Source organism: Cuculus canorus, chromosome 1 (genome assembly GCF_017976375.1).
Source record: "Cuculus canorus isolate bCucCan1 chromosome 1, bCucCan1.pri, whole genome shotgun sequence".
NCBI lineage: Eukaryota > Metazoa > Chordata > Aves > Cuculiformes > Cuculidae > Cuculus > Cuculus canorus.
The window spans coordinates 112,530,638-112,674,816 of record NC_071401.1 but is presented as its reverse complement, the minus strand read 5'-3'; the positions used below and the strand labels follow the sequence as shown (position 1 = coordinate 112,674,816).

At 37.1% G+C, this 144,179-nt stretch overlaps 1 long non-coding RNA gene across 1 annotated transcript; it reads left to right on the top strand.

Annotated features, from left to right (window-relative positions):
- The first annotated feature begins 30,160 nt into the window (after nucleotides 1-30,160).
- Nucleotides 30,161-120,405, top strand: LOC128850957 (uncharacterized). The gene is made up of 5 exons (XR_008448226.1): nucleotides 30,161-30,299; nucleotides 60,516-60,620; nucleotides 111,448-111,494; nucleotides 117,470-117,753; nucleotides 119,125-120,405. It is a non-coding gene; the product is annotated as an uncharacterized LOC128850957 (long non-coding RNA).
- The last annotated feature ends 23,774 nt before the right edge of the window (nucleotides 120,406-144,179 follow it).

Below are 144,179 nucleotides of genomic sequence, written 5' to 3'. Positions count from 1 at the left end.
CTTCAGTTATTCAAAAGTTATCAAATGAATGTCAGTAAAACCCCCTCACTGTTCTGAGGTGTGCTTGTGTAATATATATATAAATTCTTAAGGTGATAATTGGTAAATGCTGTGAATTTTGGAAGACCACAAAGCAAAGCCATGTGATTCATACAAAGAAAGGCCCATTAACTGCCCAGTTTCTTCAGAGATTCATTGTAAATTTTGGAGTATAATGTAGTGGAGGATTCATCTTGTCCATCACATACATAGTTTTCTTTATATATACCTTTTACTTAATTAATATGGAGCTTAAAAATTTAATTTGTGAAGCTTAAAATATTAAAATGAACTAATTGTATACATTTTACTTCTGTGCTGCTATGCTTTTCTTCAAGTATGTGTTCTGATTTAGGACATTATGATATACAAATATATTTGTTTAAGAAACAATGAGTATATATGTTCATGTATGATGAGCAAATAATTACAATCATAACCATGAACATTGTCATTTATTTCAAGCTCTCTATAGGCTTTCACATTTTTCACATTTTTCACTTTCCTTCCTTTCCTCCGGAGGGAAATTCTCTGTAAGTACATTCCTACTTGGAGAAGTTAACCATCATGGCACAATAGTTTCCCAGAATAAATTCCTACTTGAATTTTGATGTACTAGTAACGCTATTTTGCAGTAGTTGACTCACCAGTCACTTGTTATCTTGACGTTACTTTTCTTAACTTATGAAAATTTACCAACATGGGTGAAAAATTCTGGTACAGCTGAAGTTAGTTTGGAAACGCATCTTCTTTGGAGATAACGTGTATGGAGTACTTACTTTGTAGGAGCTGCTGTTGAAGACAGCAATGACCAGGATAGGTGATATCACACCAGCATATTTTGGAAGCAGAGCACCAGATTATCATTGCGTTTGGTTTTGTTTTGTAGCATTACACAGTGAGGAACACAATGTTGGCAGCAATACTGCATTTGCACTATAATTGTTAGAGACAGACAAGCATTGCTCCAGAAAAAAAGAAACACTTATACTTTCTAAGATTTTTGTATTCTTTCTTTAACTACTCATCTACCTAAAATACCTGACTCCTTTGTCAATCTAAAATTTCCAGTATCTTGATCTGTAGGAACTATGTTATTAAAACCTAAATATCCTGGGGTTTTTTTCAGTGCATGTTGTTTTCTCTCTTATAGTGGCAGAATAACAGCACTTAAAGTCTAAACAGCAAACAGAAGTGGGCAAGTGCTCCAAAATACCATTGAAGAATACTCCACTTAATTCTGAATAGCTCTTTACTTCAAACCTGTTTAATAATGGTTTTGCTTCCTTTTGTATACTTAGATAGCATGTTTTTTGTTATTTGATGACGTATCTTAATTCAAGCATTTGTAGAAGCTTGTTCATTCATTCATACATGCAGCTGTTCCTTATTATTCACAGCCAAACTAGAATCATGCTTTTTATGAAATTTCACTCGTTTCCTCAAGGGATATAACCAGAATTGAATATATTATATAGTGTTCTCCTTAAAAAGCATGTTTTCCTGATTTCTTCAGGTTCAGAGAAATTTCTTATAAGGAAAAGGTCTTATCACAACTATAATTTGGGCAACTTCTTTTGAACAGTTTTGGGAAATACTGGTTATTCAGTAAGTCCTTGGGGGAAGCCTGTAAACTGATCAGTGTTTGTAGGCTCCCAGCGGTATAATTTACCAAGCTGAGCAGTTTATTTATCTGCTGCCTAGAAGTACATAAAATCATAGAATAGTTTGGATTGCAAGAGGCCTTAAAGATTATCCAGTTCAAACCCCGCTGCCATGGGCAGGGACACATTCCTCTAGGTTAGGCTGCTCAAAGCCTCATCCAGCCTGGCCTCAATGCCCCAGGGATGGGACATCCATGACTTCTCTGGGCAACTTGTTCCAGTGCCTCATCACACTCACAAGAAAAAAATTCTTCCTAATATCTAGTCTAAATCTCCCCTCTTTCATCTTAAAACCATTACCACTTGCCCTATCCCTGCACTTCCTGATAAAGAGCCACTCCTCTTCTTTCCAGTAGGCCCCCTTATCTCCTGGAAGGCTGCTGTAAGGTCTCCCCTGAGCTTTGTCCTTGCATTGACCTTGTTAAACGTCATGAGGTTCACACAGGCACACCTCTCAAGCCTGTCCATATCCCTCTGGATAGTATTCCTTCCCTCTAGTATGTTGAACATGCCACAGAACTTGATGTCATCATCAGGCTTGCTGAGGTTGTCCTATATCTCACTATCCATGTCTTGCCAGACATGGAGGTGAGACTGAATGGTCTGTAGATCCCCGGATCTTCCGTTTTCCGTTTTTTAAAAATAGGAGATATGTTTGCATGACAGTTATGTTGTGTTTCCTCTTTTCCCCAGTGGGAACTTCACTGGACTGCCACAACTTCTCAAATATAATGGATAGTGGTGTAGCATCTTCATCTGCCAGTTCCCTCAGGATTCATGGATACATCTCGTCAGGTCCCATGGACACGTTCAACTTCAGGTTCCTTAAACGATCTCACATCTGATCCTCTCCCAGGAAAGGTGGATCTTTGATCTCCCCATCCCTGCCTCTATCTTCTGTGACTTGAGTGATGTGGCTTGAGCCTTTGCCAGAGGAAAAAAAGTTGAGTACTAAGTCTTCTCTATATCTGGGGTAGCCAAGTCTCCCGTTTCTTTCTGGAGGGAGGCCACATTTTCTATAACCTTCATTTTATCACCAACGTACTTATTGAAGGTTTTCTTGTTGCACTTGATGTTCCTGGTGAGATTTAAGTCTATCAGGGCTTTAGCTTTCCTAACCCGATTCCTGGTTGCTCAGGCAATTTCTGTGTATTTCTGCTAAGCTACCTGTCCTTACTTCCACCCTCTATAAGAGTCTCTTTCGCTTTTAATCTGTCCAGGAGTTCCTTCCTGGCATTTTTGACCAAATTCCTCTTTGTTGAGATGCATCAATCCTAAGCTTGGAAGAGGTGATCCTTGAATATTAATCAGCTTTCTTGGGCCCCTCTTCCCTCCAAGGCTCTCTCCCATGATACTCTTCCAAGCAAATCCCTGAAGAAGCCAAAGCCTTTCACGCAATAACAAAGTCTAGGTGAAGCATTGCTGTGGCAATCTACCAGTAAATTATTTCTTAAGTTTTGGGGCACGGGAGAATCAGGCCCATGATTTATATTTGTTTCTCATTAATTGCTTATCTACACAATGTTGTTTTCACATCTCCGTTTGGCTCTCCTAGTTATGCTAGCTTATTTGATATTTTTTTCCTGTTCTTCCACTGCAGAAACGAACACATGATCACAGACACGCTGTTGGCTTGTTGCAGAACAAAATGTTATGTTAAAACAAGGGCTGTCTGTGGTAACTCTCGTATCTTTATCTTTAAAGCAAATCACGGACTATGTGGTGCTGCTGCCAGTGCCAGCTATGTTATTAATGCTGTTCTAATTAGGCCAATCAGTTTTAATTAGTATGCTGTCATGTAACAATCTCATAAAATACTTTGTGTAAGAAAATTGATCTGGCTCCAACGCTAATTAGTTTCCTAGGCTCCCTACCTTATAAATGGGAATTGATTGCTTCTCTTCAAACCCTTCTTCTTTCCTTTTTAGTAATTTTCCCATAAACTCTGTATTCTTTTCTTTTTTCTTTCATGATTTTTTTTTTAGTGTCCCTGTGTCTCCCTCAATTAATTCTGTCCATAATTCTTTCTCTAGTTTAACCTGAAAAGGATGAGGCTTTATCACTTGTCAGAGAGAGCCTTCCTCAGTTAAATTTTTTACTCTCAGGTATTTGCCAGATCAGAGACCCATAATCCTGAGGAACTAAAGCTGACAGGGTTAGGCCCAGGTCAGCCCTCTCATAAATCAAAGCCAGTAAGGAGCTAAGGCTGTAGCTGGAACTGAAGATTTATAAAGACAGTAGCATTAACATTACAAAAGATTATTTAATTGGGTTTCACATGGGATTTGTTTATTGCTAGTAAACTGCAGAGGAGTGGAACAATAAGGTTAATAAATGCAAGAGTGAGCAACAGATATGTCTTTGATGCTGTTAAAAGCTTTTTAAAATTGGGATTAATTTGGTTAATTGTGAACATAGCGATAATGGATAAAAAGTCTCAAAATTCTGTCTATGTAAATTTACAGCTTAGTTTCGGTTCAGTTATGCTGTCTGGCTTTTAATAAAAAGTAAGTTAGCAGTCAGAGACAAAACTAACTGCTAAAATTTTGCCTTATTTTGTTCTGTCTTTCAGTAATAATGAAAATCACTTTTGTTGGATATCTATAGGAAAAAAACCTTGAAAGATTAAATCAAATTTTTATCTTTTTCATTTACTTTCAGGTTATTTTGACATGTTGGCTGATACTGGTATGGAGTTAAGTTCAAAAACATATCTAGGCATCATGAATTATAATGGATCTAGAATTGATGTAAGCAATCTGATGCACCATATTGTTCTTTTCATGTTCATGTCTGGATGTTTCCAGGCAATTCTCTTGTAGATAGGTATCTCTACTCTGGGAATGGTGTTTGTGACTTAACATTAACATCTGGGAATTACACAGCATGTGCCATGCACATGAGTGCAGGAAAGATGCCCCTGCAGTGTCCTGAGAATGTGTATTGTTCTTTGTTTGCTTTTGCTAAAAGTATGACTGTCTCGCAGTTTTCAAAGGCAAACCTTAAACTTGGCTACATGATTACATTATATCTGTATGTAGATAAGTCTGTCACTGAAGGATCTTTTTTAGTGCATGAGACAGGCACACATGCACCACTGATATCTTTTTTCTGGCCAGTTCTGTAACAGTTACAGATGATGGGAATGAAGCAGGAGAAGAGTCTCTGATTATTGAGTGATTCGTCATTGTCCTTTTTTGCTTATAGTGACATTTGTCATGTTCAAGGGTGAAGTTTTCCTCCTACTTCTTAACAAAATAAACCCCTAAACTCTTATATAATTTAATGAATATGTCTGTGTCAGAGAAATACTCAGAGACACTATATATGATGTCAATATATGTTTTTGTTCAACTTATTAATGTAGGGAATATATACTTTCTTATTCTTCAACCAATTTTTTGTTTATTAGAAGTGTTTTTGTTTCCTATTTTCTAACCTGCAGCTACATGTTAAGAAATATTGCTGCTCCTTTGAGCTCTTCTAAACAGTATCAAATATAAGTGTATTTATGAATGCGTGTTTCCTTACCTACCTTCCTGAAACACCTTCAGACATTTTAAAACAAGGAATCCATAATTTACTTTTACTGGAGATGCTTCTAAAATACTGACAGCCAAAAATAACGGACCTATTTAAATGTAGTTGAAATCAATTTTTATGAGTTGTAGCAACATGCTGGGCCATGACAGTATTTCTTTCACAATTATTGTCTCATCAGTATTACATTTTTTTTTTCAAGTTCCATCAACGTTGCTGAAGGAGCAATCTGGAAAAACCCTTGTTAGCATGAAACGTACAAACCAGTTGATAATAAGTTGGTTTGAATACATTAAGGTCTTGATTTCCTCTCCATCGGGGCATATCTTCATTTCCTACAGGATCTGAGGTGAGTTGCAGTTATCGGTTCTTGGCATATTCCTCCACTGGAATCCCCTTAAGGAAGATGCTAAAACCACACTGGTTTAGTTGTAAAAGGGCAGAGCCATTTTGAGAATTTCTTTATTTATTTCAGTTTGTGATTTCCCACCCTCAGTTTGTTGAGCAGGAAAAGCTTGACTTCTTTAACCAAATGCTGAACAGAAATCTCTGCTTACTGGAAAACTTACAAAACATACAGACACATCTGTGAAACTTCTAAGCAATCATCTCCAGCTTCTAATATTAACCTTGTCTACATTTTGATATGGGTGAAGCTAAAAAAAAAGTATTCTTAAACTTTTGGAAATGTGTTATGTTAAGGTCATCACTGCTTCTTGTAGAGCTTAGATCATAGTATCACAGAAGTATTGATGTTACTAGTCTCTTATCGGGGTGCTGGTGGAGAGGGTAACTGTGTATCCTCTCCCCAAGTTTACCGGTTCACTGCTTCCCATCCTGAACATCATTGCACTGGGCTGCTGCATGCTCTTTCATCCCAGAGGTGTTCCAGTGTTACGAGATATGGAGAAAGCCAGATATTGCTAAACATAAGTCGTTTATCTTTATGAACAAAAGTGTAAACTTGAAAACCACTTTGAGGTAACTGTCAGCAAATTTTGATTTTGACCGCAAGATATCATTAAAAATATTTTCCTTGCTGTGCCATATGAGGCTCAATTAAATATTTGTTCAAACAATTGAGTTTCCTCAAATGAAAATATGTAGTAGGAATATACCAGTATAATTTGGATACATGAACCTCTGAAGTTCTCCAGTTGTCAGTAATGAAACTTGGCCTTCGAAAACATTTTCATCAGGACCTGCAGAGATCACATGCCTGGATTACATAGAAGTTGTAATAAGCATGTGCTCTCTGCTACTGGCATATATTTCTCTACCAGGATTGCACCCAAACTAACCTTTGAACCACTTCTGAATTCTGGTTCAGAGCTTTGCTCTATGTTGTAGACCCATCTCCCATCACAGGAGCATGTGCTTCATGCAATCTTCCATCCTGTTTTCCTTCTGTGACTTTGTACAGTCACTAACAAAACTATCTCTGCAGATATGCTGGTGTACCCATGAGAACCACCTAATGTAAGAGCAAAGCTCACACAAATGAAAAGCAAAGGCAGAAAGTACTGGAATTAGGGAAGTGTAGCCTCCAGCATACAGATGCATTAGATGCATACAAAATATGTATAAGTTATACATACATGTTCACACACGGTTTTTTATGAAAGCAAATAAGGAAAGGCAGATTTTTTTTTTTAATTTCTTTATTTTAATGGGCTCAGAGCTTGTGATATTTTTTGTCAGTGGCTGAATATTCCAAGTTGCACAAGGATGATTTTTCACAAGTGTTTTATTTGAAAATGTGTCTCATAGCAAAACAAACTACCTTCTCTGTTGGAATAATGTGTATCTTCAGGGCTTTTTTTTTTCCTCTCTGAATTACCTTATTCGCTAAGACCCTTTTAAAATAGGGAATGAGATAATGATGAAGTGAAATGGAGATTTATTGATCTAAAGCATGTTTGCCCAGAACAGAGCAGAAGGGGGCAGGGAGGATGAAAAACTTGGGCTAATGTTCAGCAATGCTGATGCTGTGACAAAGGTATGGTGAGTGACTCCTTGAATACAGATATTAGATTGAGGAGAATGTTAAATTCCATTAGCTTGAAAATAACCTGCAAACACTGTGTGCCGGAAGCTCCCCTTAGCTCCAGATTGACTCTTGATTGCATTTTCTATATTTATTCTCCAATATTTATCTAAACTTTCTATCTAATGGATATAGGAACAATTCCACTGCCAGCTGGCAAAAGATGTCATATCTCCTGACGACAATGTCATTAAAGGATCATAGCGTTCTGATACAGCTATGAACTATGGCTCTATCAAAATGTGAAATGGCTTGTGTAGAATCTTAAACATCGGAACAGCTGAGTGCAAATGAATTTGTTGCTTTTGCAATGTCTGGATCTCCATTGCTGATGTAATAATTCTACCATTCAATGAAGTATGCATAAGTTTTGAGATCTGACCAGATCAGAGCAGAACAGTCCATTGATGAGGACTCAGGTCTGTTCTTGGATACATAAACGCTGGGGGGAAAGGGGCAGAGGGTTTTCTATGCCGTAGAGGTAATACACTCCCTGGGGACTGAATCCATTAGCAGCTTTTGTCAGGCAGAATCTCTCTGCTGCCTGTGCCAGGTTGTAAAACATTCCCAGAAAAGGGATTCAGATGTCAATTTTGTAAAAAACATAGGAGACAAAAGAAAATTGGTTTAAACCCAGCATCTGAACAAATGGGAACAACGTGACCGCTTCATTTTGAAAATAAGGTGTTTCTCCAACTTCAGGAAGGAGCAGAGTCGCTTGAAACGGAGGAAAGTAGTTTACAGAAGAAAGGGGTAAATGGGATTGAATTGCTGCTTTGGAAAGTGCAAAACATTTGTGTTGTTACTGCAGTGGGGAGGCCAGGGAGCAGGCACATTGCTCTGCACTGTTGCTGATTTTATTTCATCTTTTCTTCTATAACGAAGAATTGCTGTTAGGAGTAATATCAATAGTTGCTCTGGCTAGCACATAAAATGTCTTTATTTTTTTCAGTTTCGATTTGAGATGAGCTAGGTTAGAGGTAAGGTGGGTAAAGGTCTTGAGAAAAGAAAACTGGAAACTTCAGTGGCAATTTGAGTTCATATCTTGCTGGAAACTGACCTCCAGGCTTTGGGGCAGTTGCACTGCACAGATGGCATTTTCTATCTGAAATCACCTACCGTGGAGGCATGGATCTGAAGACATGTTCTGTATTTTTCAGCTTGTTCCTCAAATCAGTTAAGCTCTTCTGTTTGCTTCCTAGAACATGGAGAATTTATATTTAGTAAATTTAGACAGACACTGATTTAACAAGAAACAGAATTTTTGACTGTAAAACTGTGCTGCAGAAGTGTATTTTTCATGTTTGTGCCATAAGTTGTTTCCTTCTCCTGGCTGCATATTCTGATCTGTAGGATGCAATGTGCCCCCATGTTAGTCGAGTTAACCTCTCGTGGGCTATCCTATTAAATGTGTCAACAAAATGATCTTTGATCAAAAAAAAAAAAAAATCCATCCTAAAGTATTGTTTTTCAGCCTGGGTCATTTAATTAACCTGATTTAAAATGTGTTGTAGCAGCACAGCTGAAGGGGTGATACAATGCTGAATAGAGCGAGGAACGAGTAGCCAGGGAAAATTAGTCTTAATTAAACCTACATAAGGCTTAAAAGTAGTCTTATTACCACAGTCCCTATGTCATGAAGCTTTAGTCTCAAAGGTCAGGTTTCTGAACAGCTGGAAAAGGTCTCGTGTAACGTTGAGGGTTAGCATAGCTAATAGTATTACTTCATAAACATGCAGAACTGTTGTTTGAAGAGGTAATTCAGAAATGATCGTTAGTTCAAAGAGAAACTACCAGTATATTCTAACTTTCTCGGGTCCCTCAAAATTTAGCACAAGCTGATCCAGTTGACAGATATACTTGACTGACAAGTAGCAGTGAAGAGCTTTCTTCACTCTAGCATTTCTTCACTCTTCCATTAAACTAATGTGTGATAGTGGCAGTAGAGCATGGCTAACAGATCACTGGCAATTTCTGTAACTTTGACCATGAACTGACTAAACAAGACTTCACTCTTGAGTCCTGCATGTCCTGGCTCCTCTGTGAACACTCAATTCACTCAAAGTAAGGAGTGACAGCAATCTCGTTGATACAACTCAGTGTATCTTGGACAAAGAGCATCCTCTTTGTGTGTTCAAAATTCTTTCCGGGTCTCTAAAGAGACAGAGAAAGTGAGCAGAGTAGCAATTTTTCTTCCTGCTGGCATAATCTACTCTCATTCAGCACTCCTCTTTTGTATCCATATCCTTTTCATTGTTTCCATTCTGTGTTTATTCACAGAATCACACAATGGTTTTGGCTGGAAAAAGACTTTTTAAGATCATCAAGTTCAACCATCCATCCACCCTGCTAAGTCCTCCACTAGACCACCTCCCCAAGTAAAACATCTACTCATCTTTTAAACACTTCCAGGGGCAATGCCTCAAAGACCTCTCTGGGCAGGCTATTCCAATGCTTGACAACACTTTCAGTAAAGAAGTGTCTCTTAATATCCAACTTAAATCTCCCCTGGCGCATCTTGAGGCCATTTGCCTTTGTCCTGTCACTAGCTACCAGCGAGAAGAGTCAACCCCCACCTTTCTACAATGTCCTTTTAGGTAGTTTAATCAAGTAAACTAATGCTCTGAATCTTTTCTTTTTGTACCAAGGTAACCTCACTCATATTGCAGTCAGTTTTCATTCAATTTGGCATTAGTTGAGTGTTAAAAGTAAAGATTATTATGATTTTAGGATAATTATTAAATATTTAGCTAAAATGTCAGATGTTACTTTTGCCACTATACTCATAATTGGGGCATGGAAGTGTAACCAATAGTTAACTGGATTTCTGTATGTTTGTATTTCACAATAGGGAACAGATAATAGAAGTTCTATATATATCGTGCAGCTCTTTCCCAATACACCTCGTGCAGATGAACTTAAATGTTTGTATGCAGCTCTTCTGACTGCCATTTGTCTTGAAAATGACAGGTACACTGAGTACTGGCAATAAAATGCCAAAGGACGTTATTCTCACGTTAATATGTGTTTGGAACTGTAGAATAAGTTATGTTCTCGAGGCTATGTAATTAGGAAAAGAGATTGCATCTATTACTACTTTAAAATAACATCTTTATCTCAACATTTCCTAGATGATCTGGGGTTTTGCTGCCTAGTAAAACAGAACATTAAAACCAGTTCTTTTATCAAAGAGTGAAGTTATTTCTTACTAGTCTGCACTTTCAGCTGGTCAATGCCAGAATATTAGATGTGTACAAAACCATACCTACATACTGTGATGTACATACCTATATATGCTCCTGCCCAGCTTCAGTGCAGTGACAATGGGGAATGATCTGATCCCTCTGGTTGCAGAGCAGTTGAGAGTATGGATCTTCTCAACAGATGAAGTAAAACTCATAGCTTCATATGTCCATTCTCTTATGCTTGAGCAAAAGCTTGAACATCTTTTTTTTGGCACCACTGAGTAATGCTTATCTCTTCCCCTCATTGAGGGAGATCCCCCATTATTGAAGTGTTCACTCTATTATTGTCTCTGGTGGTTTTTGTTTGGTTTTTGTTTGTTTGTTTGTTTGTCTCTCCTAGCTTTAGTTTTATAAACCATTTTAAGTTTTTCTGATTGCTTCTGGAAAGGATTCATGTCCGCTTGTCCTTACAGCATCCAAAAAAATCTCTCATTACACAAAGTTAATTTCTTTCACTAAATAGGTATTCCTCATTTTTTTTTGTATATCCCACATGCTTCATAGCAGTAATTCAAAAGATTTTACATGCCAGTCTCATACAAGAGGGAATGCATTTTCTTTGTAATTATTTTGAAATGTGGATTCAGTCAGTTCTGGTTCTCTTTCCCTTGTTACCACAGCATGAAAAATAGTGAAAGGTACCTGCATGTTAAAATTTTCAAGTTCTGTTTTTTGGAGTAGTTGATTTTTGCCTTGAGGAATTAAGGACACACTAACTGACCTAATGATGTCCCTTCCAACTCTGTTTTCTATACTTCTGTGATTAGCTGAAAGTTCATGGAGAAAAATATATTTTATTTTTATGTCATATGCTGGGCATTCAGCACATCTGTTGGTTGGGTTTTTTTTCTTAATTCTTTGCAGTTTAATTAAATGAGTTGCATTTTGTTCTATGGTGAAAACCTTCATTCGAATATAAGCTCTGGTCACGAGGCATTGGTGTTTCAGCAATGCCAGATGTTAGTAACAAAGAGTTACATTTAAAATATCACTTATGTAAAGAGATTCTGAAAAAAATATGTTTTTGTTTTTTTTTCTTGGAGAAAACAGAGCAGATATTCAGATTTTCCCTTGGACTCCTCTCTGTTTAGGTTTCGGAAGACCAAAACCTTTCCTGTGTCAATCTGTCTCCTTACAGGGAAGATGGGACATCCTCAGAGAGATACGCATCTCAGAAGACTCTTAATTTAATGTTCTTTCTGATCTCTGTGTGAATAGCCAGATAACATCAGCTTGCATTTTTCTTTGAAGCAGATCTATGATAATTTTTCTCTTCAGTCACTTGGATGTAACTTGATTGCTGAGCTTGGTGTATCCTTTCTTTAGGAAAAGGACATCTGCAATGGTGGGTGAAAGACTCATCCAGCCAAGTTTCCTGTCCCTGTCAAAAGACTAGATGCCCGTGGAGAAGATGCAACAAATCACTTATTTCCCCTGGCATCTCTCTACATTTCCCCCAGTCAACAGGAATAAACATTACATCCCTATTTTCTTTCAATAACCAACAATAAAACTTCAATCAGGTGTTTTTGTTTGTTCTGTCTGTATTTATGATGTTATGTTGCAGACACCCCCTTAAGATACTAAATTTTTGCTTTCTGGCTGTAGTCCTTGTGGACGTTAGTTTGGTAGCATAAGTGCCAGAGGCTTGGCATAACAAAATGCTAGAGGTCATCTATCTCAGACCCAACAGCACTAGATGGTTTTCTGTTATATCCTCTTTGGGCATGATGATTTTGGGAACTCCTTCTACAAAAACTTCGTAAGGGTGTCTGTATAATTTATGTTGACAGACTTTTTTGCATCTTACTGTTAGAAATTGCTTGATGCTGATCTTATCCTTTTTCCCTGATTTTGATTTAAACTAATTGATCTTCATTGCAATCCCTTCCTTTTTCAGTGCTTACTGGTAAACAGCTGTTGTATAACCCAACAAATGATAAAGCTAGTGCATTTTATTTTCAGTTTTCTCCTAAATAATATTTTCAAGCTCCTGATAACTGCAAATTGGACTTCATGGTTTTTTCATCTGCTTCAGCTCTCCTGTGCAGGACCCAGAATGGAATGTATTGTCATACACCTGGCTTCACCAGTGTCTCTTGAGGAGCCCAGGAGCACCTTCACAAACAGAACTGCGGTGCCTAGGGCTTGTCCAGAGAGTGCAAATATCTTCCTATGCACCTGAGTCATGTCAGGTAGGAAACTTCTTCTGTTAATGACTGCTTAATTGCAAACTTCCTTTGAATTTGTTCTTTAGTACTGTCCTAGATTTTTTTTTTAAGCAAATCTACCTCACTTGTGTCCAGTACTTTCATTTTGTTTTTTTGAGGAATAAAATATATTGTTTTTTCAGCTACAAATATTGCCCTATTTTTTATCATCACCTGCAAATGTAATTAATGTGATTTTTTCATTCTTTACGTGTCCTTCAAGTGACATTATAAAGCTGTTTCTGCAGGGAGAGTTAATGAATGGATTCTTGCAACTTAATTTCGTAATATTTTACTGTTACTTTTCACTAAGAGTTCTTAGGGCAGTTTTCAGTTTTGGGCTTAAACTGATTTGAAATAGCCTTTCTGTAAAGGTTCTCTGATACATTATTGAGGGGGAGGGTGATTACATCCTCTTAGCTTCTTTTCAAGCTAGCTTTATCATTCCCTTTACCAGGTGATGAACTGCTCCTCTGGTATTCAAAACCATCCACAGCTTAGTTCCAACACCTCTGATCTGTGTGGATGTTGACGTGTACCTCTGTGGTCCACTGTAAGTCAAAAGAAAAAGAGGAAGAAATAGCTGTATAAGATGTAACAGCAGTAAGTTCTGTCATATCCATGAAAGAAATGACCTTGTGAAGGTTGCCTGTTTTTTATTTAGACTGAGTGATGTGGCTGGGTGAACGTTTAGTACTAAATGAGCCAGTAATTACCTTTTTTTCAGTAAAACTTTGCAAGCTCTATTAATCCTACTCTTAAAGACAGAAATTTCTAAATCTTCCAGGCCATATGTTAAGCTTACAACCTCATTTGTCATCGCTTACAAGAGGTCTGCTTCGTGTTCTTTTACTATATGGTACCTATGTGAAAACTGCTATTGCCGGAAAGATAAGATAATATTATATATCAACAGTATTTCACTTTGTTTTAATAGGAGATCTACAAATAGTGTGCAGTGGCCAGTGTACAATGAAGTTTGCACTTATAATCATGGGTTTGTGACGTAAAAAGTAAAAAGTTTTCCTCTACGTGCAGATTTATTGGGATGGAATTTATTGTGTTTGGTGTCCACAGTTGAATTATATTGCCATTAAGAAGAAGCTGCTGAATCAGACATTGCTGAGATTTTTGTAATTTGATTAAGCTTATGCCATGATTAAAGAAATCTCCTAGCTTTTTTTTTTTGCATCCATTACACTAACGTTTGTGAGATGTGTTTCCCCAGTCTGCTGTTGAATCACTTTCTTACACAAACATAACTCCCAGGTGTGCTCCTAAACTGGTGCTTTTAATTGCATTTTATTTACTGCACTCCAGAATTCTCATTTTGCTTTCATCAACACTTATGGGTAATTTAATATGTGCAAACTAAATTCACTAAGAATCAAAACACTAACTGTGGTGCTTGTTTCACGCCTTCGTTTCTATGGTAGTTAAAACATTTAGGTTAACATATTTTCTGGAGGAAAATTATGCCTTTCCCTTATTGGTAAATCTGCAATCTATTTCATTTCTCTCAAGATCAAGTTGTGAGATCTCTGTGCCTCTTCAGCAGAAAATGAAGACAGTGTCATTTACTCTTAGCAGAGGATAAAGATCATACGAGGTATGAAAGGAGCAGCTATAAAAAAAGAAACCTTTCTCTTAGTGATACAGTCTGAAAACTTGCTTGTGCTCTGAGTGTAGTATGTAGAGTTTACTAGCTGTGAGCTGTCCCCTTGGAATCAGTGAGGACACTTAACGTAGAAAACACTAGAACAAGCTCAAAATGATTAAAAATTGGCTAAGTGACACACTGGTAAAAGTAAGGTGGGATGTAGCAAAAATCAATGATCTTGTGCCAGTGCTAGAATACTGAGTATTTGAAGTGACTCTGATTTGCCCTCCTGCCAGGCATGTGAGAGAAGGTGAATTAAAGTTTACTGAATGCAGGTAGTTCCTCAGCTATATGTCACATGCTTGATGCTTGCTGAAGAAGTGGCTAGTTAAAGAAGATGTTGGATTTCACTGCTGAGACTAATTCAGGTGTTTGAAAGTCATCAATTTGGGGTATGTGGACACCAATAGATACTTGAAAATCTGTGAGCATACTGAAAGCTATATGCTTTTGGATGTGTTGGAAAATAATTTAGTGAATGACAGGTCCAGAGGAATGGCAGTGTGTATGAGCAGTTGGCTGGGAAAAAACAAAGCCTGGTTACAAGAATTATAAATGAGTATAACTGTTCGACTGGAGGAGAACAAAAGGAACTGAAAACACAGCCCAGAAATACAGTCAGAAATAAAGGGAGCCACCTTGGACTTGCTAGTAGTTTTGTGTTCAGTAAACACTCTTAAGCTCATACTCCCAAAGGACAGAAAATACTAAAAAAGTAAAATTTAAAACAAGAGAGCCACTGATCCATTCTAGATGGCAAGTAGAATGCTATAACTGCCTGAGAAAGGGGAGAAGAAAAAAACAGGCACTAGGGAGGTTTGGTATCTTGTCTGCCAAGGGTGAATCAGAACTAGCTGTTCTCTTGGTACCACAGATAAGATTTCTATTGTACACAGAGAAAATGAACGTAACAAAGACACATGCCCATTGATAAGAGGGAAAGCTGCCAGAACAATGAAAGAAGGTAGCCATTTGGCTGTGATACAGATTCTCTTTTGATTGTCACTGAAAAACATACCCTGACTGAGGTGGAACATAAATCCTTTCTGGGAAGACATTAACACTACATCTGCTGGAAAACTTGGAGGGCTGAATGCTATCCACACCAACCAGCTGTGCTGGAAAGGGAGCAATGCCATCTCTTTTACATAAAGCTGCCCAATTTGCCATTAAGAGATGAAATAGTTTGCCTTTGGCTGGTACTGAGCAAGGTTTCTCAGGCCTTGGACAAATGGAATATTATTTGAAACGACGAAGTCATCTGCTGACTGCTGTTCCTTATGCCTTGTTTCACTTATGTTTATTGAAGTCCTTCTTGGAAACCTCTTGCAAGTAGTCAGAGCTTGTATGTTCCTGTTTGTGGTTTGTTGCTCTATCAGACTGGAGCATTTGAATACCTGTTGTGAAGTTTTCCAAATACTTCGATTCAGTTATAAGAGACTTAACTCATGAAGTCCCTCACAGTGAAGTTCTTGGAAAAGATTTTAATGCAATTTCATTGAACTAGCTGTATGAATATGATGCAGCAGGTGATCTACTGACTGTAATGGAGTACTGGTTTGCTGTTTGTCAAGTTCCCAGAAACCTTCTGAGATTCCTTCTAATTTGACCTTTCTTTTGGTCCTGAGTTTGTAGTCATACTTCTGTATAGGACATCTTCCTCAGCCTGGTATAATTGGAAAGGAGTGGACTATCCTTGTGGCCATAGAACAAGAAACGAGGTTTGTCTGAGTTCATTTATTCATGCATTTAACAATGCAGCTACAGCCTTTTTTTCTAAAGTGGAGTGGAGGAAGAAAAAGAAATGTGCAAAAAATGCACATTTTTACGCTGTAAAAAATATGAGAGCCTTTCAGTTTTTCCACTAATCTCCAATCAGTAGTGAGAAGCTCTATTAAAGGCATGACTCTGATTGCTAAGTATCACAAAAGATCCATGCCATCCTTGTCCATTAAGGGCTTGGTATTACCAGGATCTGTTTGTCAAGTTTCTGCAGCACAGAGCACAGCTAGTGCTGCCTTGAAGTGGGGATGTCTGGTCACAGATGAAATAACACCAACTGGGGTGTTGTTTAGTCCTCTGGGACTAGAGAGACACTTATTGGTGCAGAATGTCTCCACAATTCGAGCCAGCATGAACTCCCAATTGCAGCCTCAGGTTTACATGGATAGACGGCAGTGTCTGTGAAGGGTAAGGTCAGAACAGTATCACAAAAGCCACAGCTTTGTGGTTGCCAGGGCCAACAGGAAAGCTAAAGAATATTTGACTTGTTGCAACACCAGTAGAGCTCATTTTTTTCAGACCTAGATTCTGAGGTTTCCAGCCTGGTGACCGGGTTACTTACAGCAATTTTAGTTTTCCCTCTTGGAGGGCGAGAGAAGAGGGAAGCAGGAATACTACTTTGATGGTTTAGTTAAAGTCAAGCCTTCCTCCTTATCCTTCACATTACATCATCGTCCTAAAAGCAATACTGCATGTCCTGAATTAGAAACTCATCAGCATATTAGCCACAGCAAAACCAAAACCCAAACAACTAGGCAAGTGATTATTCTTTGGGGCATCTCCCAGCAAGTTAAGCAGCTTCCCTAACCCATCCTTCTGAGAGGTCTTTAGCTTTGCTTTGCAAGAATAAACTAATTTCAGCCATGCACTCTGCCAAAGAACCTACCAGTCTAACCTGCTAATAATGTCTGTCTGGGTTTAAACATAGGGGTAAAGCCAAAAGAGCTGTACAAAAGCCTTGATGGAGGACCAGTAAAAAGCCTTTGCATAATTGATTCAGCATTAGGCCTTTGTTCTGTTAGAAATGTTAAGCACATGTGCTCACAGCTGCACAAATACTTGCAACCTTATCCAGTAGGGTGGTAGGGACAAAAAAGCTGAACACAAACAGATCTTCCACATGAGTGCAGAGCAGGTGGAGCTCATTATAACAGTCCAAATTGTTTGTACTGCCTTCTTTTATGAAGAGCACAAAGGCAACTCATTCATTTGGGCTGCTGGTGGACACCAGCAGATAGAAACGGTAACAACATAATCTGTTAGAGAGTTGGTTTGGCAGACAGTGGGTTGTATTTCCATCTGGAGGCTGCCAAGTCTTGACTGAGTCCAAATTTCAGACTTCAGTCTCCACTGTTCCTGTGAAGGGATATCTACAAAGGGCCAAATGCTGTGCCAAGAGCATCTCTTATATGTCCATCTTTATAGTTCCACTGTGTTATGAAACAAATATTATACAGCGAATGTTGAAAGGAATATAGACACGTTTCTAAATCATAGCTTAGTATTTAAAATAATTGCTTCTCTCATCCCCTCACCAAAATACCCCAAACCTCAGAAAATTTCTGGATAAATTTACTTGCTAAACTAAGCCTAGAATGTAGAAGGTTCTGCTTGGCTGGAAATAGGCTGCTTCCTTGGACCAGAAGATGAGCAAGGAAAGAAATTGAGGTAATTCCATGCAATTGTGCCTCTATTTGAGAAGATGATCCAGATGTAGGTAAAATTTTAAAATCTGTGTTAGTGTACTGCCCTGATAACTTACTCTAGGGATTGGATGCTATTCTTGATGGCTAATATTTGTTCATTGACCATAAGCTGTAGTGCTGGTTTTGTGTCTATTAAGAGACCCAGTGTCACGTGACATTTCAGCCAGAAGAGTCTTGACTTTAACAGAGACACACAGAATTTGCTTGAGGGTTGTCTGTCCCTACAATCTTGTGTTTTATAAAGTAGGCTCCTTGCAGGACTCAGACCCTGTTTGTCTAAGAGCAGACAGCAGAGAGCTGATAATCTGAGTAAAGAGTTTGCAAATATTGTGTCAATATGATACTTAACATAAAAATATTTCTTTTTGTGTGTGTGTTTTTTTTATTCTTGTCCCAATAAATGGCTGCTGAAAAATCACCATAAAGGTTTAATTTTAATGACCAGATTCTTATTTGCTTTACCCATCTTAATAGCTGTATAAATTGTGAAAAATTGGAATTAAGTCATCACCTTTTAACAAAAACTACCACAAAAGAAATCCAAAATGTTAAGTCATTACTGAAAGAAAACACATACACACACCCCACCCCTGATCTTTGGTGTTACTTAGTGTTAACTACATTAACATATGAGAAATAACTGATCCCCACTTTACTCCAGGTGAAAAAATATGTCTGGCCTGTTGAATAACGGTGTCAGCTCTGCTACACACCCGAAAAAAATGGTATGCCTTCTTCCAGATTTTTTGGGGAAAAGGGCACTAAAGCCTTCCTGTTTAATTTATCTTGCTTTAATGACTTTGTACGCAATTTAGTTTTATATTGCTGGGAATAGTAGTCATATGGCTTGCATTAGCCTACATTTCAGGGTAGAATTAAAAGAGACACTACGTTACTTTGCCTTTTGATTAAGTAATGCTTTGACCCCCATTTCACAGGGCCCAAGCAAAAACAGGGAAGTGACCAGTCAACTTCAGTACTGTGAAACACCATCTCAAGAAAGGTCAGCAGAGGAATGTGCCTGGAGGTCAGTCCTTCACAGCTGCCCCTAGAGAAGCCTCAATGGGTAGCAAGCAGATGGCTCAGCCCTATCAATGTTGTATAATCTCCTAAAACACCAGATTATTGAGGCAATGAGGGTCTGGCTAGCTAGCTACATATGAGATTCTCCTGGGCCTGACTCTCTTTCAGCCTTTGCCTTTCTCCAAGGCAAAAAAATATTTTAATCCTTGAAAGAACTTTTTATAAAGTTAGTACATGAAATGACAGCTGTAACAAAGATGCGTGCTTGCATCATTAGAAGACTGCATTTAGCAGTATAGGAGGGTTCTTCTAGCTTTGCAGTCTCATTGTATTTGTAAGATCAGTAGGTGGAATGTGGAGGGTAAGCTAATAATGAATAATTAAAAATAGTTAATAATTAAAAATCTGTCTGGGAACAGTTACATAGGTAATTTAAATCTCAGGTGTGCCCAAAAGAAAAGTCAATGTGAACATATTACAGTTTTGGATTGCATATTAGAGTATGCCTTGGTTAAGTGAGTTCAAACCTGACCTGTAAGCACTAGTTGGTATACCACCAAGTACAGCAAATCTCAAAGCAATATGAATATGTGCAGTACTCTTGGACTTAGTGCATTTTCTCTTCAAAGAAGACAAATTACCATTGAAATGGATAATGCAAGTACATTACAGCTCCTGGAAGAACTGCTCTGGCTTTCTCTTTATGTAATGGTCATTTCAAATTACTAAGTTTATTTCACGTCCTGCATGTTTTGTGCCACTAGTCCCTAACTAATAAATGAGAATAGCATATTCAGATCTGAAGAGGGAAAGTGTACAGGTGAACTGAGTAAACTTGCCCTGATGCTTCCTAGGGGGAGGATTTAGCCACGTCTTTGGCTGCAGTGTGTTTTTTTCTATTTTGCTGAACATGCACGTCTAAGCTATTCATAACTTAATACAAAGAATAAGAATTAGTGTATTCAGTGATGGATCATCCAAATAACATGAAATTAGGGAGCCTAGGTACAAGATTATCATTTCTGGGTTGACAGATGACCTAAAAATATAGGTTGATAACTTTGGGTGTAGTTACTTAAAAAAATAAAATTACATTTGAACAAAAGAAGCAAGTGAGCCTGATTTGTTTCTACAGCTCAAGCACAATAGTATCTGGTTTTGTATAAAAAAAGTTAGTAACAGATGAAATTACTATAAAACATCCATATTTGGATCTAATGAAAGAAAAGGAGGAAGAGAAGACCCAGTGGGTCATTGTAAAGAAAAAGGTTCACAGAAATCTCCATTGTACACAAAGAACAGACTTATTTTCAGAAACTAGTTCTGCATACAATATATTTTTTGCCAAAGAGAACATCCAGGGGGTTGCTACGATGTCTGTATGCCAGAGAGCAGCAAATGAAGCTTTAATTTCTTTTCTAGTATTGCTGTTTTCTTTTCAAGATAACACTGGCAGTCTCTCTGTTTTGTTGTTATTTTTTACCTTTCCTGCTCTGTGAACTCATATATACTATATAAGAAAACATGCATGAGTGAGAGCGTGTGTGAAGAGAAGTAAGAATTTACTTGTGCAATGGTGTTCAGGTAGAAAAAGCTACTTTTACTGTAGAATGGATTAAGAGAAGGTTTGTTTGCTGTTGGTTTTATATTATTGTTATTTTTCATTTATTCTAGTGATAGCAGTTATCCCTCTTTCTAGCAAGAATAAAGTCCACCACCTCAGGGCAACATATCATCCCTTTCAGATTTAAAGCTCATTAGCTCTGTTATGTTTGTTAGATAGAGTGTTGCTTTGGGATATGTTTCTACGATATAGCTCAGTTATATTTGCAGTACAGCAGTAATCTCACCGAGGTACTATACGTGCTCTTTCTCCGTCCTTTATGTTTCTGCTTTGGAGATCAAAAAGTTTATTGGAGTTCATGTTGCTGCTATCACAGCTTTTTCCTTAGTGTTTCACAAACAGGGAAGGGGCATGGGAAAGGCCCTTACAGCAATTGTGGTAGGCTGAGGGAGAAGCTAAAGTATTGTTGAGATGTATAGCAAAAATAACTAAAACACAAGGAAAAGCAATAATTTATTTTCTATTCTCTACTTTCTGTTTTCCTGCTATTAAGCAGGTCTCCTTCCGTGTATATTTCATTTTTTCTCACAACTAAGAATTGTAAGACTCACACATGTCTCTTTTTCTGAAGCAACATCAGTATTTCTAGACTTACCTGCCTAGACGAGCAGGTCAGGATTGTAAAAGAATTGGATTTTGAACAGAAATTTGAATAAAAATGAATAGAAAAGTTCTATGGAAACAGAATTCATGTTTAGATCTTGTCCTTGTTTGTATTATATTGAATTAAAAGCTAGGTTTCAGAATGTTTTTATAGTAAGTTCAAAAAATGGTTGAAAACTATGTGTATAGCTTCTGCAAGTTCCTTTTCTTTATTGATGTCTTCTACTTAAAGAAAGCTAAGGCTCAGCCTTAGAACAGAAAGGGATGCAGTCTATATAAAAACTTCGTTTCTTCAATATTTCTCCCCTTTGTCAGCTGTTCATGTAGAACTTTTTGGCTTTAATGACAATTTCTCAGAAGAAGTCTTTTCCATAGTTGTCATTCAACAAATGATGGTAACATCAACTTAAGTTCATATTTCGGCAGCCTGGTGGAAGATTTAGAAAGACACAAGCCTGAGCTTTTCGGTCATACACTATACAGAGTTAAAGACCCCAAATCCGCACAGTCTTCCTCTGCTTTGCAGAGTCAGAACACTTGTTAAGCAGGTAGCTTTTATAGTGAGGCTCAATTCTCCTGTACAGACTGATAAGAAACAACTGAGCTTTAGTCTGTTGTTTTCTGAAGTGAAAATTTACACATGCAGAACTGCAAGATGTTTGAGAAATGTAAATAAAGCAATAATAACTTTAGGAGTATTCAGCTTAATGCTCTCTCACCAGGTGGTTTCCTAAGAAAGGCTTTCTTTTCTCTTTTCCTTTCCTTACGTTTCAAGGAAATGAAGTCTCTAGGCTTCATACTGTGAATCCTCAGTTTCCTCCCCGTCTCCTGCACAGCCCTGTGTGCTGAAGAAAAGAGCGTATCCCTCACTCACTTTTGAAGTACTCAAGCCTTGCCCCATACACTTGTGCTCACCCAAACTGTTCCCAGGGAAGGGACAAACGTACCTGTGTCAAGCTGGGATCTCAGACCTAAAGTAGTCTTATTGCTGTAATGCTTTGATCTCTGCAGATCTTCCATGAATCCCCTCTCACCTCTTCACAACAACTTGCTGCCTGCCTCTTTGCTTGCAGTGGGAGAAAAGGAGGGAGATCATGCTTCACAGTCCCGTGCCTTTTCCCCACACCCAGCAGACGTAATGGTTCAGACATGGCCTCAAATTTGAGGTGGTGTTGGGAGGAGTTTGGTATCATACAAGTTCAATCGGAGACTGCCTGTTTTGACTTGGCAAGTTTTAGGTGCTTTTTAGAGACTTTCTTTCAGATAGACCTTTTATTGTAATATCAACCTGTGAGAATAGATTTGTGAGTCCATCTCTTCATCACCAATTAAAATGGAAGTAATTTAGCACAAGGAGGCTGTGCAGGACCCAGCAGCTTACATGTACTTTATGCTCAAGTGGAAGTACTACTAATTTAAGCATAAAAAAATCTATAAAACATCCACTTCTATTCCTCACCATGATGTACTGTAGCTCCCAGGACTGCATTCAGTATGTAGCACAAATCAAATTTCTAAACATCTAGATTTGCGTTCCTACTTTTCTTGGTTATAAGGCAGTAATTCATTATCCATTAATTTTCACAGATTATGCTATCTTGAATATTAAAAAGAATGGGGTTTGAATCAAAACCCAATCTACAATTTACAGCAAATAGAAAAAACAACTTTTTATCTTTCTTAGTGTCATTTATCTTTTGAATCAATATCATTCACAGAAACAAATAACTGGCAGAATTTATTTCATATAATTTCAGGCATCTACAGTAGATGTAGCTCTGCACCTGATTTTCTTACCTCTTGCCATGTTAGATACAAGAAATGAGCATTAGGAAATGATGCATCTGAACTTCTTCAGACAACTTATGAGGCTGTAATTTAGGGTGATGCAATGGGCACAAACCCTGCTATTTCTTCACAGTGACAGTTGTGGCAGCCCAAGCCAACACACTCAGGAAGAGGCAGTTATTCAAAAGAACGCTCTTTCAAACACAACTTCTCCAGTACAACATGCTGTGTGCAGCCCCGCTGGTATCACAGCATCCCTGAAAGTCACTGCCTGCACAGGAGAAGGACCCAAATGATTCTTGACGCATCATTTGCTTGACGGATAATCGTTGTTTAGCTCATCTGTTATTTCGTTCCGAGCACATAAAATGAATAGTCTTTTACTTTATATGCTGTTATTTCTATTGTATTGTAACAAAAATAAGACTAGGAATTTTTTATTAATTATATTATATTATTTATTTATTTATTTATTTTGAAATCTACAAAACCTATCCCCCCCGAATGATAAAAAATAAAATGTTTCATTCAGGCATATTGCAGTAAAGTTCCCCAGGGGTAAATATGATTTTTGTTTTCTGTGGGGCTCAAAAGTCTTCCAAGAAAGACATTTTTCCTCACAGAATGAAAATACTTTTCTTTCCAACCAAACTTCAAAATGTTCCCATTGGGAAAACAAGCTACTTTACAATTGTAAGACTCCTGTTCAAGTACCCTTATGCCAGAATATGTCAGCATATTGCTTTTCCATATGTGAGCACTATAATTTGCTGTTCACACCCTTCCTTACTCAATTCCTTATATCATAGAGCCATAGAATCATTAGGTTGGAAGAGACCTTAGAGGCCATCAGCTCCAACTGTACCCATCTACTATTAAATCGTGTCCCCAGGCATCTCATCTACCTGCTTTTTAAATAGCTGCAGGGATGGTGACTCAACCACCTCCTTGGGCAGTTGTTCCAGTGCTTGATAACCCATTCTGTGAAGAAATTTTTCCTAATGTCCAATCTAAACTTTCCCTGGTGCAGCTTGATGCCATTCTCTCTTGTCCCATAATCTATCACCTGGGAGAAGAGATCAGCACCCGCCTCTCTGCAACCTGAGGTCTCCCCTCAGCCTCCTCTTCTCCAGGCTAATATATATGTAACTAAATATAGTATTTTGATAGTGATTAATAACCACTTCTTGTTTTAATGCAATGTTGAAACCAACAACAAAAGGCAAAAAACCTGCTGCTTAAATTCCAAGCACATCTGTCTAGCTCAGTCCTTAGGCTTCTTCCTCACAAGACAAAATCACTACAAGCTCACAGAACTCAAAATTGTAGCAGTACTCTTGCATGTATACAGCAGCTGCAGACACATTTTGGTTGAGGCCTTTGTTCTTAAATGCATTTATTAGAGGGGCGTTTAGATACTTATGTAAATTAGAATATATGAAAGAAGAGATACCCTGACTTTTCCCATTGAGAAAAGATTGTGCAACAGCAGTGCTGGCCTGATACCCATTGTAGAGTGTCTTCAGAGATACTGAATCGCATGGATTTAAGCTGCTACTGTAGTGTCTGTAGGCTCTGCAAGCCCTTGCCATCAGATTTCAGTCCTTTGAGGTTCTCTGGGACTAAAACTGAACTCCTGTACTCAGCAGAGCAGCAGCTCCTTTGCAGCTCAGCTCCTGCAGACTTTTATAGGCAGGAAAGGTGTGTTTATTTGTATTTATTCTATAGCAAATTGAAGCTGATGTTGCAATCGGTTTGTAGCAATAGAGCTGTATACTTTCGCTGGTGCCAACAGTGTTGTTTTATGTATCATGACTGACACTGTAGCAGAAGAGCCTGAACTATTAATGATTGCATTTAATGTGCTGCTTTTTTTAACAAGATACAATAAAGTTGATTTAACCAGAGAAAATTGGCATTTTAATTTATTTTGTGAGAAGTGGAATAGCTTGAAAAAGCAGCACTAAAATCTGCACCTCAGGGCAGTTATAACAGGTTAGTTACATTTTGTGGTCCAGCAGAGGCATAGGTTCAGGTTCTCCTAGGAAAAAGAGAGGATTTCAACTGATATTTCTGCTGTTGTAAACCACCACATGTATGGGTTAAGGACAAGAATGGCACTAGAAATTGTATTTAGGGGATAGAGGCATAAATTTAAAACTCTGCTTTGTCACCGAAAGCAAGAAACTCCCTGCAGTCAAGTACTGTCTTAGCCCTGGAGAGAGCTAAGTCCTTTTCAATATTTGACTGAGGGAGGATCCCCTTGCAGAACTTATGTGTAAGTGTAAATCACACAAACAAATAAAAAAAGGATCATCCTTTGTTTCAGGAGCTGCTACAGTAAAATAAAATAATAATAAAAAAATGAACCAACTAAAATGAATATACAAGCCAACCAGTAGAACTTGTGTTTAAAATGGACCAAACTAGACAAACAGAAAATGTATTTAAGTGTTAGGGTCACTTTCATTCTAGAAGTTTGTTAGGTTTGCTAGGTCATTGGGGAAATAATTGCAGCCAGTGGAAAGGAAAAACGAAGAGCAAGTGCTTGCAAGTCCAGATGGGCACATACCAAATGGCAATATAGGGGCAAATAAGAGAAAGATTTTGCCAATAATCTAATTCAAAGCTTGTATCATACTCCTCAAAGGTTGAGATTATTGGCATTTGAAACTCATTTACCACCAGTATCCATCTGGGGGAAGATTACATAGATAGTACTTGCTCTTGCTTGATTTTCAGTCTTCAGTGACTTGAGCTTGGTTTCTGAGCTCCACTGTGAGTTCTCACTGTCCTGGCTGAATTTTAGCCCACGTGCAGCTTGGTTATGAGATTCTGTGCAGTCTCTCCAACTTTATGAGGATCCTGCCTCAATTTGGAAAAAAGGAGTCTCTTTGGGACACACTATATTGTCAAAACTGCACAGCTGAACATTTCTGTTGTTCCTCTGAATGCAACAGTATTCATCAAAAGGTAACCACTTTTTTATTGCTTAGATTTGAACACAGGTTTTCTGACTGCCTTTTTCGTTCGCTTATTGAAAGATGGTTGTACAGGAAAACATTCATAATATTTTTTGTCAAGATACACAGACCCGGAGGAATGAATTTCTTCTGTCTATGGGAAAGCTGTCTGCTACTTTGTATCTCTGCTGTACAGTGGATTTCTGTCCCAGAATTTCTGTCCCAGAGGATAAGAAAAGTTGAAAGGTTAGGTTCATTCATTACATATGTTGCAACTGGGCTTTTTAAAAATTAAGTTGAAGTCTTGAAACTATGTGGGAGGAACAAGCACATTGATTTAATTTTAATGGGATTTAATGAGATAAGTTGTCCAGAGTCTTTTGAAAATACTCATGAATGTGTTCTGTATGGTGCAGGTCTGGGAGGGAGACTCTGAGGGCAATGATTCTGCTGGGTGCACACCCGCTGCTTTCTAGTTTTTAACAAAACTGCAGTCTGCAGGTCTGCACCTACCAGGCATCAGTGCTACTATGGATGTACTCACTAAGCTGTGCCCTGCACAAAACATATTTAGATACTATCCTTCCAATTGCTATGCATGAGATGGGAGATGTGGGGCCAAGCTTACTGTGTGCAAGGGTTGAAGTTCTGGAAGGGTTTGTGTAGCTGATTGCATGTATTGAGTCCTGTTGAAATCCCACAGCAGCTCCTGAAAAGCCTTCCCTTACTCTAAGTGACAACTGGATCGAGCCCATGCTGAGAAAATCTGCCCAGCTGCACAGGGGTCCACTTCCTACCTTCACCTGTCCACCCATTATAATACCAAGTGATCTAATAAAGGCAGTTGTGTGGTTCTCTTTGCTTCATCCAAACATCTGCGGAGCATTCCTAGCACAGCATGGGAGAGCATTATCCTGGTTTACAGTTTATATTGTTCTAACAACATCAGAAATACCAGCTATCAAGATGCTTCCTCTTAAGAGCAAACCAGTCGCAGGTGTGTCAGCTGGCTACAATGACATTCATAGACTCATACTCACCTTGTGCCAGCTTATCATAACTGCAAATCTGTGTAGTTTTAAAATTATTTATTACCATACGGATGAACGAGATGACCTAATCAGTCTTAGTTTTATGATTCATACAAAGAATAGTAACTGATGTTAGTCAGAGAAGAAATATCTGAAGCTTTGAACAGATTTCCATTAAAATATGTTTTTAATATTATGACATTTCATGAAACACTAACTCAATTTTCTGCAGACTATTTTAACTTTTAAAGGTTTTCCTCTCCCTTTTGCATTACTGCATAACTATAATAATGCGGAATGTATAATAAAGTTTACAGAGAGATGTAAGTCTAAAACAATGTTACAGCCCCAAAATCAAAAAGAAACAAAGTCCAAAGAGAAAACTGTCAATGAAAATTGGTAGAAATTGGATATGTATGTAAATTACAAAAACTAATCTACCAAGATTCATAGGGCAAATAACTCTAGCTACTATCACTTTACACCAAATAGAAACATTTAATCGAAAGTGTTGCTGCTAGAGAAATGAACTGATGAACATAAATTGAACATAAATGGCTGTAGGCAAACTAGAGTACGAAATGGAGCAGGCAAAAAATGATATTTGTATGTGCATGGGTTTACACACAAAGAGTGTTAAATCTGTATAAACATCTGCAAGTCTCAGAATAGAATTGGATTGCCAAAGTTTCCCAAGACTGACAGTCTCTCTGGTGTAAAACTCTCAGCCACCCTTGCTGGGTATGGAGCCACTCCGAGGCTACACACAGGGAAGCCAATCCAGAGTGAGGACCTACTGCTGGTCAGGATGAGACAGAAACTATGGTCAAAGATAAAAGGAACAGAAGGATGAAATCAGGCTTTGAATTTCATGCCCTCTAAATGATTAATTTAATATATTAAGACATGATATGAACTCTTAAGTAAAGTCTTAAGCCAAAAGCTGATATAATTTTTATTACTTTAGATATGGAATGACTCCATTATTTCTGATAATAAAGGGCAAAGCTGAGGTTTTGCCTTATCCCTCCTCCCCTTCCATTCTTTGTTCAGAATCCTAGCTGTATTGCTAGGTGCTTCTCTGAATTAAATCCTTTCCCCAAGGACACCTGTTAGTAAACGCTAAAAATACACATAAAAATATGTATACATATGAACATATAAACACCCCTCTTCCTCCCACACACACCAGATGACATAAAATGTTCTATGCAGTTCTTAGAAACCATACTACAGATGTGGTATTTAAGAGTGAATGTGGCTAACGTTTATTAGACTTGAACTGTATTGTGGGTAATTGTCCAGTAATAACCTTTGGTAAATTATATGAAGCCTTTACTTTACTTAACAGGGAATGCAGTCTCCCCAAACTCTAATATTATCATCATTCAAGATAATGAGCAACACAAACCATTCTATTACCAATCTAAAAGCAATAAATGTCAAAGTAAAGAACTATGCAATATTCTAGCCTGGAAGAACAAAGGACAAAAGTAATGATAATGCCTTTTTATATTTGCAGTCTATTATATCATGCATAATAAATGACTCTGTAATTGCAGACAGTGTTATTCTAACAGGTTGTAAAGAGAAAATGGTGGGGGTGACAAGGGAGTATTTTGAACCCTGCCCTGACAAATGTTGTAAGGCTGGTAATTTGGAATACCTAATGCTTCATTTCAGTTTTATCCTGGTCAGTATGCTGGATTACTCTGAAGCTGTTTTGTTTATCACAGTCTTGGATGACTGTTACTGGTTCTTATGAATTAACTACTACATAGCTGATAGGTAAAGAGGAATTTAATTAAATGCTTTGTCTAGATCTTTGCAAAGTGACACTGAGATCCTTGTTTGTTACATTTTTGGCTTTACAATAACTTGGTGGCAGCCTCAGTTCTCCTCTGATATAAGCATAAGCAAGGACACAAATATATTTTGAAATACAGTTTATTAATTTATGGGCATTCTTAATTTGGACATTTATAAACTATTTAGAGGTCACACAGCATTTAGACCTTCACTCATTATGAACCTGAGGGTTACAGCAAATAATAGGTGTTCTGCCTACTGCTGCACATACAGTGCTACAGATTCAGGTACTTGTGGATTTGTAGGCTGACTTCACATTGAGTTATCAAAGGTTTAACCTTTTTATAAACAAAAGCAGAAGCTAGTCAGCTATTTGACCAACTTTTAGAGTAATTTTCTTTTTAACATTGAGGGAGAAGGAAATTGCCTGAAACTCAGGAAGCCAATGCCTCACCTACCCCTCTGTAAAAGTACAGTAATTGTTATTTTCTCATACTTTACATTCATTGGTACATTGCCCATTTTTTGTTGGATTTTTTTTGATGAACAAATTCTATCTCTTAGTTTGCACGTATTTTGCATCAACATGTGAAAGCTGGCAAAGCAAGGCATTTACCAAAATAAATATTTGAATGACATTATTCTTTATATGGTTGAAAGAATTCATTCATGCAGCTTTGATGTATTAAGGAGGCAGTTAACACAAGTGGTAATTATATTTTAGACCTCATTCACCAGTTGGCATGGTCAAATTCTCTTCCCGGGTACCTGGGCCTGAAATAAATCCATCCATCCTGCTCTTTCTCCAGATCTACGTTTGTGTAGGTTAGAGTAGGATCTAGCTGTAAGGGGAAAAGTTGAGAGTTCTTTGTCCAGAAATGAACTATTTGCTGACATTATATTGCCTTATAACTCATGTTATTCTGTAGGCCTTCCTTAGCGTGGCCGGTTTATACCCTCCCTTGCCCAGCAGAAAAGGTTCCATCAGATTCAGGACCCTGTAGAGTCAAGCACTGTATAGTTAAATTCTACTAGGTTAAATTCTATTTTTACTTGCTTTGGTTCTTTGTTATTGGCTGGCATGTAAACCATAAATGAAAAAATATCATATTGAACTGAACTAACCTTGCTTGTATTATTTTTATTAAACTGGTTCAATAATTTTCCTTTGTTGTATGTTTGTGGTTCATAAGGTCACATTACTTCACCCACTCAAAAATGAATCCACAAGTGTTCGACAGAGAGAAAACAGGCCCTCAGAACAAAGCTGTAAGGTTTAGGTTAGTACTGCTTAACAGAAGTGACAGAAAAAATAGCAAGAAGCTATTTTACGTCTCTCTTTCCATCTTAGGGAAAACAAATGACTAAATTTCTCAATATTTGCATTCTTCCTATCAGCATACGTTCCAAACCTGTCAAGTGAATGGCAGGGGGTGGCAGTGCCTATTGCATCTCTGCTTTTGGAAAAGATTAGAACTTCCTGACAACACAGCCATACTGCAGTTCCCACAGCAGATCTCAGAAAATATGCTCTCCATGAGAGTTATTCATATAACTATTTTCAGGTAAGTTCCAGAATAAAGAACACAGCTTGTGTTATGTTTTAATTTTTCTCCTTCTTCCTCATGTCTAGATGCTTGTTATGCTTGTTATGCATTTATTTGTATGTTCATCTGTTTCCGTTTGTCTGTAATTTTATGTGGTAGCATCTGTCAGTGGTAGTTTTGTATAATAACATGAGTGCAAGTGAGATCAACGGTTGGGTTTAAGGACTATATTCAGTAAGCAGAGGAATCTTGGATGACGGTTATTAGTTCCTACAGATTAACTACTACATAGCTGATTGATAGGTAAAGAGGAATTTATTAAATGCTTTGTGTAGGCGTCAAGATTATTGTTCTGATTTTTTGGGACACTAAAAAAAGCAAATCTAGGTCCTTTTGGTCTGAAAAAAAAATTCCCTACATGCAACAGAATTTTCTTCTGGCTTGATGTCTCCACACCCCAAATGGCATTTAGTTGTTCATTAAACTTCGTCAAGTTTTGAAATAGTTTCAGGAAGAACATATGAATACAACCTCAGACAAAAGTGTAAATATTTATGCTGCCACTGAGCTGGGAGCAAGATTATTGACATTGTCCAAGACAGTTAGGGGAAAATTAGGGAATTTTTTTTGGAATTGCTTATTTATTGAGTTTCAATTTCCAGTATACTGCTGAAAAGAGTGGGAGGCCATGTGAATGTTCCAAATGTCAGTCTGAAGGCAGGAGTGTAGGGCTTCCAATGGTATATCCAAGGTACAGGAAGTTTCAGAAAGAAGTGGAAATTCCAAAATTTTTCCTTTGTTAAAAAGAAAGACAAGTATAGGCTATTTCAGATCCAGCTTTTAGCCTATTTGACATTGCACAAATGAGATTTTGCACATCATTAGTAAGACTATAATGTAATTTACAAATACAATTTACCCTTCTTGAACTACCTCTGAAAGACTTAGGTGTTAGAAATTGCTTTTGAGCCACCAAACAGATTATTAGTAACATTATTATAGCCCAGGAGAATTTTCCTTTCTCTCAGTCCTGTTCTAGGTAACAATGCTTACGTATTAATTCTCAGTTCTGTTTTTCTGGGCTTTATTATGAGTAAGGAAGTCATTACATCTGAAAAGGAACACCTATTTCTCCCAGTTGTGCTTGCAAATGTCCGACAAATTAGTGTGTCCCTCATCTCACCACTCTATCTCAGCAGTTCCCCATGTTGTCATATGTTGGTCCCAATAGCTACGTCTCTGAGTAGCCATCCTGAAGTTACTGCAAGTTTATTTACAAAGACATGAAGTACTCACTTTCTCCTCATACTTCACTTGTCACAATATGATGTGCAACCCATGACTAAAGAAAATAACAGCATCTCTTAAGCTTGTTTCCGTGATTTACCCACTTTTGAAAATCTATACATCAGCATCTCTTATACACATTTGATTCTTGTATAGAATACAGCTTTTACTGACAATGCAAATATTCTTTTTAATCAACTAAAGAAAAGTACCAAGCCTTTAATTTGTTATCCAATAGAGGGCTGATTTAATTCTTTTGAATAATAGGATATATTTTGTATATGTCTATGTTATAGTTCACTTCAGTTATGCTAAGCAAACTTCCCAAGCTTACATTTTTACTACCTGTTGTTCTGAAAACTGTATAAATCTTCAGTAGAGATAGCAGTTACGTACTACCTATTTGCATGCAATGCATAATTTTGGTGAATAGATCTTGAAGATGACAAATTTCACTTAATTGACTGTATATTTTTCTGAACATTTTTAGTTATCTTCTAACATTAGTAATAAGAAAAGGTGTTGGGGAAAATAGTTGGATTTTTCTTTCATCATCAACAATACTAAACAATAGAAACATTGTTTTTTAAGTGATTTTCTCTAATTTCTTTGCTATATGGGAACATACTTAGAACTTACGTTTCTTTTAGGCAAGTGTTCTCCTGAAAAAAATGCTGCTGTTATAATCCAATTCTTCATTAATTATTCATTAGAAAATATAGAAAATTCAGAAAAAATCTGTTAAAAAGTCATATAAGCAAACAATACTGTAAACTTAATTGGTTAACGGCTGAGTGAAGAGGATGCAATTGCAAGAAACAGGTATCACTGTAATGGTCTCCACCAGCAGGAGCAGGTTCCCATCTCTCCCTATAGCATGTCACAGCAAGCCCTAGGGAAAGCGCAGAAAACATGAATGAGGACATTTGCATAGTTATCTGTCCATAAAGTATTTTAGGTTTTTGTTGTTGTCGGTTGGTTGGTTTCTTCACTTTGTCTGTTTCTATACTAACTACAAATTCTTCAGACTTGGAGGTTACAGCTAGTCAGAATGCTGAATCTTTGGTACAGGGAGACTGCTGCATTTTGAAAAGAAGTTGTGCTGATCTAATAATATTCTTTATCTGTTTCATGTCCCAAAATATCCTATCAATGAAAATTCAGGATTGAAGACAGTTGAATCATTTTGACGTGAAAATTCTTGCAGTTATAGCAAAGAACTATACTTGTGCAATATTTTGTATCACATACACCTGTAATAGCCATTGCAATACGTGAAAGGTTACTATTTTATTCTATATTGAAATAAATATGCTGACACAAAATGCTTACTTTTTTTCTACTAAAGACAGACTACTTGATCAAGCACAGGACCAAGATAGGAATTCCAAGCCTTCTAGGCTTGATTTTTTTTAGTAATAATAACTTGCATAATCTTAACTACAAAATGTTCTTAAACTCTGTGTGTCATCATTTCATGATGATGACTTTGAGGGGTTAACTGTACTTACTAATCCTTCTATTACAGAAAAGTTAAAATACTACACATTCTGTCCAACTAAATGTTTATTAATTATTTTGTTATTAATGTAATAATTAGTTATTAATGTAATAATTAGATTTAAGGGCCTTAATAAATCCCTTTACTAGTAAGGTCTAGTAAATTGTAAGCAGTAACAAGGACTGGTAGAAAGAAGAGTCAGAAACATTTTCCATACCTGTTTTATCAACCTGAAAACACTCTTCTTCCATAGAAAAACTCATAAGTGAGGCTTATGACATCCCTCTCAGCCGAGTTCCCCAGTTTCTAGCTTCATTGTGGTTTGCCCAGACAAATTCAAAAAAATCCTGAGGATTCAGCATAATTAAACAAAGGCTTCCTAGGGACAGATCATCCAGATGATCCCAAATGCAGAGCAAATATTTTCATGTATATTGGAAATATTACAAAGATATATGTGTGTGTATATATGTATATATATATACACATATATATATAGTCTGAGGGGGATCCTGCTGTAGCACTTACTCAACCCACATGAAGCAGCCTTTTTTTAACATCAGTCAAGCTGGTCAAAGTAGTAGTTTTGATGAAGGCATTTCATTGCCTTGTTTTACTGAGGCTGGTCTATAACATAATCACAAAGACTTATCACAGATTGAAGAAATATGAGGACGTGGTTGATAATCAAGATGGATCTAAACCAGTGTAGGTGCAGACTGGCTAATACACATATACCAAATGTAACATCTGCAAGCCTGGCATATGCTATGATATGGTCAGTGCTGCTCCATGAGCAAGACTAGTTGAAAAGACTTTAAGAAAGCCTATGCAAGCTGCCTAAAGAGCTCTTTGCCTATCTTACTCTTGTGCAACTGGGAATGCATTTTACACATTAATGTAGGATTCCCGAGGTCATTAATGCATCTAGGAAATGGTGAATTCAAGTTAATGGGGAATTGTGTAGGATGATAAAGTGCAGAGTCTTGTGGGACTTCCACACTTTCAAATAATCTCATCACATATACTTTGCAAGGAAGTGCTAATTAAAAGTATAAAAGAACATATGTGGTATTTATGAAGCTGTTACCCAAAGCTGTATTGCTGCATCTGTTATCCACTGCGATTAGTCATAGTTAAATGAGAAAATAAGATATCTGATGTCTGCACTTCTAAAACTGCAACCTCTCCTTTACATTCTCTCCTTCCCCAAAATAAGCAGTCACAGAGGATCAGAAATGCAGTAGAGGAAAAAACTATTTATCACTTCAGCCAGTGTACAACCTGCATGAGGACTTTGTTGTATTTTTGCATTGATCGATGTACATTATCATCAAACTTCTTTTCAAACTTTTAAAAATGGGAGTTACAATGGATTTTTTCACGTGGAACAGAGGGGAAGGTGGTAATAGATGTTATACATAGGTGTTCTTTGCACACCTCATGTTAGTATGTCTCTTCATATGATGTACTACTGTAGGTACCTATCTTACTGGGACATTTTTTAGTGAAATTGAAAGAAAAATCCGAAGGGTGCATCTTGCAAATGCAATATCATAATAATTGATCTTGCTAGGATAAGGAGTTAATTCACTGAAAATTTTCTATATTTAACAAAAAAATTCTCCTTTGTAATGACCTTGCCTTTCCTGAAGAGATCTATATGCCCATGACTTTAGTATATCTGTTTTATTAAATGTCATTGAATAGCTATTACTGCTCTGGCTTCACGACGTGGTGACGTTTGTAGGTTTTGGTTTCGTGTGCATGTGTGTCCTGTGTCGTGTTCCGCCCCCACCCCCCCCGCTCCCCCTGTGTATCTAGGATTTAAAAAGGTTAATAAAAATGTGATTTTTATTATCATAACTACAATGACAAATTTTGTTGGGCTTCATCCAAAATAGGATTTCATACATAACATTTCACACTGTTACTATCAGCACTTTCAGAGCCATGATTAGACATTAGATCCATAAAGGACCCTTCGCCGTAAGCAGTATGTAGGAAATATACCTCAATGATGCAGATTTTTTAAAATTTAAATTATTTAGTTACTCTCACTTACAGTGGGTTTGGCAACATTTCTTGGTGCTTATTTTTGCTTGTTGGATTCCCTCTTTCTGCACAATCTTCTCTTTCTCCTGTGAAATATTTTCCTTCCTAATTAAGGGAGACAGGCAATTCTATCACAGACAGAGATCCAGGGCTCAAGTAAAACAGGTGACCTCTATTCAGTGTCTGACTTTTCTATATCGCAGTACATTTTATTGCTAGGCAATCTTCCAGTTCCACATGTATAAAATGCCTTGTAGGACTCCTAAATAGATAGATGGGAAAGTATCTATATCATATTGTTTTGATTAATGTAGTATTTAGCACTAAATGTGTCAGATATTATTTTCTTTTTCAGCTGTTATCGGAGGCTGTTTTTCATGAATAGTGTATCAGAGCACCATGCTCATAATTAGAGCTGGGTGAATTATTCATCCCAAACAATACTTACTATGAATTTATGCTCACCATTTCCCACAAGAGCACTAGCTGTATTATGTTTATTGAATAGGATAATGTGCTGCTTTCCAAGGTTTCTGTATTTCTGGTTTACAAAGTGCACTTATGAATTTTGTATCCTGAGTTTTTTGGTTTCCCTTAGAGATTATGGGGGATGTTGTTCCCTCAGGAGCAGCACTGAGGAGTGACTGTTGATTATTGCCTGGTAATTTTGCCTGGTTGGCTGAAGCAAAGGAGAGGTTTCTGAAGGTGTGAGCTTTCCCTACTGGGAAATATGTTCTGTTAGAATACTCCACGACCGATTAATTTGTCATTCATACACTTAGTTCACTGGTGCTATTTTGATCTGGAACAACTCAGGTTCGTGAATGTTATTCATTGTGATCTTAGCACCTCCTTTTGAGGTAAGCAAAGGTTTTTTTATCTCTGACTTCCAGAGACCTGACTCTCTTTTTTTATCTCTGACTTCCAACCTGACCTGACCTGAGCTAGAGGTGTTAGTATGGCCCGACATCTTGCCCATGGAGTCACAAGAGCTGGGTAACTGTGGCTTTCCATGAATAATCTGGCCTGTGTATCTCTTTGGGTAATGGGCTACAGTATGTGTTGTGGTTTACCTCTGGCTCACAGCTCAGTCTCACCCGGACACTTGCTCCCACCCAGCAGGATGAGGGAGAGAACTGGAAGGATAAAAGTAAGAAAACGTGTGAACTGAGGTAAAGACAGTTTCATAGGCAAAGCCAAGCATGCCAAACAAACAAACAAACAAACAAGCAGCAAACCAAAGAATCCATTCACTGCTTCCCATCAGCTGGCTTCCTCCTTCTTCCTCCAGCTGAGCACAATGCCACGTGGTCGGGAGTATCCCGTTTTGGTCTTTTGGGGTTATCTGCCCCAGGTATGTCTGCTTCCAGATCCTTGGGCACCCCCAGACTTCTTGCTGGCCAGGTAGTTTGAGAAACAGAAAAGACCTTGGTGCTGTGTAAGCAACAACTGAAACAGCCCTGTGTCATCAACCGCTACTGTGAAGAAAATTAACTATCCCCGTGCAAACCCGTACAGCACCTTACCTACTCCGTAAGTATTTTATCATGTGTCTAAGTCTTTGAGCCATTGCTTATTTCAGTGACTGCATGGAAGAAGGGCTGGTGCCATAGGCAGTCCAGTGTGCAAAACGGTGAGATGCATCTTTTGACGGTCCCTAGTGGGGTGTTTGACCAGCCAGGTAGGACTGTCGCTGCTGCAGGAGGGCTGCTGCAGCCCTCTCTGTAAGCAGTGTCAGTGCTGCTCGTGGAAAATGCTCTTTAATGCTTGTTTGGCTCAGTAATGCTCATTCCCAACACCGTGGGGTTACTTGTTTGTGTAATTTGGCATTGGCTTTTCTCCTTTTCTGAATGGCAGGTATTTTAAATGGAAGAAAATTGTTGGAATTGATTCTATAGTGGCAGCAGGAAAGCTAATCTTGCGCTCAAACTGTGAAACTCGAACTCTCTCTCACATATGAGGAAAATGAGTTTTCCTTGGAGAAAAGATAAATTGTTCCTAACTTTTGTATTTGCAGACAGAAGATTACAGTAAGAGGAATGTACAGTCTAAACAGCAGAAATAAAAAAAAATTGCAGAAAAAACAGAAAGAACCAAGTCTTTAAGAAAATTATTATATTGTGGGCAAGGACCACATATATTTTTCTTGCAACTGTCTTCAGAGAACATCACAAAGTAAATCTGAAATGGTTTTTGGGATGCTAATGCAATGATGGTTATTAACTAATTTATTTTTTAAAAAATTCCTACTTTTAAATGCATTCATGTGAAAAATCCATTTATATTTGCAGACTTGAATGTCTTTTCTAATCATCCAGTTCTTGTACCCAGACTCTCAAATGCCAAAAATAAACAAGAAAGTCTGATGATTTCATTTATGTATAAATTTTACTTTGTTCAAACAGATCAATTTTGGTAGAAATTATTTTCTATTAAATTTAGAAATCTTTATTGGGTTTGTTTTAGCTGGTTTTTGTTCTGGTTTTTCTTTTTTTCATCATGCTTGATCTAACAAAGATCAAAGACATTAAATGAAGGGCAAACAGATCCTTAATCTAAAAAATACGTAATAAGGCAAAATTATCTCTTTATTTATAGGACTGCTATAATCCTGGTATTTTGAGTCAGGCTGATAAAATGAATGATAATTTCCATCAAAGAAGAGAAAATTACCCCATCCTTAAAATCTGCATTCTCTAAGGACCTGAATTGATTTCATACCATCAAAAACCTAATTTTACTTGTCACACACGTGATGTATAAAAGTCCTATTTTCCCAGAAAGTTAATGTACTGCATAAGATTTATTTAGATTCTTCATAATAGCTTTATAACCTGCCTCTTGTATACCAAAGGATCTCTGGAGATGTTGCCAGATGAATATGGAGCTTCCAGAGACTACACTAATTTCGTACCAGAAGAGAATTTCACCTCTGTCTGTGATCCACTGCAGTTACAGTAATACCATGCCTACATTCTCTGGCCAAATCTGTATTTATGGATACCATTTCTTGCAGGAAATACAGAAAACCAGCAAAAGAATGAGAAGGTATGAGAAGAATTCTGAGGGCCAGGATATGAAATATTTTTTTTCCTTTTGCAGAAGATCAGTGGGTTTTCAAAACCTGAAAGATTAGGAAAAGTGTTTTCTATCAGTTTGGTGGAAGACTTCATGATGAGTTACAAGAGGGTATTTGGGCAGCTTGCTGGAAAAGAGTAGGTTCTGTTCACTGTGTTCATCACCAAAAATTAAAGCTGCAGCAGTATAAAATCAAGGTCTCTTTCTTGCTTTATTTTAGTGGAGATGACACTGAGCAGCAACAAAGGAGACCTAAATTTTGCTCCTGGATTCCTCCCCTGACCTACCACTGAGGGATTTTGTGCAACCTCTTTCTCCACTTTACTACTTCTGTCTTGTTTAATTAACATCCAGGAAATTTACATCTCATACTATATTTAGTATAATAATAACTGACAGAGAGATTTTGTTTTCAGCTGATACCTCTAGACATTACTCTAATACAAATGATAAAGAAAATAATGATAATTGCAAATTCACTAAGTCGTCCATCCTCTGGCTTGTCCAGATTCCCTCAAAGATTTAGTAAAACTGTAGAGGACGATACAAAGCAAGATATCTGTGGGAAAGATGGGAGGAATATGATATAACGAGGAATATAATATAACACAAGCTGGACTAAATGGCTTCATAGCTCTGCAGATAATTCAAATGAGGTAGAATATTTCAGGAAGTAAAGCTTTCTGGCCATGTTACTGTTAAAAATTCTGTAATAGGTACAGAACAATACATCTCACCTTATGTTATTAGGTGTGGGGTTGTTTTTTTCATTTTGGGTTTTTTTTTAGTGGGTGTTTTTTTTCTTTTAGTTAAAACAACGCCTCCATTTCTCTACCTGCACTTTAATAAAATTGCTTATGTGTCAGAATACAAGTAAAATCACCTGTCCTCTGAACTACTTTTGTCCTCATTAGATATCCTTTCTTTCTTTCATCCTATCTCCTTCCTCTGCCTGAGGACAAAATCCTCTCAAGTGCTAAGAAATATAAATTTCCCCTGAAACCTTTTCCCTGAAAAAGATTTTTCTTGAATCTTTCTCCCCCCCCCGCCCCCCCCCCCCCCCCCGCCATTAAACAATTTGAAATAAATATGCTATTCAAAATTAGGAATAAGAAATTGGGAGGATGTGGCCTAGTTTGCTTCTCATTATTATGAGATATTTGCAGTGATTTTTAAGAGGTATTCCTGAAATGTCCTTTCCAATATTCTTCTTTTCTTCCAAGGATGTCTTTGTTTTTGATACTCAGGAAGAATGTGAAGCTGGTCTGAAATATAGCCATGTCACTTCACTCCATATACGAACTCAGTGTGAGAAACAGTAAATGCTTAAAAGCAGAAAGGATTATGTGTGTGGAAGGGTTAAACAAGTGTTTCAGAGAGAGTGAAATCTTGGTTTCCTAGGAAGACAAAAAATTAGATATTGTGAAGTAGAATATTTAAAGTTCAGATTTTTGCCCTGTGCTTTCATCTCATTGTGCCATAGAGGTTATGGTAGCTATAGATAGGAGCAGACTTTGGATCAGGGTAACATGTACAGAACAAGCATATTTTACCTTGGAGATAGCACTCTGTTTAAGCATGTGGGTGAGGTTAATTACAGTGCATACAACAAAGACAGGTTGTCTAATGTTTTCCTACCATCTTGGAATTTTGCTGAAATAATTATTTTTGGGGCAGGGGTTGGTTGTTTTCTGTTGTTGTTGTTTTCCAAGTAGAAATTGAAGTTTGAAACAAAGTTTGCAAAAACATATTTACTGCTTTAATTACTGACTTCAGCCATCTCTTAGTTTAATCCAGGCCTTAAAATATACCATAATCCATAGAAAGATTGTGCTGGTCTGAAGACAGAGGCTGCATTTATACTTGACAGGGATTTTATTATTTTTTTTTAGAATCCAGATCTTAAAGTATTGAAGTTATGTACAAAATACAATCTTTTTTTCATATAGAACTGTGGTACTATTTTCATATGTTATGATCATCGTCACCTCAATGGCTTTTTATACATTCCGGTTTATTAAAATCTTGAAGATGATATTGTAAACTGAGTTACCTTTGGCTGCTAGATGACTACACTTGCAGGGAGTTTCTTTGCGAAAAAATTTTTGCAAAGACCCTAGGAATTCAGTAAGCCTACTGGCACCTGCATAGCTGCTTTGCAGAGGTAGTTCTTGTAGCCACTGTTTAATTATATGGGATTATTTTTGATGAAATGGGAATGTTGGGGAGATTAGTCTTAAATATAGGTGTCTCCTCTGGAAATACATTATTTTTTCATAACAAGAGTCAGAATAGAGAAAAAATCAGAATTTTAAAGGCAGAATTTCTCACATAATGTTTGTAATTTATTTTTTTCTTGAATGTTTTTGATAGGACAAAATCCTAATGGCGCTATAGAACTTGGATCTGAGATAAGCTAGATTTCATTTTTGCTGAGGGCAGCCAATATTTCTCAAAAATGTAGAAATTGTATTTAATTTATTTTTCTTCATGGGAATATTAATGGAAAGAACATATATGTTTGCTAACTTAGAGTAGAATGATAAATACTTAGATTAGCATTGCTTCTGGAAGTTAGCTTTAAAATGCAAGCGAAAAGGACACAGTACGAGGATTTTGTTCCACTCCTAAAGCTTTGTCAATATTCGGTGTTTCACCAGAGAATGCCTGTTTCCTGCAGGCCTGGTACTCGTATCAAGAATGAGATGTGCTGACAAACAGAGCATCTCTGTAGAAAGTGACAAGCTCTGTTTGAAGCCAGAAGCATTTTGGACTTCTTTTTTGTTCCCCTTTTAAACATAACTCCTGAAATGTACTGTATTGTTGAGGGAACTAAGAGCGATGACATACATGTTGGTACTTCTGCTGTATTGAGGGATTTGCTCTTAATCCACAGTCTCTGCCAGACTGTCACTGGTATGGAGCACTGAGAAGTGTGTATGATAGTTACCGAGGCTTAGTTTGAGACTATTTTGGGGGACACTAGGACATTAATGAATGCTAGTTTTAGTTAAAGAAGAGATTTCTGAGCTTTCCATAAATAAAGCACTTTTGAAACTCTCATCTTTTGATCACTGATGTACAATGGAACCAGTTTATTTTTTAACTTAAGCTTTCTGTGGAACCTGATCGATTTTTATACTCTGCTTTGCTGACTGAATATAGACTTCATCTTCCCAGATGAAAACCTGATACCCTTTCTTCATGGAGCTCTGGACAGTTGATGACTTTTGAGAAGAAAATGTCATTTTGTGCCTGCTGAAGGTGCAATGAGATGTGCTAGCCTGACGGGTCTGGAAGCTGGCACACACTCAGAGAAATTCACATTAAACTGCAGCATAAGAGCGGATTAATTCAGTAATCTCATGGATAGTATTTGTGGCAAATGTCATCTTGATTTGGGTTGGTTTTCCTGTAGAGCAAGAGTGTTGTCAGGGACTGTGCTACTTTACAGGGAAGTATCTTGTGTAAATGAAACTAGAATTGATCAGGGCTTTCACAGCCTCTTCTCTAGAAATGAAATGGAATGTGATTATTCCAGGTACATTTCATCTGTGACTTATAACTGGCAATTAATTAAAATTTTCAAAGTGAAGGACTCACACAATGGAAGATGCAGTACTGCCTCTCTATATATGTAAAGTACTGAGTGCTTAGTTCTAGAAGCAGTAAACTAGGAGCTTGTTTGAACTGCAAAAACACAAGCTGAAAAGTGCTGACTTTGGTGTGATCTAGATAGGGTGATTTAAACAGAAAAAGTTCAGCTCCATCTCACATAACGTTTGCACTGTTTGCACTACCTAGAATAGCCTTGCCAGCATGATTTTTTTTTTTACCTTCTGTCTATAAAGGCCTAAAAGGTATAAAAAATAAATGCTAGCAGTTGCTTTCACTGCATTTTCAAAGGGTTGTTTCATTACAAATTTTATCTGTGCTTTCTTGCAGTACTTGAATTCTTCTGTGCTTGCAAGGTGGCTTGCTGATTTTTTTTGTTTGTTTCAGCTTGTGTGAATCATCTTTTTCTCCTCCAGATAGCAGTGGCTGTTTCCATGTTTCTTCTCACCCCTTGATACAGAAGAAGAAACACGACGGCTCTGCAGCCTGGGTAAATCTATGAGTTAATCAGACAAATGCCCATTGGCTCAGCTCAGACCTGTTAAGAGCTAAGTAGGCTGATAGCATTCAGCTTGAGAAGCAGTAATTGCTGCCTTTCTGAATTTGAGATTAGAAGAAATGTATGTGTGTATGGCAGAGTGTGTATGTGTGTATATTTATATGTATACAAACATATATGTGTATATATGTATAAGCAAAACAAAAAAGGCTCTTGGAAAGTGATTAAAGATTAAATGCAGACAAATTCTCCCTGCAACAGAGTCATCTGCTATAGTAGGAAAACTGTAAATTTCTATTCTGTTTCATTTATTTGGATTTATTCAAAACAGGCAGAATGTCTTATATGAATCCTATATACTTTTTAATATGTAAAGGAGTAAGTACACATGGACAAGTGTGCACACGCATATCACTAATCTGTCCCTGCCTATTGAAAGTATTTTAGCATTGTCTTAAAATAAATGTTTCTTAAACATCTGCCACAGTTACACTTTAACTTCATACCATATTTGCCAAATGATGAATTTATCCATAGCATCTAGTCTACTCAGAAACCTTAAAATGGTTTGTGTGGTCTTTGTTTTCCATTTAATTAAAGCATCTCTCTCTTGTTAGTGTATATGCATTTTAGTTGGCAGAATGCCTTAGTAAGTTCAGAGGAAGGCAAACAGGGGTGTCTAAATATTTTCCCTTTTCAAAATATTTAATCATGCTGGTGGGGACAGTGGTGAAAGGAGAATTGGTTTGAATTATTTTTTTAATGGAATTTGAATAATTCTTTGAAACTGGATTTACAGTCATCAGCTCAAAATCTATGAAAATGTAACCGCCTATCTATTCCCAAATTACTATAGAAGCTGAAGAAATATAGAGACACGACATACTATAGCAACTAGAGGTTTTTTATTCTGCAATACTTTTAAAAGGAGAGAGCAGGAGTGCTGGAGAAAGTTTTTATAAACTGTCTGAAATATAAATAGTTAGGCTATGTGATTGCAGGTCTATAACATCAGACATAGACAGCTAAATTATACATGTCCACTGAAAATATAGTTTTTAAAATATATTTCTACCTCTGTATTTTCTCTTTCGGGTTGAAAGTCGAAGAGAAACATCCAGCTCTTCAGTACTTTAGAAAAAAACCCACAAAAGAAATAATTAAAAAAAACAACCAAAACCCATAACCACCAGAACCCCCAACTGACAATTGTTAATTCAACAGTCACTTAAAGTTGTTGGATGTCAAAGAGGCTATACAGGGTACACCTAAGAACCCTCAAGGAGTTTTTCAATCTATTTGTCTCACTGTTAATTGAATTAATGATGGCTTTTATTACCTGAACCATCCTGTGTTCCAGAGCTGAACTTTGTCTTGTGTAGAGTACTATTTGTTTTGGTTTGTTTTCAAGTTGGTACTTACTCTCTTCATTGTGTACCCAGCTAGTTCACTCTCAAAAATGATTCATGTTCAAGCAGTCACTAAATTCCCAAGGTCTGCTAAGGATCTTTCAAAATTCCTTGGAAGTTTGTTGGAGTATAATGATAAAATCATCTATTCTCTACTAAAACTATGTCCTGTCATTACTGAGGTATTGCTATGAATGAGGAATACCTCAGAGCCCTGTAGCTGAACTTCATCAGCCTGATTTTTGGTGAAAGATTCCCCATCTGATTTATGGCGGTATATATATAAACACATGTATTCATATATATATATGTTTATATTTATTTATATATTTTGAAAAAACAAATAGTTGCATCTTTTAGTAACATCTTAAGTTTTTTTGCAACTACACATCTTATATTTGCTTCCTTGTGTTATTACAATATTATTTTCTCTTTTCTTCTGGGGCAATTTTTTCCATCTTTCAAAACATTCAGAATAGAACAGAGGGAGAAGGAGCTGGGAGTTGCTGAGGTGAAGGAGGAACCTTCAGAAAATTAATTTCTTTTTCCATTTAATCTTCTATCTTGTGTGAAGGATATCAATGTTGTGCAGCAAACCAACATTTGGATCACAGATTGCTTTTTATTTGGTGGATTTCTGCAGTAAAAGAATTCTTACTGTCAATGTTCCTCACACAGGATGGCTGCTGTAAAATTTGACTTTGTAAGCATTGTAGGCATTAAAAAAATCTTTAACAGATTTTGTATTGTTTTTTAGAGGTATAGTGCTATTTGAACAAATTTGATCTGAGGCTGCCCCTTGGGACTTGGAGTTCAGGTTTTTATTTAATTTCTTAGCTGTTTTGTCAGCATTTTCCTTCCCCATCAGCAAAAAAAAGATAAAAGTAGAACCTAAACAAACACCGTTGGATATTCCAAATGTTATTTCCTGTGTATCTTTTAGATTAGTTTTTTTTTTTGTGTAATTGAAAAAAAGTGATAAAGCATAGGCACAAAGAAATATATGAGGAAAAGCCACATACACAGAAAGCTTACACAGCATTCTAACATCCACAGCTGTGGATCTATGATCAATAACAATCTCTTTTCAAAGAATCTGGCTGTCCTTTGAAGTTAATATCAGATCTTATTCTTCAATAGAATACCAAAAAGATAAAACAAAATGAGAAAATAGCCTCCTAGGTGCTGTTTTGATACACTACTTGTGGCTATCTCGTGGTAATGCCATCCAAATTAGATGAGAACAACACAAATCTATATGAACTTGATAAATGCTGCAATTATGGATTGATTTCTTCAGCAGGCCTTTTACACATTTTTAATGTCTGTGGTTGCAAGAGGCTTACCTCATAATTTCCGGTCAACTGTAAGTCAAGCTCCAGCATTTCTTTGGAGCTGATTGATTCTTGCCTGTAATTATTGCTTACATTCTTCTTTTACACTCTTGGTTTAATACACTTCTGCATGATCTGGTTACACAATGCAAGCAAGCTCAGAACCATAAATTCCTTATTTATATCAGTGAGGGCCTATATGCCTCATGTGTATGTCCATAATTTGCTAAAAGTCTTGAAGTCTCATAGGGAATCAGTTGACTATGCAACATTTTGCAAAAGATGAATTCTGACTTCTGAATTTGCTTAATGTAATTCAGATACAGTAGGAGGAATCTGAGAAAGATGGGAATATTGCAATATTCGGAATCACTTCACAGACTCAATCATCCTGTAAGTGTTCTGCATACAACCTAAGGTAATCATCTAGGCTTTTTCTATAGCAATGAGAGATGATGGTGAAGGTACTTCTCATTTGTTTTCAGCAGTGGAGAGATCCTAAATTAACAGCTTTCACCAGAGAGACCCATCTTCTGCCATCTTGCATAATTATTTTGCAGAAAAAAAAAATTGATGGATAGGAATTGAGAGAGAACTGGATATGGTGAAGTAGGAGAAAAAGGGAGCAAATGTTTATGCTACAGACCCCTTCACTGATTCTCTTTGTACATCATTATGCTGAGAAGGAGCTTTCCATCAGTATCATGTTGGAAACAGTCCCTTGAACAGGCAGACTTGCTCCCAGCCTCTCTGTCATCTCTAATGTACCTCTGCCAAAACTGAAGATGCGGAATGATTTTGAAACACAACTCAGAATGGGTGTTCACCCCCCAAAAGGGACTTGCACAAGGGTAATCCAGATAACAACCTTCATTCTCTTGACAGGTGAAAAATATCACCTGACAAAGGAAGCTAAGAGATTTTGAATAAATGAGCCCTGGAAACTTCAGACTTCCAGTTCATGCAGAGATGACCTTTTAAGAGTGCACAACACAGAGATTTTCAATGTTTAAGAGTTCTCGACAGACCCTTATCATTTCAAGGAACTGTATAAAATGAGGTTGATCAATACCTTTGTATTTTATAAGAGAATTACACAAAGAAAAGCTCAGTGTGTATATATGCCTTCTATGATCAGTTGCTTTCTTGAAAGAAAATGGCAGATATATAAAATGTCACATAGTAAGTACCTTTAAAAAGCATTAAAAAACAAAAAGAAAATACTAAGAGTACAGAAGAGTTTAGGAGCTTAGCTTCTGAGATACTAAAGGAATAGGTATAACACTAGGAGCTCATGAATTCATGAGGGATTATTTTTTCACTTGATAGGATCCTTAAAATGAAAATAATACCAAAGAAATATTCAAGTGTAACATTTAGTGTTCTGTATGCAGTACTGCATACACACAGTATCCGTGAGAGAAATTAATCAAAAGACTGCGTAGGAATTGCAAAGAGCAGAAACAAAACCATTCTGGATGGAGGAAATAGAGAAAATTATAAAGTACTTCATATGTTAAACTCTTGTACCCATTAACTCATTATCTTGCTCTGCAGCAAAAACTTCACGAAGCTGTGCCAGGATAAAGACCTCACATTTAAAGCGGGCCGTTACACCGATTTTGTGATTCTTTGAGATGCATAGAATCATAGAATAGTTAAGGTTGGAAGGGACCTTACAGGTCATCTAGTTCCAACCCCCCTGCCATGGGCAGGGACATCTCAATAAATCAGGCTGCTCAAGGTCCCATCCAACCGGGCCTTGAACACCTCCAGGGATGGGGCATTGACACCTTCCCTGGGCAATCCGTTCCAGTGCCTCACCACTCTCATGGTGAAGAAATTCTTCCTAATGTCTAGTCTAAATCTGCCCCTGTCCAGTTTATACCCATTGCCCCTGGTCCTATTACCCCAAGCCTTTACAAATAGCCCCTCTCCAGCTTTCCTGTAGCCTCCTTCAGGTACTGGAAGGTCCCTGTAAGATCTCCTCAGAGCCTTCTCTTCTCCAGGCTGAACAAGCCCAACTTTCTCAGCCTGTCCTCATAGGGAAGGTGCTCCAGCAGTCCGATCATCTTTGTAGCCCTTCTCTGGACCGATTCCAAAAGCTCCATATCCTTCTTACATTGAGGATTCCAGAACTGGACACAGGATTCCAGATGAGACCTCACGAGAGAGGAATAGAGGGGCAGAATCACCTCCCTTGACCTGCTGGCCACGCTTCTTTTGATGCAGCCCACAATACGGTTGGCCTTCTGGGCTGCAAGCACACATGGCTGGCTCATGTCGAGCTTCTAATTGACCAGCACCCCCAAGTCCTTCTCCGATGGGCTGCTCCCATCATGTCCTGAAAATGGGGATTGCCCTGACCCAGGTGCAGGGCCTTACACTTGCCCTTGTTGAACCTCATGAGGTTCTCAGAGGCCCACTGCTCCATCCAGGTCCCTCTGGATGATATCCTGTCCTTCTGGTGTGGCAACTGTGTCAGTCAGCTTCGTGTCATCCGCAACCTTGCTGAGGATGCACTCAATCTTGCTGTCAATATCATCGATAAAGATATTGAACAGCACCGGTCCCAGTACGGACCCCTGAGGGACACCACTCATCACGGATCGACGTCTGGAATTTGAGCCATTGACCACTACCCTTTGAATACAACCATCCAACCAGTTTCTTATCCACTGAACTGTCCACCCATCAAATCCATATCTCTCCAACTGAGAGAGAAGGATGCTGTGTGGGACCACGTCAAAGGCTTTACAGAAGTCTACATAGATCACATCCGTCGATTTACTCATGTCCACTGCTGCGGTTACCCCATCATAGAAAGTCACTAAGTTGGTCACAAAGGATTTGCCCCTGGTGAAGACATGCTGGCTGTCATTAATCACCTCCATGTGCTCCATGTGTTTTAGTATACCTTCTAGGAGGATCTGTTCCATGGTCTTCTCAGGCACAGGGATGAGGCTGACAGGTCAGTAGTTCCCAAGGGTGTCTTTTCTACCCTTTTTAAAAACAGGCACGTTACCCTTCTTCCAGTCACCATGGACTTCTGCTGAGTGCCATGACTTTTCAAATATCACGGACAGTGGCCTGGCAACCGCATCTGCCAGTTCTCTCAGGACTCTGGGATGCATCTGATCACATCACAGATATATGCTCAAGTTCCTCAGGTGGTCACGAACCTGATCCTCCTCTAATGTGGGAGGGGGTTTAGCCCGCTGGTCACCATCTTGTTGTCCCATGACCCAGGAGGAGTGAGGAGAGCAGTTATCAGTGAAGACTGAAGCAAAAAAGTTAAGTACCTCAGCCTTCTCCTCAACTGTTGATACGTGATCACCATTTCCAACCATCAGTGGGGGTACGTTCTCTTTGACCTTCCTCTTTTGATTGATGTACCCGTAAAAGCCCTTCTTGTTAGTCTTTACTTCCCTTGCCAAGTTCAGCTCCAGCTGCACTTTGGCCTTCCTGACTTCATCCTTACACAACCGGGCAGTGTCTCTATACATGTCCCCGGTTACCTGTCCCTCCTTGCACTGCCTGTGCAGTTCTCTCTCCTTTTTCAGCTTAACCAGCAGGGCTCAGCTGAGCCATGCCAGTCTCTTCCCTTTCCTGCCTGATTTTCTACATACAGGCACTGAGCACTCTTGTGCTTTATGGAAAGCTTCCTTAAATATTTTCCAGCTCTGTTCGCTCCCTAGTCTTGAAGGACCATATCCCAGGGGATCCTACTGAGTAATTTCTTGAGGAGCTGGAATTCTGCTTTCCTGAAATTTAGTGTCTTGACTATACTCCTTACCTGTCCCATATCCTTCTGGACCTTGAACACCACCAGTGCATGATCACTGCAGCCCAGGCTGCCTCTGACCCTAATGTCACGGATGAATTTGCTTGTTTTGGTGACCATAAGGTCCAATATTGCATCTCCTCGGGAAGGAAGGGGGGAGGGAGGAGGCGGTCTCTATCATCTAGAGTAAGAAATTATCCTGAATGCACTCCAGGAGTCTCCTGGAATGCTTAAAGCTTGCCATGCTACTTTTCCAGTGTGTGTCGGGGTGGTTGAAGTCCTCAAAAGAAAAACTTAAGTCCACTTCTACCATGTCTGCCCTATACAGTTGAGGTCAGAGTGTTTTAGGTATGATTTTATTTGTTTTGGGATTATATCCGCGCCTGGTATGTCTGTTTCAAATGACACAAAGCATGTAGCCAATCCATCTTCTCAACTAAAGGTGAGAATGTAACCTTATGAGATAGAGCAGGATATGATAACATTGTGAAGGGATATGAGAGTGGGAAATACACAGGTGACACGTAACAGAGAATTGTAGCTACTGTACGTCTACAAAACTTTTCTTGTTTTGTATGTTGTTCATAGGTAAATGTTTTATTCTTAGTGGATGTAGCAGTGGGTTTCCCTGAGATCAGTATTTAGTACCTAATTAACAAAAGACTAAAGGACAGGTCTATCAAAAGCATCATGCAGCTTTGATGTCTCTGCAGTGAAAGGGTATTTGGTAAAATATGTATTGATTTCCTTGAGTAAACATGCATTTGCCTGAAGTGATAATTCTTTATGACGAAGCTACAGGGAAACTGCTTGGTTCCCTTTCTGAGGTGGAGGTTCAATACTATCCATCTTACAGCAGGGCTTGGAACAGGCAAGACTTGACGTTGTAATGCATTGACCCTTCATTTGCTCAGCAATTGCTGCAAACAAATCGCAGGAGGTCTGATCGGTTTAGCTTGTTGAGGTTAAAGATCAATGCTCAATGAACATACAAGGCAAGCAGACTAACTTCTCCCTTTTTCCCAGTAATTTTGAAAAAAATTGTCTGCTTGTGAATTACTTGATTTATATAACAATCTATAACAAGATGGAGCAGAAATCAAGATTTAGTTAAGAAACACTTTGATAATATGAAAGTCTGTCATGAGGATAACTCTCCAGCCTTTTTCATTGTGAGATCAAAAGAGCACTGCATAAACATAATAGCAAATCACTTTCCAGCAGGCTTACTGAGGTAAAAAAAGAATTGAAAAGGGGGATTTTTTGAGGAAATTAGGCTCTTCAGGATGACAGAGAGAAAAGAAGACTGTCAAGAAAAACAAAAGGAGTGGAGAATTCATTTGATAGATTGTATTGGGTTTTTTTTAAGGTAAACAAAACCTACCTGAATTTATTTCATTCAATTCTGTCAGCAAGCATTACTAGTGTTATCTGCCACTTTTCCCACTGCCAGTACTCCCTGTAGATCCCATTGGGGTGCATGTGTCTTAGATTTACATGAACTGCTGTGTTCTGCAACGTTTGTTTTTCTAGTGTGTGGTACAACCATTCCACATCACAGACAGAAATCGCATGCTTCGTCCACAAAAAGACTAAAAAACCCCAGAGCTCTAAGTGAAGAGAGAAACTTCCAGTTGTATCTGAAGTATTTAAATTGAACTGAATTCACTCTGCTATCTGCAGCTATGATTCACCTTTCCTTCTTCATAAGGTTTGGATTCTTTTCCCCATACACAACTGTCCTGCTCATTTTCAGCCCCCTGGAAAGTTAAAAGCCTTATCTGCATTTTTCTTCTGAAACAATATCTTTAGTTCCTGCATCTGTCCCCTTTTTATCTCTGCTGTAATTTTTCTTATATTACTTTCTCATCAAACCCTTTGGATATATCTGAACTGTTTTTTGTTTCTAGCTCATTTTTAAAATTGATCTAGCATTTGTAGTTCTAGTGAAGTAGGGCACTTATTTCCCCTTAAACTCTCTAAAACTACTTCCCAGTAATTCTCAAAAAGTTGGAAATGTAGCTCAGGTTTTTTGCATTTTTTTCAGATTCATATTTAACAGAATTTATTTCTCTAAAGATAAGTAATAGCCCTGTGTTTTGGGTGACTTTACAAAATTTTCTCTCATTTCTAGCTATCTGAGTTAGTATATCTTACAAGTAATTTGAAAATTAGAGGGACTGTTTGTTTTGGTTTGGTTTTCTACAGTTGTTTTTAATGACAGGTAGGAAAAAAAATGTATCAGCCTTACGGTCAGTTTGGGAAAAGAGAAGAAAAGAACTGTGTTTTCTAACTATCATAATGATAAGAGTTTGGTGATGTACAGTACAGCTTGCCAGAAGCAAGAATATTATCACCAGGAGAAACCGAGAGAGAAAGGTAGAAAAAAAAAGAGAGACACATTATTCAACTTGCCTCTAGGCCCCTGAAACAAACCCCAGCGTCAACTCGCAGACACAGCCCTGAAGTTAGTGAAACAGATTTTGATCTACAATCGTCTTGATCATTTGAGAAATACTAAGCAGTAATGCTATTTCAGCTGCCCTGCAGTCCACAAGTTTCCAGCTTTCAGATCTACACTGAACAGAATTTGGTCGTCCAAGGATATCTCATAGTCTATTGGTACTGCTGGGTTTAAGTTACAATGATTTTCTTGTTTCTAGCTCTGGTCTATGATATCTGTTATATTTAATTGTGAAACTGGTTGGGTGAAGGATTCCGCACATCTCAATAATCTCATGGTGTGTCACCTATCTGCCTGAATATCTTACAAATTTAATTTATCACCTACAGTCTGTTTAGGTTTAGGTATACTGGTGTGTCAATAAACAGTTTGGTAATTAGCTGACATTGTCCATCAAGAAATGTTTATTTTTATAAGTTGACAAACTACTAGCACTAGCTAAGGGCACTGGGAAAACTACTTTTATGGAAGTAACATGTTACATAAATTTCTTTGTGTCGATCCTTCAGGAATCAAAATTGGAAGATAGCTTTTCTACTCCATTTTATCACCTTTCTCAATCTCAATCTCTTCCTTCTTCTGGGGTATATTTTCCTAGTGCTGCCACTGTTTCTCTAGGTTGAATAGCTTGCTTTATGGTGTCTGAAGTGACACAGAAACAAAGATGAAGTATTGCACCAGCAAGTGTGTTGTAACACGGTGATTTACACCTTCCTCTTCAAAAAGTTTCTTATATGCCAAGATCAGAGAGACACTAGTTGATTTACTAACGTCTAATGAATTAATTGCTGCAGGATAGCAGATGACTGTTCAAGCTACTCCGTGTTCATGATTTAGGGAGCTGTAAGTACACATGACTGTGGTCGTTATATGTTGTAGGTTGGCATTCCTATACTTTGCAGAGCAATCTTAACATGTAACATTGTACCCTAGTAAGGGACAATTTTACTCTTGGCATACCTCTTCAGTGTTTGATTAAAATGATTGTGTTCTAGTAGGACAGTTTTTAAACAAGACCCAATGGTAGATGCCACCTTCTTCAAGACATTTCTTTTTGCTGGTGGGCTCATAAATCAAATTAGTTTTATTAGTGCATGACCTATATATGATGGTCTTTATGATCTGTGTGCAAAACTCTGACATAAATTTTTTGAAGGCAGAATAACTCTTGCATTGCTTTTCTGTCAAATACCTATGTACTAAACATATAAAGAAGTCATGCTGTATTTAGTCTGATGGACTAATATGTCACTGACACGTGTGTATTTATTGTGTCAGTGTGTCACACAGATGTATCTGTTGATGAACAGTGTAAATCAATAACAAAGCAGTCAGTGTTATATTATTGCCTACCCATCACAAAGTTACCCGGGCTGCAGCAGTCACATTTCTTCCCTGTCCTTTTTCCCAGGCAGTGAGAATTCCGACAAGGTGTTCTGGCCTGCAGTAGTCTGGGCTATCAATATGAAGTCTTCCATGAAAAACACAAAAATCTTTGTGCTGCAGCACGAAGCCAGCTGAGGACTGTATTATTTCCAAAAGACATTCTCAAAATTCAGCATTTCACGTCAGTTTGGTGCCATTTTTCTCCTGCCAGCCTCTGTGGAATGGAAACTGGAGTCTGATAAAACCAAAGATTTGCTGGTTGACAGGTGCTAACTTCAGTTCATCTTCTATTTCTAGTTTCATTTTCTTTTGCTCATGTTTCTAGTCTGCTCCTCTATGACTTTAGCTTGAGATATTTTTTTGCTCCTTGGTCATTCCTCCTTTTCTGTCAGGTAGGACAGAGTGAAAGTGGACCTTTGATTGTCTGTTCTTTATTTACTTATTGCTTGTCTTAAAGGATCAAAAGCAAGTGACAATTTCCAAAACAAGCATGAAGCTGACTTGATAGAGTTGTAATACCTCTTTTAAAAAGCTTTATTTTGACCTGTCCTTTGATTTTTTTTAAACCACCTATCTCGGTATGATTATATGTTCAATTGATGGAAAACAGGGCCTTCAGCGGACAGAATACTATTTTACCTGCTAAACGCAAGGCTTCACTTATTTTCTCCAAATTGGCTTTACCATCTTTTTCAACTCTTGCAAATGCCTGTCAGACCCAGGACTTCCCCATCATCTTAGTCGTTCTCAGTTCCCCCTAGATATCATTCTGCACACACAGACCTTGTCTACATTGCAACACCCCTGTCACTATGCTTTGGCAATAGCTGTTAGCGTAGATGTAACAGAAGGTAAAATTGTTCATACGTGTTCTTACAGAACAGTACAAATTAACTCACTAGAGATCCTTCGTGCCAAAGCCTGACTCAGGGTCTTTTATTGGCATAACAATATTCATTAAAGGACTAATTTCTTCATTGAAATTTTGATGTATTTTTCTGGTCTCAAAGTTTCAGGCCTGACAGGCCTCCTTCCTGTCTTCTGCACATGGTCTCCTTTTTTCTTTCCCTTTCTTTTTCTCCCATTATCCCTACCTGTTCCCCAGAAATGTAAGGGAGATTTAGAAACCCACCACCTACACTCTGTATGCCCTTCCCGTTTTTGACTGTCTCTTATCTTTCCTTATCCTTACATTGATTTGTCCACATCATTCTGTCAGAATCTTGTGTCCAGTCTGTACTATGGCTTTTCTTGCCTAGCTACAGTCTTCTCTGACCAGTCTTATGCCAAACAGGTCTTCCTCCTCCTTCTAAAGTTGTTTCCTAGCATGACCTCGTTCATGTCACATTCAATATTGTGCCTTAAAGGATTTGTGTTTGTTGAGGTTTGGTCTACTTATAGGTACCTTATCAGATGGTGGCCTTCTTTATGAGAGGCAGCTTTGCTTCTGTTTTCACCTTAAGATAAGTAACTTCAATAATTCTGAAGCTTCCAGTAATATTACAGAATGCTGCTTTTCAACCTCTTGCAGTACTGGTACTCTTAAGATTTTGACCATTTTCACTCAGTTTTCTAGCATTCCACTATTTTTATTCCTCTTACACTTTTACCGTCTCTTCTTGCATTTTTAATTGAGGAACTGGAGGATTATGTGATCATAATTGAAAAGATATAGCACCCAAAATGTAGAATTGTACATAGTGTTCTAAAAAGAAAATTATTGAAAGCTTACAAAATATGCAGATTTTCTGGTTTAATATTTTCTGTTTGTGTTATTTATAATTTCAACAGTTATTACTTACCCACAGGAATCTATTACTTATTATGAAAAAAAAAAAGGAAAAAAGCAAATACTTTGCTTAAAAATGAGTTTGCGTATATGTGCACAAATCTGATGAAATTCAAGGAAAATGTCTGTTATTGCAAAGATGAGTTTCACAAAACAAAAGCTTTTACCTATGTGATTGATAGTATATTCCTGTGGCCATAAAAGGCTCTGAAAGACAGAAAATACTATTCTAAAATTTTTAAGAAGTTGCTCTAGGACATTAAATTGCTTTACTATTTCTTGTAGCAGGCTAATGTAGATTAGGGGAAGAAAAGAGTGGAGTAAGGTATCTTCTCTAGACACTAAAAGACAATGACACGTTGTGTATTGTAAGGACATTTTTTGCTATTATAGAATATAACTTTTTACTAGGGTAATTTCTGACTTACCTGTCATATAAGTGCTTTTAGTTGCATTAGTAAACCAATGTTCTGATCCCATCTGTTGTTTTTATCTCTATTGTCTATGTTCCACTGACAGTTAAGGTATCCCTCTGAGAGAAATGTGCCAAATTACACACAAGTTCTTGAATGTGGCAGCCTGTATTTGGCTGCTAGCCAAAGATATGCTGATAAATCTCATCAGTAGTTGAAACACCTTGATTATACCTTTTCTTGTTCTGCCTTATTTCTTCATGTATTTCAAATACAATTCAGCTCAACACATCTTTGAAGAAAAATCATGACTTTGGAAATGTCCTACTTTTTGGAAGGCAGTTTCTAAATCTTTAGCCCTTAAGGTCAGCACATATCTCACTTTTATATAGTTAAATGTCTATGAGGAACTTCCCAGATTTTTAGAAATAAAGTTAGCAGAATGTGTATTTTCACAGGGCAAATTAATCTATACTTTTCCTTACATTGAAGAACTACCAAGTAAAATTTTTCAGAAATAGTAGGATGATGCTAGAACTTTATATAAATATTATTACATGTAACATATATAATAAATGTTGATGATGACTCTAATATGTTGTTTTATTGTTGCCATGTTGATTGATGTCATGGTAAGTCTAAAGTTCATGGTTAGCTGGCAACCTAAATCCTATAGTAAGCCATGATTCATCGTGCTAGTGGTATCTTTTGTTGGCCAGTTTCTAGGGAGAGAAGTATTACTAAAAGGGTGACACTCCAGCAATAGGATATCTTATACTAGTCTACACAATAGGGAGCTCCTTTTATATGATAGAATTGCAAGAGCCTAGTGCCTAAGACATACAGCTTGAAAAGGATTAAAACCATGTAACATGACCTGTTCCATCTGTGGAAGCAGACCAGCATAACCATATAAAGGATACAGGAAGATACAGGAAGCACAACCTTGGTGTGAACGTACCTTATGAAAATCTCTCTCTTGTCTCTTTCTTTCAAAACATCTTGAGGCAGGACAGGATATCCACAACCTGAAATGCAAAGGCAAGCCCAGATTGTCCAGTGATGTAACCCTTCAGCTACCTTATTCTCATCTTCCCTAGAATTTGATCCACAAAACTGTAGCTTTGGTGGTTTCTTCTCATTGTGCCTGTAGTGTCAGTTGTCTTTTAGCCAAAGAATAAAAATGCTCTTAGACCACATACATCATCTTTCTATCAAAGTATCTTTCTTATCTTGAAATCTATACACTTTCCTTCATATACATCTTTGTTTATTGTAATAGCAGTAATTAGACTATTAGAACATACTTAGTTTTTACTCATCATATGTTATTGAAGAGGCTACTTTGTGTCAAACTCACAAAGCCAATTTTTTATTTTGGTAGAAACTAATAAAGCCAACTTATAATACTTATTACAGACTTCGTATTTTTCCACAGGATCTCATTTGCCTTTTAGTTCACCTGAAGAGCATATTTCTTGTTAAAAACCTCTGCAATGTTCAGGTATTCGTGGTTGGTGATGAAGTTGCATGCTAACCTTAACTTTAGTAAAAATGCTTTTTGCTTCTTAAACATCTTTCTATGGAACTGTAAGGCAAAGCAAGGCAGGGCTTTGCAGACGTACTCAAGATACTCCCTTTTAAGTTTTATTAAGTGATTTTTTACTCTTTTCTGAAGTGTTTTTCAATTGTACTGTTTCCTTTTGCTTCATATACAGGCTGTATTCTCAATGTATATGCAGAGGCATAAGGAAAATATTTTCCTGTTTTATGGAGATATATTGTTATTTATCTATGTATCATTGTAGGATTTAGTCACCTTCTTTGTGGCAGACAGGGTAACAAGCAAATATTAAGTGTCATCTTTAGGGTTAATATCATATCCAGAGGTAGGAATGTCTTTGCTTGAGAGATTATATCACCATGATGAAGCTTTGCTCTTTGGAAAATTACAGTCCCACAACCTGAATACTGCAGTTTGCAGTTGAATCCTTAACAATGACATTAAAATTTTCCTATAAGTAGAACTGTGATACTTATAGGAAAATATACAAATTCTGCCTGCAGAAATTCTACTGTCTATACAAATTCTCTGGCAGATTTTTTGGCTGTTAAAATTTATGCTATAAATAGCTGGCTTTAAGAGAAAGGTCAGCAATAATTAAACAGTTCTAAAATGTAATAACAAATAGAGAACATATGAATAGTAAATGCACGCTTTAGATTAAAAGTTCTTTTGGGTATATTACTAATTAACAATTGGTAACTTGTGCAATATGTAGCACAACTCTTATGTTTTCCCTTAAGATTAATTAGCTTTGTAGCATATTAATCAAACAGGTTGGGGAGCAAAATCAGAATGCATATTCCTGTGTGGTTTTCAGACATCTCATTTGTTTAATGGAGCCATTTAGATAATTAAGATCAGCACAGGTAATTTAGCTGAAGTGCAATCTACAGGAAAGATTATCTAGCAATTTACTTCTGTTAATTTCAGATTTATTTGTCTTGTTTTTCTCCCTAGTTATACACATAGCTCAATAGTTTAAGAAGCTTCTCTTCCATAGCAGAGAAATATCCCTCTGTATTGGGAAAACTACGGTAGATTGTTTGCCTTCAAGAAAGCCCCTCCCCTCCCTCGAGCAAATAGTCAAGAGGAGGTCTTATTCAGTAACCCTGAAAAACTTCCTTATTTGGATTCTTTTTCATCCAAAACAACAGAATTCTTATTAGTGCTGGACTGTACTTGGGTGAGATCCTACGCTTTTTATGCTGTAGAATGGGAGGTTTCAGACCTACAAGTCAACTACGCTGCTGCTATCATTAACAGGCATGGAGGAAGGTGATGTTGATGGACTTCTAGGGCTGCATCTACATGTAGCAAGGCAGGGCTACAAATGAAATTTCAAGTGCCCAAGTGGGATATGACTGGCAATGAAACCTTTAATATATGGACTCCAGAAGAGCTGTTCTTTGATTTTTATTTATTCTTTTTTTTTTTTTTAGTATTTATGTATATATATTTCTGTTGGGTGAATTTTAATTGCATGCTGCCCTAAACATCCAATGCAAGTGCTTGATCTGGCTAGCAGTTACAGGTTTTCCCAATAATCCATGGAGAGATACCAGCTCCTTTGGTGCAAATGTAGAGCCTCATTTAATGATCTGAACTGCTCTACAGGAAAGGGTTGATTTTCTGTCTAGAGGGCATATAGGGCAGTCTCCCATTCTGCTTGTATATTATAGCCCACAGTGTGAATCTTTCCCTTTGCAATATAGTATCCACAGATTTTAGTAACATTGGACATGAGCTAAAATGCATTTGATTTGCAAGAAATTCCCAGCAGCATATTGTCCTTCTTTAGAGGTAGACTCAGTAATGAGAAGCACTGTGCACTTTTTGCATTGACATACAACAGAACAAAAAAAAAAAAGCTACAACATTGAGTTCAGTTAGTTGAAATTACTTTCATTACATGCAGAAATGTAGTTTTGTAAAATTTGCTATTACCAACCAGAAGACTATGTCTGACTAATATCAGTAGCTTTGAAAATACTTTATATGAATTGTATGTTAGTTTAAAATTAAATTGAAATGCATGTTTTAACCACTTGCTGAAATACAAATGCATCAATAGCCTAATAATTAATATCTTAGAAATCCTTATACTAAGCCTCTTTGACATTTAAATTAGGTGATTGAAAAAGCCTCTGGTTTTTGAAATATGGCACATTAATAAATTACTGAAGAGATTAAAAAGCATGCAGTTCAGACAATGCACTTTTTAAGAACATTCTGATACTGCGTTACTAGCTTCATCTTTCAAAATTAGCAAACACACCTTTCAAGGTACAAATTTGAGGTAGTATATGCAAATCTGTAATTTCAGTTAAAAAAATCATTGCCTACTCAAGCTAATGGATTCATAAGAGCTATTAGCTTGAGGCTTCTTGTTGCAATTCTGACTATGTGAACAGAAATATTTTTAGTGATCTATTATTAAATATGTTGTACACAACTGTTCATTTGCTTTTCCAAGATATAGAAGTTCTTTAGACTGTTGCAAAGAAAAAAATAAAATTGCTTGCACAGTGCTTGCAGGCCAATTGTCTTGTTACTTTTGAAGCTAAAATTCCTAGATATTTTACCTGTTAAATATCTGCTTATGTAACCTTTACCCCAATGCTACTTAATAATTCAGTGATTTAGTCCTACAAGTGATTTCAGTGTGTCTACTCTGACACTGGTTTCAGTGAGACTATTATTCATGGTAGTCGATACTTGCATACACAGCAATAAGTACTGGCAAGATTAGCTTTTTATATTTTAAGCTTAATCGGAGCCAGATGGGATACTGGGCAACTCTTAGTGTTTCCAGAGTGCTGTTCATTTGATGTTTCTGAAGGAGGAGAGCTCTGTTGCCTAGTGCTCATATATCAAGGACTGCAAGCATGAGGCAATAACAGAAAATCCAACTAGTGGCTAGGGATGTGCATTTGGGCTGTTAAATGAGAAAAAAATTCCATCAAGCTTGGCGCTGGGGGTATATGTTTGGGCTGCAAAACATCAGTCACTGTAGAAGTAATAAAGATATAACTGACAGCAGTTCTCTATCTCTTCATGTGTGCATATATGCTTAAGCCTGAACAATGACACAAGTGGGCAATTATTGCAGCTGAGATGTTCGTGTTGCTTTAGTAAAAATGTACCTACTTCATTTTAAAGTACTATATTCATGAGTTTTAACTCAGCAAGATAAAATAGCTAGAAGCTATGGTGTAATTTTTTATCCTCTTTAATAAAACTTAGCCAAGGTTTTACATGATAGGCATAATTCAATTCCCTTACTCCTAGCTGTATTTTCCTTCAGCGTGTATTGATTTGAATGACTTGAGATTTATAAAATTCAAATTTTACCTTTTATTTGGAGAACTTCTGTTTTTAAGGTATCTCACTGATGGTCTTTAAGCAAAAATTCCAAGAAATTGGAATAATAGTAGTGCTTTAGAAGTCAAAATATGGTTTCACTTTATTTTATATTATCCATCTGAAAATGTGATATCTGTTATTTGAGATACTTTTTTAATGGAGTTGTGAACTTTTTTTAATAACCTCTCACTACTGCAATATTAAATGCCTACATGATCCAGGATTTAAGGATAAATTAAAAAAAAATGCAATGTGATTTCAGATGTTAAGCACTGTGACTGTGAAATTTGGTTCCTTCTTGATCTTCTTCCCTTTTCATCTGACAGGATATCCTCTACTGGTTTCGATTAATTTTCATTTTTGTTTTAGTGCTTAGGTATGTAGGTCATTCCTCCCTTTCTACATAGTGGTACTTGGGTTTTAACAGGAACAAATGTTTTTTTGTTTTTAGTAGTATGTTTTTTATTGGATAACTGAAAACTTAGAACATTTAAGTAGTATCTATAAGGTAAATAATCAGAGAATCAGAGAGATGTGGAAAAACTCAAATTAGGTAAGCTACTATATGCCTTCAAAAAAGTAAATATCAGAGAAATACTTAAGTTCTGCCAGTGGAAACTGGTTCTGAAATAAAAATTAATTGCACTGGTTATGCTCAACAGTGTTTTCCATATCCATTTCTGTTCTCAGCCGGAACCAGACATTATCAAGGAGAGTGCAAGAGATTAATCAAAAGGAATGAAGAAGCTGGACGAATGAACTTCAGTGTGTTATCACTCTTTTGGGTCTTCCTTGGTAATTCTTATTTTTATTCTATTTACTGGGGCACATGCTGGTCTCCTGTAAGGAGAATGTAATTTTTCTAAGAAGTGCTTACTACAGAAAGTAGTTATGCACTATACTCTGTACTAACTCTCACTAGTTTGGGAGAGGGATTGTGGAGTTATAGTGGATAGATTTCTGAAAATTTTAGCTTAATGTTCAAAAGTTAAAGGCTGCTGAAAAATAATTCTGGAAGAGTGCATGCAGAGTAGGTTCCTCGTGTCAGACTGTACGTAATAGGAGTATGTGGTGTTCAGAGGAGAGTGGCAGGGTGGCTAAAAAGGATAAATTACTTCCACATAAGTACCGGTTAAGCTGACTATCGAGGATTTTTCAGCCTGGAAAAGAGGTAGTGGTGTCTCCAGATATGATAGAAGCATTTCAGATAATGAGAAGCACCAAACCCTAGAATAAGGAATAATTATTCATTGTTTCTCATAGCACCAGGAGTAGAGACGTCCCATGAATTAGTCAGATGAAAAGCTCAAAGCACAAAGCGTGAGATACTACAAGAGAAGCTACATATCCCAGGGTGTGGAGGTCCAAATTGCGCACAGCTTTAAATGATAAAACACATTCACAGAAGAGAAATGGAGTTATGAGGGCAATTAAATTCAGCCTTACCTATACAGGCTTTAGGAATTTCTGAACTGCAGATAATTGAAGGCCAAGAAACACACAAGTATCTTCTATCTTCCCGCATATGTTATTCCTAAGGCCTCTGCATCCCCCTCCTTTTCCATATGGTTGACGGCTATAAATCAGAACCCTTGAGTGGAGTCCCCATGTTGGTTAGCTGGTGGTTTGTCTAAGGGCAGTGTTGATTTAAACATCAAACTCAGAGAGAGGGATTTCAGTATGCCTTAGTAGAAGTAGCGACACTTGGTTTTGGAAAACACCTTATAATGCAGGTCTGTTGACTCTTGCCCTGTACATTTCTACTTGGGATGCAAGTTATGACCCGAATATTCACCTGAGTAAAAATTAACCAGCACATAAATCACATGGCTAATTACCTGCCCTCAAAATTTGTCAAATCTTTGATTCTTTTGCTTTCTTATGCAAGTGAGGCCTTGAGGACACACAGAGCCACGTGTTTGTGACAATGCAAAGCCTCGTTGATGCTATGATCCACAAAAGCGTTCACAATCAATGACTGTAACTCTGTCTGTCATTCATGCTTTTTGCAGATATTGTCTATTTTGGGGAGCAAAGAAGGTCTAGAGTTGACAGCGGTCACTGTGACTTGCAAATATGTCAATTGCTGTGACAACTACCTTTCTTATTCTGTATGTGCTAATGCAGCAACAAGAAGTTTAATATATATACATATATGTATTTTTTCTCCTCTCAGAGTAGGCTTAAATTTGATACATTTAGAAGCCCAGTGTATGATGGGAACAGGGGTCAAAAAGAAAAACACATAATAGGCTGATGGTGTAGGCCATAAAATGATACAGATGTGTGAGTTACAGTGCAGGTAAAACTAGAAGCCTGAGCCAAGAAGAAACCCTAGTAAAGAAGGTACTGGGAAATCAAACAAGTCAGATTTATGCCACAGGAAGCCGTGGACTCCACATTGGCTCTGAAAATCAATTTCTCAGTTTCGTGGGACCCAGCAGAGCTCTCCACAGGGAGTGGAGATACAAAGGGCAGTTCTGCTTCAAGTCACCTGGCTGCTGAGCTGCAAATTGCAGATGAGTGAATAGGAGTTGCAGAACAGCTGACAGAGAAAGAAAAGAGAAAGCAGGAGCGTGGAAAGAAGTGTTACAACACTTTAGACTTTCTGAGGAAAGTAGTAGCTGCTGGAGGAAGGAACAGCAAAGTACGTATCTTGCAGCAAAGCAAAATAGTGTTTCTTAAGGCAGACAGAAATCTTGTCTAGAGGTAGCCAGGTGGTATAAAGTAAGGCCACATTATGCAATGTCAGTGTTAAAATCCTGAAGCTCATGAATCTAAATTTCCAATTTGAAGAGCAGCATGTCATATCATATTACCATTTTCACTCTGGCTCTCAACAGAGTTTAAATTGAGTGACCAGAATTACATTGATGCGGTCCTTGTTTAGATCAATTTTTTTTTTCTTGACTGGACATACAATAATTAACAGGAGGTGAGAAGCAAGTAACATTTAAGAATGTTTCACTGTGTGTAGATTTAATTGTTTGCATTCCTCTTTTTGATGCATTTTTTTTTAAAGAGACAATACCAAATTGCACATGCATGATTTCACCAATTATCCACAGAAAAGCTGGAAAGGAAAGTAATACATTTATAGGGCTTAATCCTAGGGCAGTTTTCTAAATAAACAATTTAATGTATTGGTTCTTCCACTGCATTAGTCCATTGGCAATGGAACATTAGTCACATTCCACAAGGATTCTAGTGATTCACGTCTGGAAAAAAATTGTGATTTACCATGAGAAGAGAGAGCTGAGTGCCAGGCCTTCACAGGATGATAGGTGATGTTCTATAAACACTGTTTTTGGCTATATGCCTGTCTCTATAATTTACATATCTGAAATGTGTAATTTTATTGCTCTGTAATTGCTGCTGCCCTCAAATCATGTTAGCTTTGTTACCTATCTGTAATCTATCAAGATAATTTCAGTACCTGTAGTTCATGGAAGAATAAGCCATTTTTTCTTTGACTCTTGTTAATTTACCTCAGATCACTGCTCTCTCAGAGCCTTTCTGAGAGCGTTTGGAACTAAATGGGTTACACCTGGATTTCTTTCTTGTTCCTCTACTCACATACTGTATCTGCTGGAGAGTCAAAGGGCACTGAGATGCAATGAAGCAGGACATTTTATTAACACAAAAATTAAATAAGAACACTTTTCTAAGTAAAAACATGACCTGGAATTTCTCCAAGAGCAGTTCTTGGTCTTAGATTACGTTTGTGTCTCAAATTATCGAGTTAAACCAAAGTGCGAGTGGATTTAGAGCCAAGGAGACTTTCAAGACTGAGAGGGGTAATTATAAAGGATGGCAGGTGTCTCTAGGCTTTTTATTTGAACCATGGGGGAACCCTCAACTCTCTTGAGAGAAGATTCAGAGCAGAAGTTGTGCTGCATTGCCTGAGAGGAGGAGGAGAAGGAGGGATTGGAGGCTTCTTGACTAAATAAGAAAAGGATCTTGTAAGCTTTCTGACTATTTGTAAGCATCCTGATGTATTCACTGGCCCTTGCTGCTGTTAATAAGCTTGAATGTCTTTGATTGAAACTTGGGAACTGTCTTGATACCTGTCAGGTGAGAGAGAAATTGCAACTATAGGAATTTCACTCTTAACAGAGTGGAAAATGTGGTTTATTTGTTAACCAAAGACAAGCTTTCTTTTCTGTTTTCATAAGAATGAAAGTGAATATAATTTCCCAGTGTTTAATCCATTTCATACTGGAAGCATAATGCTAAGTCAGTTTTGCACAAATCACATTGTGATTTTGGTAGAAAAAGATTCATATTGTTACTGTGAGAAAAATAAATGCAAATAAGATTCTGTGTTTTGCTGATCGTCATAAATTCCTCTGTCTTTTAGTGGCATAGCTGGAGAATTGGGTTAAGCTTCTGGGCATGAGCACAGTAGGTTTCTGTATTTATTCCGTATAATCTATTTTTTTCCTCTCTTTTTAATCTTTGTTTACTTGCCAGGCTTTCCTTTGTGGCCTCCTTCCTTCCTATCGCTGCATGCTGGGTTCTGCTCTCTCATGTTGTTTACTGAAGCTTAGACATGAAAGGACAACGAAATGGACATTTTAATCAATTAACTGTAGCCTGATCAAAGTTTCATTCTTCCTTGTTGTTGTTTAAAGTGTTTTTTTTTTTTTTACAACAGCATACAGTTGGTATTTTGATTCATGTGGTATGACAAAGTCACTCTCTTTCATAGAATAGCAATCTGAGAGTCTAAAAACTGCATTTGATCAAGTTCTTGCTTTAATCACGGATCATGTCAGAACTCTGAGCAATAGCTCAGCTTTCTTTGTAGACTGATGCTGAAGGCAGAAGAGGATGTGTGGGCATAGCACAACACGCGCTAAGCAGAGAACACAAAAGAAAGAGGTTGAATGTCTATATCCAGGCCCTTTATTTGATATCTTTTTCCTTCAGAGGCCACCTACTTACCTTTTTCCTCTTAAAAGTGAATAAAGAGCACCTTCAGTCTCTACTCTTGCCAAGGATTTATTTATCTTATCTGATTGATGGGAGTTTACTGTTAGAGATGTGGCAACATGTTCCAGCGCCTCACCACCCTCACAGTTAAAAACAAAATTTATTTCTAATATCTAATCTGAATCTACCCTCTTCCAGCTTAAAACCATGACCTCTTGTCCCATCTCTGCACTCCCTGATAAAAAGCCCATCTATTGCTTTCATATAAGGCCCCTTTAAGAACTGGGAGGCTGCTTGCAAGGTTTTCCTGAAGCCTTCTCCGCTCCCCTCCCCTCCCAAAGTCTCCCAGCCAGTCCTCATGGGGGAAGTGTTCCAGCGCTCTGATCACCTTTGTGGTCCTTGTCTTGACTTGCTCTCAAAGTACCATGTCCTTTCTGGGTTGAAGAGTTCAGAATTGAATACAGTACTCCAGGTGAGGTCTCAGGAGAGCAGAGCAGTGAGGCAGAATCACCTAGTCGACCTGCTGGCCACAATTCCTTTGATGCAGCCCAGGGTACAGCAAGAGCACATTGCTGCATCATGTTGACCTTCTCATCCACCAGCACATTCAAGTAATCCTCTTCAGGGCTATTGAATCCATTCTGCAGAGACTGTAGTTGTGTTTGGGATTGCTCTGACCCAGATGCAAGACCTTGCAGTTGGCCTTGTTGAACTTCATGAGGTTATCACAGGTCCACCTCTCAATCCTGTCAAGGTGTCTCCTGATGGCATCTTTTCCTTCCAGTCAGTCAGCCGCAGCATACAGATTGCTGTGGGTGCCATCAGTCTCACTGTCCATGTTTCTGACAAAGATTTTAAAAAACACTGGTCTCAATACCAACCCCCAAGTAACACCACTCATTGCCAGTCCCCACTTGGACATTGAGCCATTGATCACAACTCTTTAAGCATGGCCATCCAGCCAATCCCTTACCCTTTGAGTGGTCCATTCATCAAATCCATATCTCTCAAATTTAGAGAGAAGAACGTTGTGTAGGACAGTGTCAAAAGATTTATTTGCCCAAGTCCAGGTAGATGATGATGATTATTCTTCCCCTATCCACAAACACTGTAGCTCCATCGTAGAAGACCACCAAATTTTTCAGGCATGATTTGCCCTTAGTGAATCCATGTTGGCTGTTACCAGTCACCTCCTCATTTTCCATAAAGCAAATCTGTCTCAACAGATTTTCCAGGAGGATCTGCTCCATGATTTTGACAGTCACAGAGGTGAGACTGACTGGTTTCCCAGGTCTTCCCTATTACCTTTGTTAAGAACAGGAGTTATGTTTCTCCTTTTCTAGTCAGTGCGGACTTAACCGAGCTGTCATGACTTCTCAAATATGATAGATAATGGCTTAGCAAATTCTGCTGCCAGTTCTGTGACTTGGGTGGTGTGGCTTGAGCCCTTGTCATTGAAAAAGAAGTAAAAAATATCGTTAAGTACCTCCATACCAGGGAGGTAGTCCATTTAATTGCAAGAGTCAAGGTTTTACTTTAAGAGTTAGATATGTGTTGCATCATTTTCAGGAATGCAAGGGGCAGGGGAAAACATAGTGCCTTGTGTCAAGGTGAACTGGATGTTTAAAAAGATAAAAATAATTGGAATCATACCTGATAATCACTGCATCTTACAGACTTAATAATGAAGTACACTTTACAGACTTCATTACGCACTTCAACCAGTGCATATGTCTTGTTTATTTGTGGTGTCATGTGGGTCAGCTTTAAATTTTGAGCTGAAGAACTTAGGTCTCTCAAAAGTATGTCCAAAATTGTTGAAGACCATGCTCTGAAACAAGAAATGAGTAGCAGTCAGGAGTTGCTCTGCGCTCAAAATAGTGGAGTCAAAGCTTCTGTCTGCCCTTGTATGGTATACTCTCAAAGTTCAATCAGAGATCCAATTGAGCAACCTCCTGGCCTGTTTCAGAAGGTCCTTCTGGTCCCATATTCTGGTGTTATTTAGGAAACTTGACCAGCATGTGCAGCATTAGTAATAACCACATAGTCATTCTGATCCCTTAATATTGGAGATAAACAATTAATTTTGTTTTTCTGATTTCTACATTTATGTAAATGCAAACAAGTAAGAAATGTGTCTGTTGTTTTCTGCATGTTTTTTTTTTTCAATCCATCTTCCCCAGTGGCAATGGTTAATGAAAAAGTCTATTTTATTAATTAAACATTCAAAACAATGCAGTTTGTCGCTGGCAGCCACTTGTTTGTAATAATCTTCTATGCATCATAACCTTCTAGCTTTGTGTTTAATTGCTTTTTTTTCCCTTGCCTTCCTCTGGAGCATTCCTTCAAAATCTCTCCTGACCTTTCATGCTGCTTTTGCATTTTGTGTAATTTCAGTTAAGAAATGTTTAATTACTACAATAATCACTTCTGCTTTTAATCTGTTTACACTTTTCTGCCTGGCTCTTGTTTTTCCACTGTAATTCCTGCTGATTGCAATGATACCTGTGTTAAGTGAAGAAATGATCTCTCTCAGTTCTTAGGAGGACTCCTTCATAATTAAAGGTCACTCTTTAGTTTAACAGGACTTCAATCAAGCACCTACCAAGAAAAATTCATCTTATGTTAGAGAGGTGCCAGATTTAGGGTCATAAAGGCTTATGTACAGTCTTTTACAAGAAAGCCATCCTAATTTCAAGTGAGCATTCCCACTTGAAACACCAGAGGAGACTACATCTTGCTATCTAGAGGTGCATTGCATACAGAGGTGATAAATCTGTAATGGTAAGTGGACAGGCTGTTTACATCACGCAGTTTAAAAGACCTAAATAAGCTTGCTATTTTAACACATCTCCCTAGGTTCTCTGTTTCACTGATGGAAAGAGATATATCCAAAGAATGACCGAGTCCTCCTAAGTTAGGGACACCGCTTGTGAAGGGACCCTAGGGAAAGCTGCTGCAGCTCCACTAACTTAGCCTTCTATGTATATGAAGCAAATACTAATCTGTTTTTAAGACTTTGCATTGCTGCTGAGACCAGACACTCACATTGATCCTGATCCAAACTCTGCAGAGAGAATCTTTCTACAACTTCACATATTCATGAGGCTTAAAGCAGACTGACTGGAACAAATCCTACATGTCTTTGAACTGATCTCTGATTAACACACTTACCTTAGATTTACAACTTTGTCACTGTCAGCAGAAAGTGGCTCCCTGACATTAATGTAGCAGTGACAAAGGAGCTGAGAGAGTCCAGTCCATCAGAGCAAATGGATGTGAAGGAGATTAATTATATATGACAGAGTTGCCATATCTGGAATAAAACAGAAATAAATTGCACTCCTGAATTTACTGGGGTTTCACATCTGAATAAGTGCTACTCGACTTGAACAGTCGAAGTTAAATCAAGTCAAGTTTTCAATTACGGCACTTTTTTCATCTGCATGAATGCTCACACACTGATATTTTGGTTTACAATACTAGTTACAAGCAGCTGAAGATATCAAATCTGGGTATCAACTAGAAATCAGTGGCAGAAAAGTCCCTTAGATAATGAAAAATGGAGAGAATAACTGAGATTACTTCTCTATCTGCTTTTCTGCTCAAGAACTGCTGGTCCCTCCAACATCAGTTAGTTATCAATCTTTAGGCCTCATTAGTGTGTGGGTTTTAGCATAATGCATGTTCTGTGTGTTTATTTGCTGAGGCAAGGAAATAAGATTCTCAGAGCTGGACTACAGTCTTAGAGCCGCTGTGGACTCGCTAATCATTTGAATTTACTCCCCTTCTCTCTAAGGCAGCACTTTTACAATCTACGTCTCCAGTTCTTGCTCCATTTTTTCGTTTGCAGCAGGAGGAGGAGAGGCTATTGCTACTCCCTCCCTTGAGTAGTAAAGATCCATGCGACTCTGCTACAAAGTTCATGACAGAGCTGCCAGGGATTAAGATAAACATAATTCATGGTCAGTTTTTTACAGTTAAATAAGCTTCATTTACATGTCTGGTATTTCTTCCTGTTGTCACTCTCTTTTTTTGTTGTTTTTGAAGCTGATTTGGTATTTTCATTGTGAGTTTATTGAGAGACTCGTGCTATAATTATTCAGACAAGTAAAATTTTTTAGCCCCAAGACCTCTAAATTATACAAAAAATAAAAAAAAAGCATGTTTAGAGATCTAGCCCTGCATAGTCAGTAAAACCTTCAAATTCTCAAAAAGCAAATAACTTGTGACTCAATGTTTTTCTACAGATATATATATGTCTTCTTCATTTTCCTTCCTATTTACTGAGGAAGCAAGGGGGATTTTATGAGTGCGAGTCTGAGAGGACACGTCATAAATAAATTTAGGAAAAAAAGGGAGCTTTGTTACCTCTTTTATTTTTTATTTTTTTTTTTAATATCTGTTTCATTCTGAATTACCTATATTTTTCAAGAAGTCTTCAAGACTTCACCCATATTCTTAAGAGGTCTAGTTAACATCTTTCAACATCAGTCTCTGACTCATTGGAGAGTGTGTAATTGCACTACATGGCTGTTGATTTTCTCTGTATTGCAGTAGGTGGTCTGATCCTGGTGTAGAGAGTGTGGTAAATCTTTTAGTGAGCTTTAGCTAACTGATCATCACTTGAGCACAACTACAGAGTATTGTACTGAGGAATTTTTCCTCTTCAGGGAAGAGGATTCTTTACACCTCTTGTCAAGGCTGTGACTAAATGTGACAAATTAGTTCTCAGTTTTGCAGCTCATTTACAGATTTGCCTAATTTCAGACTGAATTTTTGAGGAATTTTTATTTACACGTACTTAGGCTACAATTTATGTAGAGCTGCTTCTAGTGTATTATGTTTACGAAGATTATATTCTCACATTAAAAATTATATATTTGAAAATAAAGTTTATGTGGAAGCAAAATAAACTGGTCGGCTCTAGTTAAAAAGAAAACATAATCCTTTTGTCTAACTATAATTTATCTTGTAGAAATGCATTTTCATAATGTGCTCAGTGCTACTGAGCATTTAGTGTATCTTTTCTTACCATAAAGAATGGTCTACATTTTGTTCAAAATTTCATCTTAGACAGTCTGAAAGTGATTATGGAGTAGTAATATGACAGGAGGCTGATAAACAGCATTATTGCTTCCATGGTATGTAGATTCTTGATAATCTTGGTTGCACTTATTTCCCCATGCAAAGAAAACAAAGACTTGCCTACCTCCAAGTACAGTCTTAATTAAAAAGGCCTGTGTACATAATTATTGTCAGTAGATAAAACAGTGAAAGCGTGTCAGTGAAGGAAAATCCTCTAGGTCTACGAAGTTTCTTGCACTTCTGTGGCAGACGTTCTGTGAGGCGTCTTTCACAAAAGATAAGATTAGAAAGTAGAGGAAATTGTACCTGTCTTCTGTGCTTCTAGAGCTTTAGAGCTTTTCTAGACTGCCCTGTAGACATAAACAGTCCTAGAGGGAGAATAAGGTTATAGAAGAGATGTAGAACAGTCCAAGTCTCGATATTACCTTGAGATGAGGTATCTTATACAGCCACTGCAGCAGTACCGATTTCAACTGATTTGTAGGTACAGAAGACAAATGACTGGACCAAGAAAAAAATTCATTTCTGTGCCTAGTCAAGTGCTTGAATTCAGTCCTTTTTATGCTTCATGCCAGCACATAAAGGACTGTGAGAAATGTGAGTGTTTTGTTCTGTGGAAATGGCGTTAAATTTGAAGGTCTCCATTTGTGTGGGAAAAAGGTGGTTGTTAGTTAGCCACTAAACTTACAGTCATAGTTAATGTACGGTTGATTTGGTTCTTGCAAGTTTCTTTCTGTCATTCTTGTTGGGACTGGAGGTAAACTATACCAAAAGGATATCTGTTTTGCTGACATTTTCATCCGGTTTTATGCACTCCAAATAATTTTTTACCTTCTCAAAGGAAGTGCCAGAATCTCGGGGGTTCATTGAATGTATTGTGGTATTCAGTAGATGATTTGTTTATTTCTAGCCAAAAAAAAAAGTCACCAAGAAACACACAGATCATAATATAGTATTTCTAAAATGTGTTCAGTTTAGATTGACTTGTTCATACCTGCTGACTTGCTTATGTTGTTTGTAGTTAAAATTGTGAGTGTTCCACACAAGACAGGTAAGCATTTGCAGCAATGGCTACTTGTCCATTTTTTTAAATTTTCATATAAAATTGTGCACTTTGCATGTTCATTTCACTATTTAGGTGAAAAACGAGGCTATAAACTTCCTGGTATGTTTAAATAAACCTGTCCTCTGTCCCATGTTGTCAAAAGAGAGAACGCTTCCACAGAAAAAAAAAGCTCACTGTACCACTTAGCAGAACTTTCCAAGCTTCTACAAATCCAGGACATCCAATTTGTTAGCTAAGCACTTCTGTTCTCTTAAAGATTTACAGTGATTTATCTTCAGTGTCAGTAACAGCATCATTATTACTGGGAGATCCAACTGTACCGAATGTTACGTTAATAAATCATCACCCCTGAAAATCAATACTCCAATGAATTGAATCAAATGAAACTATTTCTCTTCCACGGTTTCACCCACAAAGTTGAAACCTCTACTGTCCAAGTTCATAAAATTTCCATCAGCTGGTTAGGCCAGAGACATTAGATACAGTTCCCCAGACTCAATGTCAGACAAATCTTATCAGTTGATGTATTTATTTTTTTTTTATGTCAACCCATCAATGTGTCTGTGATGTTATATTGTGATATTTCCTTTTTCTGAACATGAACTGCGGCTTTATTTTGCATCCTGAAAAGATGGCAAAGGTTAGATCTGACCTGCCCTTTTCTCCTTGTAGAGTCCTGGCTTTCCACCCTGAACCACCTATTTCCTTTTCTACTTGCTTTTAAATCTACTCTTGCAGGAAAACTTATAGCTCTATTTGCTTATTGATAACTTTGCTTATTGATTAGGTACATAGCACAATGAAATTATTGTTCTTGTAGACACATACTTGTTGTCTGTTTCAGGATGTTTGTATACTCATGTTTGAATCGCTCGTAGAATATTTTTGTGTTCACAACATTTAGATATTTATTGCTGCTGTCTAGAAGCCTGGTGAAATTGGTGGTACTTCTTTTTCAAGCTAATATTACTCCTACTACCCATGAGAAAAAAAATTGTTATGGCAGAGAATTTTATACTGTTCATCGCTACACCTTCTGTCATATATATCAGTAAAGATAGACAGAAAGTTAGTTCTTTATGAAATTTAATGATGGCTAGCCCAAGTCCAGCCCTAAAGCTGAATACAAATAAACTACCTATGCAAGAATGAGAACAGATTACTTCTCTAACAGATAATAGAATTTCCTTTCCTGCTTTTGGTCACTAAAAGCAATCTAAATCTTATGGCATATTTGTATATGTTACCTATAAAGTTCCTGCAACAGTAGTAACTGGAAGCTCTTAATGTTGTAAAATAAATCAAGTGATTTTATCCATTTCTTAATGTGAGTATACCATAAATTTTCTTGTTGCTTTGACATAAATGCAGTAATGCCGTGATTTTAGGGATCAAGGTTGTTCTACCTTGTGAGAAAAATCCAGCCAGCATTTCTTTCTATAAACTCCATGTCTTTATACTTTCTCATCTCAAACTATTCTATTTCTATCTACCATTGTTTTCAACAAGAGCATTACTCCAGCCCTGCAGACGAAACCATAGACAGAAAAACCAATTTTCTGTTCTCATGTGAACAATTTTCCAGCTTCAGTTTTAATTTGTCAGGGAATGACAAAAAGTTTTGTGAATGGTGTACACTAATTCAGCTGTAATCAGACATACTGTTTTCTGGCTGACTTCAAAGCTTGTGTGCTTGCTTGCAGTTGCCTGTGTCTCTGTGACCAGAAATCCTAACAATGCTCAAGTAGCTTGATAAGAGGCTGAATTTGACTGCTAAAAATAATCACTTTATTTGAAAATCTTTTGCTTTCTTGTACTCAGTTATCATCTCTTGCTACATCCTTAAAGCATAAACTCTTGAAAATGCTGGCATTATGTGAGTGAGCTCACTGGCACTTTGGAGAGGCAGGAGAAACATTTCACCCTCTGTACTGTTGTGGTGGCAATCATATATGGCATTTTGGGTTTTTCTCCTCTCTTCTGTGTGTTTTGCCTCGTGAGTTCTGTGTGTCACGTTAACTGCAACAGCTTCAAGTTTTAAGTTCATACCCATTTTCCTAATTGTTGTGACATTTTGATTGAATTACATCCTTCGTGTTACAGTCATTATCCTGGTTATAGTGAGAAGAGTGAGTAAACACTTCCTGTCTATCCTGCAGATAGGTAGTGAGAAGCATGCATATTTATGTACAAATAAGAACCAGATAGACAGTTCTGTGCATGTATCTCTGTGATTGTATCTCTGCTTGTCAGGACAGGGATACTTATAACATCTGCAAACCCCATGGAGGCAGGTACACCTGCTCTTCACTGCCTGCTCACAACTCCAGTGCCAGACCTTCCCATTCTGGTGCAGTGCTGTCTTCCTCCATCCATCACAGCACCTACTCCCACTTGCCTTTTTGCCTTCTGGCCATGCTGTGATGGAAAGGACTGCCTTAGGGATGTATGAACTTTAAAGAGATACTGTGAGCTGCTGGAGCCTTGCAGATTTATAGAGCTGTTACTGGACATCAGAAGTCTGTGAACTTGGTAGAGTTTGCCTCAGGGCTATGTGGGTTTAAGGGCTCTAAAGGATTTTAGGATATAAAAATGCTTTTAATAACTAGCTAACTCACCTTCAGATCTTACAAAAAAACCCTATTAAAATCGTCAGGCTGACCAACTACCATAGATTAAGACAAAATTAGATTCGTCTTCCCAAATCTTTATTTGAAATATGTAAGTCACTCTAGAGCACGTATCCTAGCAAGATGTAGATTTATTCAATGTAATGTGTGGGGCAGAGGCAGAAATATAGTTGAGAGGATAAAAGTAGATGTATCTAAACCAGGTCTGCAGTAATCTATATTAAATATTATTTTTAGGAAGAAGTCCTAAGATCCTTACACCTTAAAAAATTATACACCAGAGAATTCTGTGTTTATTTCTTTAAACCAATATCTGGAGTACATATTTTAGCTCTGATATTCCTCAGGATGGCAAGTGCTTATAGCTACTTAAAAGTGATCAATCAGAAAAGAAATCATTGAATTATCCTTGACGTTAATTGAATTTACATGTTAGTTCAACACCAGCTAAGGAGATGCAGCACATCAATAACTCATATGTCTGAGCATTGGAGTGTTTCTGCAAATCAACATTTGACAGACATGTTATGTTAGACAGTGGCTCAATGTGACCTCCTGTAGCCACAGAATCACAGTAGCACTTCAATATGTTACAGCTTCTTGCATTTCTTGATCTGTGCACATACTTCCGAAATTCTCCTATGAGCAAAGTTTTGATTTAGAGAGTCATTATTTCAAAATGTCAAAACGTTCAGTGCATGAAGAAACAGAGGTCATTTAGGTGTTAATATTTATATGTTATTTAGATGGAGATTATCTTGTGCTTATTACAAATTCAACAAAATAATCCTGGCACTTTCTGTGTGTTGGACAAGGGAATTGACTATGATGAAAGAAAAGAAACTGTCAGTGATTAATTATAACAATTGAGTTAAGACAGCGTTCCTGATCATGATGTCTGGAAACTCAGTCAAAGCAGTGGGTTTTGTCACCCTGGAGAAATAAATACAGGAACTGAGCTTCAGTTTTCAACAACACTTTCATAGGTTCTAAAGTAAAAGGAATCCTGTTTCAAAGCTGTACAAGAACAATGTTGGTGATATGAATTTTTAATGTTAACCTGAGGTTTTATTTGTTACCTCAGAAATATGATATAAAAAATAATGAATTAAACAGCAAAGAAGATGATCTAAAAAAAAAAAAAAAACCTCAAAAAGCCCCCAAAACAACACACATACTGTTAAAGAAACACTTCTTTGTGCTCCTTTTCATGCACTGAAAAGGAAACCCTCAATTATGGTCAAAAGGATCTCACATCTTCTCTAGCTCTCCCCAATAAGGAGCTGATTTCATTTACCTACTCCTCTTCCAGTGCAGTGTGTAGTAGTAAAATAATGACAAACCTGCACTTGAGGCTTTGTGTCATACATAGCCTTTATTTAGAATTTCTTGAGCAGTTACAAATGTATAAGTAAGGTTTCCTTAGTATCTTAAGGCAGACTAGTTTTTGTAAGAGCCTGCGATGAGACACTTCATCAAAAATTTGCTGAAGTTCAAACATACTTTCACGTAGTATGTTTGTACTTTAGTGGTTTTATAAAAAGGAATTAGTTGCAATACCGACATCCCTGTAATTCTACATATGAGTTTAAAATTCAGGTTTTCTTTGTGGGGAGAAAAGCATGAAGGAAAGCAGGAAGAATGGTGACCTTCAAGGAGGTGTTTGACAAACCGGGTATGATACATCTCCTTTGTCTTCTGGAATTTTAGAAGTACATGTTAAAGAAGTGTTTCTTTCTTAGCAGACAGTGAGTTAATTATTCTCTGAAAAAATGCTGCAAGGTGGTGCCTGCTTTCAATCAGTAGTTCTTAAGACTGCAAACTCCTGAAGCTTCATGCACAATTAGAAGTCAAAAATATCACAAAGCAAAAAAATCATGAATATTCAGACATTTCTAATGTCATACCAGAGAAACAGTATGGAATACGATAGTAAAATTATCAGTTACACCACTCTGTTCCTCAATCTGCTAGTGAAACCTGTAGGTAAGCACAGACTTATGTGACTGGAGAAAGCCATCTTGCACTGTCCATGAAGCTTTGGTAGAAAAAGGATATAAAACTTTGTGAATGAAGAAACCAACATTTTCTGCTCCCATCCTTCAATTTTAGAGACCTTCCTCCCTCAGGGCTTAGATCTCATTCTTTCTGTCTTCCTTCAGAAAAACGAAGTGGCCAAAGGATAAAAAATATAAAAGCCCTCATACAGCACCAAAAACTATTCCACTAAATGGCCTTGCTTCTGCAGCTGCTGTCATCACCAGGACACTGCTGCCTAGTGGTGAAAGGGTGTTTGTCAAAGCATTATAAAAAAATATCCTTGGTCTTTCCACTGATGCTAATATTTAAATTTTACATGTATCTCCTGCTAAACTTCAAGACAATTTCAGGAACAGGTTCCTAAAGACAAAACCAAGTTATAATCTTGCAAATGGAGAAGTACAGCAAGTTAAAATTGAAAGTAATGTTCTTAATATGCATTGATTTTCCTCACAAGATAATTCTTTTATGGCATCATTTCAGCAAATAAAATAGCTTCTTTGGTTAAGATTACTCAAATTTGACCATTGTGAATTCTTCATATTAACCAGGATTAAAATAGACCACTCATCTTAAGCGTCACTCTGCACTTTCACAAACTTGTTTTGCTAAGCTGTATCTCCAAGTAGCTGAAGTAAATGTTGTTTGCTTGCTTGTTTCTTCCTCTGCTTTTCTGCCTTCCTTATTTTTTCCCTTTCTTTAAGAGAAGTCACATAATCTGGTGTTTATGTTTTTTTCCCCTCATTTTAATTATGATTTCCTACAGCATGGCCTGTAGCAAGAGTAGTCATGATTCTCTGTAAGTGTTGAAAAGGATGCAGATGTTAAAAAAGTCAGTTGTACTTTCTTACTTCCCTATGTTGTACTTTTAATTTCAAAAACTAGAAGCAGTGCCTGCTAAACCCCATGTACTCTTTTCCCTACCTAATAGAAAACAAGCATGACAGCTTATTTCTAATTAACTCTCTTAAGAGAGTGGTTTAAACTGGGATCTCAAGATAGCATGAGAAGAGGAGACCAAAGTTGGTATTGACTAAGAGAATGGAAGTGTCTTGGAAAACCCGAAAGAAGCAGAGGACTGATTTTTGCTTGCAGCATTTCATTTGATATCACACTGGTGTATTTTTGAAAAGGACAGAGGCAGGTTAAATAAAACAGATATATCTAGACGTAGATTCCAAGCTACAAATGCATCCAGATACTACATATCCAGAATTTTGTGTCTTGACAACTTGTTTAGTAACATTGCTAAATGCACTGTTTGAGGGTCAGCATTTCTTATGCAGGACTCTTCTGCCGAAAACTGATTTTGGAGCTGGCTGGAAACTAGGTCCCTCTGGGTGCCTGGAAAACTACCACTTCCACCCACTTTTCTCTAATATGATGTGTCCAGATCAGGATGAAACTACAAAGTTTAGTGATTTTTTAAAATAAATCTTTGGTTCTTATTATTGTATTGGTTATTATATTATTGTATTGCCTATTATATTATTGTGCTTATCAAAAGCATTGCTTCTAGCAGCTGTGAAACTAAGGCTGTCAGCTATATTGACCAAAGGTAGTTTTGTATCTGCAGGGTTATATGCAAGGGTACATCTGTCCTTGAGTGATGGATTTGGCAGTTTTCAGAATCTGGTGCTCTGGAACAAATCCCTAGGGAATTCAGATTTCATTGATCTAAATGACAAAATTCGGACTTAATGATGTAGCATTTTCTGACAGATCTTTGTTTTACCAGGGATTTGCAACCAACTCTTGGAAATATATTGTAATAAATCTTAATTAGTACTTTTTTTACCGCTACTGCATGTTTTTTATAACTTCCCCCCGCTTTTCCAAATGACTGACTTTTCCACCCTTTATGTTCAGAAGTTACATTTAGAAAAGTTACAAAACTTGAGTTCAGAGGACTACTTTTTAGGAAACTGTATTGAAGTTGCAAACAGTCCAGATTTTTATCTTCAGTTCGCAAAAGATGCACTGTCAAGAAAGCAAGATGTTGTAGGTGGCATCTAAGTCAGTACTGCACAACTTTCATTCTGTGCGCAAAATTGTGGAGGCATATCTTAAAATAGTAATCCACAGAGATGCTTCATGCACTTTCATTGGTAAAATGTGTCATTTTAGGGCCCTTCACTTCTGAAGGCTATAAAGTCAGTTAGGTCTCAGGCCTTACACAAGCTATTCCAAACACTTTTATTAACCTAAGCAGATTTCACTGTGCCTCAACTTTTCCACTGCCAAGACTGTATGCAATATCCATCACAGGATGCCTACTATTTCCCTCTTTCCAGATACTCTGTTGAGAACCATTCTCTCTATGTTGGAAAATGTATTGATTCTGTTGCTGGAAGAAACAAACAAAAAAAAACAAACAGAAAAACTGAAAAACCTGTAGGTTGAGGATAAATTATAGCTTTTTCTAGGGCTTTATGGGTCCCGACAAAGAATTCTTACTCCTTTGAAATAAGTATTTCATCTGATTACAAGATAAATGCAGTATCACAAGCAGTATGACTGTATTTAACATACAATATTCCTCTTTTGACAAACAGAGAGAACTGCAGAAGTTTCTCTTCAGTACCAATGGAAAGCATACATTGTGGAAGCATGATCAGACAAGTCCTTTTTATAATTCTTGCAGCTGGTAGACAAATTAATTTATGAGTTTTGCTATATAGGTTTCAGCTTTTCAAAGTGTAGCATTTTTACAGTGACATTTATTCGCAAAGATGTATTTTGTAGACCAAACTGTTATGGCTAATTTGGAGAACTTTCCTCTGCACTTTTAATGATGAGTTCACCCACTATCAGTACCTGGCAAACTCTGGGGTTTACTTATCAAGTAATGAGGTCTCAGGAATAAATGTAGCAACCAACTGGCTTTAGTAGAACATCAGTCTGATGACAGTGAGCAGGGAAAGAGGTATTGGTACAGAAATTTTCAGAGAAATGGCAGCCAATTTGACATTGCAAGGGACCACAAAAGATCTTTCTCCTTTTTGGTAGGGTTAAATACAGCTTCAGTCCTTATGGTTCCTGGGTGACACGATTAGGAGAAGTTTTGTGCACACTGATTCTGAATGGAGGAGGTTTTAGGCACCTTCACTTTCTACTGTGTTTTCACATTGTTACAGAATGTGAGAAATGTAATACATATACGCACACATCCTATTACACATCCAGAGTAAAAGTGTACTATTGCTTTTCTATGGAGGCAGAGTTACTGTGACTTATCATGACCTTGTATGCATAATTTGATGGTGGAAAAAAAAGCATCAGATCTCCTGCAATATGTCATATCTGCCTCTCCCCTTTACTGATGTATGGAGTATCCGTGGAAGGTTCTCACAGTTTCATTGCCCCATAAACCATTTTTAACCACTCGCATATACACAGAAAGAGTAGGTTAAGTCTTGTGGAACCTAATCTCTTGCATCAGATTTAGTTAGGTTTTTTTCAGTATTGATATTCCTAATTTATAGATTGATGAGGTCTGAATCACACAGATTTTCTGTAGGAAAGGAGATCTTGCAAATAGAATGAAATTTATTTAACTATTGAAATATTTTCCAATAATTTGAAAAAGAATGGGTTTGGGTTTTGATTACAGTTTATATGGATGTTAATTCACAATATTTCAGAAGACATTACTCTCTTCAGCTGGTAGCAGCTTGCTTTTAACTTTTTGATAGCACAGATCTGCACACAAAATGCAAAACAGTAGCAATTCAGGCCTATTAGATCTCAGAAAGTGCTTAGAGAGCCATGGTATGCACAAGGCTGATGCAGGTCTACTTTAATAATGCTTTAATTATATGTTAATTCTTTATTCATTAAATTATTTATCCTCAGATTTCATCAAAAGTCTCAGGTGCCCCTACCTAGAAGATGCACTTCAAGCAATGACTGATGAATCTTCTGGCAGTGTAGTGTTGCAGTGTGTGATTACATTGAATCTGAGCTGCAGGAGGAGGCCTTTGAAATTTCACAGCATTCAAATTTCTGAATTTTCAAGGTTCCCTGACACCATAACTTCAAAGCCAATATATTACTAAGGAGCAAGTACTGAAGTGCGAACATTGCACTTAAGTAGGCTTGATCACATCATATTTAATTTTGAAGTATTCAAAAAAACTAATGACTCTCAGAGATGTCTTCTCCCCAGCCATGGAAGAATATTTATATTAAAGGAGCTGGCAATCTTTTAAGAACTTTTTTTTCTTAATGTGTTCATCCTCAAAGTCCTCTGGAGTATTAGTAACAACCTATGTTGTGTCTCAGCACTGCAACACCAAATGTGTCTTGTTCTGAGACTCAGATAATCACAAGATGACATGATTTAAGCCTCATAAATTGTGTGCTGAACACTTTTCTGTAACCTGTAAATAGTGAGTGAGGTTTATATAACCAACCAAATCAAGTGTGTTCTTTCACTTAGGCCTTTCTTTTTTTCTTTCCTGTTTAGCTTTCTCTTTTAAAAGTATAACATGCACAAGTTGACTGGGCTGTATTGTAGTAGATTACTCTTTTTCTGTGCAGTCAACACCTAAAACAGTATATTTTATAATATCATTACATTACATAATGTTTTGTGAAACATTGTATAGTTTAATTGTTCAGAGTTTAATGATGTCTAATACTTTTATCTCTTTTACGATTAGCATACAGTTTCCAGGCTACTTTATTTTCATGTAGATTATTAAAAGGAAAGACAGAGTAATATTTTGGAAACTGAACTTTATTCAGAAACTCTTTTGAGTTTTCCTCCATTATTGACTATATTTATCCTCTGCCATGTCATGTTTGTACAAATCAGAAGTGTCACAAAATCTTATACTGTGTAAAATAATAATTATGCACTTTATATTATAATCAGCATTTGAAATCCCTCAAACGATTCTGTTGATTCAAGGTTTATTTATTTTTTTTTTTAATAAATTTTTTTAAATAAAATCCTGGAAATCAAATATATTTATTCTATTGATTAATTACCAAACAAGTCCTTTCATGAATATGGTGAGTTAATACCCTGGCTGGCATAAAACCTAGATATCTTTACAGAGTCTTTAAAACAGTACCTGTATTTTGCAGAGACACAGTGGCTCCATGGTAAAACTGTTCATTTGTTCTCTACTGGGCTTTCTTATAGATTTAATATTTCTTCTTCTTTACTACCATAGCTACCATTTACTGCTGTTTCATGTGAGAATTTCTTTCTCCTTCTGAAAGGAGCCTAGGAGCTATTGTTTCCACGATAATAAGCAGACAGGTCTTTAAGATGTAGAGATTGGTGCCACTGAGATTCTATCAATGTACATGTGACATCTTCTCTGACCCACAATGCAGCGGACCATCATTTCTTCCATGTTGTTCTTTACTAAGATTTTTTTGCAGACATTCTCCTCATCTCTGTTATATGATAGACAGACGGATGTTTATAGAAGGTTTCAGATCTACACCGTTTCTTTAAGTTTTATGTACGTCTGCAGATTTTTAATTGCCTGACAAGCGGGATGTAGTAAACAACCCACATTTTATGCATAAATGAAATGTAATCATGAGTTTTATGATGTTATTGATTGATGGCCTTGAAAAGTTGAGCAGGTGGGTTATAGGAGTCGAGACCTGGCAGGCACAAATGACTTTGTGATATTTGGTGTCTTGACAGTATGCTTTACATCTCAAATGGGATTTCTAAAAATAAATCAGGTCTGTGGCTGCTGCTCAACAATACTTAAGTTTCTGGTGAACATATTAGAAGCCTCAGCTCTCAAAGGTGGCTACATAGCTACCTAATTTTGACTGACTGCTATAGATACGACCTATCTAAAAGAAGTCCAGAAGAACTCTAAAGCCTTTGTCCATACCCTAGAGAATGGTAAAGGTTCAGTCCCAAAAAGCAATAAGCATAATGTAATTTCACAACAGATCAGATACAGGTTAGAATTTTACAGTGACCTGTACAGCTTTGAAATTACAGGATGGAAATTTACTTATTTTTATAGATAATTTATAGTCTCTGTATCTGAAAATCTGATCATCAGGACGGGTCATATAAGCAGATTTATGGCTGCTTAGAATGAGAGCTGGTTGGATGTACTTTAAAATACCATTTATTCTTTCTTTTAAAAAGCAAAGTAAAAAATATTGTGAACTCCACATTAGGATCAGTTTTGGCAAGTGTTGCTGGAGGAGGGAGTAAACAGGGTATTTTCTTCTGCTGTTGAGCAAAAGAAGTGGACAGTTCTTTGCTCCATCCCTCTCTCTCTCTCTCCTCTTTTGTAATTTCCAGCAAGTGTCTGTTCTTTCTGAAAATTGAGGACTAAGTCTATCTAAAGCACACCAGGATCCTTGGTTTGTTTGAAATATCTTAAAGTTCTAAGTGGGCTTTCTGAGGCTGTGTCACCAGATATATCAAAATACAAGAAGTGCGAAGGAATCACATTGCAAACCTTTCAGCCTTTTCTGAAGTTTGCGAGGGGAAGAAGAGCTGTTGCGGGGAGAGTGTTGTTTCTTTTTAAAAACTAACAAACAGCCCTGCATTAGAACTGTTTAATTTTGAACACGGACTGTTTCCTGAGGTCAGTCTATTTTTTAGGCTTTAGTGAGGGTGCCTACAGGCATTGTGGTTATGCACTTCTCATATAAATAATGTCCTAATCTTCATACACATGTTGATGTATTTCAATACAGAGGGAAGCACTGCTGAAATCACTCACCTCAGGGTAACTAGGAGATGTATTTCGGATGGTAGAGTGGGTACAACTAATATGGCAGTTAGATGTCAACATCACATTCTCCACTCAGCTGAAGTATTACAAAGCTGGCATTTTTTTTTCCCAATTACTTTCCTATATTTTTTCAACTTGTAAACCCAGAGTTCATTCTTTTTAAGAGATTCTAGTTTTGCACTGCAGACCTCTTTCAGACTGCTCTGGCTGAGGAAATAATAAAAGAAAGTTCCGGCTGGCCTACAAGTATAACTGCTTCCTCTAAAAACACTTCTATTCTATAGCAAAGTCTATTGATTTGTCAGAGAACTTCACTATCTTCAAAGGGTTCTGTGCAGAACTGCAGGTGTTTTTTTCTTTGTGTTTGTCATTATTTAGAAGTATTGTCTTTGCAAAGGAGATTTAGTTATGCTAAAGATGCTCTAGTCTTCTTTCATATAGTACAATTGAAAATATATAAGAGTACAAGTATGCCATCAAGATTTAGAAGAACGAAACCCATGCTCTCTGTTCCACTGAAAAACTCTCTTTAGCCAAGCACCTATTTGGCAATTTTGGGATGTAAATGGTAGCAGATTAAAAACATTGAGTCCTAGTGCCCTTTTTATTCCATTAAGAGCTAACATGTGTATAATTATAAAAGCAAATATGCAGAAGGCAATCATGTAAATACCAATAAAAATTTCTTAGTAGCAAAGCTGATTTCACGTAAATAACTCTTCTTAATCTTTTTTAATTAAAAGTCTAATTACAGAAAGCAGCTTATGTTGATCAGCATGTTCAGATGAATGCTAGTATATGTCAACCAGAAATAAATAAATAAGAGGGAAGTAATCTATATAAAGAAATAAGAAAATAATGTCAGATAACAAAAGTTGATTTAGAATATTGGATATGTATTGCTGGATTTAGAATACTGAATATGTATTGCTGGATCCATCCCAGTCAGTTAGAAAGTGAAAGACAGCTGAACATACTTCCATTTAAAGTAATTGGAAGTGTGCAATCAACATAAAGAGTCCAAACTCTCAAACACTACATGAGATCAAATTTTACCTGAATTTTTAAAACAAGAAAGGTAACAAATGACTAGTAGTGATTAACAACAGAAATTTCATGTTACAGTTCCTGCTCTATTTTGGTTCAAACTAGGCATTTTCCTCACACATTCTGAGTTCCCTAGTTTTCTAGGCTGTCTCATTAGCATTAATAAGCATTTAATTTTTCCTGGAGGGGTGGAGATGGGAAAGGGTAATGGGAGTGTAGAATAGTTTGAATGGTACAACACAAACTGTTCATGGTACTCCATGTGTACAGCATCACAGCAAAGATGTAGATGAATCAGTCTGAAATTGCTGACAATATATCACAAAAGAAATACAGATTTTGTTCTAGTGTGAATAAGGAGAAGTTTAGAATTTGATAGAAGAAGAAAATAGCTTCTAAAACCCCTGGCCATTCAAAATTCGTCTGTATCTCAAGAACTACTCTCTCTACCATACCTCAGAAAAGAAAAACAATTGTGTATTTGTATTCCCTGAGTAGTCATGTGTGCGTGTGCATCACTCAGCTGCTAATGGAAGAAAAAGACAGGCAACCAAGAGGGCAGAATTGAAGGAGCTGTTTTAGGCTGCTTTAGGAGGAAAGAATAAGAACTAAACTGGCTAAGACAATACTGAAAGTGTAAGAAATTGCCTTGAGTCTTCCATGGGGCATAAGCTCTAACAGGGGAGCTCCATGGCATGTCAGAAATACAGTAATAACTGGGGGAAATTGGCAACATTTCAGATATCAGGAAAAATTCCTTTGAGGTGAGATGAATTCAGTTCCACAACAGCATATTTGGTATAAACTGGAGAAGGGCAGATTTAGACTGGGCATTAGGAAGACTTTCTTCACCATTAGAGTGGTGAGACACTGGAACAGGTTGCCAAGGGTAGTTGTGGCTTCCCTGTCCCTGGAGGTGTTTGAAGTCAGGTTGGATGGGGCCTTGGGCAGCCTGATTTAGTGGCATGTCCCTGCCCATGGCAGCGGGGTTGGAACTAGAAGATCTTTAAGGTCCCTTCCAACCCTAACTGTCCTATGATTCTCTGATTCTATATTGAGTTTGTGTGGCAAGGTTTCTGATAGCGAGGAGGGCGCTACAGTTTTCTGTCAGAAGTTGCTAGGTGATTCCTCCATCTCCGACAGATCCGGTGCCTGTCAGCTCCAGGATTGATCTGCTGTTGACAGAGACATCAACATCAATGGTAGCAACTCTGTGATACTGTATTTAAGAAGGGGTGAAAATTGCTGTGCAACAGAAGCCAGAGGAGACGATTGAGAATATATGAGAGAAACAACTCTGAAGACACCAAGGTCTGTGGAAACATTCTTAGGAGCTGGAGTTCATGACATTTTTAAAGGACTTTGAACAGTGAGATAAGAGACAGTTGGAGAGAGGAATGAGAAGAATTGGCAGCATGCCTGGAGTAGAAGAAAGAAAACAAGGCTTAAGAAAATGCAAGGTATGATGATAATGTAGAAGAGCATGTAAGTATGCGCAGTCAGTCAACCAATTAAGTGTTTAGAAGAGGCACGTGAACAGTGGTAATTAACCAATAAGATTGTAAGCTTGAGCGCATGAACAGTTAAGAAGACATATATAAGCTTAGCCTTCTGATCAATAAAGGGTCTTAGATTTGCACTAGGAGTCTATTATCTTCAGTCCCTTCAGAGGTCAAAGAAGAGAGTGGGGTTGGAGGTCCTCTAGGTGCTGGAGCAGAGATTCCCCTGCAGCTCATAGTGAAGACAATGGTGGGGCAGGCTGTCCTGCAGCCTGTGGAGCTTAATGGTGGAGCAGCCTGCAGCCTGTGAAGGATACCATGCTGGAACAGGCAGATGTACCTGAAGAAGGTGGTGACCCTGTTGGAAACGTGTAAAGGAGTGGGCTCCTGGCAGTACCTGTGGACCCATGAAGAGATAAACTCATGATGAAGCAGGTTTACTGGCAGAGCTTGTGACCTTGTGTGGAATCCTCACTGGAGCAGTCTATTCCTGTGGAAGGGACCCACCTGGAGCATTTTGTGAAGAACTGTAGCCTGAGGGAAGAACTCACAGTGGAGTAGTTCGTGGAAGACTGCCTCCTTTGGGAGGGACCCCATGCTGGAGGAGGAGCAGAGACAAACTGTGATAAACTGACTAAACCCCCCATTTCCCTGTCCCCTTGAGGGAGGAGGTAGAGAAAATCAGAAGTGAAGTTGAGCCCAGGAACAAGGAAGGAGTGGGTGGAAGAGGTAATAAGATTTGGTTTTATTTCTCACTATGCTACTCTGATTTGATTGGTAATAAATTAAACTAACTTCCCCAAGTTGAGACTATTTTGCCCATGACAGTAATTGGCAAGTGATGTCTCTCCATCCTTGTCTGGACCTATAAGTATTTAACTATATTTTCTCCCCCGTGTCCAGTTGAAGAGAAGGAGTGATAGATTGGCTTGATGTTCACTTAGTGTGCAGCCAAGGTCAACCCACCACACTCTAGAAGGCTATAGCTCAAGCTATGTTGTTCAAATTTTTATCAGTTAGACTGGGAAAAAAAAGAAGCTTTCAATCAAAGCTACTCCTCCAGTGCCAGAAGGTTAGTATTTTATATCTTCTCCCTAGATATTATTATCTTTAGCCATGCATCATGCTGCTACTTTTTCAACAAAAACCAATTGATTTAAACATGACTTGGGAGGCAGAAGGATGCCCAGCAGAGCGATTGCTGTGGTAGAATTGTAGGACTGTGCTCAGGAGCTGTGGGAAAACATGAAACTTGTTAAACACAGTACAGATTTTCTCTTATGTGGATATGTCATCACCGGTGGCAACGAGAAGCTATCGCTTCTGATTTCAGATACTATCATCCCTCAAAGACACATTGCCTGTTCTACTACCCAAATAGGTTCCAGTACATTGAGATTTGTATTTGTGGTCAAGTACATGTTTACCTACAATATGCTAACATGCCTTCATCCACATGAAGAAAAAAAGGAAGGTTTCTTGTAGTACTTGTGAATCTGAGAGACAGTTCATTGAGAGAGATTGAATTACAGTCTGCTGTGTAGGTTTTATCAACAGGTTTTATCTTTGAAAATAAAGTCATACGAAACCACAACATTGTAGTACTTCTATGCTTCATAGTTTTGGTTTACTTTTAGCAGAATCCTATTTACAGCGAGCAATGGATTGAAAAGAGTATCTAGCTGAGATCAGCATCTTCAGTGCTTACTAGCAGACTAGCCTCCTGGTTGATGGATAGAGTACAAGTTTTCTTCAAAGGTTCAATAAGGAAGACTGAAATTGATGTCTTCACTCCTGTAGTAACTGTTGGTATGTTCATCTGAAAAAAATATATGTTTTCCTATTCTAGAAATTATACTAAGTATGTACACATGCCCGAGACTTTAGTAGCAACATTTCATTTATGCAGCTACAAAACACACTTATATCTTTAAAGGTATCATCTGGAAAAGTAAACACAAATACTTGGAAAATATTTGGGGTTTGCTGAGGACTTAGACCTAATGGAGTTGGGAGCTATGCTGCCTGAAAATTCTAGGCTTAAGAGGCTTTCAGTTTTGGGGAGAGGTATTGCTCAGGGAGAGAAAGGATGATAGGACAAGGATTTAACTTGCTGGCAGAGTTTTCACATCAACCTTGCCTCGAATTCTTTGCAAGAAATGTTTTGTCTTTCTAAAAGTCTTGAGTTAGCAAGTTAGTGTGCTGCAAGAAGAAACCTACCGTAGGTCTCAGTGAAATGAGTCATTTGGCTATGAGTATCAGCTCTTACCTAAAATAGAATCATTGTCACTCCCTAGGAGGGAAAAAAATAACAGCTGACTCTCAAGAAAAAAAGTAATCAGCATGTTCTTCAAATATAGATGAGAAATGTCCAATATAATAACCATAAACATCCTCTATAAATATAGGGTTGCAATACTAGCAAAATGGTGTAAATGCTAAAACTCTAGTACAGATGAAAATAATCAATCTCAGTTCTTCTTCATGAGCATATTTCTTTACTGAGTGATATCTCTAGGTACTTAACACCCTTCAGAGCTATCTTGTGTGGGGAAAGGCGGATGAGGCACATGCTATGCCAGTAAGCAGCACACTATACGCATTTATAAACACCAAAGATGGGATTTATCTCATTCCTATGAGCTAGCTGTCAGTATAAATTATAAAGTTTTTATGGTTTACAAATCAGGCATTGTAAAAGGTGATAATCACTTACCTGCTGAGAAGACCTTACGGCATTCAATTTGTTCTCGAGAGTACGCAAAGAGCAAACAGTGAACAAAACACAAAGGAAGGTGCATTTAAGAGAGATGCCAGCATTGAGCCTGAGGACACTTCAAAAAACCATCACTGTGCTTCATTCACTAGAATTTTTTTGTACCATATATACCTGTAAATACATAAAATATGTCTAATGATGCAGTACTTCATTGTTTGTGCAAAACCAATGTTTCAGAGACTGGCAGATACAAACTGAGCAAAAAAATTCTGTATACCTCTGACATAAATATTCCTCTGCCCAAAGGGCTTTTATTGATCCCAAGCATTAGAATATGGCTAAAGCATTAGAGGCTGAGAGTCCAGTACTAATTCCTCAAAGTTTTGCCTCTACTGAATAGATTTCAGTAAAGCCAGGTTTAGTTTCTTACTCTCCCTGCTTGCCTCTCAATTTAGAAGGTCTATGTACACCTCTCTTTGCAGCTGATCACAGATTTCAATTGTCTCCTCCTTGATGCAGTGAAGGTGTCTCTTTGCTACAGCTCATCCTGCGGAACCATTAGATGAATTGATCTTTTCCCTCAATCCTGGTCCCTTTTTATTTTTTTCTGCTGGACAAGTTTTATAACCATGTCTTAGGGTGCACAGGATTCCCCAAACAGAGACAGTGTGTTTTAGTCTGAAATTGTGGGAAGCTTGTTGCACCACAAATCTTAAAAATACACATGCTCATCTTTTTACCAGTACAGAGCAGCACTGCTTTCCTTTGTTCAGAAGAATGTACTCAGCTGAAACTTTAAGGAGTCTTTAGACAAGTAGAACAAGACAAACTTGTCATAAGGATGTTCCATGGATGACTTCTAAGTATACTGGATGTTCTAACAACAAAAAGTATGGGTTGACCTTGATTGCCTATGAAGAAAGGCTTTCAAAAACATGCTTTTATGAAGATGGGAACTTTCTTGAATTTACATTCAAATCAGAAAATGCCACTTACTGAATTACCTATGCTACTTCCTAGAACTCATTACTCATTGCAATGTTTGATGGTGTTCCTTCTTAATTTTAACTCTTTGGCTTGCAGTTTTGTAACTGCTGTGTGTGAACTTGCATGGCTGCAATTAGGGTCATTCTAACTATGTTCTCACTTCTAGGAACAAAAGAAAAGGAAAACATTTTCATAAAATGTCATGAACTCTTAGAAATAAAACTTCCTATTTCATGTCCTTTGAGGTACAGTGTGACAACTCTTCCAGGTTGCTTTTTGTTTTCTTCACAAGAAAAAATAAAAACCTAGCCTGAGGTCTTGTTCTAAGTGCTGTTGCTGAAATTTAGAGAAAACAATAGTATTTAGAGAGTAATATTGCCTTCAAATAGCATATGTAACACAATCACTTTAAAACTAGATATGTCAAATATATGGAAGAATTAACATTTTTATTAAACCACCAAAGCTGAGTCCAGCTACAGTTCATATGTGTACATATATATGTAAACATGGCCTTTTCACCCTAGGCTTCCTCTATAACAAATGGACAGAAACAAGCACTCTTAGAATGTGATTTTTCTGATCTATTTTCTACTTCAAGATGAGGTGAATCATTCATAAACTTTGTAAACTTCTCCCCAGTGAAGAAGGGGTGTATATATATTCTCCATATACCAAAAATAAGTATGATATATACAAATGAAGATGTCTTTATTTGGACCATGTAGAGTTAGACTTCTTTTGCTGCAAAACCTGAAAATAATATATTCCTGTAGCCATGAATGCAAGTCTTGCCATATCTGCAAATCTTTTAGCACAAGTAGGAGCTCTATTCGATTGTGAAGTCACTTATTTTATAGTCTGAATAAGAATGACACTTTCCTGAAAATCTGTTTCTCTCTGTGGGCTAGGCCCACTGGAAAACTTAATTGAATTCATTTATCTGACACTGTATAGCTTGAGAAAGAAAAAAACCCACAAACTGGAAAAAAATACTAAATAAAATCTCATTTGATCAATTACTATCTATTGCTGAAGATGTAACTCAACAATTATCATTCTTAGGAAACTCATCAATAATAGCAGATAAATTAAACAAGGATAACTCCAAGAGAATTTTGAAGATGATAAAAAAAATTAAATTGATGTGTCTGGAAGAAATATGGCTCTTCCACAATACAAAGAACAACTTTAACAGAAACAGCTGTGTTTGTGTAGTGCTGTGCTTGCTCTTGCTTATAAAGAGACTGGTGATATGAGAAGGAATTTCTTGGCTGAGTTCAGTAATAAAAGATCCTTGAATTAAATTGGATGAGCAAATTCTGGCAAAGTTCACCTTCTCGGTTCATTTTCAAAATCTCAGGAGAATTTCAGCCATGTTTTCAATTGATAATTGTTAAGCTGTTGAAATCACTGACTTATCGCCGGTTGCTTTCCAGTGATACATTACTTTTTCTCCATCTCAGTCAGAAGGTTTGATTTCTTGTTGTTCAAAATCACTTTAGAAAAGCTATATAATTTATGTGGTTTTATTACTTAGCATTTTTCCTCTTTTCTTTGGAAAAGCAATACTGCAAAATATTATCTGCTGTCAAAGTGGTCCTTTGTATCTATCTATAAATATCTTCCAGTCTTAGGATGTGTTTTATATGGAGGCCTTTTTTTAACTGGAGCATATATCATATACTAGCATAAAAATCCAAGGGTGTGGAGGTGAAGCAATGAATAAAACCATAAAGGTTTCATAGCCGAACTAACAGAGAGGTGTGAACATCAAGACGATGGTGACCTGGATCTGAAAGTCAATGACTGCTTGAGATTGCTCATTCTTTATCTTTAACATCTATGTCTGTTTTTCTTCCTGTTCTTTGGACATTTTTGCAGCATTTTACATTACCTGTGTTAAAAATTTAGTCCACATATTTCTGTTTCCTCAGGATGCCTGGTCTTTATAAAGTGAAAAAAATAAGCTTTCTCAGCACCCATCAAATTCTGTCTTGATCTCCAGGCACAGGCTCAATTACTATTAAAATGGGTTTGGTTATCAGAAAATAGCATGTAGTATTTACACTTCTCTTTCCACTCTTTCAGGCTTCTCCAATTTATATTGAAGATTAAGGATATGTAAATATCAAAACGTCCCATCAGAAATGCTTTCCATGTAATTTATTTACATAACAGTGGTAAACCAATACTGAAAGTTGTTTGAAAATTGACTAATATTGCATCCTGGGGTTTTCTACTCATTAAAGGCAGTGTGGTGCCATATTTGTAATTCTAGAGATAATAGTTTTTTGTCTAGATACATCCAAATTATCAGCCGTAGCATTCTATTTCTCTGGGACAACAGCTCAGCTGTAGGATTTGTTATCTGACGAGTCATTTTCTTTCTATTCTCAGCCAGATCTTCCCATAATTAGAATAGTTTTTTATAAAACAGTCAGTTTCTGTGAATCTGAGTAAAGGCTGCTTAGCCACTCTACATAGAGCAGTCTGTCAATGTTTTTTTGAGATGTTTTAGCTATTAAACTTGGTAGAATCAGGTACTGTTTTTTCTCTGAGTTACTCTCAAGCAATCTTTTTTTCACTACATCTTTCTTCCTACTTTTTGAGAGCAGACAAAACATTGTATTACAGCCCTAAAGAAAACATGTCCAAGGAGGAAACTTGCAATTTTATTCTGATCTACAATAATTAAAAACTGAAAATCCTTAGTCTTCATAAGAAGAATCACAATGTGTTAATAAAACTTCAAGGGGGCAGAGTCCTCTGTTGAAGGGAGTGTGGAAACCTTTCCTGTAAATCGTCATTTCTGCTCACGTTTCACTTTTTCTTTGGACATTTTTCAGTTTATTTGAATTTGAAATATTTAAATCAAGTAGAAATAAGTGAAAAAAACCAGATGTATTTACTGTAGGACCAGAAATATTTTTTCCCAAAACATATTTATATTTAATTAAAACCTCTCTCAGCTCTCTCTAAAAGGCAGGGAACTTTACCTTTCATTTAACAGTTCAATGAACAACTGCAGAATTAAAATTTAGGTTAAATATCTGTGATCTTCCTTTTGGCGTATTTAAAGGTGCTACCTGTCATGTGAATTAAAACAGTGAAAGTCAGTCCTTAGATTTTACTGAGAGTAGATCAGCCAGGGTACACATTTGATTTTAAATGGACTTGCAGAATACCCTAATGAGGACAGTGTCCGGGTTTCCAGCAGCTAACTCATTGCTCAATTCAAAACCCCAAAGAGGGCTGACTGGGGCACTGTATAATAAATTATGTTTTTTTAATAAGATTAAATATAGCAAATACTATATTGAAATTACTTGAACTTCTAATGACTTAAAACAGTAATATACTCAACATCTGCAACAGATTATTTTCTCCATTCCAAGAGAAAATACATTTCTTCTGCTCTGATCTGTTTCAATAAAAATATTTTAAAGTACATAAAAGATCTGTTATAGAGGGGAGTTATTACCTTAATCTTTATGTGGATAATTAAGGATACCTCAAAGCTTGTCAGACCATTAGTCACAATTTGGCCAAATATAAATATTTAAAATCATTGTCCAGAATTAGGAGCTTTGTGAGATTTCTAAAAAATATTCCACTGTGCTAAGTTACACTTTTTCCAAATATTTCCCTTGTATTCAGTGCAGAGAAGTTTGCTTCAGTATCAAGTAAGACACAGTATTCCCACTCACTGCTTTCTTAGGTATTTTCTCCTAGAGGTAATTTCTTTTGTTTCTGATTTATTCTTATTTTTTTAATGTTGTGGGGTGACCAATGTTGGCTTTGCTGTCTGAAGATTCCATTTGTGTATGAATTATTTACTTTCATTTCATGATTCATTTATGACTTGCCTTTACATCTATTAATTCTATCTTGTACTGTGAATTTGAGAAGGAGCTGTACTAATTTGTCATCTTTTGCTAAGCAGTTTTCTCCTCCGTGCTTCTCTTTCATTCATTGTGAAATGCATAGCCTGCAGACTAAGACTAACTGTCCACTCTGCCAACTAATGACACTAATGAAAAGATCTGTTGTTTCTATGTGCAAATAAACCTCTTCATCATAGTGGGTGTACCAGATTGAGACTTCGAGAGAATTCCTAAATAGGAAGAAATATAAAGATACTTTCAATAAGCTTCGTTCTCGCTGAGGGCAGCATTTGCCAATTTTGCTTGGCTGGAAAAATACCCAACATTTCTCAGAAGGATCAATCATGAGAACAAATTCACTGTCAAATTTATGAATAATTGTTTTTCTTTTAAGAGTTTTAAAGTAAAAATATACTCAGACTGTCTGAAAACAGTTAAAAATGTGATCATCCGAAAGCCTTTTCCTGCATAATTGGGAAAATCAATTACCAAAAAATAATGAATAAAAAAAAAAATCACCTGTTTTGCATAGTCCTACTTATGGTATCAGAATGTACTCAAAAGGAGGTAGGTGAATAATTGCATTAAAAAGAAACCTGAATCTCTAGGCTGTGATTTAAAATATGGTTCATATCCTTATGATTGGCTGTAGAGGCAGTTACCTTTCTAAATTAAAATTATTTCAAGAGTATGATCTGTTGAATTTAACTCTGTCTTAAGCAGTCTAAAAGAAATCTATTACATGAATTATTTTTGATTACTTATTTGAATAGCCTTGCTATCAGACTTATTACTTTCATAATGATAAGATAACTAAGTTTAGTCATAGTCATACATGAGATACAGACCATAAGGTATACAAGCATAGCACTAGCTAGGTTCATATTAGCTTCAATTTATTTAATTCAGTAAGGTTTTAGAGAAATTGTTTTAGAGTAATGTTGAGTTTAGCATTAATGATTTCTTTTTTTAACTAAAAAGCACATTGGAACGCCTTCATGTTTTCCCAGGAAAGATTTTTGCTCAGGTGTTAAATTAAGAAGTTGTATTACAGTTTGGCTGTAGACCGATGTAGCCGAAGTAATCATCAGATATATGCTGTGGGATCAAGGTAGCAAAGGATTGCCAAGAAAAAGATAAACAATGAAAAAGTGGCAAACAGTGAGTGAAGAATATGAAGGAAAGTAGAAAGTGAGAAACTTTATAGGTCAGAATGCAGATGGAGAAAGATTAAAAGAAAAGAAATTATCTTTTTTTTATCTTCTAAAGATGTGGGAGGAAAAAAAAGTAAATGTAACTGAAAGATACTGAAATTGAAAGAGAACAGTTTTGACTGAACACTGCTTTGTATGTCTTTTAATGTGCATGCTTCTCAATCATGTTGATGTAAAACTCTGTACTTGAAAAGCACGAAACTCTCTGGTTCTGTATTCAATATCCATGGAGAGTTGTCCAGCCACCGCTGAAAACCAAATATTTTAAAGAAGCAACAAATGTTTTTTCAGTGACTGACTGCTACTAAAGTCTTCAGAATTTCATTACAGCCTTTTCTGAAGTGCAGAGAAGTATGTGGTTTTGGTCCCAGATACTGCAAGTTAGAAAAGTGTTATTAATGGAGACTGTTTAATTGGGTTAGATTTTGACTGGGTCTAACACAGACATGTTTAACATGTGTTTAATTTAAATAGCTGCTAGGCTTTTCAGTTGCACCAGCAAAGCCTTGGGGGAGAGACAAGGCTTCTGTGCGGTTGGACAGAAATTTTCCAGAAGGTAAGGGAATAACGCTAATGGGATTTGACAGTGCTTAGAGGGGACAGGGTAAATTCGAGGACAGAAGTAGGGTTTTACATTTAATAACAGCATAAACAAAGTCTCTGTCCTGCATTGTCCGTCTTTCACTGTGACAGGTCCCTGGAGATGCTTCCCTTTACCTTTGTTATTTACATGCAAAGAATCAGAGTTCGACAGGCAGATAACTGATAGCTGTTGGCTACAGACTGATGCCTTCAGGGTCTGTGTTGCAGTTTCTTTTCCAGCAAATCTGTTAGGCATATTCTCAAATTCCCTTTATTGGCATTTACTTCATTGCTACTGTCTGTTGGATTATCCATTATTTTTTTTCCAATTAAAGCAATCATTAACACTCTGTTGGTTTTGAAGGATGTTACGATATTTTTTGCAGCCTGCACATTTTGGATATCTGGACAATATTAACTGCAAACAGTCTGGGTGCAGATGCGGATTTCTTTTTCCTATTTTAGATTTATCCTTTTTTAATTAGGGCCACGTATCTCACACATGTCTTGTAAATGCTTCCTGTCTGCACCAGTACTGCTGGATCAGGACCACAGTACAGAAGGGTTTAGTGGTGAGGAGTATCAAACCTGCCAAACAACAAAAAGGAAAAGAAATTCTGACCCTTCTCCATAGGCTGGTCTCTACCTGGGTCTGGCAGCCAGTCTGCCCGAATCACATTGCAGGGTTGTCTGAGGAAAGGCATCAGGAGCTAATCTTGTTTCGTGATTGCCTAGGCTTTTACTATCATCATTGATTATGAATAAGAAATGAAGAGAGGTAGGTTAAGATCTAATTTAGGAGAGAAGAAAGGCTGCTACAAAAATAGTATGGGAAAAATGCAAGAACTTTCTACCAGAATACTCGCTATTGTGAAGGGTGATTTTTGCAAGCTTTGTGCCTATACATAATATTTGAATTTATCCTGCTGAGAAGTCAAGTATCTCAGGTTGTGTTTACCCTTCATGAACACATATTAGGATGGTGCAGGCACACGTATGTGTATGTGCCTGCTGTAAAGTCAGTATACGAAAGAATCTGAATTGTCTGACAACTCAGAACACAAACTGTAAGATTTTGTTTTCAGTTGGATCAATTCCCTTTTCCTGCACTCTCTTTTCTTAATGGCAGTGTTTTAAGATATTTTGAGCTTCTCCTTCCTTTAACTCACTGTGGACTGATAGATAGGATATCTCCACGGGAGACCTAATTCAATGACCACATTAGTGTAGTCTTCAGCTCAGTGTAATATTATAATAAACTTTACTTCTTGTCTCTACTTAGAATAATGCCATCTTTTTCGGGTATTTTTTACCCTCCCAAAGGACAGAACTGTAGACGGTAAGGCACATGCAAAGCTTGTCTCTGAAGCTCCCAGAAGGTGGCCTGTCTGTATAGCACAGGAGCCCTGAGGTTTGCCTCAACACCAGCCTGGGCACCTCTGCTGCTGCATGACCAGAAAACAGTCAGGCAAGCGTGCCTCTATCTGGTGTGGTCAGGAAGTAAGAGGGAGGCCATGGATTTGTGTCCAGTCACTGTGTACAAAGCTGCTATCCTCGCTGAGAAACCTTCTTTAGTCATAAAAGCAGTTCTTGCTTCTTGACTCTTATTTCAGAAGGTGATTTAAGAAAGCATTTAAAAGCCTTAATGAGGATAATAAATGATCCCAATGGAATTGATACGCAAATATATATTTTTTTAATACCTTGCTGAATCAGGTTGTCAAGCCTTGTTTCTAACCACAGTGGTAGAACCACAGTTTTCCTATGGCTAACCACTTCCACCCAGCCAAAGAAATTTCATTTGGGAACAACTAATGCCTTCCCAGTAAACTACAGGGTGCTTCAGTTAAACATTTCCTTGCTTAGTAAATATGCGAGTTGGTTGCTAAGAAGAGTAATGAATTCTTAAGTGCACATAAGAATGATTTATGGCATAATGTGAATTTACAGCTCATTACAGGAAATAATTACATACCACTAATTACAAAATTTAATAGTCATTCCTGCCTAGGAAATAGCAGTCTGAGCAAGCAGATTTGCAGCCACAAGAAGCAGTTAGCTGAAAATCTGTTTACCATTTAACCCCAGCTCAATACAGAGATCTAATTCATGACAAAGTTGTTCTTGAACTATTTTTTTACCCGTGGTCAAGCTTCCTAAAATCTTGGAGGAAATGGAATCCTTAAATAGGCTGATTAGAAGTATATTAAGAAACTTGCTTCATCAGTCTTCAAATCCACCACGTTTCTGACAGAGTTCATCAGGAGGAAAGCCAGGAATTTTACCCATAACATGATCAGTTTTTATAATGGGTGTATAATAATAAACTTCAACCTGTGTGGTGCAAAACCTCTCCTCTAGTGTTGCTGACCCTGGGAAAGCAGTGTAGGACTTAGTGTTTTCATTTAACTTGTGTAAATGGTTAGTAACTGTCATAATCAGTTTTGTAAATATAGGGAATAAAGTCAAATACATCTGCAATGACATTTTTAACTGAAAAGTAGACAATTTTTATTTCATCTTTGATACTTGATTTACCTGTCAGGCACTTCAGAAGGCTGCACACAGTGGTATGCCAGTTTCCACATGTGAGATATGCAATCTAGGAGACAGGCATTATATTAGGATCTGTTTAGTAAAACAGAAAAATTGACAAGGACAATTTTGGTTTGATAGAATAGCATTTAATAGGAAGTGGAGCATGTTAATTGAAATAAAGAATTTAATACAGCTTGCATTAAATTGAGGAACTGAATGTAATGCAAAAAGAAAAGCTGCCCATTATGTGGAGTGTTCTGTTTAACCTTCATATCGACTCTTGTATTTTTTCAGAATAGCTGCTTGACAGATTATTTGTTCTGTGTTGACTTGGGAAAGAAAAAACATCTTTCACGGACCAAAAAAGTTCAGATTTAACAAGATTCAGATGGCAAGAGCAGATTGTAAGCAAATTGTCAGTCTGTGGGCATATAATGGAAGTGTGTGGCAAAACTGTTATTTTTGGATGTATGCATGTTCCAGAAGAGATGTTAAATGATAATACTGTGCAGGTCTGATGAATTTTCTTGGAGAATGAGATAACTTCAAGACAACAATTAGTTAAACAAGAGCTCGTTCAAACATGACTGCAGCTTTTGTTTCCATAACTTAAAGAATTCACACCAATGTGAAACAAGAAAAGCAACATTAGAGCTAGTAGCAGATAGTACATGCTCTTCTCATATTCACAGGGCTGCAAATCATACTCATGATCTTATCACGACATAGCAGAAAAGAAGTGTAATCTTCTTTATAAGTATACAACACCAAAAATATTTTTATGTATTTGAAGTCAAAAGCGTTGTGTCAAAACCTAACTTCCACAACTACTTTTACTGGGCTTGCAAACAGCTGGTCTGGAACTAAGGTTCTTTCATTTTTCTTTTTCATGTTAAACATATTGTAAATTTTAGATTTTCCCTAAGTTTGTTTGGTTATTTTTTTCCCAGCTTGCACTGGAGAAGTAAAACCAGTCTTATTCCAGAATGAAAACACACATGTTTAGATGTCTTTGGGGCTCACTGTGGTCAAGCTGGTTGATCTAAATGACTGTCATGGACGCTCACAGACTGTCATCTCAAAGGCTGACAGGCTGCCTTTATGAAAATACATACTGGCTTTTGGAAAAATGGATATTTTTATTGTTTATTAAATCTGAGTCTAATATTCTGGATTTTCTGCATTCCATCTCTATTTGGGATGGTATGACAAAGCAAGCTGGAGAAAGGTGCATGTAAAATCATACTGATTCCCTAAGGAAAGAGTCAATAACAATTTGAAGATTTTTTGATTGGGTTTGTTATTTTTTGATGTTGCTTCCTTGAACTACTCACTATGGGTAACATTTTTTTTTTCAGAAGGAAAGATGCTGTCTTGGTATTTGAGAAAAAAAGAATACTATCAAAAAAGTATAACATGCTCTACTTTGCACACATCTCACCCTGGATCTAATGTCACAGGAATTGCAAACAAATGAGAGCAGCATCAGGTCCACAGTACACGTAGTCTGACACAAAGAAAATGAGACTATCTCTGTAGCTCAGGAGCCGAGAGTGGGAGGGGAGAGAAGAAGAGATGGTAACAGAATATGTCCTAATTTGTCGTGGTGAAACAAGCCTCAATTTCATCACTTCACTCTGTACAAAGTGGTCGCGTGTTCAAATATAAACACTTTCTTACCCTCGGTCAGAAAATATCGATGTGCAAGAGTGAACTGCAAGTCCACATCAAGACAATGTGGTAGCCCACAATGTTTTATGAAGCAGGTTCTAATGACCAATATCACTGTGCCTGAGCAGCCAATCTGTTTGCCAGATCTGGCTCCTGCAATTTCTACTTCATCCCAAAGATCAGTTTGGAACTCATTTATTGTCAGTAGAAGGTGTGAAAGTAAAAATGCTGGAGATCCTCAACAACTTTTCAGAAAATGTCCTGTGGAATTGCTTTGAACATTGGCAACACTGTATGCGGCTTTGTGTCAACTCAGAAGGGAAATATTTGAAGGTGATCATAGCTGATTTTCTTAATATCTTAAATAAAAAGTTACAGGTGCTGTCTTGGGGTTTTTTGTTGTCATACCTCATGTATGTGTGCCAACGTTCCCCCTACAGACCAGTTGTCTCCTGGAACTCAGCATATACTTTGATATTGATTCAGTTCACTCATTCTCTGTCATCTGTTGTTTATCTAACTCGCTTGCCTTAAAATTATCTGTTAAGCAGGAGTGCCAAAAATTATCTACCTTTATTTCTCATTTAGTTAATCCAATTCTATGGTGTTCTATGATTTACAAATCCTATATGAAAAATGTATTCAAAAGCTTTTTTGTATTCAAAATGTATTCAAAAACTTTTCCTTCTGTATAATTTTGGGATTGATTATTTATCTAAAGGAGCCTTTAAAAAAATGGTAGGAGTAAAAAATTAGGGATTAGGAGGGTACTCAGTTGTATGATGGTACGCGCACTTCTGTTTTGGAAGTTAAAAATTAATGTTATCTTTTATAATACCTACACCTTCCAGGGATTACAAATAAGGCTAAAGTTGTTTGGTTTTACCTCTGTTTGCAAAGTTTACCTCTGTTTGACTGCAGCAAATTGCTATCTGCTTGAATAAATATATTCATTGTTATTCGTTTAAATAAATACTTGTTAAACAAGGAGATCGGATCCTGAGTTTTTCCAAGTAGCTAGAGTACAAATGAATCTTGGTTTATAACATGTGGTCTCCCCACTTGATATTCAGACTGCTTGTAATAACAAGCAGTCTAAGTGTTGTTTCTCTGTCCTAAAGACCGACCACCTCTTAGCTCAAGGTTTTGGAATAAAAGGTTAAATAGGAAGTTTTTTACAATATTATGTAACCTTGCCACTGACTTTCTTCCAAAACTGAAAATTAACTCTTACTGCTACTCCAACAAAAGATGCTCACCTTAATGACTGATGCATACAGTCAACAGTTGCTAAATGACATTGTGAAGAACCATTCAAAGGAGTTAGCTGATACATGAGTGCTGGCCGAAAACTTATGGTTGACGGAAAATGAACTGACTAGACTCCAAGAAAGCCAAGAGTTAAGTTCACAGTTCACTTCTAATAATCACTACAAGATGCTGTTAATTTTAAGCCACAGTCTTTCCACTCATGTTCTGTAGACTTGGTGCTCTTCTGTATATTTGGGCTCAGTCACATCCTATACTATTAGAAGAGCAGAGATCACAGGTGTTAAATATAACCTTAATTTACTATGATGATGGTGTTTCTCCTCAGCAAGGAGTTTTTCCTTAGGGCCTTGAACTTAATATTCTTTTAACTTTAGTTTTTTACAGATTAGCAAATATAAAAAAACCCTTGGAATCCTCTGATTTATAAAGGCAATATGTCCAGGAGTGGGCAGTGTCATACTTCAGAAAATTTAGTCAGATTACTGCAACTTGCCTTCCTGACAGCATTACTGAATAAAGATTGCAGAAGTAATCTTCATTTTGGCATGCCAAACCTCTAAGTGCTTAATATTGAACTCTTTGTATTGCTTTTAGTGTTCTCTGCAATAAACTCTACTCTTTACTTGCAGTAGATTGCACAATGCCTATTGTCAGTGCTGATGTTTGACCATACCACAACCACATTTTTAGAAGATAGGCATTTGCAGCTAGCTTGTAGGCAAACAGCTGATAGGATACCAGAATTCAGGAATTGCTGGGTCCTGTCGAAAGAAGGGCAATGAAGTTGGTGAGGGGTCTAGAGCACAAGTCTTACAAGAAGAGCTGAGGGAACTGAGGCTGCTTATTCCACAGAAAAGGAGGCTGAAAAAGACCTTATTGCTCTCTGCAACTAGCTGAAAGGTGGTTGTAGTGAGGTGGTTATCAGCCTCTTCTCCCAAGTAACAAGTGATAGGACAAGAGGAAATGGCCTCAAATTGTTCCAGGGGAGGTTTAGGGTAAATATTAGGAAATATTACTTCACTGAAAGGATTGTCAAGAATTGGAATAGGCTGCCCAAGGAAGTGATTTAGTTACCAACCCTGAAGGTATTTAAAAGATGTGTAGTCATGACGCTTAGGGGCATAGTTTAGCATTGGACTTCACAGTGTTAGATATAAAGTTGGACTTCACAGTTTTAAAGATCTTTTCCAATCTAATTGGTTCTATGATTCTAATACAGCAACATTAGCACTTTATTAATAAATAGCAGTTAGTTACACTTATGAGAATTCCTCTTATCTTTACATGATTTTATTCCTAAACCTCTGCTACAAATGTAATCTTATCCACAGGTCTTGAAATGCTATCATAATATTTGCTGCCAGCATATACTTCTAGTCAGGAATTATTTGATAATAATCCTGTATGGAAAATTTCTTCATGCAATTTTGTGGTGAGAATCAGACCTACAGTGTCTGAAGCTTCTTGCGTATGCATTTATGTGCATGCATGCACACACCACAAATAGAACCACCCAAGGTATATGTAAATTTATTTGGGATTACAGAATTGAATTAATTTGGGCCACTGACTTAGCAGATGTCGAGATCTCATTTTTCATTTGGTCTTTATTAGAATGCATAGTAATTTATTGTAAATCTGCAACTGATTTCACATGGTGTCTCTGCACTTTCAAAAGTAGTGGCTCCTGAAAAAGTCCTTACATATTCTGTATCTTTAATTAAAAATTGAGTGTTGCTGGGGTAGAGGAGGATGTATAATTGACCAAGAGAGGGACTGCAGAAGTGCTTGAAATTAAGCTTCTTTTTATTGCCCATGAAGTTGTTTACCCTAAGAACTATCCTACAACTTCTGCTATTTATTAAACCGTAAATTACGTATGTAAAGTATGCTGTCCGCACAACTCAGCAAGTTTTCTTATACCCTTTCCTGAGGTCAGAAACTCAACTAAACTGAATATTCTGTCTCAAAAATTCGATGACTTTCTTGTGTTTTTACACGTTTTTTCTTGCATAACCATGTGTACTTTGTCACATCTTAATAACTATTTTCTTAGTCTAAGAGAGCCAAGATCGTGCAGCTCCTTTGCATGGAAATAGTTCTTTGATTATAGACCCTAAACCACTGACCAAGCTTACAGAGGCAAGCATGCAAAGTGTGTTGGAATACTCTTGAAGACCACAATGTAAAGGGAGCTAAGCCTGGTGCATTGTTCCTAGTGTGTGCTGATCCTCAAAACATACCAGCGTGTTGTCTGAGTGAGAACTGATTGGCACAGCCAAATCTGTGCCGAGGGGCACAATAGCAGCTCAGCTGTATGGATAATCAGCTGCTGCAAGTATTGCAGATTGTCCTTGGCACCATTTTCCTTGGGTGCACAGAAATTGTTGCCAAGGCAGGGCTTGCTTTGAATGGGCCAGCTAGACATGACTTTCTGGACCTAATGTCCCTTTTCCTTAGGTCTCCGATTGATTTCTTTGGTCAGTATATGCTTTGAATCGGTTGTTGATTTCCTAGCACTGCAGGAGGAAATGTGATGGAAAGCACTTGAAGGTCAGTGTACTTTGCAAGCATTCAAAACCATTCTGTTTCGGAGAAGCCTGCTATTTCTTTTGTTCTTCAGGATGCAGTATTGAATTGTAATTTCATACTGCAATTATCTGTCCTTTAATTTGTTAAAATGAATAGACATTTTATTTTGTACTGAGGCTTTCTGAGTGATATTTAGCTATTTTTGGAAATGCTAACTTGTGTGCAGTTAAAACTGTAGTTGGACTATTCATAAAATTTTCAAATTCTTTTTGCTAGTGATTCCTTCATGTGCTAGACCATTTTGTTTAGCTATCTCTTCCCCTTTCTCAGATGCTTTACTCTTGCAACCTGAAATGTATGTATCCAAACTACTGATTGTCTCAAAAATCCATTATTACTAGGTAGCTATCAACAGTGTTGCAGCTGAGCTTGACAAGCGGATGATGGATTGTTCTCATTAAACACTGATCTTTCAGATGGTGTCCTAAACTCTCATGGATTAAAATTATGATTCAAAGTTGGAAGAATGGAGAACTGGGAAGATTAAAGCTTAATATGGCCCAGCTAATGACTAAATAATGAATTCTTCACTAATGTTTATGAAGGTTTTGGAGCTCCTTTCCTTCCAGCTGCTCTGGTAAGGGAATGCCTCAGATCACTTTACTGTTCTATAAAGCAGTTTTTCACATACATAGCAGTACAAAAGAAACTTCTGCTAGTCAGGTTAAAACTTGCAAGCGAAAATTAGCCAAGATGCCTACCGCTGTGTATTAATTGCTCTAAATTATCTTACTAATTGTGTAATTTTATGTTATGTTGGAGTTTTTAGCAGAAATACATTCTAAACTACTAACAAGACTTTCCTTCGTGTGAGTCAAGAAATTTAGGTCATGATTTTTGTAGAAAGGAAAAAAAAAATTGTTCTTACCTTTAATGTAATTTTAAAGAATTACTTGTTATTTTCCAAAATCTTGTTCACAATGGAAAGTGAGTTGCAAGTTGTATTTTTTGAAGCTACCAAAACAGGAGTACTACCTTGACACATTCTGGTAGCTCATGGGGAGAGCTTGTGTGTGAGGTACTTAAACTATTACTCTGGTGATGCATGCAGTGTCCAGAATTGGATCATGCTACTGTGAAGTGTCCTGCTAACGACTGAAAACTGTCAGCATTACAGCCAACGTCAAATATTTTTGTTTTTTTAACAGCTGATAACCTGAGGACTTTCAAAGGGCTTAATAATTTTAAATTTTGTTTTCTTCTGTCACCGTGATCCAATACCACTTCCTTGCATAATATTGCTGTACTAGTCTTGAGGCATTTTTGTAAACCACTATAGCTGGTCTGCAGACAGAATAAGCTTTAATGAAAGTTTATTTTAGACACAATGCCAAAAGAGGAAAAGCGAAAATGCAATTTTCTCTCAGTCTTTTAAAGGAAATCCACTAACTGGGACTCTCTTCCTTCCTGATTTACTGCTAAGTTTAGTTCTCTGTAAATCATCATAGGCCAATTCTGTTTCAAAAAACAGACATTGCCTGCCACTTGCTAGCTGAAGGGTCAAATAGGGCTACTGATATGGAACCAGAGAGTCTGTGTGCTCTGTGTAGTATGAACCAAAGATTTGCAGTGACACATGCCAAGGTAGAAAATAAACCTATAAATGATCCAGTGCTGCCAAGGCATGTGACATCTCAGTGAATTGATGACCGTCTGCACACAGATGACTTTCTGTGCTTAGAGAACACTTGGGTCAAGGTGGAATGTAATCAAACCACACTGCGTAGCTTACATCGTAGAAGGATTCAGATTCCATCACTGGCTGAAGTTTCCCCCATGTAGGTATAAACGCATCCTGGTATTCTTGCTAATAGAAGGATTGACAGCTCCATTTTTAAGATCCAGTAAAATCTCACTCTTCATCCTCTTGAATACCCTTTGTGAAAGATTCTTCATCTGTGCACCATTATCTGCCAGGCAAGACACTGTGACACTCACTCTTTTATCCTTGAGATGTTTTCCTCTTAAGAGGACACGAGGGAAGGAGTTTCAGAGCTATGCTTAAAATGCCTCACTTCATAAAGGCATTATGCTTTGAAAGTCTTTTTCTAAGCACCTTTTTCAACTGAATGGTGCATAAGACTCCTGTCAGAAAGACCCTCTTCCTCACAAGGCGTGTCATCCCTCAGCAGGCAGTCCAGCCGTGACACAGAGGAAATAACAGCTTGCCACTTATTCAGAGACAGAGTCACCTTGGAGGATCTGTGCTACCTTTATTTTTCTCCCTTGAAAATACTGTCTAGTGTACACAAACCTATTATATGTTTTCTTTTTTTTTCCTGAATGAATAGCAAGCTACAGTTTTTGTTTTATTTTTTTTGCTGTCAAAAATGGAAAAAACTTTGGATGCAATTCTTAACTTTAAACTGACTTGAAACAAGAAGAAACAGTACACAAGAAGATGAGAAAACAAATAGTAAAATAGTAGTTTGTTTGGTTTCTTTTCTTAAAAGGTGACTATCTTATAGCTTTATGTGTTGAAATACTGGTGCATATTTATCCAGTGTAGTGATATATTGGCAAATGCTAACTTATGTTTATTTGGTAGATTATTCCTTCCTACTTGTGGTCTGTATTAAACTTCATCTGAAACTTTGACTTTAATCAGGAAAGCCTAAAAATATAATTTTAAATTTGCAATTCAAACTTACAATTTAACAAGAGTCTGACCTTTTTCTAGGCATCATGTTGCTCGGGGGAAAAGACCAAAACCAACTTTCAAATGAAATGTTCATTCTACAAATGGGAAGTGATATTTTTTAGTGAGCTATCTTTCCAGACTACAGATTATCCTGGACTATGGGACTACTACTTGCCACTCCTCATTTACAGTTGTACCATTTGAGGAAAGCAGTTTTCAATTCCTCAGATAATTCTCTTCTTTAAATTACTTTCTGAATTGGAATACTTTAATGAATTGACATGGCAAAAAAAAAAAAAAAAAAAGAAAAAAAATGCTGCATCTGAAGTAAGTCTGTTTGCAAAGAAGCGACGGCTGTAAAAAGCTATTTTAACTATTCTTGTTGTTTGAACTACCTATTCATATTAGAAACCACTGTTTCTACTACTTTACTGGTTCAAAAATCAGATTGCAGATTGCATGTCGATACTGTACCTTTAGATGTGCACTGTCTCCCAGAAACTTCATTACTGGCAGCTCAGAGGCATTGATTTTTTGCAGAATTTGGGAAAAAGCAACTTTTCAGTCTTCCTCATAAGAAGAAATTATTTTCTTTAAAAAGAAACATAAAACCAACAAAAAAAACCCTAACATGAAGCCTACTTCTCTCTTTTAATTTAGTCTGCATGAAGATCAAGGTACACAAGTACCATCTCAGAAGTGCTGAAGTTTTTATTCTTGATTCGGATGAACATTAGCATAGCAATAATAATAAGAGATTAGCGTTGTATAACAAATTAGTAGCATTTTGCATTGCAACAATAACATAGCCTCCATAGTGAACGATTGCTGTGATTACTCAGAATGCTATGCTCTGTATGTACACTGGAGAGGTTATGACAATAAAGCAAGAACTCACAGGAATTAGTGAGCTCTTCATTATTATTATTGTAATGGCTCCCCTATGGGCAATGTGCGCTAGGAAAAAAACTCAAATACTCTGGAAAGCAGTTAGTATGAACACACTGCTACCTTCCCCCAAGGTTAATAATTCATCTATGTACATATAAAGTACCAGAAGGCCCTAATCTATGCTAACCTAAACAATTTCCCTTTATATCTTCTTTTCTTTCTAGAAAAGCCTCCTCATAAAAACATTCTAGCTAAACTACAGGCTGCATTCTTTTCTCATAAGTCACTGTGGTGAGACAGGGAACAAGAAAAAATCCTGGAGGACCTCCTTGAAGGAAAAAATATCCAAAGTGAAAATGACTGTTGGAGAAAAAAAGATTAAAATAAAAATCAACTTTATTTGCCACAGCTGACCTTTTACTGTTAGCAAGAACAACATAGGACCTGTCTGAGCTCTTCTGAAAGCTTAGTGTCATAGGTCCTTTTGTAATTGAGGTTGAAGTCAAAAGAGGTCACAGATGTGCTAAGAAAACTCACTTGCATAAATACTGCACCTTCTATCTAAGTGACATTTCTTTCAGCATTTTAGCCTCATCATCCCGAGAACTGCAGGACACAGGACCATAAGTAAGCTTGAAATAAATGGAATAATTCAGTACCCTTGAGCTTAAATATTCAAAGACCATGACTTGTCTCCCTCCGCCTATGCTCTCTGCATACTACAAATTAAAATATATATTTTTTTTAATGTAGTGATCTTTTTTTCTAGCTAAACGTGTAGATCCCTGTATTTGCTTTCACTATGATGTAGTTCCAAAATATTCTCAGTTCACTGATCTGGAAACAATTTTTTATTGAATAACACCAGCAGAGATATTCCAAATCATGTGAGATGTGGTAAATTTCAGGAGACACAGAATGACTTAAGTATGAGACTTTGCCACATCATTCCTGGAGTGATTCCTACATATTCCTTATAAGACTCTGATACACCAAAGGCTTTGCCTTGCTTTTGCTTTTTTTCTTTTAAGCCGTAAACATCAGGTCAAATAATTCTTATGCTGAATTATGTTTGCATTTTACCATTTATCATGTGTGTATTGTTCCTGAGGTGAAATTAAAGCAGGAGCAGCCATGCCTTGAGAGCAGTATGTCAGCTCAAAATCTCTTGGCTAGTGGCTGTTCAGCCTTAAGAAAGACTTTCCAAGAAAGAAGTCACTTTTACCAGGAAGTTTTAAAGGAGGAGGAAGAGTTAACCAGCTAAGCTCAGAAGGGCATGATAACTACAGAGCAGCTGGTGGTTATTAAAGGATTTATAATAAGGTTAGGTAGTAGTAATAAAGCTATTTAGCAAAAATTTCTGTTTCTCTATCATACAGTCTCGTTAGCCCCAGTAGCAAAAAGGTAGTAGCTAAGAACATACACTTGCAAAAAAAAAAAATTCCCCCAAGTGGGGGGACAAACTTTTACGATGAACCAGGGAAAAGAACAATGACATTATCTACCAAAACCATTACTCCTACAATGAATATTGCATACATTTTTATCCAGCCCTTGTTATATTTTGTTACTACTAATTTCAAGTATAACAGAAATGGAGCACTTTTTTCTTAGTTTGTCTTTTTAAAAGAAACTGTGAGTTTTAAAACCACCCAAATTTTGATTTAATGCAATGCAAAGGGAACAATTTCTTTTCCAGGCTAAGGTAGGTTGTGTGGTATATTCAGATAGAACCCACGTTTCTTAGAGCTAGAGCGCAGTAAATCAACTATTAATAGTAAAACACACAGAAGACAGTAGTATGTTGTTGAGAATCAAAAGATTCAGTTTGGAGTCTCCTATAAATCATCAGGACAGATACTTCAACTTCATTAGCACTGAAGTTATGATTTATAATAGATTACACCAGCAGTGTAATAAAATCTCACTCAGAGAATGGCCTCTTTCAACCCCGAGAACCAGGGTGATTCAGTTTTCATAAGGAGATGTTGGAAACTCTATAAAACATTTTGGCTGTGTCTCACAAGGAAGCAGTCAACATTTGCTGATGCTATCAATCATCCAAGTTGTCTTTCTCAGAAATTAATGTCAGTTACATTAACCAAATTATAAAAATCCTGAGATCAGAAATAAGCCATAGAAACAGGAAAAATATAAATGCCTCAAACTGTTTTTCTTAAAAATCAGTGTTTTCTTCACAGAAGTATACTGAAGCTTATAAAGGCAATATAGTCAGGCTAAGGGACTGACTTAAATTTGCAATGTCCTTTCTTTTGCTATTACTAAAGCCTGAAATGCAGTAACTTCTCCTTTTCGACTTAGGTGTTGTCTCTTGTCTCCCTTCATATCACTAATCATAGCTGCACTCATTCTGCAGTATAATCAGAAATACACAATTTTTATGCCTAAATTGGAAATTAGCGTCAATCACCTCTGTTCAAGCTCTGTTACAAATCCAGATCTGAGGAAAATGTACAGTCTGTTGGGCAGAAACTCAGCAGAGCAGCAACTGAGCACTCTATCACCTGCTTTCATCTCTAAAGAAAATTTATGGCTTGAAGACTCCTGCTCCTTCCTCACTGCAGATCTCTGAAGAAGCAAGCCCTCCCTTTCTCATTTGAAGGACTTCTTTATTGCTAGTAATTCCTATTCAAATATTTCTTTTTCCACATGCTCCCTCTCCTCTTATCCTTAATTTTTGAGGAAATGTTAAAAAAGGCACATAGTTGTGGTTCTTTAGTTTTTAGATTTTGTAACAATAGGATGCTGGTTGATATGTCCTGAAATGCATAAAATACAATGTTCATGCAAATGGTTCCTCATGGACGTATGAGGAAGATGAGAAGATATACACCCTCCTGATGAAACTCCATGGAGATCCATTCAGTTTCCATTAAAATATGTTTGTAGGCTGGGCTACTTAACTCTTACAAACAAAACTGCCTAATCTCAGTTTGAAAAAGCCTTCTGAGGAGGCCTACCAAAACAAAACTGCTTGACTCATTGAGAGATGTGGTAAGACAAGGCTGTCTGCTAATATTTAAAGCTCATTGGTAAAAAGGAGAGCTTTCGTCAGACAGAACAAGGAGTTGTAAATAGGAAAATGGCATGTGTTTAAAGAAATATAATATTACTGAATTCAGGAAAAGATCTGTGAGATGAGATTTATTATACTGTGAAGTGGTCTCCTGGGGCAAGACGTGAAAGCCTCAATTTTTTAGAGCAGTTTGAAACATAGTGAACAAAAGAAGATATATTGCATGGAAAAGTCTTGCTCTGACAGGAAGGTAAAACAGATGGACTGATAGATCTTCACAAGTGCAGATCTGTGATTCTAAGACTTAGAGGTCCCTGTTGCTTAATTAACTCCATTAGTTTCAGCTGAACTGTTATCATGTGGTAGTTAGTGTGCAAAGTAAAACCAATAGGTGTGTGTCTACTGCACTGTAAGCTACGCTGCACACTGTATAAGATGAAGGAGGAATTCACCAGCAGTGGAAAATTATCACATAAAAAAAAAAGAAAATTAAAACTTCAAAAATTTAAAAACTAGCAAAGCATCTCCTGCATAGCAGGTTTATTCTGGAGAGCATAAAACCTTGCAGTTATCCTACCAAGTATCACTGAGATCTGGTATTATTCCTTGGAGAGAAATTAACAGTTCTGACAATGGTTATCACAAATAGCGCACCGATTGCTGACCACTAGTTTCCAGGGAGGAAAATGTATAAATGACTGTGATTTTAATACAGAATAAACTACTATACAGTGTTTCTAATATATATAAATTAGTGTATAGTGGTTAAGCAAGTTTGTCAGTATGGAAATTGTAGTACAGTAATCTAGTGTCCTATGGAAATCTTTCCAAAATCAGGAGTTCCTGTTTAGTTCCAGTTCTCTGTCTCAGTGAGCTTCAGTTCAGGCCAATGAAGACAGCATTGTTTCCTATCTGGAAAATGAAGACAGGCACAAGCTGTCTCTTTCAGATTACAACTGGAAGACTGCCATCAGTTGAAACTCCTTCTCCACCCACCTCCTTTTTTTCATTTGTGTGCAAGAAATAGAGCAATCTCAAGCAACGAGAGCATAAGCCTTCTTGACTCTGAAACCGCTCAATCAGTAGGGCTTTTCTTTGGAAAAGATGACAGCTTGTGGCAAGGGTCCTCATGTCTGCTCAGTAACTGGCTTCTCAGTTAAGATAACTAGTACAAGGGTGGGACAATTTTAATGCCATGAATACCTCAACAAACTGATAACTGGTTTGTTCAACAAAAAGTTAAAGCAACATAGGATAGCAAGGATTTGCAGCTTTAGTGCCAAATATGAATAAACTTTATTTACTGGAAAAAGATTGTAATGTATTACTTGAGAAATAGTGGGGTTTCTCCTACTGGTTTGGAAAGTACAATATTTATGTTCTTCATAAGCAGTGATGGAACAGCTGCATTTTTCTGCTTCTTTGGAAAGACAAAGATAAAGAAATCAGAGTGTATCTCTAATTCTAGGCTGAGAGTTCGTTCCTAGTCTTGGTTCCTACACATTTTTTTATGGAACTCTTGCTCAGCCAGTGTTTGTTCTGCTTGTAAAGAGAATTTAACAGCTACTGTGGGATGATGAATTTCCAGGACTCATTACTTAAGAAACACATGGAATGCCTGCACGGAGAAAACTTGAAGTATTCTATTACAGTGATTATTATCAGGTTAGTCTTACCACTTAGACCTGATTGCACTGTCTGAATGCACCTCAGCTGAATTGTGGGTCATAAATTCTCATCGTGTTGTATAATTTTTGACTGATGCTTGTGTTTAAAAAATGACTTAAATAATACAGAAAGTAACATGAAAAATAAGAAACTAAGCTTTCATCAGATTACCAATTTTGCTTCCATTTCTCCTAGAAAATATTTATTTTATTTGCCTGTTTGTAAGCCATAATAACGATTGTAATCTTCTTTCAAGTTTTAGAAAGTCTTGATGCAAAAATTTAAATTTTCAGCTTTGCATTCCTGTCACATTTAACCTACCTTAAGAACTGAAAATATTAAGGGGTACAGATTTTTAATTAATGTAAGTTATTTTTTCTTATAACTTAATTGCACAGATCATTTTGATGCTTCAAGGCAATGTTTGAGCAGATGTGAAAAAAATTTGCATGTCCATAGAGTACAATATTATGCATGGTACAGACAGGGAAAGCCAGGCTGACTGAATGTGCTTACAGCGCTGCTCAATTAAATAAGGTGTGTATCTATTCTGAAAAAATGTGCTGTTGTGAAACAATTTCAACAATTTAAACAACTTTCCAAGATGGATGGGTATGTAAGCTGATGACTTACTTGCATAACTTTGGGCTTCCTGACAAAGAGATTTGGGTATTAAAAATCATATAATATCTTTTACAGTGCTTGGAAGGTTTGAATGGCATCCAATTTGAGCAGTTGTTTGGAGAAATATGGCAGATTTTGTCTCAGTGACATAAAATACCTCATCATGAAGAAAGAACAGTAATGAAACTGTAAGAGAAAGAGATAAACTGGGACTTATATCAACAGAAAAAAAAGATGACATCTCTTTCTGTTTACCACAGGTGCTGTGTTTGACACGTCTCAGCCTCTGGAAGATCCTTTTTTTAAGGTAATGTTTTCCTAACCTTAATTAGATAAGTGACATATCCTGTTCTGTAGACACGTATTTAATTTATTCACTATATTAAGTAGAGGCCAAATTACTTTAATAGAAGGTAGTGGAGAAATAGAAAAAGAACCACAGCTTTAGACTCTTAAATCTACTTCTACCAGGCTGTCCTACAAAATGAAGGTGCCATAGATTGAGCCACTGAGCCATGTTAAGAATCAGTGGAGGCTTTTTACCCAATTCCATTCATCTAAGGTCATAGACATTCATCGTCCCCCAGCCGTGTGTTTGCTGACATAGCAACCATCAACCCTCTTTCAGTAAGGAGCTTAGACCCATTTTTTCTGCTTCTGGTTACCACCGCAGCAGATTTAAAAATCATGTGAGAACTTTCAAGTGATTTCAATGAATATAACCTTCACTATTTTTAAGAGTTGAGTGAGAAAGTTGCACTAATATTGGCTAATTTTCATTCAGAGAGGAAGAGGAAGAAAATGAGGAAAGAAATTCCCCCTTTCCATAGGATTATACCTCCACAGTATGTTGAACTGAGTTCCAACAAGGGGCACTCCTGCAGCTCCATTGTAAATGGCAATATTCTCATCTATTCTACTTGACAAGATTAAAGTACTCCCTGGAAGCAGCACTAAGGTTTCCTGTACTTTTCCCTTTTGTACTGGTTCCTATAGTTATGATTTGAAAAGCTTTTGAGGATGGCAAAAAAAAACCCCAATTTTGAGGCCAAGTGGTATGTTAAAATAAAGCCTAATGAGCTGAAATTATCGAAGTGGCATAAAAGACACAGATAAAGATATATCTAAAAATCAAATGCCCAGAATCACAGCTCAATATCATAACTATTCTTTGCGACAGCATTTTTTAATTTGCCTGATAGTACATATCTCTTCACTAGTGGATTTCTATGGAGTAACAAAATGTCATTTCTATTTGCATCAATAGAACTAGTGATTAGCCCAAAGAAACACAATCACTTGGCTAAAACCATGTCAGTTATAGTTACAGTAGGAACATAAGCATTTCATCTCTTTGTACTGTTACTTTTGGTGACTCCAAATTTCCTTAGACTCCTGTAAATTATGTTTTCTCCTGAACATTTTGAAGAAACAAAGAACAGCAATTATTTTGAACTACTAACTTTATTCTATTCTTGTAGCTTAAACAGTTGGCTTACATCCACTTGTAATATTTCCAGCTTTGTTGTGTTTTTATTATCTTCTCTTTTATATATATCTGACCATATTTTCCATAATTACCAAATACCAGTACCATTTATGAAATTAATCTGGGAATACATTCATTTTTATTTTGATTTAGTACTACAACTTTGATATGTGCTAGTTTCTTAAGATTATTTCATTCTTAAAAGTGTGAGGAAATATTTTTAAAGTTCCATAGATACTTATTTATATTGTTCTTTCAGTGAGTATTTTACATTTTAATATTTAATAATAGACACCGATCTTCATGGCAGGAAACATTTTCCAAAAAGCACCTGTTCTATTTCTCCTTGCAACTTTTTGAGACATTAAACTGAAGTGAAGATGAAATGGACTGTGTATATGAGACTCAAATTTCAGTGTCAATGTTTTTGTGGCCTCTCTCTAGTCTGTGCTAAGCAGGTTAATTCATTTTCTTTAAGAACATGACTTTGAACAACAGCATGTCATTTAATTTCTGACTCACTGAAAGCATAGAATGAAAATAATAGCATTACCTTTAAAGACACTGTTGTTTTGATTCTTCACAGACTATATTTGTAGAGTTACTTGGGTTCCGGTGCATTCAGCATGTTCTAGATAAAGTGTAATTGAATGCATTTCTATCTAATTCTCCAAAATAATTTCAATACTGAAAAGAAAGAATTTAAGACCTTGATTTTGCTACATACTGGACTAGTAAATGTGCTGAAGAAGTTCTGCCTTTTGGCTTTGAGTAAAGGGAACAAAAATTGTGAACAAGACTAAGACATTTTAGAGTTTAGGTGCCTAAAACTAGTTTCTTCATTCACACTCTTCTAACATACCCAAGTGATGAGTTGAAATTCATAGAGATTGGTTTAAATGCTTTTAATAATTGTGTAATTTAAAGTCAATGTACTAACTGACAAATTTCCCTGAATATTTAAAAAACTTTGAAGACTACCTTTCCCAAACAAAAGTAGTGTGAACTAGTGGATAAGTAGAAATTACGCATTAGCATTACCCCTTATATAATCATACTTCTGATAAATATGAGGGTACATAAATAGCATTGATGTTATTTGGCCCATTCTTTTTACAGCTCATTTGCCTTATGCTCATCGATGTAAGGTTTTCATATAGAAATCAAGCTGTCTCTTTTCTTGGAAACCTTTTAAGACCATGCAAATAGTGAATCCATGGGAATCCATTCCAGAGTATAGCGAAGTGTAGTTTAGGTCATGTGTGTCACTGAAGAAGTGCTATCGGCAAGACAGTAGTTATTGAAATTGAACTTATACAATGTGGTTATTTCAAAGTAGTTTAGGAAGTACATGAGTGGAATTAACTTAAAAGTTGATCCACCAGAATGTTTTTAACGTTATCACATGTAGGGTTCTGATATTTTCACTGATGTGACATATCCTGATTACTAAATAAGATCTCCTTCCCTTTCACAAGTCTATGGAAAAGCTACTTGCTATTTTGATGCAATGCAGGTAATTGTATAACAGCCTATGAATAAATAGAGTATGCTCAATGATTTCCTTTATTAACACAATTCTGTAAAACTAGCATATGGCTAGATTCCAAGCACCACAACCAGCCTTGCTGCTTACTGTTTCAGGAAACTAACCTATGTAAGCAGTCACACTCATTGCACAGCAGAAGATCATAATATCCTAAGACAATATACAGAAAAGCCTCTATATGTATGTACATATGCATTTGTTGAAGATGTACTGCAATCAAGTGTGTTACATAGTTTAGATTTTCATGCAACCGTAACACAGTAGGATATATCTTAATAACACTGTTAAAAATGGAGACAGAAATTTGTTTGCTAACTGATACTTACTTACTATTGAGTTCATTGTATTTAATAAGTGCACAGATCAAGAAGCTATGGACCAAATCGTTCAGTATTCTTTGCTTTGTGAAGTCTGAGAACCTGTATAAAATTAAATGCTACAAAAGTGGAATTCAATATTTAAGTCTTAGTTGCCATTTTAAAAGTCATAAATTACTTCAGAAGAGACCAGACAATAGGCTGTTTCAGACATTCAGATCAATTTAATTCCATTATGACGGTGTGAAGTAAAAGATCTGAATTTGATGCTGAAGGCTTTTATTCATATATTTAAATGAATACCATCTCTACTTTGAGCAGGCTTAGACATTATATCTGCTGATTTATATTAGAAAATAAGCACTGCCTGAAGCAGTGTTTATTTGTGAAGATGTTTTATGTACAAACCTGCGATATCATGCTCCTGTCTTGTCTTTAACAATGGTATTTTTGAACTTCAGAAATACAATCACCTACTGCTACTTGGTTCTGTACATTTTGTACTATATAAATTCCTTCATGATATTTATTTTTATTTGACAGAACACAATACAGGCCAAAAACTATAAAAGCTTTCAAGCTGCTTGAAAGATAAACAGCTGGAAGAAATTTCATTCTTTCATAATCCTAATACAAAAAGAGGCATTTTCTAATGATCAGTCCCTTCCCTGTTTTTCTACTTTATTTCCTGGTAGTATGAATTAGGTTTTATATAGAAATAGATATTCTTTGTTTTTTTACAGTAATTAAGAATTAAAGAGGGGAAATGATAGTATGTCAATAAATAATAAGTATTCTCTGCCTTATCATTCCTCCAGATATCTAAACTACGTATCTTGAACATCTCAAATGACTTTTTAAAAAAATCAGTTTTTCTTATCCTTCTCTAGCATATTCTTCCATCTTTTGGGGGAGGGAAGGCAAGTTGGGGAAGGAGTTTTCGGGATGTTTATTCATTGGCTGCTGTATTGTAATTTAAGTCATGGCCCAAGAACATAAATTCTCAATATTCAGTAAAAATTCTCTGCAGCTAAGGGGTCAAGTGTCTGTCAGCTGGGCTTATTAATCCATTAAAACAAATTGTGTGGATTTCATCCAAAGGTTGTGAGAGTTCACTATTGGATAATCGTTACAGTGATGAGTACACTGAAGAATGTAGGTCACAGAATAGGTATTGAAAAACTAGACAAATGTAGGATATAAAGATGAATACAGGCTTGCAACAGGCATTGCTCAGTTAAATTTCTCTTTAAATATTATCTTTGTAATTTCCCTTTATAATTTAGGAAAAGGCAGACATTTTCCAGATCTGACTCATTTTCAGTACCAGTAGGGCATTGAGTACAACTGATTCCTTTGTCCACTGCTTTTCCTCCATTTACTTCTGAAACATAAATAAGAGAATTCAGAACATATACAAATCCCACTGCTACATGTCAAATATTTTTATTGAATCACAAAATATTATTAAGTAGTTACCAATATGTCATCTGGTATTACTAGATACTCAGATTTGTCATATGTATCCTGGTTTTCTGCACCTGTTAAATCAATTCCTCTGAAGAAGCCAAAGCCTTATGGAAGTTCTCATGGATATCACTTAAGATTCAATATTTAACAAAACATAAATTTGTTTTTTTTATATATTAGGAAGTGAAGTGATATAATATGCAAATCTCTTCAGTAATTGAATACTCTTTGAGTATCAAACTAAAGGACCATTAAAATGGTCAAAAAAAATATCCGGAGTTCCTTAATGTATATATTAGTACACACGCAAACTGTAGATATGCTACACTGATTTATAATACTCTAGAGACTGACAAAGAATTTGGGGTAACAAAGCTCTTCTACTGATTATCAGCTAAGTTCAACTAACAGACTAGAAATCATCTGAAATGGTGGGTCAGCAATTTGGATAAACTTAGAGTCATCAGTACAAAATGCTTTTCACTCAGAGTGAAATCGATGAGGAAGAAGAACTTCCACACTGAGATGCTTGTTTCTATTTATGGTACATGGGTCAGTGAAAAATATAAGCACAAGGTTTGTATTTCCTTAAAACTAATTAAATATTAATTCTGGAAAAGTTTAACTACATTTTACATGCTTTTGATGGAGCTAGATCTATTCTTAGTGTTTCTCCTCTTCCCTTAGCTTTCAAGAAAAATGTTGGACTGGGATGAATTAATCCATTTGTGTAAAATCCTTCTACCTAACACTTTAATTTCTCCACTTTCTTGTCTCTGACACTGCAAAAACCTGCCCTAGCAGAGATACTGGGACAGCAAATATTAAGCATGCTTTGCTGTTCTCTTTGCTCTCTTGAGGTTTTGACTCTTCCCTGTCTGCCATCTTCACCACTATGAGTGATGTAATAATTTGTAGTTGTCCTCATCCACTGCCATTTCCCTCATCCCATACATTTCTTGTTTAATATTTGGGTTTATATATGCTATTACAATTGAGATCACCGTGGTTGTTAGATTGCAATTTAGTAAAACCATTTTAAGAAATCCAAATATATTAATTTATCTGTATTAGTCAGTATTACTTGTCACATTTTTTACTTCACATCCTCAAAGGGTTTCTAATCAGGACTGGGAAACAGTTTATTAGGAATCAAAGACTTTGGCTTGTCATAACGGGTGTGGTGTTGCTCAGACTATGGGGTCAGCACATTTATATGTAATGTTTTTTGTAACAAGCCAAACCCATCCAATGACCTACTGGAAGTTCAGAGCTCTATCACCTCTTTACTAGTACAGATTATAGCCTCACAGTAAAGTCTCATATGAACATGATGCAAACAAAGCTTCTGAAAGTGTTTTTTCTTCGCCTGGTGAAAAGAAAACAAAAGGAATTAGATGATTTATGAATGCAATCTGCAATAACACTCAGTTATCCTATAGCTTTGCCTTTTACAGCCCTTTATGGATGGCTGCACAAGCTACCTGCTTTGCCTACAGCTGAGCAAGTTCTTTCCCGATTATGTCTATCTGGATCTTTCCTGCTTGTTGGCAAACATAAGTGAATTAGGAGGCAAACATCTTTTGGAAGCTAACGAAAAAGCACTGTTCTGAGAGAAGAGAGACTTTATGCACAAGGATGAAGAAAGGAAAAAAAAAAAAAAAAAAACAAAACCCAAAACAGAGAGCGGTTTTACTGTTTTACTAAAGAAGACCAGAAACCTGAAAAGTTGTTGTCTGAGGTAAGGGTTGATTCTGCTCCTACCTTCTCTCTCCCATATGGTACACAAGGCGCTGGCCCCACTCCTCTGCTGGCAGAGTGTTCCGAGCTGAGTTTCTGTAGCCGCAGAGAAGCAGCAGGCCAACAAGCAAGGCTCCCAAACCTGCTAATTGGGAGCTTCCAGCAGAGAGATTTATCTGCATGATAACAGGACTGGGCAGCACCAGACTATATGACCTGCCATACCTGAGAGACTTGCTCTGGAATAGCAAGGTGAAGCCAATCGTCAGCAATTTATCTTCAGTCTGTAAAATAAATTGAGGAAAATTCTGTTGTCTTTCAAACAGTCACATTTTGGTGACTTCCACAAATTTCTGTCCATAAACACAGGATTAAGACATTAACCTTTTGAAATTCAGAGGATGCTAAGTATTTTCTGCAAAGAGTGATGGGTGTTTACATGTTAATAGTCTGTTTTTTCAACTCACATATTGGCAAGCCTCAGAACAAAAAGTAGAGGCGTATTGTATATTTGTTCATATTTAACAAACACTTGTTATAGCCTCTAGTTGGATATGTGCATGATGTGCATTTCACACAATCTCATTTTTCTTAGCTACTCCCCCTTCCAGAACTTCAGGCCTGTTTTAACAATGTTGCTAATCACTGCCTTCTGTGAAGACAACATCTCCCAGAGGAATTTGAATTATGGGAAGAAACAAATACTGCTACTTGGAAAACTGTGCAGAGAAGCAGAGTGATTTTTAAAATGATTACTGTTGATATCAAGTGTTGAGTAACTGCACTGTTTATCATCTAAATTACTTTTATCTTGTACTCCAGGTCATTCACAGAATCTAAATCTAATACTGCTTTGGTTTTTTATGTCTCAAGCATGCGTAACTTAAAGCATGTGCTACTTTAATTTTATTGGTCCAGTCTGTTCTGCCGAGTGAAAGAAGTGGCTTTATCATGGGAAGGGAGTTTTTAAAAAGCTAACCAATATTTTTATTCTTGCACATTTATACCACCTTCATATTAAATGACATTATGCTATATGTTTGCATTTAGGCATTTTTAAACTCTCTCAACTCTGCAGTTCTCAACATTTCAAGTTCCAAGATATGACCTTCATCAAATTAAATGTGAACTGAACACAATTTGTCTATGTGTAATACTTATATCAAATATGCACGAGTCTTCTGTTTGACAGAGATATGGTAGCCCACACACCTTTCTGTTCCAGTGAAGGTTACTCAATCAATTCTGTTTGGCAACATTTTGAAGTAAAAGAAATTATTTTTTTTTCAAACATTTTGAAATGATTGGTTCTTCAGAGTTTATTATCTTTTCACTGTTTATGGTTGTTGTTTACTTTTCTGTACCTTTTTAGGAACAACCAGAAGAGAACTGTTCCACTTTTGCTTGCAGCCAGTGCCTCGATCAACAGCACTATCAAGTTTTCACAGAAACCACCAATCAGGCAATTTTTTCTATGTTGAAGTTAGTTGCTAGAAGAAGTTTAATATCTTTTTAAGATAGTGGCTTCAAACAGCAGGGAGAGATAGAGACAGACAGAGACTGTAGAACAGCAAAAGGCCATCTTGCCATTCAAAATGACCTTCACATGCAGAGTGTATGGGAAATATCTATGCATAGTATTGTGAAACTTTTCTATTGTACTTGCAACACCAGTGACTAGAAAAAGATGCAAAAAGTAGATAACCCAAATTCACTTAAAAAATCTTAGCAGAACAGTGAATTATATTTTACAATTTCACACTAACATAATTAAATAGGGGATGGGAGAATAGCGAAAACAAGGCAATGAAACTGAGAACAGACTGCATGGTGATTTAGAGAAGTTCCCTAGGCAACACTAGCCAGCAGATCTGCAATGTTTTATTGGTAATAAGGATCCTTACTTAGATTCGATATCACAATGATCACACATGATGTTTTGGGTGCACTATACAGTGCTGCACTTCAGTGCAAATAAAAGCTAGCAAAGAATGTGGAACTCTGGGTCTGGCTGTGGCACCTTGTGCTCTGTGGGGTGTTTCAAGGCCGATGCATTCCTTCCATTACATTAAGGACAACATGGTGGGGAAAGGAAGAAAAAAGACTGTAATAGATATTTTTCACAAGAAGTTTGACTGAAAAGCTGTGTGGATAGATGGGATCTCAATTATGCAAACCTACAAAGGGTAATTTAATCTGGTTTCTTTGTGGTGTGGTGCGTATATTGTTTTTATCTTTCCATTAAAAATGCAGTGTGGCACAGCTGTACGGCACAAAGCCAAGGTGCCAAGTCCTGCTGAGACCATTACATCATGATTAGCCATAATGTGTAAAGAAGACAGATTTACTCAGTTATACAACACTTTTGGCATCAATTCAGCTACTTGTGTTCCGTGTGCATTCATCGAAAATTGTTTAATACTCACCTCTGAGATCATTGTGCCAGTTTCATGCCTATAGATAAAGTATAAGCCTTGCTTGGATCATGGCTCATAACAGTGGACTGCCCATAATTTGGTCTAATTAGAAAGTGAAGTGATCACTGGCCCCAGTGATTAAAAGTTATTTTTTATGTAAATTAAGAATTACAGCCTCTGACATGTAGCTCAGCCATGCACATTATTCTTTGTCATTTATCCAAACGTACTTTTAAAATAATTCCCCTTTTTATAAACAGTTATGTGTACAAAATTTATAACTCCAATTGCTGTTATTGCTTCTAATCTCATCAAATTAATTTTTATTAAAGTTCACACTGTGACACTAATGAACCTAAAGCACTGGAATCATTCTCATTACACACAGTTAGACCTATTTACTGAATCCACATTGTCTCATGCCTAGAAGAAAAAAAAAATACCAGCAAGGTGTAAAACACATCTCAATCATTTCCCCAACAGGAAATAGTTGAAATTAACAGTTTTAACAGGCAGAGGAATGCAAGCAATGTTTCCTTTGCTGAGTTGAAGTGTGAAAGAATGGCTGATGGATGAAGAGTGTTTAACAGGATAATAAAACCAGAAGATGGAGAAAAGTCAGCTGCTAGTGATGGACAGCTAGATGATACAGTTACAGACAGCTGACATACTTACAAAATTGATATATACAGAAGCTTAAGAAAAGATAAAGTCATTCTGGCTGACAGACAGCTGTTCTTTCACATTTTTTTCCCCAATGGCCTGTAGGCAGGGAATAATCTAGAAATTGTTCACAAGGTCACTTTTCCCCTGTTCATCCAGTTTCATCTTCAAAACTTTTTCACCCATGACACATGTAAATAACTGAAGAACACGCAACAAGGAGACTCAGTGGACTGTGTAGGTGATGCATATGTAGCAATGAAAACGGGTCTATTTTGATCTCTGCTAGTCTTTACAACATAATACACCGATCCTGTGAGAGAAAGGCGTATTATGAGCCCAAACAGATCTTGCTGCGTGATGGTGAAGAAACTTTTTGAGATTCAGAGAGCTATTTTTCTTTCCACTTCAGAGAAGACAATCAAAAACAGACTAGACTGCATAACTGAAAATCACTACCAAAACACTTACGTTTTCACCACCCTATTCCCCAAGCAGTGAGTACCTACTTATCCCATTTCAGTACCAGTGCTCTCTTTTGAGAAAGGAGCAGAAACAGGATTCATACTGCCAGGATTTCCAAATGAAAGACACTCTACAGGCAACAAACATGTTTTTTTCACATAACCAATAAGAAGTGGTTCCTTCTCATGCTAATGATATTTCTGCACCTGGAAGAACAAAGAAGGACTTCTCACTCTGTCGTCTTGGTGCCTCCAATACAATATTGATTTTTTTCCATGGCTTTAAACTCATGGTAAGAGCTGTCAGAATAGGTTATCTCCTCACCTGCCTGAAGGGAATGGCTTTTCTATCACATTTAAAGTTGTGAAAAATATAGAACTACTTTTCCATCAACATTTTCATTGACTTTTTCAAGGTATTTTTTCAGGGATTTTAGTTGCCGCTAATTATGGATCACCCAACAAATGCACTGATAAAGTATTCAAGATAATTCCTCATTAATGAGAGTACATAAATCTCCTTCTCCATAAGCTTTGCAACCAGTTCACTTCCTGCAAAAAAAAACCAAACATTTGAGATACTGCAATCTCTATGATAATTCCTTTAAAGAGGAATTTTTTAATGTTGGATCAGATCCTTGACTGTAGGAAATCAATGCAGCCTCTCTGAATCAATGAAATGACCCTGAATTTCAGCAGGTGAGAGTCAATCTGCAGCATTTTGTACCTAACAATTCATTTTGATGAGCTTTGCTGATATTATTATATCCATTATAAGTTTGCTTAAACATTTTTTCTAATAAAAGTTTATTTATGTAAGATAAGTTTATTTAAAATAACAAAATATTATATCTGTTTGCTACTTTCAGAACATAAAATGAAAATGATTTTATTGAAATGGTTGCTACTATTCAGTTTCTCTCTCATATCTGGCTAGCAATGGATAATGGCTCTGCTAAGCTGATTATGTCGTTTTCTGACCTCCAAACAGGGGATCCAGTTAGTCATCTGTGAGTTTCTTCCAACATACTCGCTGCATTTCCTTCCCATGGAAACCATGTTTAAGTAGAAGTGGCAGGTCTTTTGCAGAGTCAGAACATTGATTTAAGCTCTAGAGCTGAGAACACTCACAGACTTTACAGCTTGAGTGTAGCCTTTATGCTGTACTGGACCTTTCTCCCTCTCTGCCAGCCAAGGTAGTCAGTGTTGTTAGCATTCTCAATTTTGGGAAAGAAGTAGCAATTTTGTGGTAGAATGCACATTTTCTGCATTGCTCACTTTTCAGAGCTGCAAGTACAGGCAAAGAATGAATCTAAGATTTGGTTTGGGAAAGGTAAGAAAAATAAGTGTCATTTAGTGAAGACCTTTTAATATCTTATGTGCTGTGATTACAATTTAGAAAGAGGCTGGAAAGAAGAAAGAGCTTGGAGTGTTGTCTTTCAGCTTTCTGCCTTTAGTATTTCCATTTACTGTGCTAATGAAGTACATGTAGCAAGAACCTGTAGTGGAAGGTTTTATTTTAACATTTTCTGATGTTAACATACAGTCTGATTTCAGATCTAATACCTATATCCCAAAATATATCACATGCTCCACAACATGCTCCACAAAACTAATAACACCTAGTTTTCTTTTATAGCCCTTTATATTCAGATGGCTACAAAATTTCATTATGTATTTGTGCTTTCAATTAAATATCCCATTTCCAGATCCACTGCTTCGTCTACACAAATACAAAAGACAGCCAAAAGGAGGAAAAAATGATTCCATGGAGTTAGACCTCTATATTCATTATGAGCTGGTTAGCAAGCACCTACTATTCACCAGCTTAGAAAACAATTTGAAATTCAAGTAAGTCTCAGCAAGAACCTAATAAAGAACATCAGGAAGATAAGCAGCTGGCCAGTTTCATATGCCTCATCTCTCAGACAATTTTTTTTACTCTGATGCTCTCCCCCACGACCATATAAAAATATTTTTTCTGCTTTTCTTCCTATATTTGAGGTGGAAACCTGTCATTGTTTTAAATGTCTCCTATGCATTTTCTAGAATTGAGCTATAATGCCTTACAAGGACAGAAGTTATGTAGCAAGGCATGGCTTAGGAATGAAAGAATATGTTAATATAGAAAGCTAAGCTAAATTTTTTCTTCAAAAGAGTAAACATATAAGTGTTATTGAAAAATGGGCTTGGGCTAAGTTAGGTTGAAAGCCTTTAGCATGAGATAAGAACTCATTTCCACCTTTCCTCAAGTATTCATTGTATCAACAATGTGAAAGTAACATCAACTGTGTAGCAACTTGAGAAATGCTTTATTATAATCATTATCCATTCAGTTTTTGTGACTCAGACTATGTTTATGGCCAGGTTACATTTTTCTGTTTTCTAATAATTATGTTTAATAGAAAGATCAGGTAAATCTGATGTATATTTATATTTTTTGGCCATCACAATCACAGATTTGTTATATGAAGGAGAGATTATGTCTGAGAGTTCATGAAGGCAGATGAAACCCACACACTGTCTCATTTTAGAAACGGCTTTGAAACATGCTTGGGCCAGGCATCTTGACATCCATGGATATATAAAGCAAAATCTTTGCCAGTTCAGCTGAGTTTTTGTCATTCGTAGAGATGACATGCACAATGTTTGAAACCTTGGGATTTGTCATTCTAAACTAAGTGATCTGATTTTCACTTAGAGGAGGGAAGGCAAGATTTCTGTAGTGAGCATTTGTTTTTCACATCTCTAAGTTTTGTTCCCTCTTTGGCTGCAAGAGGCATGGCATGGATATCCTCAGATTAGTGATGGTTTGAAATTTTTAACTCAACCTACTAGCTTCACCTGCTATAGAGTTTTGTTGTCCCTAAGGTCCTACAGAATGGGACTCCATTTAACTTCTCCTGCAGTTGCTGATTTACCTAGATGTTGCACCTCCTCACCAATTTTATGCAGCCGCTGCGATTTTGTCTTTCATTTTTCCTACCACTGCAGATCTGGGTGCATGATTCTGTTTTGATGAAATGCAGAAAACAAATTAACAGAGAAAATTAATTGCAACTATGTAAATATCTATTAAAAAGGTCTAAAGCAAGCAGTATACTAAAAACACATAAAAGGAAAATAACAAATCTGAAACTCTGAGTAGTACATGTAGATTGGAAGAGTTATTTGGGAGGTTTGACTTCATGATGTGTACTGATGTGGGAAATTAAATTGGTCAGGGTAGCTTCAGGGAGCAAGCAATATTTATCTTTAAGGGTATTGAAGATGTCATATTTTCATCCAAAAATGTTAATATGTTGTTTCTCTGTTAGCATTTCTGTATTTAGGATTAACTTGCAATTCATTGCAGGCAAAAAAAAAAATATTTATTTATTTCACTTCAAGAAAAGTAAACTGCACTCCTTAACATGTCCAGTAAATCAAGACCTGTGTCTGTTTCCGTATAAACACAAGACTGAAACTCTTTATTGACTGAGCTACTCCAAATAATTTGCAATTTTCAGGCCTTACGCTCACTTCCTTGTTATAATGACCACAGATAATAGGAAGTACAACCATACACTAGGGCTGCGCTTGGGATGAGTTTGCCTTTGTGTGTGTGGTACAGGGTCTCAGGAGGGGAAAAATGTAGTAATAGACCAGGAAGTATTTTTTTTCTTAACTGCTGATGTACAGTTTGTAGTCTCAAGGTGCAGACATTACCTTACTCTGGTGTATTTGTGCTGTCTTCTCCCATACATGTTTAACACAACTACCAGATTTGAGGCTGGCAGTGAATTTCAACTCCTTGTCAGTTTGGTAGCTAACATTGACCCTCTGGTGTAGTGGATGGCCTGGTCTCCTTCTTCGGGACATTCAGAGGAGTTTCATGAATGTACTTTCCCAGGAACATAGAGCGTATGTGCATCATCTTTTCTTTTTTCCTGAGGCACACAACAGTGGAGACTGGTATTTTACTATGCGTTGAATGAGTATTTGGAAGTGTTCTGCGACTTGCAGTGTATCACAGTGTGTGAAGTTGCTTCTGAATTAGATATATATATAGCCTGGTTGTCCATGACTGCAGGGGACAGGACTCAATGATCCAAGTAATTGTTTCCAATTCTATCTTCTCCAGCATCCAGAAGCAGAAAATAGCTAGTAGGTGAAGGACAGTATTAGTCTGGCCAAAAGCAGTCGTGCACACTGTAGGTGAATGCCTACATTGTAACTGATTATCTTATGTTCTCTTTATGATAAACCAATAAAAACCAACATTTCTGATGTTCAGTTCAACTCACCTAAGGGATATGAGTAAAATATCTCAGATGAGTCACATCCTAAAATCAGGACATTCACTTTAAAGGAATTTAAGGACACTCAGTTCAGGTATAGACAGCTACAGCATAAAGTTAGAAGAAATTATTTCTGCCACTGATACTTGGTTGGAATATAAACCAGACATGCAAAATAATTCCTCTGATATTCACTGCAAGATACTAACTGGAAGACTGCATCCCATTTTTTTTTTTTTTACACTTCAAGAAAGGTGTGGACTGACTGGAGAGAGTCTACAGATGAGTAAGAAAGATCAAAGTATTGGAAAGAAAAAACTATACAGAAAGCCTAAGAGAGGGCTAAACACAGGTAAAAGTTAAAAAAAAAAAGCCAGAGAAAGGGAAATAGGAGAAAATACACATTAATACACCTTAGGTGTGTAAAAAAATGTTAAAGAGACTGTATTTTGCATCTCTAGTGGACACAACAAGAAATACAAAACCATATCATAGAATTGTAGACCAGTTTGTGTTGGAAGAGTTCTTAAAGATCATGTAGTTCCAACTCCAGTGCCATGGGCAGGGGCACCTTCCACTTGCTCAAAGTCTCATCATACAGCATGGCTTTGAACACCTCCAGGGATGGGGCATTCATGATTTCTTTGGACAACCTGTTCCAGTTCCTCATCACCTTCACAGTAAAAAATTTCTTCCTGATATCTAATCTAAGATGTACCTTGCTGTGAGAAAATGAAGACTTGACCATGGCTTTGTCAAGAGAGTGCAGCAACCAGAAACAGTCTCAGAGGACGACCTACTGTTGGAGGTGGAGAGCTCAGCTGTGCCAAATCTCTGCTTGGTTCAGTATCTTCTGGAGGATGAGTAGTAGCTAAAAACATACCTGTCTGTCCTCCCTATATGTTGTTGAGCCATGTCTTTGTTCTCTTCTGCTGCAGCAACAGGCAAAAGTTGGGCACATGAATACAAACAGGAAGTGTGCTCTCCCTGCTGAGAGGCTAGTCAAGGTTATACCATACCAGGGTAGCAGCAGGATGTATGGCCTCGTGGTTAACAGGTGACTAGAATTGCCCTGCACTCCAATTTAATCAGAGGTTCTTGATGTTTTGCATGCTTCTGATAGCAGTCTTAAGGAATGAAAAAACAGCTAACTTTTGCTGCCATTTCTCAGGTTTTTCAGTTGCTGCAGCAACTGCTTATATTGAATATTTAACCACTTTGTTGTTACAGTTCCCAACTTACTGATGGTCTGACAACTTTCCTGTATCTCTCACCCTTTCATCATTCAAGGTGTAAGGCAGACAAGAAAAAATGTGGTAAAAAAGGCAGTCAGCATGTATGTAGAACCCACAGAAATGCCAAATAAAAGATGGAAAAATATGCAAATAAACATATTTGACTCCTTACTGTTAATATGCAAGCTGGAGTGAAAACAGCCAGAAGCAATCTGAACTGAATGAGAGAATATGTGGGAGGATTGTGGCTGGTTAACTGAAAGCAAGACATTTAGTGAGGCCTTTAGCTAGCTAACCTTATTTTATGAAAAACACCCACAGTTTTTTAAAAGTGTATTTTCAGGCCAGCATTCTGTTTATTATTGTTTAGGTTTTGTACAGACTAAGGAAAATGCTGTTAGAACATCTCTCCTTAAGCCAGATACTGGCACCCTTTCAGACCTGACCCTGGGAATTTTCTCCCATTCCAAGAACTGATGAGTAGTCTGTCTTCTGTATCACCTCTACTCCTAAAAAAAATGATGTATAATCTCTCACATCCTTCCCTGGCCCTTTTTCTTCTGTGAAGGACCCAGAACCCTATCCCAGTCTCATGGTCTCTTTAGACTTGTGATGCTTTCCCATTACTACAGTAACCCAGACAAAAACGGCTCAGAAAAGTCCGCTAATGCTACAGGAGTCTGTATGACCTACAGTGCTTCATCTGATCTTGTTTGATATGTGGAGCTACAGGCGACAGAAAAGTTATCATACTCAAAAAAAGACCCTCCAAAATCTCTCAGATGAAGCCTCTCAATCACATTATCTGATGACAGATGTACTCTTTGTCACACAGACATTGCAATATGGTTGTGAAGATCACACAAGAAGACATTTAAGAGGTCTGATGCATCATGTGGCACTGCACATTGAAATCCTATTAAAAACTGCACGAAAAATCTCATGTGCAGTTATTTCCAAACACAACTGTATTTGCTCAGACAGAAGATGGCTAATGTTTTGCAATGGATTTTAGCAGACAACAGTCCTTTCTTTGTCATTTTTGCCTTTTCTTTTGTCCTGAAAATTTCTATCTTTAGGTTTACAAGCCAAACATTGAATTAAAAAACTTTTGCCTCTTCAAAATTCAAGCAGGTGAACATCTGCAAGGAATTATCCCTTTTTCTTTTCTTACATGTACAGGGAAGTGGAAGCCCCAGGAAGGAAGTATATCTTCCTACCTGGAGGATTTCCTTAAGGTAAAGGACCTCCTGGCCATTTTTCATTGAAGTCAGCAATTATATAGCTCAGTCCTCATTTCTGTGGCTACAGTACTGACACACCTTTCCTGCTTCCAAAATCCTCTACTCATTTGGCTCAGGAATATCTACTATAGCCCCCCCCCCTCCTTGCTTTAAGATCAAATAGAAGAGTCACACTTCTTCAATTCACACAGAACATTGAATGAGAAAAGTATCTTGTAATTAATTTTAAAGAAGATTGAGAAGGTTATAGCAGACAATTACTAAATTTCAAGAAGTAATTACTTATAAAATAGATTTCTAATTTTCTTCAAAAAAAAGTTCATATTGTTAGTAAAGGAATGGTTATCTACAAATTAAAGCAACCCATACTGCATTGCATACTTTGAGATGTTATATAAATTTATTGTGTTCTTTGCATGGAAACTGGTTTTATGTTGAATAAAACTTAAACCACACATTCCTTTCTGTTGATGCTATCAGCTTACAACAGTAGTTTCTCCTGTCTTCTCCCCTGCACTTGCCGATCAGGAAAGAGACGTCTGGGTTGCCATGGACAGCACAATGAAAACACCTGTTGACAGGCACAGTGATGAGAAAAGTCAGCAAAATAATTGTAAGGTCAGAAAAGTTTGGTAAATATATTTTTGACAATCACTTCAGTGATGTATTGTCGAAACCGTCTGTAATTCACAGCCATCACCCTGAGAAATTTTTGTTGGAGATATGTCACATACCTCAGGATGTGTTCTGCATTTACCTATAAGTTTGCATCTAAAATTTGCAGTTTGGGGGAGTAGTAATATTTCCACTTAAAACCACCAATAGAATTAGCACAGTGAACAAATTTGTGGGCACACATTTCCTGCAGTGTTAAGACAAAAAAAAAAAAATTATAGGACTATGACTTAGGTAGTTGTACAAATATTTTTCCATTTAATGTTTACACTTAAAGATAAATAAAAGAATATAAGAATCAATGAGTATATTTTAGGCAACTTCCCTTATTTTATTATAAATATTTTCTGGAGTAGGAGAGCAAAGGTGCATTCTAAAAGAGTGAAAAACAACCAAAGCCTTATTTAAGAAGCATAATTGCAACTGAACAGGATTTTAAAGTTAACATCACCACGCATCCACCAGTTTTAGCTACCATCAACACTGCAGATAAATTAAATGGGGGTTTGTACAACTAAAAGACATCCTTGTTTACATTGACATGAAAGAATACGGCAAGGAAATTGTTTAGCATGTAAACGCATTTATACCCCTATTAAGGGTAGATTGCTGGCTAAACTAGGTGGACTCATGTGTGACAGAAAATCCTGTGATCTCTGTTTCACTCTTATGTTTTGATGGATCAAGCATACTTGCTGCTGATTAACAAGATGCCAGCCTTCACCATAGGAGTTGCATTTCCATCTGTGTGGTTTCTTCTGTTCAGATCTGTGTATACCATCAACTACGAATCTTTTTGCTCCTTCCTATTCTATTATACTGCAGGAAAGTGATCACCAGTATCATTGGATGGCTGTTTGTCTCATTACATTGCAGTGGAATAATGTGCGTTGTACTCTGAAAACACTTTTATTGGATATAGAGTCTGAAGCCCAGAGGCAAAGTGTATGTTTTTCTGTCAGACAGAATCCTATAGCAATGGTAAGTTGGGTGTGACACAGAATACAGTCATTACTGTCTCTTTGGGATTCACTAGGCTTCATTTCAGCATCTTTCCATCCCTTGCAATTCTACAGCTTTGTGTTCTGTCTCTGTCTTCTTTTTTCTGTCTGGGTGGAGACCTAACTTTTTCCACTACTTGACCTTATCTCAGTGTTCAGTTATTTTTGTCTCAGTGTCATTTCATGCTAGCTGAATTACATGTTTAAACCTTCTTGTCAAACCGTAATATCAAACAGGCATAGGTTTCCCAGAAATTATGGTACCCTTCCCAAGAGACAACATTTTCTTTAATCTTCCTAGTACCTAGAATGACATGCTTATGATGATATCAGCTTTTGTTTGAAAATTGACTTTTCTTTTAATCTTCCTTGTCAAAATTCAAAATTAGATGTTAAAAATACTGCAAAATAATTACTATTTAAAAAAGTTAAGAAGTTTTAAGATTAGGAACTTGATGTGTAAATGTTCAGGGTTGGCAGTAATGCAAAAAAAAAATGTGGACTTTTTCTGCACAGTTTGAATAGAAGTAAACCCCTTTGAAGACAAAGTCTTCTATCCATAACTTTTTCCTGACAAAAAGAGTTGCCAGGCAGTTTTCCTTCATTACCTTCTGAAGCTGGCATATCATATAATAACAAATCAATGAACTAAACACATTCTAATTAATCACTTCAGGGTTACTTGATTGATCACACAGTCAATTCCTTCAATAAAACAACACAGGGTTAGAAAGTATTTCAAGTTGAGTTTTCTGGGGACTATTGGCTGGAATTCAGAGGAAAGGAGAGGCACTAGAAATTGCTGCACTAGGAAGAGCAACTGCCTTACTCTTTGTTAGCAAATTATGTGCTTGATATTGCAAATAATTGTTAACCGTTGACTTTAACACAACTACTTTAGGAAAGAGCACACAGTCTGCAATAGTTAATATTATTGTGACTAGTGATATTTTCAACACAATACCTCATTAACAGTAATACATGCAGCTGAAAATAGGAAATCTTTCTTAAACTGACAGAGTTCTGCTACAATTTTGTTAGCTTTGTGTGTGCAACAAGATCACAAGACCTCATCCTGCAGCTCAGAGATAGCCTCAGCTTTATGGGCTAGTGCCATGACTACCCCAGCTCTTCAGCTAGGCTAATGCACTGATTTCATCATGTTTCTTTGCTCACTGTTCTAACGTGAACCACAGACTTAGCTCTGACATCCAGCCTACAGAGAGATCTTAGTGTAGGGCAAGCTCAGTCACCTTGTGACACTAATTTGTAGGGAAGCTTGGGATCATATTAAAGAAAGGGACTACAGTTCTGTACTCTTGCTCAGCTTCTTTTATGTCCTGCTCTGAGACAGACTGCTCTGAACCAGTGCAGACCTTAGTTCTGGTTTGTGAGGGAAAAAAAATATTTTTTATCATGGCACCTTAGGGCTTCCAATCAAGGAGGAAAAGTAGCATATAATGGAGGGATTTTTGCCCTCCTTTCAGCTTCACAGCAGCTTCTCAGGCAAAAAATAAAAAGTAACTAAAGCTGCAGCATTAAAGCATGTCAGTTTATTTAAAGGTGTTATTATGCAAGTAACCTTTCAGAAGTCAGCTAGTACTTGAACAATACTAAAATCAGACACTATGGCTTTAGCTGTTCCCTAGATGACTCTGAAGGGGTTCTTACATGTACAAAGTTGTCTGGCACCACGTTTCCAACACTGAAAAGAGTTTATATTTCAGGTATGTGTGAAGAATTGCTGATGGCCAAAGCCAGACCTTCTTTTACCACCTTTTCATAGAATTGTAGATTCATAGAATTGCTTGTTTGGAAGACCTTTGAAATCATCAAGTCCAAATCTACCTGTCTGAGTACTTCATCTATCTGTCTTCTAAATGCCTCCAGGGATGGCAAATCAACCACCTCGGTGACCAGCCTTTTCCAATGCCTCATAACCTTTTTGGTGAAGATATTTTCTGCCTACCTTCTATCAACAAAGGCAAAATAGCAAGAAAAAGGAAGCATGAAAAGGTTGACTCCCCAAAGTCTCAACATGTCTTGGGGTATATCAAGCACAGCATGGATTTGGGAACTGATTCTCCCATTCTGTACTGTATTGCAGTGACTCCACCTCAAGTACTGTGTGCAGTTTTAGGTGCCTTGATGTACGAAGATCATCAGACTTTTAGGATATATCCAGAGGAGGGTGACTGAGATGGTGAAAAGTCTTGAGGGCAAGACTTACAAGAAGCAGCTGAGGTCGCTTGGTTTGTTCAGCTTGGAGAAGCAAAGACTGAACTCATCACAATCTACAACTTCCTCAAAGGGAGACAGTAGTGAGGGAGGTGCTGATCTTCTCTCTCTGGTGACCAGCAAGAGGACATGAGGAAAGGGACTGAAGTTCCATCAGAGGGAGTTCAGATTGTATGTGAGGAAAAGAATCTTCACTAAGAGAATGATTCGGAACAGGCTCACCTGTGAAGAGGCAACACATGGCAACAAGCCTGTCTGAGTTCAAGGGGCTTTTGGGCAATGCTGTTAGAGATATTCTATGGTTGTAGGATTTCTCAATACTTTTTCTTTGGAAACTTTATTTCTAATTAGAGTGGATTTTTTTTAACTGAAACATAACAATCACCAATTTCTTGTCCTTTTTTAGTTTACACTGTTGTAAGCATTCCTAAACCGTACGGCCAAAAGTATGTTTGTTACATGACTAAAATTATAAGTATCATAGAATCATAGAAAGGTTTGAATTGGAAAGGTCCTTACAGGTCATCTCGTTCCAATCCCCCTGCCATGGGCAGGGACACCTTCCACTAGATCACATTTCTTAAAGCCCCATCCAACCTGATCTTGAAAACCTCCAGGAATGGACATCCCTGGAAAACCTGTTCCAGTGCCTCACTACCTTCACATTAAAAATTTTCTTCTTGACATCCAGGGCAGTGAGCTTGCTGCTCTCCTCCCTGCCCTAAGGATCTCGGCCTCCACTATTTCATGCCACTGCAGCCAAAGCTCCCCTTGAGCTACACATTCCCCATCGGCCCTTCCTTGTTGGTGAGAAAAGGTCCAGCATAGAACTTCTCATCAACTCTTCTATCACTTGGAGAATGAAGTTGTCATCAACACATTCCAGGAAGCTGCAGGATTGCTTGGACTGTGCTGTGTTGTCCCTTGAACAGATATAGGGGTGGTTGAAGTCCCGGGACTTGTGAAGGTGAGGCTGTGCCTAGCTGTCTATAGAGGGTCTTACTTGCTTGCTCTACCTGGCCTGGTGGCCTGTAGCAGCCCTCATAGAGGGTCTTACTTGCTTGCTCTACCTGGCCTGGTGGCCTGTAGCAGCCCTCACTGTAACGTTTACCGTCCCTACCTTCTCTTTCATCCTGACCCATCAGCTCTTGGTTTGCTCTTCATCCACGCCTAGGTGGAGCTCTCTGCACTCCAACTTGTCGTTGACACACACGGCCGCACACCATCCTCATTTTCCCTGCCTGTCCTTCCTAAAGAGCCTGTATCCCTCCATCCCAAAACTCCAGTCATAGGATCCATCCCACTTTGTCTCCATGATGCCAATGAGATCACAGACCTCTGGGTGTGCACTCCTCTTGTTCGGTTCCAGCTCCTCTTGTTTATTTCCAATAATAAACACGTTCTTATAGAAGCAGTTAAGTTGGGCTCCCAATGAAGCAGTCTGACTGTCAGGAAATCCTTTGTGTTTCACTTCAGATGCTCTCCTGCTGACCTGTATTCCTTCTCCAGTCTCTGTTGCTATCATTGGTATCAAACTGGGATGATTTTAGGCTCCCTTCCCCCACCAACTTTAGTTTAAAACCCTCTTCATCAGCCTGGCAAATCTATGACTGGATATGCTATTCCTCTTTTCTGACAGGTGGATCCCATCAGCCCCTAGTAGACCAGGTTTCTTAAAGTGAGTCCCATGGTCTATGTAGCCAAACTCCTGGCTGTAGCACCTGTCCTACAGCCATTTCTTGATTTGCCAGACTTGAGTGGCCTTTTCAAATCCCATCTCTTTGACCAGGAGGATTGATGAAAAAATTACCTGTGCTCCAGGGTCCCTTACTGCTGCTCCCAGGGCTCTGTAATCCCTCTTGATTCTCCATTATGTGCCTCCAATTATGTGATCGGTACCGGTTCTGGGAATTTCTTGGGACTTTATCATGTGAACACAATATGGATTGGATTAGCCAAAAGTTTCCACGTACTGATTCAATACCAAGAACTTTAGATCTTAATTCATGGTCATATATGTCATGCTTTTATTCAGATTTTCATTAAAGTGGTGAAGAGATGAAATGCAGACAAATGAGGTCTGAGAGAAATGGGATCCTTTGCATGCCATCTTCTGCTACTCATTGTTCCTGATTTATTGTTCCACAGGCCACCAGTAGGCTGGAAGGGTTTACTTCATCTGAACAGACGCAAAAATTTCAAGCTTAATTCGTTGACTCAATTGTAGGTCTAGACATGTAAAGATGCCTGAATTTTAAATATGTTAATTTCAGCTATTTTTCTTGATTTTTAAAGTCAGTGGGAAGAAATAGGTATTAGAGGAGTATGATTCACCCCATCTTGAGGTAGATGTCTAAGACAAATCAATTGACAATCATTTTCTCCCCACCACTGACTATTTCTTTGAAAATGGAGTCTAGCATAAAGAGTTCATGAATGGACTGCTCTGTGGACAGCTATTCTGACACATTTTGTCAAGTGAGACCCAGTAAAAGAAGACCATTGAATGCACATCTAATATTTGCCTAGTACATCAAGCATACTAAGGACAAAGGAGAGACACCACAGTTTACTCTAGATGCTGGGACCACTAGTCTCACTGGTTCTTTGAGACCTCCATCTCACTTTCGCTTTCTGTGTCACTAACCTCACTCTTTTAAACACATTTTGTTTATTCATGAAAATAAAAATAGTGGAGTCTGACAGTTAAATTTACGCGGTCTGCAGGCTTTCCAAGGCATGGAAACATCATGGCATATATTATTGGTATTATAGATTAAAGTAGCTGTAAGGGAACTATACTACTGTTCCTTTCTGAAAATGTATGCCTGCAGAGCTGTGCAAGAAAGCATAAAAGGTTTGACAATGATCAGTCTCTCAGGTAAGAAGATAAATATACAGTCATTTTTTCCCTTCCTAATTGCACTCAGCTTCTGTATTTACTTATTCAAGAATGACTCTGGGAGCTTTTCCTAGCCCCATAAATAAACAAGTGGGGTTCTATTTCCTTTTTCAGAAACTATTTATGCATTTTTGAAAAACAGGAAAATGTATCTTAAAAGAAAACATGTCTAAAAGAACAAAGCGAGCTCCATGGAAAATGCCTACCTAAGAATACTAATGTTTGTTTTGCAGATTTGTAAAAGCTGTGAAAAAAAAAGGCTGACCAAACCATTTTGCATTTCTACCTTCCACTGCATTAGATTCTGAGTGGCAGACCCTTCTTTGGGGTTCCTGACCTCCAAAGCAAAAAAAGAGAATCCTCCTTTCAACTTACTGGAGAGTAAGAGAGTAAGAGAGTTCCTGTGCTTTTCCTTCACTGTCTAGGTGTTAAGAACTGCAGAGCAGCCTCAGCCAAGCACACATTCCTAGGCACCCCTAGTAATTTTCAGCATTCTTGGTATCTTGATCATTTCACCAAGATGGATTGCATCTGTTCTTTTCAAAACCAGAAGTACTTTGTAAGTGTTTTGGGAAAAAAAAAATCAACAAAGGAAGAGCACATATTTAGTAAGAACAGAGAAAGACAAATGGCTAAAAAGAATTCAATAAGTGGTCCTCACGAAAAGCCATTCCTCTCCAAGCACTCTGAAGTCCATGTGATTATATGATTATAAGTGACTCAGTGTTAATTAAGCTGCAGTATATGTATTTCCACTGCTTCCGCCCAAGGAGGGCCAAGCTGGAGACTAAGTATCTAAATGCTTCTACACGGAAAGTAGGTTACAAGGTGGGGAGGTTGGGGGGGTGGGGGCAAAGGAGAAGTGTATTGTTTTCACCTAGAAGTGCTGTAATAGTTGCTGAAACCATGCAAGGTATTCTTAGGTTTCATTTCAAAGTTAGAATGGACACATAATGATATAAAACATCATCAGAATTCAAATAAAAGCATATTTACTATGAAATTTCACCATATCAAAACAATCGAGACCCCATGGTTAGTTTTGAACTACTGGTTAGGGTATACGTATAATACATATATGTGTATATATGAATATATATGTTTATTATATGTTAGTGTAAGTACATATATACATACTTATGAAAAACTGGAGTACCATTAGCATACAACAGCAAATGCGTAACACAGGAACTGTGGGAGAGCAATTACAGCAATGTCAGCAGTTCTGCAGCAGCATTTGCAGAATGCAATCTACCACCCACATGACATGGTTACACGGCAGGAGAGAGACAAGTTGAGTGTCTGTGGTCTGCACTAGCTTCCCTTCCATAGGCCTTAGCTTTTCCATAAAAGATGCTATTTTCAAACTCATTCCAGATGATACCTGAGTTGGATCCTTGGCAGGTGTAAATTATATCTATTGGCTTTAGATTCTCCTCAGTGAGTTTTTTGCTGGTTGAAGACAGAAAATCCTGCTTATCTTCTATATAAATTGTGTAGTTTTATGAAATGCCATGTAGAAAAGTTGGCTGTGAGTGTACATGTGCATATGTATTGTGGGTAATATCTGCAGTTCTTATGATCTGTCTGAATTAGAGTAATTCAGCTATTTCAGGCATCTTTACAGTGCTGTATAAAGATTCCTGCAGCTGCAAGACATTGGATAGGCAGATATCCCTGTGCCTCAGTAAGAAGGGAGAACATTGCCTTAAAATCTCTGAATTTGTCAGTCCTTTTGCACAGCAAAAAAAATGACATTTCTAAGAGAAGCTTAAAATAAGAGCTCTACCATGATTAATTTTTAAAGTACAGACTGTTACGCTGCATTTCTAATAACTGTAATTTGAAGCCATCTGACATAGTTCATCCTATCATTAAATTCTATGTAAAAATTGGTTTGTTATTCATAAACCAGATAAAGTGATAAGCTGATGGGATAGGGAGAAAGGCATGTATAACAAAATCTGTCCTTCAAATATACTCAGTCCTGGAACTGACTGGGTTATATGTACATAGAATTCAAGCTAACCAAGCTCTGCAGTCAGATCAGAAAGCCATGTGCACGGGACTTCATGAACCACTGGTACAGCCCTTATTTGAGAGAGGAGGAGAACAACAGTTTTCAAAACAATAAGGAACTGAACAGTAGGTATAAAGAAAAACAATGGGCATGAGGAAAGTATGCTAACTTGTTTGGCAAGCAGAATATACTTAGCAGTAAAGTCAAAAAAAAGGACACAGAGTTCTTAGTATTGCCAACTGTAGGAAATATTGCGACCTAATAAGATATTACTGTAGAGATACTGCTAATCAACATTATAAGGAATCTAGACAGTGACTTCTCTTTTTGTGTCTAGAAGGGGACATTTTACAGCATTCATTAATGTTGAGACACTATTGCAGTAATATTTCAGAAGGAAAATACCGCACCAATACACTTTAGGTTTTGACCTGCTGAAAAGTATCTCTGTGAGGAAGGACATAAGTCCTGGTGATAACAAGCTAACCACTAACCAGCAATGTGCTCTTGTGGCCAAGAAGACCAAGGGTATTTTGGGGTGCATTAAGAAAGTGTGGCTAGCAGGTTGAGGAAGGTTACCCTCCTCCTTTCCTCTGCCCTAGTGAGGCCCTGTCTGGATTATTGTGTCCAGTTCTGGGTTTCCCAGTTCAAGAAAGACAAGGTACAATTGGAGAGAGTCCAATGGAGGGCCATTAAGATGACTAGGAGACTGAAGCAATTCTCATGAGGAAAAGCTGAGAGATCTGGGCCTGTTTAGCCTGGAGAAGATTGAAAGGGGATCTTACAGATGCTTATAAATATCTAAAGGGTATTTGGCCCCATCAAGAAAATGGGGCCAAACTCTTTTCAAGAGTGTCCAGTGACAGGACAAGGGGCAACAGACATCAGCTGAAGCACGGGAAGTTCTACTTTAATATGAGGAAAAACTTCTTTATTATGAGGGTAACGGAGCAGTGGAACAGCTTGCTCAGAGAAGTTGCGGAATCTCCTCCTGTGATTATTCAAACATTTCCTGATGATTTAGAGCAAGCAACTTGCTCTAAGTGAACCTGCTTTAGTAGGGTTTTGGACTAGATGATCTCCAGAGGTCCCTTCCAACACCAACCATTTTGTGATTCTGCGAAAATTATCAACTGAATAAGGAATAGTATAAGTAAAAAATAGGAATTTATACATATGTACACACACAGACTTATACACTCCCACACATACAAATAGTTTTGTACAGTGTTTTCTTAGTACTTCTTTCTTCATTTCAGCACTTGTCAGTCTTGTGGGAATGTTCATATACAAACCTTGGCGATTGTCTAAACTGAAGAATTAAGGCATTTTATTTTCTCTGTGTGCTGTTCTTATCCATCAGTAACAGCTTCCTAAACCTTTTAGGTCAGAAGTAAAACATGCGTTTTAAGCATTTCCCAGATAGTTGAAAAGCATTGATTTCAGGATTTTTTTCAAAGGCTTTCATTCTAGACTGTTACTTTCAAAGCAGTGTGAATGAGTCTAGCCTACGTTAGCTGGACTTGCACCTGCATTTTGTGTAGTTTCACCTTAATTAGTCCATTGAATCTACTGTTAAAGATCTGTTGCATAATTACAGAGACTAATATTAATGTTTGAAATTATGAAAATTGTGGAGTGTTATTTTCTGATCTGTTTATATGTCAAAAAAATCTGTTCCTTTCATACTTCTAACGTGAAAGTCACTCCTATTACCTCAGCCTCCTATACTAAAAATAGCACTTAAATCCATGGTCATATTAATATTATGTGTATGATCATTGTCTCCTTTCTGATTATGACCCCACACAGAAGCAGCATTCTCACGCTGAACGAATAACATAATCTGCCACACTATGGCATTTCAGGTTTACGTTTTCTTTCTCATTTTATCTGAGATGTTTTACTATGAGAAAGATTAAAAAGACCAGGGAATTATATGTTCATTCCTCCTCCCAGCTGCACTCAATGTTTCTAGCAGCCAGGCTGTATAGTCTGCAGAGACTCCGTGGGGTGGGAGAAGAAGCCAAATAAAAACATACAGTTATGAATTGAAAATGAACAAGCTGAGTACTCAGTGAAAGGAGAACAGAATAAAATTATGATTTGAACATAGCTGGGTAGAGTTATGCCAAGTCAGGATTTGGGCTACAGACCTGCAGGCTATTTTTGAGACCAAGCAAAGTCACGAAACCCTGTTAGAGCAAGATCTGCATTGTCTTCCAGAAGATGTGTATGGAAATGTCACTATTCCTAGAGCTTCATGGAAATGCTTTAAAAAATTCCGTCCTGCATCACCACTGTGCAGTGCAGCTGCCAGCATAGGCTGCTGTGCAGTTCACTGGTCACATTTTTCATTCTTAATTGGTTAACTCCCCCGAGTTTCAAGTATGCAAAATCTTTTCTCTCTGTAAACCTAGGTAAAAAATCCTTCATTATTCTTTTCTCCAGTATAACATAAAAGCAGAGCTAGAGATGCTACTGAGTCTTATTTTCCATTGCACTATGCACAGTGAATATGTCAATTTTTGTTTTGTGACTTGTTGCATAGGCATTTTCCCCTCCTTTTTCCCCGCTGCCTCTTGGAATCTTTCACTTTCTGTTTTTTTAAATCTTTCCTACAAAGAGATTGCCTAATTGGTACTAAAATATTTCAGACAGCTGACAATTTGGACTGCTGTGAACACGGGTTTCTCACCAGCTCAGAGCACAATTGTCTGTTCCTCTATTCCTCTTTACTTTGTGTTGCTTATTCCAAATGAAACCACAGAATGGGCTTTAGTTTTCCTTTTGAGCTGTATGTAAAGGATGACACAAAAAGTACACTGACTTCTTGGGACAGCATGCAAGGGCCTCTTATGGCAAAGGAATAAGAATTTCTCTGCTTCACTGATTTTTAGTAGACTCTCACGTAATAATTATAGGATCCACAAGGACAAAAGGGAGATATTAGGGGATGTAGGAATCAATAGCTGAAACACTGAAAATAGAGTAGCAAAGAGCTATTTTTGCCTCTTTGGGATTTTTTTCTTCTTATCAGGGGAAATGAATAGGGAATTAGATCTGGCACCGTTAGGTTGAATGTGCATTATTATTTTTCTGTGTTTACTGTATTTTCTTGGGAATCCCCCCAAAATTTGTTGTTGAGGCTAAATGCTGCCTCTTCCTGAAGGTTTTCTTTTTTCTCCTACATTTGGGACTTTATTAGTGTGCCCTCCCAACAATTATAGTTTCTCTCCTTTCAGAAAATGTTATAAGCGATTTTTCAAAGGTCTAGTTCTCATTTGTATTTAAGTCACTTTGACACTTTCACTCCATTTTTCTAATGAAGGCAATTTGGAGTTTCATTTTTTCTCACTAGTAGCACACTACAAGCATGAGCCATGGGTCCTTGAGCCATGCTATTAACACTTACATAAACACAAATAACTTACAATGTCATGGATATCACATTGTGTTCATGTTGTCTCGTGATAAGTATTTTAACCCAAAAACGTTGTTTGATAAGATTAAGTCCTTAAATATGCTTAATGATGCATACTTGATCTCAGCGTTTTCTTAGATGCATATTGAATTATGCCTGTGAATTATTTGCAGGGTTAGCACTGAAAGGATCTGCAACCTCTATGTAAATGTTATGTTTTTACATATCTAAAAATACATGTAAATGCATATGAATGTCATTCATAGATGAAACACATGTAAATACATGCGAATTTTCTGGATTCTTGTTTATTTTGGTGTTAGAAATTCTCTCATAACTTGTATTTAAAATAATAGTGATATTATTGTTAAGATAGTCTTCAATAATTGGTGCATATGTGCATGATATGTATATTCCTTACCTACAGAAGGCTGCCTTAACTTGATCTTGAAAATTTTATTTTCTCCATAAAATTTTTCCCTACTACTTTATGCCTTAAAAAAATATTATGGGAACAAACCTCTTAAAAATAATTGCAGGCTTTTCATGGTGGCTAAGGAGGTGCAAGAGGAAAAGTATTAGTAAAAAGAGGGTTTTTTAAAGAGAAAATCAAATGACTGACATAGTTGGAAAAGGGTTTGGGGGTCCATCATCAAATTTTTGAAGCTCTTTATTCATAGCAGCTATTCAACCACTTAATAGAAATATATAACAAAGTCAATTGCAAGTGCCAGCTATGACATTCGTAGCCAGAATGCCAAGCAAAAATTTTATTTAAGTAATTTTATTTAATTTTATTCACACTATTTTAATACTTTGGAGCTTTCCCCTGTTCAAGATATCCTTTCTAAATTGCCTAAGCAATGTGAAATGACTAATTTCCACATTAAGAACAAAAAGTAACAGCACTGGCTTGACATATGTATAAAAGTTAAATTATTCAAGCTTTGGTGGAAATTGCCATAAGACATCCACCTTAGTCATTTCTGAAATGTCTTTCAAATGCAGTCTCTCAGTCTCTGTTCTACATCATTAACAAACAAGACAAAAATACGGAACATCCAAGTAGCTGACAAGTACAAGCTCACACAGATCTTCTCAGTTATTTGTCAAATCAGGTTGCTGAAGTTATCAAAGCTACTTTAATTAAGGTTTATGGTATTTAGCTAGTATTGCTGTGATTGTCACAGACTTCTGCCTACTTTGGTCTTTAAGTTTGAAAAACTTTATTTTCCTGTTAGAAACTTGACTGTCATATATGTGACTGTTCCATTCTTTTCCAGTGCCCATATCAGTAAAATATCTCTAACAAACTCAAAACCCACCTTAAATACGTGCATCTTATATTAGCAAGCTTTACTCTGCATAATTACAGGCAAGTTGTGACATATTTTAAACATTTGAGCTGTGATTTGATTTTCTGTTCTTTCAGGGTGATACTTGCATTGGAGGAAGGGTCAATATCGAGCATATGAAATGTCACTTTCAGTCTTGCTCAGGATCTTTTGTAGTACATAAGACGTGCTCATTGTACCAAATCTTACACATGGACAGATGCTTGAAATGCAAGGAACATAAGTTTTCTATTATGATACTGATTATTGCTGAAGCCTTTGATGAAGCTTTGAATAGACTCCAGCATCTAGTGCCATCTTGGTTTTTAAATCACCCTTCAAATTCTGATGGAGGATATTTTATTTGCAACAAAAAGTCTCTGAAAAGAAACTCTTCTGGCACTTTACAGAGTACATTAGAATACTTACCTCTAAAATCATTCCATTTAGCATGAAATCCAAATAAATCTTAAACTAAATCAAAAATAAGAATGTGACTAGAGAGAAAGTAAGTGGTGAAGGCTGAGGAAGACACATAAAGTTACTTCAACTAGTCCTGCTAAGAGAAAATTTGCTCATGCATTAGGAACACAATATATTAAAATTTTATTTCTGAAACCTAAAACGTGACACTTCAAAATGTTCCCAAAGGATATGTGCAGTTCTATGACTGTTTTTTAAAAGACATGATTTCCACTCAGTCCAGCAAATACTTCAGATATTTTTAATATTGGCAATAATACGTATATCTAAGTTCTCCAAAATCCATCTCAAACAAGACCATTGTATCCTATGAATAGCTGATATGGGAAGAAAGAGTAGTAGGAGAAGGTATTTATTTTTTTCTGTGTTAGTTTGGGATTTTTTAACAGAGGTTCACTTATTTCCCACTATATCAAAGATGAAACTGTGCACAGAGAAAGAAGACATTGCTTTTACATGTAGAAACTTTTACTTTAGGTTTCAATACTGCCATCTCATTTTAATCTCAAATTTGTCTTACATTAGGCAAGGAGCAGGAAAAAAGCAGTCTTACTTTTATCTCGACAAAGCTTTTGTCACTGCTATAGATTAATAAAGATTATAGTAACGGTAAAATTGCACAGCAGCAGTGACAAGAGATATCACACACTGTGCATTTCCACATTTTTACTACAGAGGATATCAGTATTGCATACAAAATAAAACCTTTTAATAGCCTTTTTGCACTTTAAATTAGTTTATATTTTATATGTCTTTGGCATATATAGTTACAGAAAGTTAATCTTTTTATATACTGTTCTACACCTTTTTGGTATTGTGCTGTGCTAATTATCATATGCCAGAAATATTCCACATATTTGAGTTTTTTTAGATGACCATATTCTATTAATAAAGTTAAAATGTGTAAGATTTCAGGGTAGCTGATTTCTTTTTCAGTTTAATAAAAACCCCTCTGCTTTCAGAATGCTTAATGCACAATGACCTCACGCACTAAAGACAAGAAAGAGCAGGAAAGGAAAAAGCAAAATTAAAGGTTCAGGACCACCAGCACTGGCTATGCCATGCTTGGCAGACATTATAAGTAATTGTTTTGTCCCTGTTTCAGGGAGCTCTTTAGAGGTGCTTCCCTGAAGGACATGGCTCCCATTGCCACCACTGTCTATTCTCTTGCCCAAATAAGGTTGTTTCCTAGAAGGGAAATCAAGCTATTCTGCATCCACTCTGCACATAAGGTGGTGTGTCTTCCCTCATGAGGTTTGGCACAGTCTCCTGGCAAAGCCCCATTAGCATTCACCTGGGCTCTGCTAAATTTCCATCTGGCAGATGTACGAAACACCATCTGCCCCAACAAGCTTATAGGCCACATAAAGTGATGCAAGTTGGTGACTTCTGGGGCCAGTCTGTCATGTAGATCTTCCAGATGATATCTGGACACAATCTAAAGAATATCCTGAAGACAGGATTCTCCCAAATTCTCAATCCTACCGTAACAACAGAAGCATCTTTTGAGCAGTCTAAAGCTTCTAAAGGCTGGATAACACAGAAGTTTTCAACCCGGGGTCACTGAGAGGCGGTGCTGCAACAGGCTACTGCAAACAGAATAAAAATCAGTTAAAGCTGTGAAAATGCTCTACTGCCAGACTGGCCTCAGAGTAATTCTAAATATTTATTTCCAAACTCCTAATAGACATAGAGAGAGGAAAGAAATGCAGTCGTGTTCAAGTGTCAACACAGCAATATGTTGGTGAACAAGCATGGTACATGACTAAATTTCATGCTTCCCTGGATTGCAAATAACTAGAAGAGCTATCAGGCCAGTGATTTAATTATACCATTGAAATGGCAGTCTTTTGACCCAAGAATTTGCCATTTAACATGTTAAAAATGTCCCTTCATTAAAGGATTTCATTTTTTTTTTGGCATTTATCCAAAAAAAATCAGGTTATGCAAAAAGCTATAACTTCTAATTTGAGACCTTTATTATATTCATTATATCTCCACTCGTACTTAAAGGTTGTACATGTATAGAAATAGCATCCCAGTGATC